The sequence below is a fragment of the Zea mays genome, chromosome 8, assembly GCF_902167145.1.
Source record: "Zea mays cultivar B73 chromosome 8, Zm-B73-REFERENCE-NAM-5.0, whole genome shotgun sequence".
NCBI classification, from domain to species: Eukaryota; Viridiplantae; Streptophyta; class Magnoliopsida; order Poales; family Poaceae; genus Zea; species Zea mays.
Window position 1 is genome coordinate 33,247,582 of NC_050103.1, and position 144,179 is coordinate 33,391,760.

Consider the following 144,179-nt stretch of genomic DNA (forward strand, 5'->3'; position numbering starts at 1 on the left):
GGCCGCCTCGAGTCGCGGTATTGGTTCCGCAACCGAAGAGGCGCGGTGGTGGCGCAAGTGGCAGTGCAGTTGTTTGCATGCAGCATCTGGCGCGCCGGTTGCGTGACGCGTGGGCCTGGGCCTCCATGCTGGCGTGTTGGGAGTCGGAGAAGCGTGTCCACCTGGCGCGATTGCATGCCGCCTGCATGGCTGCCCACCCCTTCCGCCCGTTGGTCTGGGCAAAAGTGGGGGGTCGCTTGTAACTGCTGGGCGGTTGTGTGCACCACGCGCGGCGGTTTGGCTTCTTCTGCTCTGAGCCGGTTTGAATGACATGCGGGACCCAGCCCCCGCGTCGCAAGGGAGGGCCTTGGAGCGTGTTGGAGAAGACTCAGCCCGTGATGTTTGGGGGCGCACGTAGGGAGAGTTGCCTTTAAAAGGAGGGCGACCCCTTTCGGAAGGCGACCATGTCTTATTCCTCCCTTATGCGTCGCGTCTTTCCACCTTCCAAGCCCCCGGGTGGGGGGTACCCGCCGTCTTTTCGCCTCATCGTTGGAGGAACGCAACTCCGTGGGAGTTGGTACCTTTCAGCCATCGTTCGGCTTCAAGGATTTTCATCATGCAGCCCGGCTGCACCCCTCCACCGGCGGTCACCCAAGATGGTGACCTCCGGCTTGATGGTGGGGGAAAGCGAGCCGGGCTGCGGCCTCTGCCCCTCCCTCAGCCTCAAGGATTTTCATCACCAGGGCTGGGGAGGGGAGTGTGCCGAGTTGAGGTCGGCCCCCACGTGGGCGGCGGCCCGCTCCTTCACTCAGTGATCGGAGGGAGGAGCGGTTGTCGTCCGTGGCGCTGGCAGCTGCAGCGTGCCCGGCTTTCGGACGCGAGTGGCTTCGGAGCCGCTCGCGGCGCCGGCGTCTGCCACGGCAGCTGTTAGAGGTTCTTCCGCCGGCGTGATAGCCGAGGCTGGCCACGGACCGACCTCCAACTCTACGGCCTTCTGCCCGTCCTTGCCTTACGAGTTTTGGCATGGGCGGGGGCCTCCTGGCAGCAGCATCCGCCCTGAGGTCAGTGCTGCCGCTGTTCGCCCCCCCCGGAGCAGAAGTCGTCGTCGTCGCCGCTGCTGGAGCAGGTGACGGCGCGCCATTCGTCGGTCTTCCGTTGCTCCGCAGGCCTTCCCCCACGGAGTGGGGTTGTTCGTACCTGCGGAGGGGGAACCGGAGTTCCGTTTGTAATGGCACTTTGAATGCCAGTGTTTTTGTTCATTATGGCTGTCGAGGCCTGCACATGTATGTAATTTTGGCACGGAGCCATGTTTTTTCCTCATTTTTGAGCACTAAGACTCGCCTGTCAATTATCTGAACCGCTTCACCAAGCATGAGTCGCCCCGTGTCAAGGTGACGAGTGAGGTATCCGTATCCCGGAGGCGTAGGAGTCCCTCGGCTCAATCGGCCTTGTTGTCTGAGGCTCCTCTAGCTTAGTTAAAGGGACCCCTTGGCCGCTCTTCGACGAGCCGAGGCCAGGGGTAGCGATATCAGCACGAACAGAGGCGGAGTTGGCTCGAAAATGAAAACCTGGTTGGCCGGAGCCCAGCCGGGTTGTCCGTTAGCGGGACCGACGCCGGAGTTGACCAGCCAAGGCCTCGGACCGGGCTGGCGCCCTTGGAAGATGTTTGGCCGAGGCCCCTGGGGTAACCGGCCGAGCCGCCTGCTCGGGCCGGATTCCCGGAGAAGTCCCTGGACCGCGTCGCCGTCTGAGGCTGGGTCGGACCTCGCTGAAGGTGTCGTCGATGCCGAGGGTGCTACAGCCCCCTTCCAGCGTGAAGACCCGAGCCTGCAGGATCAGATTGTCTTGTAGCGTGTGCCTTCTGCGGCCGCTGAGGCCAGAACACACACCCTCGCTGCGTTGTAAAGTTGCGTCTCTTTTCCTCTTATTTCGAGTATCTGGACTTTTTTGTCGGTAACAGGGATGTTTGTGCGAGCGAGAGTTGCTTCTCGCGGAAGGTGATGAGTGAGGTATCCGTATCCCGGAGGCGTGGGAGTCCCTCGGCTTGGTCGGCCTTGCCGCTTACGCGTACTTTCACCCGTCCATGAGGCCCTGTCACCGACTCAGTCGAGAAGGCTCGAAGGACCGCTTCGGCAGAAGAGCTTCCGAACGTAAAGATTTGTTCGGTCCGCGGAATCACTTTATCCGAACGCGAGTTACTTATCGCAGAAGGTGATGAGTGAGGTATCCGTATCCCGGAGGCGTAGGAGTCCCTCGACTCGGTCAGCCTTGGCTGCTTACGTGTACTCCGTCGTTTTCAGGATCCGCTTTTCGAAGTAGTCAGAAAGCACGAAAGACATTCTGGCAGAAGAGATCTTTTTTCGAGGAAAATTTTAACGCAGAGGGGGTTTCCCCCCTTTTAGCCCCCGAGGGAGGGTCGGGCTTTGCCGAGGCGAGGCCGACCCTTCCTTGATGACTAAACTTTGCGTGGGTGCGAGGTATATGAATAGCTTGAAAACATCTTAAGGGTAGAAGCGACGTAGCTGTTGGATGTTCCAAGCATTGCCGTAGACCTCGCCTTGACTGTTGGCCAGCTTGTACGTTCCGGGCTTCAGAACTTTGGCGATGACGAATGGCCCATCCCAGGGGAGCGTGAGCTTGTGCCTCCCTCGGGCGTCTTGCCGCAGCCGAAGCACTAGGTCGCCCACCTGGAGGTCTCGGGGCCGGACCCCTCGGGCGTGGTAGCGTCGCAGGGACTTCTGGTACCGCGCCGAGTGTAGTAAGGCCTTGTCCCGAGCTTCTTCCAGCTGGTCCAGCGAGTCTTCTCGGCTAGCTTGGTTGCTTTGATCGTTGTAGGCCCTCGTCCTCGGGGAGCCGTATTCCAGGTCAGTGGGCAAGACGGCCTCGGCCCCATAGACCAGGAAGAACGGCGTGAAACCCGTGGCCCGGCTCGGCGTTGTCCTCAGGCTCCAGACCACCGAGGGGAGTTCCTTCATCCATCGCTTGCCGAACTTGTTGAGGTCGTTGTAAATCCGGGGCTCGAGCCCTTGTAGAATCATGCCGTTGGCACGCTCTACTTGCCCATTCGACATGGGATGAGCCACGGCGGCCCAGTCCACCCGGATGTGGTGATCCTCGCAAAAATCCAAGAATTTTCTGCCGGTGAACTGGGTGCCGTTGTCGGTGATGATGGAGTTTGGGACCCCGAAGCGATGGATGATGTTGGTGAAGAACGCCACCGCCTGCTCGGACCTGATGTTGTTCAGAGGTCGGACCTCGATCCACTTGGAGAATTTGTCGATGGCGACCAGCAGGTGCGTGTAGCCCTCAGGCGCCTTCTGCAAGGGACCGACGAGGTCCAGACCCCACACAGCAAAGGGCCAGGTGATGGGTATTGTCTGCAGAGCCTGAGCGGGCAGATGGGTCTGCTTCGCATAGAATTGGCACCCTTCGCAGGTGCGGACAATTCTAGTGGCGTCAGCCACCGCCGTTGGCCAGTAGAAGCCTTGCCGGAAAGCATTCCCGACAAGGGCTCGAGGCGCTGCATGATGGCCGCAAGCCCCTGAGTGTATTTCTTGCAGGAGTTCCTGACCTTCGGCGATGGAGATGCATCGCTGGAGGATGCCCGAGGGGCTGCGGTGGTAGAGCTCCTTCTCATCGCCCAGCAAGACGAATGACTTGGCGCGCCGCGCTACCCGCCGAGCCTCGGCTTGGTCGAGGGGTAGCTCTCCTTGGCGGAGATATTGCAGGTACGGGGTCTGCCAATTTCGATCAGGCGTGGCCCCGCTCTGCTCCTCCTCGACGTGCAGTGCCTCGCCCTCGGGGGCCGAGGGTACCTCGGGCTGAACCGAGGACACCTCGGGCTCGGGCGTGTCGTTGATCTTGACGGAGGGTTGATGCAGATCCTGGGAGAAGACGTCCGGGGAACCGTCGTTCGCCCCGAGGCTATTTTTGCCAGCTCGTCCGCAGTCTCGTTGTAGCGCCGAGCGATGTGGTTGAGCTCGAGCCCGTAGAACTTGTCTTCCAGGCGCCGAACCTCATCGCAGTAGGCCTCCATCTTCGGGTCGCGGCAGTGGGAGTTCTTCATGACTTGGTCGATGACGAGCTGCGAGTCACCGCGGGCGTCGAGGCGTCTGACCCCTAACTCGATGGCGATCCGCAACCCGTTGACCAGAGCCTCGTACTCAGCCATATTGTTGGACGCCGGGAAATGGAGGCGTAGCACGTAGCGTAGGTGTTTCCCGAGGGGCGAGATGAAGAGCAGGCCCGCGCCGGCTCCCGTTTTCATCAGCGACCCGTCGAAAAACATGGTCTAGAGCTCCGGTTGGATCGGAGCCGTCGACAGCTGGGTGTCGACCCATTCGGCCACGAAGTCCGCCAATGCCTGGGACTTGATGGCCTTCCGAGGGGCGAACGAGATTGTCTCGCCCATGATTTCCACCGCCCACTTTGCGATCCTGCCCGAGGCCTCTCGACACTGGATGATCTCTCCCAGGGGGAAGGATGACACCACAGTTACCGGATGAGACTCGAAGTAATGTCGCAACTTTCGCCTCGTCAGGATCACTGCATACAACAGCTTCTGAACTTGTGGGTAGCGGATCTTGGTCTCGGACAGTACCTCGCTGACAAAGTAAACTGGCCTCTGAACGGGCAATGCGTGCCCCTCTTCTTGCCTCTCGACCACAATCGCGGCGCTAACCACCTGAGTGGTCGCGGCGATGTAGACCAAGAGGGCTTCTCCATCAGCTGGGGGCACCAAGATAGGCGCCTTTGTGAGGAGCGCCTTCAGGTTCCCGAGAGCTTCCTTGGCCTCAGGGGTCCAAGCGAAACACTCGGCCTTCCTCAAGAGGCGGTACAGAGGCAGACCTCTTTCGCCGAGGCGTGAGATGAAGCGGCTCAGGGTCGCGAGACATCCCATGACCCTCTGTACGCTTTTTAAGTCCTTGATGGGCCCCATGCTGGTGATAGCTGCGATCTTCTCCGGGTTGGCTTCGATGCCTCGCTCGGAGACGATGAACCCCAAGAGCATGCCCCGGGGCACCCCAAAGACACACTTCTCGGGATTGAGCTTGACGCCTTTCGCTTTGAGACATTGGAATGTCACTTCAAGGTCGGAGAGGAGGTCGGAAGCCTTCCTCGTCTTGACTACGATGTCATCGACGTAGGCCTCGACTGTGCGACCGATGTGTTCGCCGAACACATGGTTCATGCACCGCTGGTACGTCGCGCCCGCATTCCTCAAACCGAACGGCATGGTGACATAGCAGTACATGCCGAAGGGCGTGATGAAAGAAGTCGCGAGCTGGTCGGACTCTTTCATCCGGATTTGGTGATACCCTGAGTAGGCATCGAGGAAGGACAGGGTCTCGCACCCAGCAGTGGAATCCACGATTTGATCGATGCGAGGCAGAGGGTAGGGAACTTTCGGACATGCTTTGTTGAGACCAGTGTAGTCTACACACATCCGCCATTTCCCCCCTTTCTTTCTCACAAGCACAGGGTTGGCAAGCCATTCGGGATGGAATACCTCTTTGATGAACCCTGCTGCCATTAGCTTGTGGATCTCCTCGCCTATCACTCTGTGCTTCTCCTCGTCGAATCGGCGCAGAGGCTGCCTGACGGGTCGGGCTCCGGCCCGAATATCCAGCGAGTGCTCGGCGACATCCCTCGGTATGCCGGGCATGTCCGAGGGACTCCACGCAAGGACGTCGATGTTTGCGCGGAGAAAGTCGACGAGCACTGCTTCCTATTTGGGGTCGAGCTCGGAACCGATCCGGATCTGCTTGGAGGTGTTGCCACTGGGGTCGAGAGGGACGGCCTTAACCGTCTCCGCTGGCTCGAAGTTGCCGGCATGACGCTTCACGTCTGGCACCTCTTTGGAGAGGCTCTCTAGGTCGGCGATGAGGGCCTCGGACTCGGTGAGGGCCTTGGCGTACTCCACGCACTCCACGTCGCATTCAAACGCGTGTTTGTACGTGGGGCCGACGGTGATGACCCCGTTGGGGCCCGGCATCTTGAGCTTCAGGTAGGTGTAGTTGGGGACGGCCATGAACTTCGCGTAGCATGGCCTCCCCAGTACCGCGTGGTAGGTTCCTCGGAACCCGACCACCTCGAACGTCAAAGTCTCCCTTCGGAAGTTGGAGGGCGTTCCGAAGCAGACGGGAAGGTCGAGTCGTCCGAGGGGCTGGACGCGCTTCCCGGGAATGATCCCGTGGAAGGGCGCAGCGCCTGCTCGGATGGAGGACAGATCGACGCGCAGGAGCCTGAGGGTCTCGGCGTAGATGATGTTGAGGCAGCTGCCCCCGTCCATCAGGACCTTGGTGAGCCTGACGTCACCGACGATGGGGTCGACGACGAGCGGGTATTTTCCCGAGCTCGGCACGTGGTCGGGGTGGTCAGCTTGGTCGAAGGTGATGGGCTTGTCGGACTAGTCTAGGTAGACTGGCGCCGCCACCTTCACCGAGCAGACCTCCCGGCGCTCTTGCTTGCGATGCTAAGCCGAGGCATTCGCCGCATGCCCACCGTAGATCATGAAGCAGTCGCGGACCTCGGGGAACTCTCCTGCTTGGTGATCTTCCTTCTTGTCGTCGTCGCGGGCCCTGCCACCCTCTGCGGGTGGCCCGGCCCTGTGGAAGTGGCGCCGAAGCTTGACGCACTCCTCGAGGGTGTGCTTGACGGGCCCCTGATGATAGGGGCACGGCTCCTTGAGCATCTTGTCGAAGAGGTTAGCACCTCCGGGGGGCTTCCGAGGGTTCTTGTACTCGGCGGCGGCGACAAGGTCCGCGTCGGCGGCGTCGCGTTTCGCTTGTGACTTCTTCTTGCCTTTCTTCTTGGCGCCGCGCGGAGTAGACGCCTCGGGGGCCTCTTCCGATGGGCGGCCCTGGGGCTGCTTGTCCTTTCGGAAGATAGCCTCGACCGCCTCCTGGCAAGAGGCGAACTTGGTGGCGATGTCCATCAGCTCGCTCGCCCTGGTGGGGGTCTTGCAACCCAACTTACTCACCAGGTCACGGCAGGTGGTGCCGGCAAGGAACGCGCCGATGACATCCGAGTCGGTGATGTTGGGCAGCTCGGTGCGCTGCTTCGAGAATCGCCGGATGTAGTCCCGGAGAGACTCTCCCGGCTGTTGCCGGCAGCTTCGGAGGTCCCAGGAATTCCCGGGGCGCACGTACGTGCCCTGGAAATTGCCGGCGAAGGCTTGGACCAAGTCATCCCAGTTGGAGATCTGCCCCGGAGGCAGGTGCTCCAACCAGGCGCGAGCAGTGTCGGAGAGGTACAGGGGGAGGTTGCGGATGATGAGGTTGTCGTCGTCCGTTCCACCCAGTTGGCAGGCCAGGCGGTAGTCTGCGAGCCACAGTTCCGGTCTCGTTTCCCCCGAGTACTTTGTGATAGTGGTCTGGGGTCGGAACCGGGTCGGGAACGGCGCCCGTCGGATGGCCCGACTGAAGGCCTGCGGACCGGGTGGTTCGGGCGAGGGACTCCGATCCTCCCCGCTATCATAGCGTCCCCCACGCCCGGGGTGGTAACCTCGGCGCACCCTCTCGTCGAGGTGGGCCCGACGGTCGCGACGATGGTGCTCGTTGCCGAGGTGGCCCGGGGCCGCAGGCGCGGTGTTGCGTGTGCGCCCGGTGTAGACCGAGGCTTCTCGCATGAATCGGGAAGTCGCGGCATGAGGTTCCGAGGGGTATCCCTGCCTCCGGGAGGCAGAGCTCTCGACTCGTCAGACCGCAGCGCCCTCCAGGAGATTCTTGAGCTCTCCCTGGATTCGCCGACCCTCGGTGGTTGATGGCTCCGGCATCGCGCGAAGGAGCATCGCTGCGGCTGCCAGGTTCTGACCGACCCCACTGGATGCGGGTGGCGGCCTGACCCTGACGTCGTTGGCGACGCGGTGCTGGAAACCCTGGGGCAGGTGACGTATTTCTCCGGCCGGGGGTTGGCCCGCCCATACCTGCCCGACGTCCCGGCGGATCGGCTCAAGCGCTCCTGCTCCCTCGTCGAGCCTAGCCTGCGCCCCGCGGACTTGCTCGAGCTGTGGGTCGTGACCCCCCACCGGAACGGGGACCACAGCTAGCTCCCGCGGGATGTCAGCGCGAGGCACCGGCCTAGGGAGATCACCGTCCCCCGGCATGCCGAGATGGTTGCCTTCGGAGGGATCCCCTAGCTCGACGTGGAAACATTCGCGGCTTGGGCCGCGGTCCTCGTCGTCAAGGCTGCGGCTACCGTTGGAACAGTCGGAGAGGCAGTAGTCACATGCGGTCATAAAGTCCCGCATGGCGCTGGGGTTGCCAAATCCAGAGAAATCCCAATAGATGCTGGGATCGTCATCTTCCTCGGACCCAGAGGGCCCGTAGGTCGAGACGTCCGTCATCTGGTCCCAAGGCGACCGCATACGAAACCCCAGAGGGGTTGCACTCGCCTCAACGAGAGCGCCCGCCAAAGCAAGGTCGCTAGGCGGGTTGAGGCCGAGTCGAAATGACGTAGGATGGGAATCAGTCGGTACCTTTTGGTCGACGAGGAGCGACATAGTCACATCGGGGACTGATTGCACCGTCGTCTCAGGTACGAGGGTGACGTCCTGCAAGCTCTCCGCGAGCGCGCTGGCATCGTCCACTTGCTCGGGATTGGTGTGTCGCGGGGGGACGGCGCTCGCCTTCGTCTCAAACGCGAGGTCGACGCCTGACGCGCCCCCCGTTGGGGCGCTGGGGACGTCGATTCGCTCGACAGCCGACGAAGCGTGGCCTCCCGCTTGGCCTTGGTTGCCTCGCCTCCTCCTCCGTTGGCGGGGGAGAGGACGGGGCGAGCTCGAATGTTGTTCTTCCACCACGCGGGGAAGATGTCGTCGATTCCGCATCCGGCGGGCGGGTTGTTGGTCGCCATTGTCGTTGTCGTGCGGCGGTGGAAGGAGTATCATGTCGTAGCTGCCGTCAAAGGACATGAACTCAAGACTCCCGAAACGGAGCACCGTCCCGGGCCGGAGAGGTTGCTGGAGACTGCCCATCTGGAGCTTGACGGGAAGCTGTTCGTCAACACGCAGCAGGCCCCTACCTGGCGCGCCAACTGTCGGCGTTTCGAGACCGGGGGGTCCCTAAGCCGACGAGTGAGTGTGCCGCGTGCCCCAGCCCAGAAGGGTCGAGCGCGTGGGCGAGCGCGAAGGGGGGAAGCAAGGTGGCCGGAGACGGGCGTGAGAGAGGTGGAAATCCCGCGGCCTTCGTGTTCGTCCCGCGCCCAGGTCGGGTGCGCTTGCAGTAGGGGGTTACAAGCGTCCACGCGGGTGAGGGAAGCGAGCGGCCCCAAGAGAGCGCCTGTCCCGTCCTCGTCCCCGCGCGACCAACCTTCTCTAAGAGGGCCCTGGTCCTTCCTTTTATAGGCGTAAGGAGAGGATCCAGGTGTACAATGGGGGTGTAGCAGAGTGCTACGTGTCTAGCGGGGGGAGAACTAGCGCCCTAAGTACATGCCAATGTGGCAGCCGGAGAGATCTTGGCACCCTGCTGGTGTGATGTCGTGGCTGTCGGAGGAGCAACAGAGCTTGGCGGAGGGACAGCTGTCGGAGCGGTTGGGTCCTTGCTGACGTCCCCCTGCTTCCGTAAGAGAGCTGAGAGCCGCCGTCGTCATAGGGCTTGCGGGGCGCCATCATTGCCTATCTGGCGGAGCTAGCCAGATGGGACACCGGTCTTGTTCTCTGCGGCCCGAGTCGGCTCGGGGTAGGGTGATGATGGCGCTTCTAGTTGACGTGGCGGGCCTGTGCCCTAGGTCGGGCGACGTGGAGGCTCCTCCGAAGCCGAGGTCGAGTCTGTCTTCCATGGCCGAGGCCGAGCCCGAGCTCCTGGGTCGGGCGAGGCGGAGGTCGTCCGGCAGAGGCCAGGGCGGAGTCCGAGCCCTGGGGTCGGGCGAAGCGGAGTTCGTCGTCTTCTGGGGCTGAGCCCGAGTCCGAGCCCTGGGTCGGGCGGAGCGGAGTTCGCCGTCTTCCGGGGCTTAGCCCGAGTCCGAGCCCTGGGTCGGGCGGAGCGGAGTTCACCGTCTTCCGGGGCTTAGCCCGAGTCCGAGCCCTGGGTCGGGCGGAGCGGAGTTCGCCGTCTTCCGGGGCTTAGCCCGAGTTCGAGCCCTAGGTCGGGCGGAGCAGAGTTCGCCGTCTTCCGGGGCTTAGCCCAAGTCCGAGCCCTGGGTCGGGCGGAGCGGAGTTCGCCGTCTTCCGGGGCTTAGCCCGAGTCCGAGCCCTGGGTCGGGCGGAGCGGAGTTCGCCGTCTTCCGGGGCTTAGCTCGAGTCCGAGCCCTGGGTCGGGCGGAGCGGAGTTCGCCGTCTTCCGGGGCTTAGCCCGAGTCCGAGCCCTGGGTCGGGCGGAGCGGAGTTCGCCGTCTTCCGGGGCTTAGCCCGAGTCCGAGCCCTGGGTCGGGTGGAGCGGAGTTTCCTATGGCGCCTTTGGCAGGGCCTGACTGCCTGTCAGTCTCACTCTGTCAAGTGGCACTGCAGTCGGGGTGGCGCAGGCGGCGCTGTCCTTCTGTCAGACCGGTCAGTGGAGCGGTGAAGTGACGGCGGTCACTTCGGCTCTGCCGGGGGGCGCGCGTCAGGATAAAGGTGTCAGGCCACCTTTGCGTTAAATGCTCCTGCGACTCGGTCGGTCGGCGCGGCGATTTAGTCAGGGTTGCTTCTTAGCGAAGGCAAGGCCTCGGGCGAGCCGGAGATGTGTCCGCCGTTAAAGGGGGGGGGCCTCGGGCGAGACGGAAATCCCTCGGGGTCGGCTGCCCTTGTCCGAGGCTAGGCTCGGGCGAGGCGTGATCGAGTCGCTCGTATGGACCGATCCCTGACTTAATCGCACCCATCAGGCCTCTGCAGCTTTATGCTGATGGGGGTTACCAGCTGAGAATTAGGCGTCTTGAGGGTACCCCTAATTATGGTCCCCGACAACATCAGTATGGACTTTATTGTGGGATTGCCCAGGACCGCAAAAGGATATGACTCTATTTGGGTTATCATTGATCGACTTACCAAGATCGCCCACTTCCTCCCTGTCAAAGTAAAATATCCCGTCATTACCTATGCGGAGTTGTACATCGCCCGTATTCTCAGTTTGCATGGTATTCCAAAGACTATAGTGTCGGATCGTGGACCACAATTTGTATCCAAATTCTGGGAAGAACTTCATAAATCCCTGGGTACTAAGTTACTCCACAGTTCGGCCTATCATCCTCAAACCAGTGGACAGACTGAGAGAGTGAACCAAATACTTGAAGATATGCTGCGGGCATGTGTTCTGGACTTCTCACAGAAATGGGATGAATGTTTGCCTTTGGCAGAGTTTTCATATAATAATAGCTATCAAGAAAGTATCAAGATGGCACCCTTTGAAGCTTTATATGGACGTCGATGTCGTACTCCGCTAAATTGGTCTGAACCTGGTGAAAGGTGCTTCTTTAGGCCTAATATGGTGAAAGAGGCCTAGGATAAGGTTCAGAAAATTATTTATAATATGAAGAAGGCACAAGCTCGTCAGAAGAGTTATGCAGACACACGGCGAATGCCCTTATATTTCCTGGAAGGAGACTATGTTTACCTGAAAGTCTCACCAATGAAAGGAGTATCGCGTTTTGGGGTTAAAGGGAAGCTTGCACCCAGGTACATTGGTCCATTCCTAGTGCTTGAGCAATGTGAACCAGTGGCATACCGACTCCAACTACCCGAAACCTTGTCTGCTGTGCATAATGTGTTCCATGTGTCACAATTGAAGAAGTGTCTTCGGGTTCCCGATCGAACCATTGAAGTAACGGATGTTGTCCTTGAACCGGACTTGACATACTCTGAGCACCCTATTCGAGTCTTGGATCAAAAGGACAGGGTTACCCGAAGAAAAACTCTCAAGTTTTATAAGATACAGTGGAACCAGCATTCTGAAGATGACATGGGAAACTCAAGATTTTCTAGAAAAGAATTTCCCAGGCTTTTTAGCCTCATGTAAATTGTAAAGCCTGTATAACTGTGTAATGGAGAAGTGACCCCCACATCACCCCTGCCTTGTACCAGAAATAAGGAAATAAGAGTATTCCGCGTTTCCTTTTCCATTACTTACCCTAGGACTTTTAATCTCGGGACGAGATTCTTTTATGGGGGGAAGGATGTAACACCCCTGGTGTTACTATAACTAAAACTTGAGCATGGCATCATAAGCATTGGCATTGCATATGTTTGATACACCTAGAATGCATTCACTAGGCAAAAATTTCAAACAAGTTGTATTGTTTAAGTGTTTTGCAAATAGGACCCTGGATAGGGAATTTAACCCTAAATAGAGATTAAAGGGGTAAAACCTAACCCAAGTTGAGAAAACCTAAAAGCTTTAGGGTAAAAGTCATAAAATGACCCCAAAAACAAAGTTGAATCATATTTATACCCCTGGAATCCCAGAAACCCTAATTGGAACACTGGAAAACCCTAAAACTAAACCCTAGGGGCTTATGTGCAAAATTAGTCCATTTTGGGACTAAAGCGCAAAAACCAAGTCAAATAAGTATTTTAAGTCATTTGGTTCACAAATATGTGGACTTGAAAGCCAAACCCTAAGTTTTGGACTCATTTGCAAAAAGGACCCCCAATTTTGGTTCCTATGCTAAGTCTGAAATCAGGGTTATAGACCCAACTTTGGGGCTGTGTAGCTTTCAAAAGATTGAGAATTCATATTAGGTCACCACATCAAAATTGTAGCCCAATTATAGGAGAACAACTTTGCTTAAGAGTGTAAGCACAGTTGTTAAGAAAATATTGGAGATAATCAGGTCTGAAGTTAAGATGTCTGGCTGTTATGGTCTGAATTTTCAGACTAGTAGTGAACTAACCTCGAGTTCAAGCTAAGTTTTGAGCATGATCCAGTGGAAATCTACCTATGGTTGCCATAGCAAGTTTGTAGTGGGTATCATACTCTACAAGTTTGCTGCATGGATTAACTCGTGTTACCACAGGCATTTGGGAGAAAATCATGCTCCAATTTGATCTGTCAGTCAAGCTTTCCACTGAATCCGGTGCACTGTTCATCGGTTTTCAGTAAAATCGCGCGGTGGATAAGGGTTGGCTCGCCGGCGATAAGGATGTCGCCGTGGCTCGGGTAAGACGTCGGCGGCCACGGCAAAAGTTACCGGCGACGTGTCAAAGTGTCACTGAGGTGGCGAGCCCCGGTTAATCGGCGGCCGCCGTGCCATCACCGTGGTCCTGTCGAAGCTAGGCTCACCGCCGTTGATAAAGCCGCTCGCCGCCGTCGTGCCATCTCTGTGCCCGCCGCGTGTCCGAGCCTTTCCACGGCACCGCCGTGATTCCCTACTGTCGTCCCATCATCGCCGATGAGCCCGCCACGGCTTGGAACACGTATTCACCGCGCCAGACTTCTTCCTCATCTCCGGCCGCCAGCACAACCTGCTTGAATTGACCGTCGCCGCTGTCGCTCCCTATAAATTGAGCCCCCCACCAGTTCCGTAAAGTCATAAGCTAACCAGCCACCTCGAATTAGCCCCGACCGTTCGCTGAGGTCCGCGAATTCGGAGTTTCCCCCAAATCGATCTCCGCCACCGTAAAACCCACCCCACCGCGGCCAGACCATTCCGGTAAGGCTCTGCGCCTCTCAACTATTGTTCTAGCGGCTATGTAGGCCCGTAAAGCTCACCGTAGCATCCGCTTGACCAATTCGGGCCTGGATAATTGAGAACATAAGATCGACGCCGCGGTTTCCGCCGTGCTCGTTGACCTGTCGTTCTCGGGGTGTTCAGGTCCAATTGATGTATGTTCCGAGGCTGTCGTAGGTCAGTAATGCCTCCCCGGTAGTTGGCCGTAGCCACCGTCGCCAGCCATGGCCGGTACGAACCACGTCGGAGACGATCTGCGTGCGCGCCGTGGTCAGGGGCATTCGCGGGGAAGAAATAGAAGGGGGAGGGCCTTTCTGTGATTTGTCAGCGACACATCAAAACAGTGAGAGAACCCGTTCGCAGATAGTGAAAACCCCGAGGCCTTTCTTGTAAAGTTGCCAGCGAGGGCGCGAGCAAGCGCTTTCTCCCTCCAAGCTGAGCTACTGGGCTGAAATCAGCCCAGTACTATTCATCTGTTTCCTTTTTCTTTTATTTCCAGAGCCAAATCAATTATAAAAAAATGTAGAAAAATGGTAAAATTGTGAAATCAATTTTCCTAGGCTGGTTATTTTCCCTAGAATTTAATAAAAATAAGTTTGTGATTTTTAGTGGAAGTAAGAAATTTTAGGGTATTTAAAGTGGTTAAAAGTATTAGTTATGGAATTTTAGAAAATAATGGGTAAGTCCAAAAATGCCCAAACTTTTTATGGGAACTTAAAGAAATATTTAGAAGCCTTGGGTAGAGTTTGAATTGATTTGGACCATGTTTGATAAATAAAACCCCAAACCACCCCCCTGCCCTATGAACTCCTTTACCGACTCCGGAAACCCTAAGTTCCCGGAGTTCCGTGAAGGAAAGTTGTATTCAAGACATAGATAATAAGTTTATATTATCTTTGCATCCTCATGAGCATCCCATGGCATCCATTCTTATACCTATGTATGGTTATGATTAGAACGTGAAGAAGAAATAGAAGTCGCCGAAGACAGGACACCACCACCTTCGGATTCTCAAGCAGGCAACTGCTTCTACTTCGATATTTGTGGATCCGAACCCGACTCACCTGTGAACGAAGGCAAGCCCCGGTGCATTTGCCACCTTCCTTGATGTTTTTTAAAATCTTTCTCACTTGATTGCTGCATGAGGTGATAGGAGTTGCTTGATAAAACAATTCTTGCATTACCTTCCTTGATCTTGATTACCCTCCTTGAAATCCTATTTTTACAAAAAGGTTTTACTATGCTTAGTATTGCTCTAGAAAAACAAAAGGATTTATTTTACAAAAGATGATTGGCAAAGAGGGAGGGTTGTTTTCAAAAATAAAACTTGATGGTGAATCCATCATGGCCATGATGGATTCAACATCGGAAAAGATGTACCTCTGCTAGGTACCAAGTTTTGGGTTAAAAAGATTAAGCTGAGACCGAGCGGGTGACTTGCACGAGAAAGGAGTCTCGGTGTAGTGTCTCCGTCTGAGTCGATTAAGGACCTTGTCGATGTAGGCTTGATGATCGAGGACCCTTTAACTGGTCACATGCCTCATCATGGGTAAGCCTTGCCTCGGGCAGACTAAGGCCAGAATAAGATAACACGAAATGGGCGTGGAGCGGTGGCGAGAGTAGCGTGTACCCTCCGTGGCAAGAGGCTGGACGGTGGTGTATCTGTGCTCTCGGTTTGCGTGAACCTGATCTGGTCTTAAGAACCCCGGTGGCTTGTTGACATATGCAAGGGTTAAGTGCTACATATGTCGTGTGATTGGAGATCCTCAGCTGAGTATAATCGATTCGGATCGCCGTACCTTCGCGGTTATGAAGACTTGGTCACTGCCCTACACGTAGCATTCCACTAAAGATGATGGGCTTTTGTTAAGAAATTGGCTAGTGCAGGACCAGTGATTGAACTAGGGTAGAAAGAACTCTAGTGCAGGTAATTTTACTTAACTTGACAAATAAAATTGGATTTTTAAGGATCCACTTTAGTAAGCATTTCTGCAAAACAGAGTCTTTGATTATTGAAAAGCCTTACCTTGACTCCCATATAACCAGCATACCCTTGAGAGTCTTTTCTTTAGTCGGGTAAGACTTGCTGAGTAATTCCATACTCAGGGTTTATCCCTTCGTTGTTTTTAGGTGAGGAAGTAGCAGATTTCTGCTGCTTCTGTGCCAAGGTGGTTCCCAAAGAAGAAAAACAAGACTGAAGTGCGGGAGGACTCGGTCCTCCACATAAGATCTTTTGCTTATAACTTATCGGGAGGAGTCTGTGCCTCCCTTGGTTTGTATAATATTACTACTCAGCACTCGCCTTTTTAGTTCTGGTCTGTAATAAAATAACTTAAGCTTGCTTTTAAAATAAATGTAATTTATGTAATCGCTTCCGCATTTCTTTATCTCTGATGTTCTGTAATGTCTGCAAGACGGGTGAAACGTTCCTGGTAAGGTAAGGAAAGATACCGAACTTGTCAAGTGACTTAGGAACATCTACAGGGTGTCTGATGTCTGTTAGACAAGGACAACTGTAGGTGGGCCTAATTACTTGGGAGGTTCCGTCACACCCACCAGGGCAAGCGAGCTGATGGACATCGCCACCAAGTTCGCCTCCGGCCAGGAGGCGGTCGAGGCTATCTTCCGAAAGGACAAGCAGCCCTAGGGCCGCCCATCGGAGGATGCCCCCGAGGCGTCAACTCAGCGCGGCGCCAAGAAGAAGGGCAAGAAGAAGTCGCAAGCGAAACGCGACGCCGCCGACGCGAACCTTGTCGCCGCCGCCGAGTACAAGAACCCTCGGAAACCCCCAGGAGGTGCCAACCTCTTCGACAAGATGCTCAAGGAGCCATGCCCCTATCACCAGGGGCCCGTCAAGCACACCCTTGAGGGGTGCGTCATGCTCCGGTGCCACTTCCACAGGGCCGAGCCACCCGCGGAGGGTGGCAGGGCCCGCGACGACGATAAGAAGGAAGATCACCAAGCAGGAGAGTTCCCCGAGGTCCACGACTGCTTCATGATCTACGGTGGGCAGGCGGCGAATGCCTTGGCTCGGCACCGCAAGCAAGAGCGCCGGGAGGTCTGCTCGGTGAGGGTGGCGGCGCCAGTCTATCTAGACTGGTCCGACAAGCCCATCACCTTCGACCGAGCCGATCACCCTGACAATGTGCCGAGCCCGGGGAAATACCCGCTCGTCGTCGACCCCATCATCGGCGACGTCAGGCTCACCAAGGTCCTCATGGACGGAGGCAGCAGCCTCAACATCATCTACGCCGATACCCTCAGGCTCCTGCGTGTCGATCTGTCCTCCATCCGAGCTGGCGCTGCGCCCTTCCATGGGATCATTCTCGGGATGCGCGTCCAGCCCCTTGGACAACTCGAGCTTCCCGTCTGCTTCGGAACACCCTCCAACTTCCGAAGGGAGACCCTGACGTTCGAGGTGGTCGGGTTCCGAGGAACCTACCACGCGGTACTGGGAAGACCATGCTACGCGAAGTTCATGGCCGTCCCCAACTACACCTACCTGAAGCTCAAGATGCTGGGCCCCAACGGGGTCATCACCGTCGGCCCCACATACAAACACACATTCGAATGCGACGTGGAGTGCGTGGAATACGCCGAGGCCCTCGCCGAGTCCGAGGCCCTCATCGCCGACCTGGAGAGCCTCTCGAAGGAGGTGCCAGACGTGAAGCGTCATGCCGGCAACTTTGAGCCAGCGGAGACGGTTAAGTCCGTCCCCCTCGACCCCAGCGGCGACGCCTCCAAGCAGATCCAGATCGACTCCGGGCTCGATCCCAAATAGGAAGCAGTGCTCGTCGACTTTCTCCGCGCGAACGCTGACGTCTTCGCGTGGAGTCCCTCGGACATGCTCGGCATACCGAGGGATGTCGCCGAGCACTCGCTGGACATCCGAGCCGGAGCCCGACCCGTCAAGCAGCCTCTGCGCCGATTCGACAAGGAGAAGCGCAGAGCCATAGGCGAGGAGATCCACAAGCTAATGGCGGCAGGGTTCATCAAAGAGGTATTCCATCCCGAATGGCTTGCCAACCCTGTGCTTGTGAGAAAGAAAGGGGGGAAATGGCGGATGTGTGTAGACTACACTGGTCTCAACAAAGCATGTCCGAAGGTTCCCTACCCTCTGCCTCGCATCGATCAAATCGTGGATTCCACTGCTGGGTGTGAAACCCTGTCTTTCCTCGATGCCTACTCAGGGTATCATCAAATCAGGATGAAAGAGTCCGACCAGCTCGCGACTTCTTTCATCACACCCTTCGGCATGTACTGCTATGTCACCATGCCGTTCGGCTTGAGGAATGCGGGCGCGACGTACCAGCGGTGCATGAACCATGTGTTCGGCGAACACATTGGCCGCACGGTCGAGGCCTACGTCGATGACATCATAGTCAAGACGAGGAAAGCTTCCGACCTCTTTTCCGACCTTGAAGCGACATTCCGATGTCTCAAGGCGAAAGGCGTCAAGCTTAATCCCGAGAAGTGTGTCTTCGGGGTGCCCCGAGGCATGCTCTTGGGGTTCATCGTCTCCGAGCGGGGCATCGAAGCCAACCCGGAGAAGATCGCAGCCATCACCAGCATGGGGCCCATCAAGGACTTGAAAGGCGTACAGAGGGTCATGGGATGTCTCGCGGCTCTAAGCCGCTTCATCTCACGCCTCGGCAAAAGAGGTCTACCTCTGTACCGCCTCTTGAGGAAGGCCGAGTGCTTCACTTGGACCCCTGAGGCCGAGGAAGCCCTCGGGAACCTGAAGGCGCTCCTCACAAAGGCGCCTATCTTGGTGCCCCCAGCTGCCGGAGAAACCCTCTTGGTCTACGTCGCCGCGACCAATCAGGTGGTTAGCGCCGCGATTGTGGTCGAGAGGCAAGAAGAGGGGCATGCATTGCCCGTTCAGAGGCCAGTTTACTTCGTCAGTGAAGTACTGTCCGAAACCAAGATCCGCTACCCACAAGTTCAGAAGCTGCTGTATCCGGTAACTGTGGTGTCATCCTTCCCCCTGGGGGAGATCATCCAGTGCCGAGAGGCCTCGGGTAGGATTGCAAAGTGGGCGGTGGAAATCATGGGCGAGACAATCTTGTTCGCCCCTCGGAAGGCCATCAAGTCCCAGGTCTTGGCGGACTTCGTGGCCGAATGGGTCGACACCCAGCTACCGACGGCTCCGATCCAACCGGAGCTCTGGACCATGTTTTTCGACGGGTCGTTGATGAAGACGGGAGCCGGCGCAGGCCTACTCTTCATCTCGCCCCTCGGGAAACACATACGCTATGTGCTACACCTCCATTTCCCGGCGTCCAACAATGTGGCTGAGTATGAGGCTTTGGTCAACGGGTTGCAGATCGCCATCGAGCTAGGGGTCCGACGCCTCGACGCTCGCGGTGACTCGTAGCTCGTCATCGACCAAGTCATGAAGAACTCCCACTGCCGCGACCCGAAGATGGAGGCCTACTACGATGAGGTTCGGCGCCTGGAAGACAAATTCTACGGGCTCGAGCTCAACCACATCGCCCGGCGCAACAACGAGACTGCGGACGAGCTGGCTAAAATAGCCTCGGGGCGAACAACGGTTCCCCCGGACGTCTTCTCCCGAGACCTGCATCAACCCTCCATCAAGATCGACGACACGCCCGAGCCCGAGGCACCCTCGGCCCAGCCCGAGGTACCCTCGGCTCAGTCCGAGGTATCTTCGGCACGGCCCGAGGCACCCTCAGCCCGGCCCGAGCCACCCTCAGTTCAGCCCGAGGCACCCTCGGCACCCGAGGGTGAGGCACTGCGCGTCGAGGAGGAGCGAAGCGGGGTCACGCCTAATCAAAACTGGCAGACCCCGTACCTGCAATATCTCCACTGAGGAGAGCTACCCCTCGACCGAGCCAAGGCTCGGCGATTGGCGCGACGCACCAAGTCGTTCGTCTTGCTGGGCGATGAGAAGGAGCTCTACCACCGCAGCCCCTCTGGCATCCTCCAGCGATGCATCTCCATCGCCAAAGGTCAGGAACTCCTGCGAGAGATACACTCGGGGGCTTGCGGCCATCACGCAGCGCCTCGAGCCCTTGTCGGGAATGCTTTCCGACAAGGCTTCTACTAGCCGACGGTGGTGGCCGACGCCACTAGAATCGTCCGCACCTGCGAAGGGTGTCAGTTCTACGCAAGGCAGACCCACCTGCCCGCTCAGGCTCTGCAGACGATACCCATCACCTGGCCTTTCGCTGTGTGGGGTCTGGATCTCGTCGGCCCCTTACAGAAGGCACTCGGGGGCTACACGCACCTGCTGGTCGCCATCGACAAATTCTCCAAGTGGATCGAGGTCCGACCCCTGAACAGCATCAGGTCCGAGCAGGCGGTGGCGTTCTTCACCAACATCATCCATCGCTTCGGGGTCCCGAACTCCATCATCACCGACAACGGCACCCAGTTCACCGGCAGAAAGTTCCTGGACTTCTGCGGGGATCACCACATCCGGGTGGACTGGGCCACCGTAGCTCACCCCATGTCAAATGGGCAAGTAGAGCGGGCCAACGGCATGATTCTGCAAGGGCTCAAGCCTCAGATCTACAACGACCTCAACAAGTTCGGCAAGCGATGGATGAAGGAACTCCCCTCGGTGGTTTGGAGCCTGAGGACAACGCCGAGCCGAGCCACGGGCTTCACGCCGTTCTTCCTAGTCTACGGGGCCGAGGCCGTCTTGCCCACAGACCTGGAATACGGCTCCCCGAGGACGAGGGCCTACAGCGACCAAAGCAACCAAGCTAGCCGAGAAGACTCGCTGGACCAGCTGGAGGAGGCTCGGGACAAGGCCCTACTACACTCGGCGCGGTACCAGCAGTCCCTGCGACGCTACCACGCCCGAGGGGTCCGATCCCGAGACCTCCAGGTGGGCGACCTGGTGCTTCGGCTGCGACAAGACGCCCGAGGGTGGCACAAGCTCACGCCCCCCTGGGAGGGGCCGTTTGTCATCGCCAAAGTTCTAAAGCCCGGAACATACAAGCTGGCCAACTGTCAAGGCTCGGGTCTTGACGCTGGAACGCGGCAGCAGCACCCTCGGCATCGACGACCCCTTCGGCAAGGTCCGACCTAGCAAACCGGCTCAGAGCAGAAGAAGCCAAACCGCCGTGCGCGGTGCGCACAACCGCCCAGCGGTTACAAGCGACCCTCCACTTTTGCCCAGACCAGCGGGCGAAAGGGCGGGCAGCCATGCAGGCGGCATGCAACCGCGCCAAGTGGGCGCACTTCTCCGACTCCCAACACGCCCGGCATGGGGGCCCAGGCCCACGCGTCATGCAACCGACGCGCCAAATGCTTCGTGCATGCAACTGCACCACCACTAGCGCCACTACCGCGTCTCCTCGACTGCGGAACCAATACCACGACTCGAGGCGACCCAGCGCGCGACCCAGCAGCGCCAGCCTGGCGCGACGGTCAATGCGGCCAAAAATGGGCCGGCAGTAATGGCGGTGGCAGGCGGGCAGGAGCAGCGGCCCCGTCGTCCGCCAAGCTCACGTCCCATCCGGGGGCAGCAAGAGAACCCTCTCTCACGACGTGAAGACAACGCGCCCGTGCTCCGTTCCTCGAACGGCTCGCGCACGCGCAACGGCCGCCCCGCCAACCACTCACCCTGTCGCATTAACTCCGCGGCGGGACAGGCGGCGCCTCTGGCGGGAGAAGCGGGCGACGCTTCGCCTTTGCCATAATGACCGCGTCAAAAAAAGGTACGCCGCGTCATTCGATTTCGTATCCTTTTCCTTTTTTCCTCTTTCTCTCTCTTGCAACAGGGACCGGGAAAGGGGGATACCCCGAAAAGGATCCTTCCCCGTGAAGGAACCAGGCTCTGAGCCTCCCTACTGATCAGAGGTTCGAAGGCTGGCCCCCGGAAGGGTTCGACAGCCGCCTCAGATCGCGTGGGCCCTACACCCACTACTGGTCAGAGGTTCGAAGGCCGACCCCTCGGAAGGGTTCCACGGCCGCCTCAGGCTACTCGGGCTCTGCGCCCATTACTGATCAGGGGTTCGAAGGCTGCCCCCCGAAGGGTTCACAGCCGCCTCAGACGCCGAGCGAGGGATGACCATGGGTACGTTCGATACATAACCAAGGCTCGGGCTGCGCTCCCGAGGTACCCTAGGACATTTCCGAGACCAGCGGGAACGATCTTGTAACGGAATCCCATCAGAGGGAGGCATCGAGCCCTCGGACCCTGTCGCCAGGGGACCGGGTCCGGCAGATCACCCGCAGGTACTTCTGGGCGTGCCTCTGGGCCCCTAGCCGACCCCTAACGAACGGGGCACGGACGTCCACTCGGATTACCTGCTTGCAGCTCACCAGAGACACCATGTTCGGCGCCCATCGAGGGCAACATGGCGCTTTCCCCCCCCTCCTCCTTGAGGAAAGGCGACACAGGGGCGTATGTAAAAAAGCCGAGTCTGTCCCTGATCGCCCTCTCGCCCTGTGCAGAGGCTCGGGGGCTGCTCTCGCAAACCCGGCTCCGGCCGAACCGTTGACAGCGTCAACATACCAGCCCGAGAACTTGGGACCCGACCGTACACCCGGGCTACGGCCAGCTCGCATGAGGGAACGACTAGACCAGCCGAAGCATTACGCGAGGCATTAAGACCTCGAAGGAGTGAAACCACTCCTCTGAGGCCTCGGGGGCTACACCCGGCGGGTGCGCTCGCGCGCACCCACCGGAACAAAACGCAACCGAGAAAGGCTGGTCCCCTTGCAAAAAAGTGCAACGAAAGCATCCAAGCGAGTGCTAACACTCCCTTCGAGGCTCAGGGGCTACTGTCGGGGACCATAATTAGGGGTACCCTCAAGGCTCCTAATTCTCAGCTGGTAACCCCCATCAGCACAAAGCTGCAAAGGCCTGATGGGTGCGATTAAGTCAGGGATCAGTCCATTCGAGGGACTCGATCACGCCTCTCCCGAACCTAGCCTCAGACAAGGGCAGCCGACCCCGGAGGGTTTCCGTCTCGCCCGAGGCCCCCCTCCAGCAGGGAACATATTTCCGGCTCGCCCAAGGCCCTGTCTTCGCCAAGAAGCAACCCTGACCAAATCACTGCACCGACCGACCAAATCGCAGGAGCATTTAATGCAAAGGTGGCCTGACACCTTTATCCTGACGCGCGCCCCCCAGCCGGCAGAGCCGAAGTGACCGCCGTCACTTCGCCGCTCCACTGACCGGCCCGACAGAAGGACAGCGCCGCCTGCGCCACTCCAACTGCGGTGCCACTTGACAGAGTGAGACTGACAGGCAGTCAGGCCCTGCCGAAGGCACCATAGGAAGCTCCGCTCCACCCGACCCAGGGCTCGGACTCGGGCTAAGTCCCGGAAGACGGCGAACTCCGCTCCGCCCAACCCAGGGCTCGGACTCGGGCTAAGTCCCGGAAGACGGCGAACTCCGCTCCGCCCGACCCAGGGCTCGGACTTGGGCTCAGCCCCAGAAGACGGCGAACTCCGCTCCGCCCGACCCAGGGCTCGGACTTGGGCTCAGCCCCAGAAGACGGCGAACTCCGCTCCGCCCGACCCAGGGCTCGGACTCGGGCTCAGCCCCAGAAGACGGCGAACTCCGCTCCGCCCGACCCAGGGCTTGGACTTGGGCTCAGCCCTAGAAGACGACGAACTCCGCCTCGCCCGATCCAGGGGCTCGGACTCGACCTCGGTCACGGAAGACAGACTCGACCTCGGCTTCGGAGGAGCTTCCACATCGCCCAACCTAGGGCACAGACCAACCACGTCAACAGGAGGCGCCATCATCACCCTACCCCGAGCTGGCTCGGGCCGCAGGGAACAAGACCGGCGTCCCATCTGGCTCGCTCCGCCAGATAGGCAATGATGGCGCCCCGCATACTCTGTGACGACGGCGGCTCTTAGCCCCCTTACGGAAGCAAAAGGACGTCAGCAAGGACTCAACCGCTCCGACAGCTGTCCCTCCACCAGGCTCCATCGCTCCTCCGACGGCCACGACATCACACCAGCTGGGTGCCAAAATCTCTCTGGCTGCCACAACGGCATGTACTTAGGGCGCTAGCTCTCCTCCGCTAGACACGTAGCACTCTGCTACACCCGCCATTGTACACCTGGATCCTCTCCTTACGCCTATAAAAGGAAGGACCAGGGCCCTCTTAGAGAGGGTTGGCCGCGCGGGGACGAGGACGAGACAGGCGCTCGCTTGAAGCCGCTCGCTCCCTCTCCCGCGTGGACGCTTGTAACCCCCTACTGCAAGCGCACCCGACCTGGGCGCGGGACGAACACGAAGGCCGTGGGATTCCCACCTCTCTCATGCCGGTCTCCGGCCGCCTCGCTTTTCCCCCCTTCGCGCTCGACCCATCTGGGCTGGGGCACGCGACGACATTCACTCGTCGGCTCAGGGACCCCCCGGTCTCGGAACGCCAACACCGCTCCACTGACCGGCCTCATAGAAGGACAGCGTTGCCTGCGCCGCTCCGACTGCTGTGCCGCTCGACAGAGTGAGACTGACAGGTAGTCAGGCTCGACCTCAGGCACCATAGGAAGCTCCACTCCGCCCGACCCAGGGCTCGGACTTGGGCTCAGCCCCAGAAGACGACGAACTCCGCTCCGCCCGACCCAGGGCTCGGACTTGGGCTCAGCCCTAGAAGACGACGAACTCCGCTCCGCCCGACCCAGGGCTCGGACTCGGGCTCAGCCCCTAAAGACTGCGAACTCCGCTCCGCCCGACCCAGGGCTCGGACTCGGGCTAAGCCCCGGAAGACGGTGAACTCCGCTCGCCCGACCCAGGGCTCAGACTTGGGCTCAGCCCCAGAAGACGACGAACTCCGCTCCGCCCGACCCAGGGCTCGGACTCGGGCTCAGCCCCTGAAGACGGCGAACTCCGCTCCGCCCAACCCATGGCTCGGACTCGGGCTAAGCCCCGGAAGACGGCGAACTCCGCTCCACCCGACCCAGGGCTCGGACTTGGGCTCAGCCCCAGAAGACGACGAACTCCGCTTCGCCCGACCCCAGGGCTCGGACTCAGCCCTGGCCTCAGCCGACGGTCTTCGCCTCGCCCGACCCAGGGGCTTGGACTCGACCACGGCCACAGAAGACAGACTCGACCTCGACCTCAGAGGAGCCTCCACATCGCCCAACCTAGGGCGCGGGCCGGCCACGTCAACGGGAGGCGCCATCATTACCCTACCCCAAGCTGACTCAGGCTACGGGGAACAAGACCGGCGTCCCATCTGGCTCGCTCCGCCAGATAGGCAATGATGGCGCCCCGCACGCTCTGTGACGACGGCGGCTCTCAGCCCCCTTACAGAAGCAAGAGGACGTCAGCAAGGACTCGACAGCCCCGACAGTTGTCCTTCCGCCAGGCTCCGGCGCTCCTCCGACGGCAACGACACCACACGAACCGGGTGCCACAACCTCTCCGGCTGCCACGACGGCATGTACTTGGGGCACTAGCTCTCCTCCGCTAGACACGTAGCACTCTGCTACACCCCCCATTGTACACCTGGATCCTCTCCTTACGCCTATAAAAGGAAGGACCAGGGCCCTCTTACGGAGGGTTGGCCGTGCGGGGACGAGGACAGGATAGGCGCTCGCGTGAGGCCGCTCGCTCCCTCTCCCGCGTGGACGCTTGTAACCCCCTACTGCAAGCGCACCTGACCTGGGCGCTGGACGAACACGAAGGCCGCGGGATTTCCACCTCTCTCACGCCCGTCTCCGGCTGCCTCACTTCCCCCCTTCGCGCTCGGCCTCGCGCCGACCCATCTGGGCTGGGTGATAGTCGCCTAGAGGGGGGGTGAATAGGGCGAAACTGAAATTTACAAATATAAACACAACTACAAGCCGGGTTAGCGTTAGAAATATAAACGAGTCCGCGAGAGAGGGCGCAAAACAAATCGCGAGCAAATAATGAAGAGTGAGACACGCGGATTTGTTTTACCGAGGTTCGGTTCTCTCAAACCTACTCCCCGTTGAGGAGGCCACAAAGGTCGGGTCTCTTTCAACCCTTCCCTCTCTCAAACGGTCCCTCGGACCGAGTGAGCTTCTCTTCTCAAATCAAAGCCGGGAACAAAACTTCCCCGCAAGGGCCACCACACAATTGGTGCCTCTTGCCTTGATTACAATGGAGTTGTGATCTCAAGAACAAGTGAGAAAGAAAAGAAGCAATCCAAGCGCAAGAGCTCAAATGAACACGGCAAATCACTCTCACTAGTCACTAGGGCTTTGTGTGGAATTGGAGAGGATTTGATCTCTTTGAAGGTGTCTAGAATTGAATGCCTAGCTCTTGTAAGTGGTTGAGAAGTGGGCAAACTTGGATGCCATGAATGGTGGGGTGGTTGGGGTATTTATAGCCCCAACCACCAAACTTGACCGTTGGCTGGAGGCGTCTGCTCGATGGCGCACCGGACAGTCCGGTGCACACCGGACAGTCCGGTGCCCCTGCCACGTCATCACTGCCGTTGGATTCTAGCCGTTGGAGCTTCTGACTTGTGGGCCCGCCTGGGTGTCCGGTGCACACCGGACATGTACTGTTTGATGTCCGGTGCACCGGCATGGGCAAGTCTGACGTCTGCGCGCGCTGCGCGCGCATTAAATGCACCGCAGGGAGCCGTTGGCGCCGCAGGGAGCCGTTGCTCCGCTGTCACACCGGACAGTCCGGTGTACACCGGACAGTCCGGTGTACACCGGACAGTCCGGTGAATTTTAGCGGAGCGGCTGCCGCGAGAACCCGAGGCTGACGAGTTCCGGAGACCGCGCTTCCTTGGAGCACCGGACATGTCCGGTGCACACCGGACAGTCCGGTGAATTATAGCGCGCCGGCTTCCGAGAAATCCCGAGGGTGAAGAGTTTGAGTCTGAGTCCCCTGGTGCACCGGACAGGTACTGTTCACTGTCCGGTGGCGCACCGGACAGTCCGGTGCGCCAGACCAGGGGTGCCCTCGGTTGCCCCTTTGCTCCTTTATTGAATCCAATACTTGGTCTTTTTATTGGCTGAGTGTGAACCTTGTACACCTGTATAATCTATACACTTGGGCAAACTAGTTAGTCCAAAGATTTGTGTTGGGCAATTCAACCACCAAAATTATTTAGGAACTAGGTGTAAGCCTAATTCCCTTTCAATCTCCCCCTTTTTGGTGATTGATGCCAACACAAACCAAAGCAAAATACAGAAGTGCATAATTGAACTAGTTTGCATAATGTTAGTGTAAAGGTTGCTTGGAATTAAGCCAATATTACTACTTACAAGATATGCATGGAGTGTTCCTTTCTTATTTAGTATTTTGGACCACGTTTGCACCACATGTTTTGTTTTTGCAAAATTTTTGTAAATTCATTTTAAAGATCTTTTGCAAATAGTCAAAGGTGAATGAATAAGAGTTTGCAAAGCATTTTCAGGATTTGAAATTTTCTCCCCCTGTTTCAAATGCTTTTCCTTTGACTAAACAAAACTCCCCCTAAAAGAGATCCACCTCTTAGTGTTCAAGAGGGTTTTGATATACCAATTTTTGAAAAAACTACTTTCTCCCCTTTTGAACACAATAGGATACCAAATGATAAATACTTTTGGAAAACACTAAGTTTTTGAATTTGGTGGTGGTGCGGTCCTTTTGCTTTGGGCTCATTTCTCCCCCTTTTTGGCATGAATCGCCAAAAACGGAATCATTAGAGCCCTTTTAGAACTATCTTCCTCTTTGGTCATAGGTAAATGAGTTAAGATTATACCAAAGGTGAAGTCCGGTCCTTTTGCTTTTGAGCTTTTACTCTCTCCCCCAAGGATGAAGTCCTTTTCTTTGATGCTCATTTCTCCCCAAGGAATAGAGAGTTGCTCGGAGTGATGGCGAATGATGAGTTACGGAGTGGAAGCCTTTGTCTTCGCCGAAGACTCCAATTCCCTTTCAATATACCTATGACTTGGTTTGAAATAGACTTGAAAACACATTAGTCATAGCATATAAGAGAGATATGATCAAAGGTATTCAAATGAGCTATGTGTGCAAGCTAGCAAAAGAAATTTCTAGAATCAAGAATATTGAGCTCATGCCTAAGTCTGGTAAAAGTTTGTTCATCAAGAGGCTTGGTAAAGATATCGGCTAATTGATCTTTAGTATTAATGTAGGAAATCTCGATATCTCCCTTTTGTTGGTGATCCCTAAGAAAATGATACCGAATGGCTATGTGCTTAGTGCGGCTATGCTCGACGGGATTGTCGGCCATTTTGATTGCACTCTCATTATCACATAGCAAGGGGACTTTGGTTAATTTGTAACCGTAGTCCCGCAGGGTTTGCCTCATCCAAAGCAATTGCGCGCAACAATGACCTGCGGCAATGTACTCGGCTTCGGCGGTGGAAAGAGCGACCGAATTTTGCTTCTTTGAAGCCCAAGACACCAAGGATCTTCCCAAGAACTGGCAAGTCCCCGATGTGCTCTTCCTATTAATTTTGCACCCCGCCCAATCGGCATCCGAATAACCAAGCAAATCAAATGTGGATCCCTGAGGGTACCAAAGCCCAAACTTAGGAGTGTAAGCCAAATATCTCAAGATTCGTTTTACGGCCGTAAGGTGTGATTCCTTAGGGTCGGATTGGAATCTTGCACACATGCAAACGGAAAGCATAATGTCCGGTCGAGATGCACATAAATAAAGCAATGAACCAATCATCGACCGGTATACCTTTTGATCCACGGACTTACCTCCCGTGTCGAGGTCGAGATGCCCATTAGTTCCCATGGGTGTCTTGATGGGTTTGGCATCCTTCATCCCAAACTTGGTTAGAATGTCTTGAGTGTACTTCGTTTGGCTAATGAAGGTGCCCTCTTGGAGTTGCTTGACTTGGAAGCCTAGAAAATACTTCAACTCCCCCATCATCGACATCTCGAATTTCTGTGTCATGATCCTACTAAACTCTTCACATGTAGACTCGTTAGTAGACCCAAATATAATATCATCAACATAAATTTGGCATACAAACAAGTCATTTTCAAGAGTTTTAGTAAAGAGTGTAGGATCGGCCTTGCCGACTTTGAAGCCATTAGCAATAAGGAAATATCTAAGGCATTCATACCATGCTCTTGGGGCTTGCTTGAGCCCATAAAGCGCCTTAGAGAGCCTATAAACATGGTTAGGATACTCACTGTCCTCAAAGCCGGGAGGTTGCTCAACATAGACCTCTTCCTTGATCGGTCCATTGAGGAAGGCACTTTTCACGTCCATTTGATAAAGCTTAAAGCCATGGTAAGTAGCATAGGCTAATAATATGCGAATTGACTCAAGCCTAGCTACGGGTGCATAGGTTTCACCGAAATCCAAACCTTCGACTTGTGAATACCCTTTGGCCACGAGTCGAGCTTTGTTCCTTGTCACCACACCATGCTCATCTTGCTTGTTGCGGAAGACCCATTTGGTTCCTACAACATTTTGATTAGGACGTGGAACTAAATGCCATACCTCATTTCTAGTGAAGTTGTTGAGCTCCTCCTGCATTGCCATCACCCAATCCGAATCTTGAAGTGCTTCCTCTACCCTGTGTGGCTCAATAGAGGAAACAAAAGAGTAATGTTCACAAAAATGAGCAACCCGAGATCTAGTAGTTACCCCCTTATGAATGTCTCCGAGGATAGTGTCGACGGGGTGATCTCGTTGGATTGCTTGGTGGACTCTTGGGTGTGGCGGTTTTGGTTCTTCCTCATCCTCCTTTTCTTGATCATTTGCATCTCCCCCTTGATCATTGCCATCATCTTGAGGTGGCTCATCTTCTTGATTTTGCCTTTCATCATCTTGAGCCTCATCCTCATTTTGAGTTGGTGGAGATGCTTGCGTGGAGGAGGATGGTTGATCTTGTTCTTTTGGAGGCCCTTCGGATTCCTTAGGACACACATCCCCAATGGACATGTTCCTTAGCGCTATGCATGGAGCCTCTTCATTACCTATCTCATCAAGATCAACTTGCTCTACTTGAGAGCCGTTAGTTTCGTCAAACACAACGTCACATGAGACTTCAACTAGTCCAGTGGACTTGTTAAAGACCCTATATGCCCTTGTGTTTGAGTCATAACCAAGTAAAAAGCCTTCTACAGTCTTAGGAGCAAATTTAGATTTTCTACCTCTTTTAACAAGAATAAAGCATTTGCTACCAAAAACTCTAAAATATGAAATGTTGGGCTTTTTACCAGTTAGGAGTTCATATGATGTCTTCTTGAGGATTCGGTGAAGATATAACCGGTTGATGGCGTAGCAGGCGGTGTTGACCGCTTCGGCCCGAAACCGATCCGAAGTCTTGTACTCATCAAGCATGGTCCTTGCCATGTCCAGTAGAGTTCGATTCTTCCTCTCCACTACACCATTTTGTTGTGGAGTGTAGGGAGAAGAGAACTCATGCTTGATGCCCTCCTCCTCAAGGAAGCCTTCAATTTGTGAGTTCTTGAACTCCGTTCCGTTGTCGCTTCTTATTTTCTTGATCCTTAAGCCGAACTCATTTTGAGCCCGTCTCAAGAATCCCTTTAAGGTCTCTTGGGTTTGAGATTTTTCCTGTAAAAAGAATACCCAAGTGAAGCGAGAATAATCATCCACTATTACAAGACAATACTTACTCCCGCCGATGCTTATGTAAGCGATCGGGCCGAATAGATCCATGTGGAGTAGTTCAAGCGGCCTGTCGGTCGTCATGATGTTCTTGTGTGGATGATGGACTCCAACTTGCTTCCCCGCCTGGCATGCGCTACAAATCCTGTCTTTCTCAAAAAGAACATTTGTTAATCCTAAAATGTGCTCTCCCTTTAGAAGCTTATGAAGATTCTTCATCCCAACATGGGCTAGTCGGCGGTGCCAGAGCCAACCCATGTTAGTCTTAGCAATCAAGCATGTGTCGAGTTCAGCTCTATCAAAATCTACTAGGTATAGCTGACCCTCTAACACACCCTTAAATGCTATTGAATCATCACTTCTTCTAAAGACAGTGACACCTATATCAGTAAAGAGACAGTTGTAGCCCATTTGACATAATTGAGAAACGGAAAGCAAATTGTAATCTAAAGAATCTACAAGAAAAACATTGGAAATAGAATGGTCAGGAGATATAGCAATTTTACCCAATCCTTTGACCAAACCTTGATTTCCATCCCCGAATGTGATAGCTCGTTGGGGATCTTGGTTTTTCTCATATGAGGAGAACATCCTTTTCTCCCCGGTCATGTGGTTTGTGCACCCGCTGTCGAGTATCCAACTTGAGCCCCCGGATGCATAAACCTACAAAACAATTTTAGTTCTTGACTTTAGGTACCCAAATGGTTTTGGGTCCTTTGGCATTAGACACAAGAACTTTGGGTACCCAAACACAAGTCTTGGAGCCCTTGTGCTTGCCCCCAACATATTTGGCAACTACTTTGCCGGATTTGTTAGTCAACACATAAGATGCATCAAAAGTTTTAAATGAAATGGCATGATCATTTGATGCATTAGGAATTTTCTTCTTAGGCAACTTAGCATGGGTTGGTTGCCTAGAACTAGATGTCTCACCCTTATACATATAAGCATGATTAGGGCCAGAGTGAGACTTCCTAGAATGAATCTTTCTAATTTTGCTCTCAGGATAGCCGGCAGGGTACAAAATGTAACCCTCGTTATCCTGAGGCATGGGAGCCTTGCCCTTAACAAAGTTAGATAAGTTCTTTGGAGGGGCATCAAGTTTGACATTGTCTCCCCTTTGGAAGCCAATGCCATCCCTGATGCCATGGCGTCTCCCATTATAGAGCATACTTCTAGCAAATTTAAATTTTTCATTTTCTAAGTTATGCTCGGCAATTTTAGCATCTAATTTTGCTATATGATCATTTTGTTGTTTAATTAAAGCCATATGATCATGAATAGCATTAATATCAACATTTCTACATCTAGTACAAATAGTGACATGCTCAATGGTAGATGTAGATGGTTTGCAAGAATTAAGTTCAACAATCTTAGCACGAAGTATATCATTCTTATCTCTAAGATCGGCAATTGTAATTTTGCAAACATCAAAATCTTTAGCCTTAGCAATCAAATTTTCATTCTCTAATCTAAGGCTAGCAAGAGAAATGTTTAATTCTTCAATCCTAGCAAGCAAATCATCATTATTATCTCTAGAATTGGGATTTGAAACATTACAAACATGTGAATCAACCTTAGCATTTAAACTAGCATTTTCATGTCTAAGGTTGTCAATCATCTCACGGCAAGTGCTTAGCTCACTAGATAATTTTTCACATTTCTCTATCTCAAGAGCATAAGCCTTTTTAACCTTAACATGTTTTTTGTTTTCTTTAATTAGACAATCCTCTTGGGAATCCAAAAGGTCATCCTTTTCATGAATAGCACTAACCAATTCATTCAATTTTTCTTTTTGAGCTATGTTAAGGTTGGCAAAAAGGGAACGTAAATTATCCTCCTCATCACTAGCATTATCATCACTAGAAGATTCATATTTAGTGGAGGAGTTGGATTTAACCTTCTTCTTTTTGCCGTCCTTTGCCATGAGGCACTTGTGGCCGACGTTGGGGAAGAGGAGTCCCTTGGTGACGGCGATGTTGGCGGCGTCCTCGTCGTCGGAGGAGTCGCTTGAGCTTTCGTCGGAATCCCATTCCCGACAAACATGGGCATCGCCGCCCTTCTTCTTGTAGTACTTTTTCTTCTCCTTTCTTCTTCCCTTCTTGTCGTCGCCTCGGTCACTGTCACTAGATATAGGACATTTAGCAATAAAATGACCGGGCTTACCACACTTGTAGCAAACCTTCTTGGAGCGGGACTTGTAGTCCTTCCCCCTCCTTTGCTTGAGGATTTGGCGGAAGCTCTTGATGACGAGCGCCATTTCCTCATTGTCGAGCTTGGAGGCGTCTATTGGTTGTCTACTTGGTGTAGACTCCTCCTTCTTCTCCTCCGTTGCCTTGAATGCAACGGGTTGGGCTTCGGATGGGTCGCCAAGCTCGTTGATTTTCCTCGAGCCTTCTATCATGCACTCAAAACTTACAAAATGCCCGATAACTTCCTCGGGGGTCATTTTAGTATATCTAGGATTACCACGAATCAATTGAACTTGAGTGGGATTAAGAAAAATGAGAGATCTTAAAATAACATTTACCACTTCGTGGTCGTCCCACTTCTTGCTCCCGAGGTTGCGCACTTGGTTCACCAAAGTCTTGAGCCGGTTGTACATGTGTTGTGGCTCCTCCCCTTTGTGAAGCCGGAACCGACCGAGCTCCCCCTCGATCGTCTCCCGCTTGGTGATCTTGGTGAGCTCATCTCCCTCGTGCGCAGTTTTGAGCACATCCCAAATCTCCTTGGCGCTCTTCAACCCTTGCACTTTGTTATACTCTTCTCTACTTAAAGAGGCGAGGAGTATCGTTGTCGCTTGAGAGTTGAAGTGCTCGATTTGGGCCACCTCATCCTCATCATAGTTCTCATCCCCTATAGATGGTACCTGCGCACCAATCTCAACAACATCCCATATGCTTTTGTGGAGCGAGGTTAGATGAAATCGCATTAAATCGCTCCACCTAGCGTAATCTTCACCATCAAAAGTTGGTGGTTTGCCTAATGGGACGGAAAGTAAAGGTGTATGTTTGGAAATGCGAGGGTAGCGTAGGGGGATCTTACTATACTTCTTGCGCTCTTGGCGCTTAGAAGTGACGGAGGGCGCATCGGAGTCGGAGGTCGATGTTGATGAAGTGTCGGTCTCGTAGTAGACCACCTTCCTCATCCTCTTGTGCTTGTCGCCTTTCCGATGCGGCTTGTGGGAAGAAGATTTTTCCTTCTTCTCTTTGTGATGAGAAGAAGATTTCTTCTCCTTCCCTTTGTTGGAGGAGCTCTTCTTCTTCTCCCTCCTTTTGGTGCGGGACTCTTCCGATGAAGTGCTCCCGTGGCTTGTAGTGGGCTTTTCGCCGGTCTCCATCTCCTTCTTGGCGTGATCTCCCGACATCACTTCGAGCGGTTAGGCTCTAATGAAGAACCTGGCTTTGATACCAATTGATAGTCGCCTAGAGGTGGGGTGAATAGGGCGAAACTGAAATTTACAAATATAAACACAACTACAAGCCGGGTTAGCGTTAGAAATATAAACGAGTCCGCGAGAGAGGGCGCAAAACAAATCGCGAGCAAATAATGAAGAGTGAGACACGCGGATTTGTTTTACCGAGGTTCGGTTCTCTCAAACCTACTCCCCGTTGAGGAGGCCACAAAGGCCGGGTCTCTTTCAACCCTTCCCTCTCTCAAACGGTCCCTCGGACCGAGTGAGCTTCTCTTCTCAAATCAAAGCCGGGAACAAAACTTCCCCGCAAGGGCCACCACACAATTGGTGCCTCTTGCCTTGATTACAATGGAGTTGTGATCTCAAGAACAAGTGAGAAAGAAAAGAAGCAATCCAAGCGCAAGAGCTCAAATGAACACGGCAAATCACTCTCACTAGTCACTAGGGCTTTGTGTGGAATTGGAGAGGATTTGATCTCTTTGAAGGTGTCTAGAATTGAATGCCAAGCTCTTGTAAGTGGTTGAGAAGTGGGCAAACTTGGATGCCATGAATGGTGGGGTGGTTGGGGTATTTATAGCCCCAACCACCAAACTTGACCGTTGGCTGGAGGCGTCTGCTCGATGGCGCACCGGACAGTCCGGTGCACACCGGACAGTCCGGTGCCCCTGCCACGTCATCACTGCCGTTGGATTCTAGCCGTTGGAGCTTCTGACTTGTGGGCCCGCCTGGGTGTCCGGTGCACACCGGACATGTACTGTTTGATGTCCGGTGCACCGGCATGGGCAAGTCTGACGTCTGCGCGCGCTGCGCGCGCATTAAATAAACCGCAGGGAGCCGTTGGCGCCGCAGGGAGCCGTTGCTCCGCTGTCACACCGGACAGTCCGGTGTACACCGGACAGTCCGGTGAATTTTAGCGGAGCGGCTGCCGCGAGAACCCGAGGCTGACGAGTTCCGGAGACCGCGCTTCCTTGGAGCACCGGACATGTCCGGTGCACACCGGACAGTCCGTTGAATTATAGCGCGCCGGCTTCCGAGAAATCCCGAGGGTGAAGAGTTTGAGTCTGAGTCCCCTGGTGCACCGGACAGGTACTGTTCACTGTCCGGTGGCGCACCGGACAGTCCGGTGCGCCAGACCAGGGGTGCCCTCGGTTGCCCCTTTGCTCCTTTATTGAATCCAATACTTGGTCTTTTTATTGGCTGAGTGTGAACCTTGTACACCTGTATAATCTATACACTTGGGCAAACTAGTTAGTCCAAAGATTTGTGTTGGGCAATTCAACCACCAAAATTATTTAGGAACTAGGTGTAAGCCTAATTCCCTTTCACTGGGGCACGCGGCGACATTTCACTCGTCGGCCCAGGGACCCCCCGGTCTCGATACGCCGACAATTGGCGCGCCAGGTAGGGGCCTGCTGCGTGTTGACGAACAGCTTCCCATCAAGCTCCAGATGGGTAGTCTCCAGCAATCTTTCCAGCCCGGTACGGTGCTCCGTTTCGGGAGTCTTGAGTTCATGTCCCTCGACGGCAGCTACGACATGATACTCCTTCCTCCGCCGTGCGACAGCGACAATGGCGGCCGACAGCCCGCCCGCCGGTGGCGGAATCGACGACGCCTTCCCCACGTGGTGGAAGAACAACATTCAAGCTCACCCCGCCCTCTCCCCCGCCGACGGAGGAGGAGGCGGGGCAACCAAGGCCAAGCAGGAGGCGGCCTCTCGTCGGCTGTCGAGCAAGTCGACGGCGCCGGCGCCCCAACAGGGGGCGCGTTGGGCATCGATCTCGCGTTTGAGACGAAGACGAGCGCCGTCTCCCCGCAACACGCCAATCCCAAGCAAACGGACGACGCTAGCACGCTCGCGAAAGGCTTGCTGGGTGTCACCCTCGTGCCTGAGACAACGGTGCAGTCAGTCCCCGACGCGACTTCATCACCGCCCGTCGACCAAGAGGTACCGACCGATTCCCATCTCACGCCCCTTGGATTCAGCCTCGACCCGCCAAGCGGCTTCGCTTTGGTGGACGCTCTCGTAGAGGCGAGTCCAAACCCTCTGGGGTATCGTGTGCGGTCACCCTGGGACCGGCTGACGGACGTCTCGACCTACGGGCCCTCGGGGTCCGAGGAAGATGACGAGCCCGACTTCTGTTGGGATTTCTCTGGACTTGGCAACCCCAGTGCCATGCGGGACTTCATGACCGCATGCGACTACTGCCTTTCCGACTGTTCCGATGGTAGCCGCAGCCTCGGTGACGAGGACTGCGGCCCAAGTCGCGAATGTTTCCACGTCGATCTAGGGGGTCCCTCCGAAGGCAACCATCTCGGTATGCCGGAGAACGGTGATCTCCCTAGGCCTGTGCCTCACGTTGACATCCTACGGGAGCTAGCTGTGGTCCCCATTCAGGCGAGGGGGTCATGACCCACAGCTTGAGCAAATCCGCGGGGTGCAGGCCAGGCTCGATGAGGGGGCAGGAGCACTTGAGCCGATCCGCCGGGACGTCGGGCAGGAATGGGCGGGCCAGCCTCCGGCCGGAGAAATGCGTCATCTACCCCAGGGTATCCAGCACCGCATCGCCGACGATGTTAGGGTCAGGCCGCCACCCGCATCCAGTGGGGTCGGCCAGAACCTGGCTACAGCGGTAATGCTTCTCCGCGCGATGCTGGAGCCATCAACCACCGAGGGGCGGCGAATCCAGGGAGAGCTCAAGAATCTCCTGGAGGGCGCCGCGGTCCGACGGGCCGAAAGCTCCGCCTCCCGAAGGCAGGGGCACCCCTCGAAACATCGCGCCGCGACTTCCCGATTCATGCAGGAAGCCTCAGTCCACACCGGGCGCACACGCAACACAGCGCCTGCGGCCCCGGGGCGCCTCGGCAACGAGCACCATCACCGCGACCGTCGGGCCAACCTCGACGAGAGGGTGCACCGAGGCTACCACCCCAGGCGTGGAGGACGCTACGACAGCGGGGAGGATCGGAGTCCCTCGCCCGAACCACCCGGTCCGCAGGCCTTCAGCCGGGCCATACGACGGGCGCCGTTCCCGACCCGGTTCCGACCCCCGACTACTATCACAAAGTACTTGGGGGAGATGAGACCGGAACTGTGGCTCGCGGACTATCGGCTGGCCTGCCAACTGGGTGGAACGGACGATGACAACCTCATCATCTGCAACCTCCCCCTGTTCCTCTCCGACACCGCTCGCGCCTGGTTGGAGCACCTGCCTCCGGGGCAGATCTCCAACTGGGACGACCTAGTCCAAGCATTCGCTGGCAATTTCCATGGCACGTACGTACGCCCTGGAAATTCCTGGGACCTCCGAAGCTGCCGTCAGCAGCCGGGAGAGTCTCTCCGGGACTACATCCGGCGATTCTCGAAGCAGCGCACCGAGCTGCCCAACATCACCGATTCTGATGTCATCGGCGCGTTCCTCGCCGGCACCACCTGCCGCGACCTGGTGAGCAAGCTGGGTCGCAAGACCCCCACTAGGGCGAGCGAGCTGATGGACATCGCCACCAAGTTCGCCTCTGACCAGGAGGCGGTTGAGGCTATCTTCCGGAAGGACAAGCAGCCCCAGGGCCGCCCACCGGAAGATGCCCCTAGGCGTCAACTCAGCGCGGCGCCAAGAAGAAGGGCAAGAAGAAGTCGCAAGCGAAACGCGACGCCGCCGACGTGGACCTTGTCGCCGCCGCCGAATACAAGAACCCTCGGAAACCCCCCGGAGGTGCCAACCTCTTTGACAAGATGCTCAAGGAGTCATGCCCCTATCACCAGGGGCCCGTCAAGCACACCCTTGAGGAGTGCGCTATGCTTCGGCGCCACTTCCATAGGGCCGGGCCACCCGTAGAGGTTGGCAGGGCTCGCGACGACGACAAGAAGGAAGGTCACCAGGCAGGAGAGTTCCCCGAGGTCCGCGACTGCTTCATGATCTACGGTGGGCAAGCGGCGAACGCCTCGGCTCGGCACCGCAAGCAAGAGCGTCGGGAGGTCTGTTCGGTGAAGGTGGCGCCAGTCTACCTAGACTGGTCCGACAAGCCCATCACCTTCGACAAAGCCGACCACCCCGACTACGTGCCGAGCCCGGGGAAATACCCGCTCGTCGTCGACCCCGTCATCGACGACGTCAGGCTCACCAAGGTCCTCATGGACGGAGGCAGCAGCCTCAACATCGTCTACGCCGAGACCCTCAGGCTCCTGCGTGTCGATCTGTCCTCGGTCCGGGCAGGCGCTGCGCCTTTCCACGGGATCATCCCCGGGAAGCGCGTCCAGCCCCTCGGACAACTCGACCTTCCCGTCTGCTTCGGAACGCCCTCCAACTTCCGAAGAGAGGCCCTCACGTTCGAGGTGGTCAGGTTCCGAGGGACCTACCACATGGTACTGGGGAGGCCATGCTACGCGAAGTTCATGGCCATCCCCAACTACACCTACCTCAAGCTCAAGATGTCGGGCCCCAACGGGGTCATCACCGTCGGCCCCACGTACAAACACGCGTTCGAATGTGACGTGGAGTGCGTGGAGTACGCCGAGGCCCTCGCCGAGTCCGAGGCCCTCATCGCCGACCTGGAAAGCCTCTCTAAGGAGGTGCCAGACGTGAAGCGTCACGCCGGCAACTTCGAGCCAGCGAAGACGGTTAAGTCCGTCCCCCTCGACCCCAGCAGCGACGCCTCCAAGCAGATCCGGATCGGCTCCGAGCTCGATCCCAAATAGGAAGCAGTGCTCGTCGACTTTCTCCGCGCGAACGCCGACGTTTTCGCGTGGAGTCCCTCGGACATGCCCGACATACCGAGGGATGTCGCCGAGCACTCGCTGGATATCCGAGCCGGAGCCCGACCCGTCAAGCAGGCTCTGCGCCGATTCGACGAAGAAAAGCGCAGAGCCATAGGCGAGGAGATCCACAAGCTAATGGCGGCAGGATTCATCAAAGAGGCGAAAGGCGTGAAGCTCAATCCCGAAAAGTGTGTCTTCGGGGTACCCCGAGGCATGCTCTTGGGGTTCATCGTCTCCGAGCGGGGCATCGAAGCCAACCCGGAGAAGATCGCAGCCATCACCAGCATGGGGCCCATCCAGGACTTGAAAGGCGTACAGAGAGTCATGGGATGTCTTGCGGCCTTGAGCCGTTTCATCTCGCACCTCGGCGAAAGAGGCCCGCCTCTGTACCGCCTCTTAAGGAAGGCCGAGTGCTTCACTTGGACCCCTGAGGCCGAGGATGCCCTCGGGGACCTGAAGGCGCTCCTCACGAACACGCCCGTCTTGGTGCCCCCCCCCCCCCCGTTGCTGGAGGAGTAGGCTAAAATAGCCTCGGGGCGAATAACGGTTCCCCTGGAAGCCTTCTCCCGAGACCTGCATCAACCCTCCGTCAAGATCGACGACACGCCCGAGCCCGAGGCGCCCTCGGCCCAGCCCGAGGTACCCTTGGCTCAGTCTGAGGCACCCACGGTTCGGCCCGAGGTACCCTTGGCCCCCGAGGGTGAGGCACTGCGCGTCGAGGAGGAGCGAAGCGGGGTCACGCCTAATCGAAACTGGCAGACCCCGTACCTGCAATATCTCCACCGAGGAGAGCTACCCCTCGACCGAGCCAAAGCTCGGCGGTTGGCGCGGCGCGCCAAGTTGTTCGTCTTGCTGTGAGATGGGAAGGAGCTCCACCACCGCAGCCCCTCAGGCTTCCTCCAGTGATGCATTTCCATCGCCAAAGGCCAGGAGCCCCTACGAGAGGTACACTCGGGGGCTTGCGACCATCGCGCAGCACCCCGAGCCCTTGTTGGAGACGCCTTCCGACAAGGTTTCTAATGGCCGACGGTGGTGGCCGACGCCACTCGAATTGCCCACACCCACGAAGGGCGTCAGTTCTACGCAAGGCAGACCCACCCCTTGCGGAAGACACCCGGGGGCTACACGCACCCCTGGGAAGGGCCGCTCGTCATCGCCAAAATTCTGAAGCCCGGAACAAACAAACTGGCCGACAGTCAAGGCGAGGTCTGCACCAACACTTGGAACGTCTAACAGCTACGTCGCCTCTACCCTTAAGATGCTTTCAAGTTGTTCGTATACCTCGCTCCCACGCAAGTTTTAGTCATCAAGGAAGGGTCAGCCTTACCTCGGCAGAGCCCGACCTTCCCTCGGGGGCTAAAAAGGGGGAACCCCTCTGCGTCAAAATTTTCAATCGAAAAGGCTTTTGCGTTCCCCTGGCTATGTCGGAAGCAGGACCCCAAGGAGCGAACACGGGTGCGTGTAAGTGGCAAGGCTGACTGAGCCGAGGGACTCCTACGCCTCTGGGTTACGGACACCTCACTCGTCACCCACCACGAAAAATGACTCCTACTTGGGGAAGCCACCCTGCTACTGACGGGCGGGGCCGGACACGCAAAATGAAAGGAAAAGGGGCACGACTTTATGCAACGATAATAAAGTGTTCAGGCCTCAGCGGCCGCAAAAAGACACACGTGCATCCAACAGAAACTGCCCCGACAGAGTTAGGCGTCGCCCGGGGAAGGAGCCGCGCCTTCGGCCTCGTCCCCGCCCTCGGCAAAGTCCATCCCGGCTTCGGACGATGGCGCAGGCGGGAGGATCTCTGCCTCGAAGGTGGTCGCCAGCACTGCGCTCGGACCCGCGACGACCGCGTCGAGCCTCTGGACTTCTGCCAGGGCGGCTTCATCTTCGTCAGGAAGGCAATACCCCTCGCTGACCCGCTCTAGGTCCACGACGTAGTGGGAAGCGAGCACGGCGAAGGCCCGCCTGACACCGTGGTGTAGCGCCTCGCGGAGTCTGCCGCGCACATGATCGCCCAAGGCCTGCAGGCGACTTTGAGGGGAGCTTCCTGAGGGGACGTCGCCGAAGCCAAGGACCCGGCAGAAGTCCGAGACGGCCTCGGACATGGCTGCATGGTCGGCCTCCCTCTGCTCGGCCGCCCCGGCAAGCGCCTCGGCAAGCGCCTTGGCAGACTCATCGAGGGCGGACTCGAGCTCTGCGAACAGTCAGAACAAAAGATCTCAAACACAAGCGGAGGAAACAAGCTGAAACGAAAACCGAAAATGGCCAGGGCGTACCTCCGGCTAGGGCACGCTGCTCCGAGGCTGCGACCTGGGCTACGGCTAGGTCGACTGCAAGGGCTCCAGCCCGGCTTTCGGCCTCGGCAGCTCGGCCCCGAGATTGGTCTCGCTCATTGACGACCTGGTCGAACTCCGACTGCTGTCGTCACACCTCTGCGCGTGCCACTGCCGCCTCTGCGCGTGCCGCTGCCGCCTCGGCTCTCAGATCGGTGCAGAGCAACCGAAGGTCCACCACCTCGGCGCCCTGCTGAGAGAGGCGCGCAGTAGCCCCGACGAGCGAGGTCCTCAGGGATCGCAGCGAGCCCCAGACGTCGACCTCGTGGCGGATGAACGACGACTTGGCGGCGCTCAGATCCGTCAGATCCTGAGGGAAGGAAGTGGGGCGTCACAAAAGACGCCTTGGTCACAAAAAAAAAGGTATGCCTGAAACCATTACCTGGAGGATTTTGGGGACGTCCCTGCAGAAAACCTCGAGCGACGACCGGAGCGACCCCACCGTTGCTTCGGCACACTCGCGGAGCTCGTCCCAAGACTACTCCTCTCGTTCATCGTCAAGAACGAAGAAGGGATCCGAGGCCTCACGGGTCCAGAACCGGAGCAACTGGCGCCGACCCTCGGAGCTCCGCCGCATAGCGATAAGGCAGTCGCTCGGCGGGACGGATCGCATTTCCACGCCCCCCTCCTCCGAGGCACCGAGCGCTGACGCCTCGGCCATCTCAGCGTCGGCAGCAACAGGTCGCTCCCCGACTGGGACGACAGCGGCTTCAGTAGCAACAGGTGCCAGCACCGCCGGCACGTCCGGTGGGGACGGGGCCACATTCGCGTCAGCCGCCTTCTCTAGCACGATGGCCGCCTCGGCAGAAGAGCCAGCCTCGAGAACTCGCTCCACAGCAACTGGTGCCGCCTGAGCCCCCTGCTGTGGAGCGCCTTGCGAGAAGGTCAGCTGAACGGCAAGGCCCGGAGCAGCGCCGGCTGCGGAACCGACGCTGTCTTAAGGGCCTTTCGGGGAGCCAGATCGGTCAGGCCATGGCTTCACTTGCTGAGGAGGAAAGAAAAATCGCGGTCGGGACATATGAATGAAAAGCCAGGACGAAGACGTTCCAAGATACTTACCAGCTCCGGGCCATGATCAACCGTGCCTGAGGGGAGGTCTCTCGGATCTCGACCCCCGAAGGCGCCGCCGAGGTCCACCTCGCCGGCAGCTTCGGCACCACCCTTGCTTTAGGCGCCTTGGACGCCCGGGAGACGGACTGCCCAGGCACTGCCACGGCGACCTGAGGGTCGCTATCCTGCGCTGCCGGCGTGGGCGACGACTCTCGGGGAACAGACGCCTCGGCCTGACTCCCCGGGGTCACCTCAACTCCCCCGGCCGAGGGGTCAAGTACCCTCTCGGTCTGCCCTTGCTCTTCGGGCCGGGACCTCGGCGTCCCGACTCCGGGGACTGACGGCGCCAGCCCACTCGGGGGCTGGCTTGACGGCTCCTGGCCTAACCTCAAGCCCGGGCTGAAGCCGAGGCGGGCAGCCATGTCGTCATCCTCGTCATCATCTTCATCATCGTCGTCGTCATCAGGCGTTTCCGGCGACGGCTCCCTCGGGAGCCCCTCTGCCGATGATGGAGCTTTTCCAAGGCGTCTCGAGCCCGCATCCGCTCGCGGGCCCGGGCCTTCTCCGCGTCCTTCTTTTTCTTCTTCTCCTCCGCGGCAACCCGCCGCGCTGCTCGGTCCACCGCATCCTCCGGGACCCGTGGCAGGGAAGGCTTGTGCCACCCTACCTCCTGGAGACGGATGGAAATCCCGACCGTAAGAACCAGGGGCAACCCGACGCAAGAAGGAAGGAGCGGACACTCACCAGAGTCACGCACCCTTGGTCGGGGCGCATCAAGGGCTGGGAAAGGGCGCTAGCGTCCGGTTTCCCCAACGCGACGGCCACCCGCCCGTGGAGAACGTCGACGGGAAGAGGATCCGAGGACATCCGCGAGCCCTCCAAGTCAGCCTCCGGCGTCATCTCCCAAAGCGGCAATCGCCGCTCCGCCAAGGGAAGCACCCTCCGGCGGTGGATGGCGGCAATCACTCCCGCGGCGGTGAGTCCCCCTTTCCGCAGCGCCTCCAGGGCCTTGAGAAGGGGCTCGAGGTTCTTCTGTCTGTCGTGCGGGGTCCCGTGGCGCCAAGCATCGGCGGCGACGGTAACCACTCGCTGGGAAAACAGCAGGAGCATCTCGCCGTCGTTCCGGAGGTAGAACCACCTGCGCTGCCACCCTTTATTCGAGGACGCAAGGATGGCGGGAATGTACAGCAACGCTCGTGACTGCCTCAGCTAGAGGATGCAGCCTCCGGCCCGCACTACCGCGCGGACCCTTCTCTCCCCCGTCGGCGAAGCAAAAAGCTCCGCGGAAAAGAGATGGGTCCACAAGTCCTAGTGGGGGGCGATCCCCAAATACCCTTCGCACACCGCTACAAAGATGGCGGCTTGCGAGATGGAGTTGGGGCTGAGGTTATGCAACTCCACCCCATAGTTGTGCAGGATCGCCCGCATAAAGCGGCTCGCCGGCACACCGAATCCCCGCTCATGAAAGGAGACAAAGCTCACGACGTACCCCGGCGGCGGGGACAGAGCAGCTCCGCTCGCAGGGGGAATCCACTCCAGCCGCTTCTCATCAGAGAGAGGGCGAAGTAAACCCTCAGCAACAAGATCCTCCAGGTCACCCGCCGTGACCGTGGAGAAAGGCCATGGATCGCGCGGCGAGATGATGGTCACCCGGTCGGCCATCACCGAGCAAAAGGGGTGGCGGCGGAAAGGACTGGGTAAGCAGTTTCCTTTTCTCTGGCTAAACCTCTCGGGTTGTGAAAACCTAAGGGGGAGGCGAGCAGCGGAGCAAAGAACCGTCGCCAGACCCTCCTCCGAGTATATAAAGGCCAAGACGAGACCCGTTCAACGTTTCGTCCGGACCCGCCGCGGGATTCAAAAAACCCAAAGCGAAACGGTCGTTCCTCGAACGGCTCGCGCACGTGCAACGGCCGCCCCGCGAACCGCACGCCCCGTCGCATTAACTCTGCGGCGGGAAAGGCGGCGCCTCTGGTAGGAGAAGCAAGCGACGCTTCGCCTTCGCCATAACGACCGCGTCAAAAAAGGTACGCCGCGTCGTTCAATTTCGTATCCTTTTCCTTTTCCTCTTTCTCTCCCTTACAACAGGGACCGGGAAAGGGGGATACCCCGAAAAGGATCCTTCTCTGTGAAGGAACCAGGCTCCGAGCCTCCCTACTGATCAGAGGTTCGAAGGCTAGCCCCTCGGAGGGGTTCAACAGCCGCCTCAGAGCGCGTGGGCTCCACACCCACTACTGGTCAGAGGTTCGAAGGCCGGCCCCTCGGAAGGGTTCAACGACCGCCTCAGGCTACTCGGGCTCCGCGCCCACTACTGATCAGGGGTTCGAAGGCTGTCCCTCGAAGGGTTCACAGCCGCCTCAAACACAGAGCGAGGGATGACCATGGGTACGTTCGATACATAACCAAGGCTCGGGCTGCGCTCCCGTGGTACCCTAGGATATTTCCGAGACCAGCGGGAACGATCTTGTAACGGAATCCCATCAAAGGGAGGCATCGAGCCCTTGGACCCCGTCGACAGGGGACCGGGTCCGGCAGATCACCCGCAGGTACTTTTGGGCGCGCCTCTGGGCCTCTAGCCGACCCCTAGCAAATGGGGCACGGACGTCCGCTCGGATTACCCGCCAGCATCTCATCGGAGACACCATGTTCGGCGCCCACCGAGGGCAACGTGGCGCTTTCCCCCCCTCCTCCTTGCGGAAAGGCGACGCAGGGGCGTATGTAAAAAAGTCGAGTCTGTCCCTGATCGTCCTCTCGCCCTGTGCAGAGGCTCGGGGGCTGCTCTCGCAAACCCGGCTCCGGCCAAACCGTTGACAGCGTCAACATACCAGCCCGAGAACTTGGAACCCGACCATGCACCCGGGCTACGGCCAGCTCGCATGAGGGAACGACCAGACTAGCCGAAACATTACGCGAGGCATTAAGACCTCGGAGGAGTCAAACCACTCCTCTGAGGCCTCGAGGGCTACACCCGGCGGGTGCGCTCGCGCGCACCCACCGGAACAAAACGCAACCGAGAAAGGCTGGTCCCCTTGCACAAAAGTGCGACAAAAGCCTCCAAGCGAGTGCTAACACTCCCTTCGAGGCTCGGGGGCTACTGTCGGGGACCATAATTAGGGGTACCCTCAAGGCTCCTAATTCTCAGCTGGTAACCCCCATCAGCACAAAGCTGCAAAGGCCTGATGGGTGCGATTAAGTCAGGGATCGGTCCATTCGAGGGACTCGATCACGCCTCGCCCGAGCCTAGCCTCGGACAAGGGCAGCCGACCCCGGAGGATCTCCGTCTCGCCCGAGGCCCCCCTCCAGCGACGAACATACTTCCGGCTCGCCCGAGGCCCTGTCTTCGCCAAGAAGCAACCCTGACCAAATCGCCGCGCCAACCGACCAGATCGCAGGAGCATTTAATGCAAAGGTGGCCTGACACCTTTATCCTGACACGCGTCCTCCAGTCGACAGAGCCGAAGTGACCGCAGTCACTTCGCCGCTCCACTGACCGGCCTGACAGAAGGACAGCGCCGCCTGCGCTGCTCCGACTGCTGTGCCGCTCGACAGAGTGAGACTGACAGGTAGTCAGGCTCGACCTCAGGCACCATAGGAAGGTCCGCTCCGCCCGACCCAGGGCTCGGACTTGGGCTCAGCCCCAGAAGACGACGAACTCCGCTCCGCCCGACCCAGGGCTCGGACTTGGGCTCAGCCCCAGAAGACGACGAACTCCGCTCCGCCCGACCCAGGGCTCGGACTCGGGCTCAGCCCCTGAAGACGACGAACTCCGCTCCGCTCGACCCAAGGCTCGGACTCGGGCTAAGCCCCGGAAGACGGCGAACTCCGCTCTGCCCGACCCAGGGCTCGGACTTGGGCTCAGCCCTAGAAGACGACGAACTCCGCTCCGCCTGACCCAGGGCTCGGACTCGAGCTCAGCCCCTGAAGACGGCGAACTCCGCTCCGCCCGACCCAGGGCTCGGACTCGGGCTAAGCCCCGGAAGACGACGAACTCCGCTCCGCCCGACCCAGGGCTCGGACTTGGGCTCAGCCCCAGAAGACGACGAACTCCGCTTCGCCCGACCCCAGGGCTCGGACTCAGCCCTGGCCTCAGCCGACGGTCTTTGCCTCGCCCGACCCAGGGGCTCCGACTCGACCACGGCCACGGAAGACAGACTCGACCTTGACCTCGGAGGAGCCTCCACATCGCCCAGCCTAGGGCGCGGGCCGGCCACGTCAACGGGAGGCGCCATCATTACCCTACCCCAAGCTGACTCAGGCTACGGGGAACAAGACCGGCGTCCCATCTGGCTCGCTCCGCCAGATAGGCAATGATGGCACCCCGCACGCTCTGTGACGACGGCGGCTCTCAGCCCCCTTACGGAAGCAAGAGGACGTCAGCAAGGACTCGACAGCCCCGACAGCTGTCCTTCCGCCAGGCTCCGACGCTCCTCCGACGGCCACGACACCACACGAACCGGGTGCCACAACCTCTCCGGCTGCCACGACGGCATGTACTTAGGGCGCTAGCTCTCCTCCGCTAGACACGTAGCACTCTGCTACACCCCCCATTGTACACCTGGATCCTCTCCTTACGCCTATAAAAGGAAGGACCAGGGCCCTCGTACGGAGAATTGGCCACGCGGGGACGAGGACGGGACAGGCGCTCGCATGAGGCCGTTCGCTCCCTCTCCCGCGTGGACGCTTGTAACCCCCTACTGCAAGCGCACCCGACCTGGGCGCGGGACGAACACGAAGGCCGCAGGATTTCCACCTCTCTCACGCCCGTCTCCGGCCGCCTCACTTCCCCCCTTCGCGCTCGGCCTCGCGCCGACCCATCTGGGCTGGGCCACGCGGCGACATTTCACTCGTCGGCCCAGGGACCCCCCGGTCTCGAAACACCGACAGATCATGACCAGAGACCTCGATACCCGCATGCGCCAAGCAGCAAAATCCTATGTGCGCATTCACAGGAGGCGCTCAGATTCGCCGCGGTACCATAAGTTCATAACCATGACACCATTACAAAACTGGCACCCATAATGAATCTCACATGGTAAGTACAATTTGTGCAGAGATAACATATTGATATATTCTCATAATGGATTATGACTACCAACTGTGATACCAGCGCGTGCCAAGTAGCGCAACCATGTGCTGATCACCCACAGGAGGCCCTCGGTTTCAGCGCGGTGCCATCGGTTTTAGTCATAACACCATTACCAGACGTAACCAATAAGAAATCTCGCACGACATCAATAGATTGAGCAAGGGTGACAATATACAAAGAGATACTCCACATGTAAGAATGATTACAAGTAGAGATCCAAATAGATCATGGCCCGATGAACTGAACAAGGCATGGCCTTGACCTAAACTTATTGGTGAGCGAGTACGATGGAAGACTGATAGTTCAGCCCCAAGCATATTTCTATGCCCATCGCAGAAATTACAAGGTCAAGGATTATTATCTGATTAGATACGGAGGGAAAACAATCATAGGATTAAGTTGGTATGCCTTTGATAGATATGAGGAAACCAAAGGCATCGAACTCAATAAAATGATGGACATATCTTTCCTAAGTTAGGTCGATAAGGTAACATGGCGGTCCATAAAAACAGGCAAACTGGATAAGGTACATCAGCTTGCACCAACCGAACAAGGACATGGTTTAGGATGGAGACATGACTCGAAATTCTTGTTTCAAGCTTGGGTACATTTAATGTCCAACAAATAAATTATCTAAGCGTTTATTTGTGTGAGTTTGGTAAGGGAGGGATAACAGAAAAATCAACCTTACGTCATGGTTCACTAAATAAGAACATAGCCTAGTTTTGGGTTTAGGCAATCAAGTCACTAACCTTCTATCGACACATCAAGCACAAGGGCAAACACATTTGCACTAATGGTCAAATTATGAAAAGCTAAAAGCAATCTAAACCTGTATCCCTAAGACAGCACATCATTTACAATAACCAAGTTTTGGAATAAAGGTGAGAGAAGCATTTTGGGTGTATAGGTGACAAACATGATGCAACAATCAGGATGCATGCTCGTCCTATACGTCCTCACAAATTTTGCCAACACATGTGGCAATAGCGTTTTATCTCGGTGGCATACTTACGACTCTCACGGTATTTTGCTAGTCGTCAGCTACACATACGTTTTCGAGGTTAGTGTACCTGCAGAAAATCCATCACAGCCCAATTCCCAATGATGCAAGTCACACATGGCAGTTTATCACAGTTTATACTCCATATATTACTATATGAAGGCTAGCTCATCATTAAACACCGAGCCACGCATAGGCGCCATTACCACACTTTAGCCATAGGGCAACACATTATGGTAACTCACCTTCTTACCTGAGTGTAGGTGCGTCGTTACAAGTACATTACACTTCTCAGTATTCCCATGTCTGTATACCCTTACACATCCATGGGGCACTGAATCCCAGAAAAGTAAATACTCCACATCGCAGCCTTCATATATACATATGTGTAACATGTATATAATCAAGCGTTTTTTTACACTCTTCCCTAGACCGACGGTTGTTCGGTCATGCTCTCACATCTCACCTTACCTTGAGCGTCGATCCATTCAAAACTGAATAGCCTCAAAAATAACATTACACATGTGTGCAATACCCACTCGGTTATGGGTTATGGTTTTGAACTAAGCCACCTGATAGTCCTTAACTTAGGGCTTAATAGAGGATGTCGCTAGCATTAAAGTTTTTCAAAACTACTTTTCAAAACCAAACAATGTGTTTAGTTGAAAATAGGTTTTTCAAAATCAAAACTTTTGTGCTGAAAATACGTATGTGACCGTATATACTTAATCCAGCTCCGATACCAGCTGTGGCAGAACCTCCCAAGTTATTGGACCCACATGCACCTGTCCTTGTCCCAAAGACCTCAGACGACTATGCATGTGCACCAGATAACTTAACAGGATCTGTTCGATTGCCCCAAGGACATCAGATAATCCACTTACAACCAGAACCGCGGGATTAAGTAACACAAATCACACACACCAATATTGTTGCAGCGGAAATCTTACTACCAAATTTTACAGGTTACAAAAATTTTACATTAGTTTATCGGAGTGATTACAAAAGTATAAGTTTGAAATATATATGCTAGCTCAAGGGACCATCCTCAATAAGAAGTATAGAAGGGTTACTTAGACTTGTAAGAAGGCCGAGCCCACCGGCACTTAACACCATCAACAACAGCACAAAGTTAGAACCTGAAAAACAACAGGGAATAAAACCCTGAGTATGGAATTACTCAGCAAGTCTTACCCGACTAAAGAAAAGACTCTCAAGGGTATGCTGGTTAAGGGAGTCAAGGTAAGGCTTCTCAATAATCAAAGACTCTGTTTTGCAGAAATGCTTATTAAAAGTGGATCCTTAAAAATCCAGTTTTATTTGTCAAGTTAAGTAAAATTACCTGCACTAGAGTTCTTTCTACCCTAGTTCAATCACTTGACCTGCACTAGCCAATTTCTTAACAAACCCATCATCTTTACTGGATTGCTACGTGTAAGTCAGTGACCAAGTCTTCATAACCGCGAAGGTACGGCGATCCGAATCGATTATACTCAGCTGAGGATCTCCAATCACACGACATATGTAGCACTTAACCCTTGCATATGTCAACCCGCCACCGGGGTTCTTAAGACCAGATCAGGTTCACGCGAACCGAGAGCACAGATACACCACCGTCCAGCCTCTTGCCACGGAGGGTACACGCTACTCTCGCCACCGCTCCACGCCCATTCCGTGTTATCTTATTCTGGCCTTAGTCTGCCCGAGGCAAGGCTTACCCATGACGAGACATGTGACCAGTTAAAGGGTCCCCAGTCAGCAGGCCTACATCGAGACGGTCCTTAATCGACTCAGACGGAGACACTACACCGAGACTCCTTTCTCGTGCAAGTCACCCGCCCGGTCTCAACTTAATCATTTCAACCCCAAAGTTTGGTACCTGGCAGAGGTACATCTTTTCCGATGTTGAACCCATCAAGGCCTTGATGGATCCACCATCAAATTTTATTTTCGAAAACATCCCACCCACTTTTGCCACATCATCTTTTGTAAAAACAAAACATTTTGTTTTTCTAAAGCAAGGCTAAGCATCAAAATCTTTTGTAAAACGGGTGATCAAGGAAGGTAATCAAATTCAAGGAAGGTAATGCAGGAATTGTTTTATCAATCAACTCGTATCACCTAATGCATCAAGCAAGTGAGAAAGATTTTAAAAACATCAAGGAGGGTGGCAAATGCACCGGAGCTTGCCTGAGTAACACTAGGTTAGTGTTGTTAGACGACGTTCGCTTGACGAGCAGCCTTTGTCTTGGTACTTGATCGGGTTATCCATCTGCATCATCCTGCGGGTTAGCCCGTGCTTGGGGTTGACTTGGCTCGTCTTCCGCATCACGCGATTATTTATCGTACCTCATGAGATGCATGATGCACATGTATGAGCACATGTATAACGAGTATAATATAGATAATCTACACTAAAAAGGATGAAACAATTAAAACCAAGCTTTAAGCACCATAGATATCACAGCAGGGCATCGACTACATCCATTAATCAAATTGACATAATAACACTGGAATATCTATTTTTATTCCTATCTTTTTATTAACTCTTTAAACTGTGTATCTTAATTACTTGATTTATCGATTTATCTAAATCGATCATCACAATATACACATGCTAAATTAATAACATTTATTGTGACCAATAATTCTATTTAATCTATTTATAGACTTAATTGTCTGGAATACGAATTAACCTACCCTTATTAAATTCGACGTGAAATCACGAAATCGAAGACGCCTTTCAGCTCAGCATTTCACCGAAAATAGGGTGAGTGCTACGTCGAATCGCGCTACATCTTTATCCGCATCGAGAATTCTCCGGCCGTGTACCGATTGATTTTCTTCTGCGTCTAATCTTCTCAGAGCTTGGCGTAGACGAGGATGACGATCGACGACTTGTTCGAGCTGTTGTCGAGCACTTGGTGAATCTCACGCTGCTAGCTTCGTCTTCACCCGATTCTTGGGGTTTCTTGGTGACTTGCGGACGACGAGATCGTGTTTAGAGCGAGCTGGCGAGGTGGGGGTTGAGCAAGGGATGACGGGTTCGACGACTCGATTGGGAATTAAAGCAGCGAGCTGAGAGGGCGCACTGGCAAGCAGGAAACAGGATGCGACTGCGTGCAGAGAAGAACTCGGCACGACGAGGGACAACGAAACGCTGCGCACGCGACAAAGAAGCAGAAAACCACGACAAAGGAGCGTGGCGCGCAGACAGGGCGAGCTGGGAACACCGACGAGCTGAGAGAGCTGCGCGCGACCTCGGCGCGCAGGGACGAGCTCGGCGAGGAAGCAGAGCGCGCACAAGGGAGCAGGCCGTGCGCGGCAGTAGGCGCGACTACGGCAGCAAGGCGAGACCGCGACCACGAGTTCGGCAAACATGAGAGCCGTGCGCGGCAGGAGAGCTTCGACGGCGAGCTGGAACCCAAGGACGCGCGGTCGAGCAGGGCCTCGGCGTAGAGGAATCCGGCTGGGCAGAGGAAATTCGAGCTGGAGCGAGCGCGCGAGAAGAACGGCACCAGGAAACCCCGAGCAGGGGTCGCAGCCGGCGAGCTGAGGGCACGGCGGCGCGCAGGGAAATAGGACAGGGGCGCGCGGCATGGGAGCAGAGCCGCTATGGAAGGGAGCAACACGAGCTGGGGCAGAGGAGCAGGCCGCGCGGCGAGGAAGCTCCAGGGGCGCGCCCGCGCAGCAATGGAGAAAAGCAGGGTGCGAGCAATGGAGGAACTTGGGCGCGCCATGGCTGGGATGAAGACTTGGAGCAGCGGCCAGCACCGGAGAAGCCGAGCAGGGCGCGGCATATGAGGAGGAAGGAGGAGCATCGAGCGGAACTCCGGCTGGGCATCATGGGGGCGAGCTCGGCAGGGAGAGCTCCGGGCTGGGACTCGGCCGGCACCATGGGGACGAGTTCGGACGCGCGTGGGAGCTGGGAGGGAGGTCGCGCAGGAGCTGCGCGCGTCTGGGAACGGGGCTAGGCGGCGGGGTGGCAAGCTCCACGGCTGGGCAAAGGGTGAAGACGAGGGGAGAGATGAGACGCGCGCACAGATAAGAATTAGAGATGGCAATGGGTACCCGAAACCCGATGGGTTTTTACCCCATTAGGGTACGGGTTTGGGGTCAATTTTCATACCTATGGGTTTGTTAATGGGCATAAATGTATACCCAACGGGTTTATGGGTACGGGTTTGTTCCTATAGTACCCAAACCCGTGAACCCGTGGGTTTTTTAAACCCGACCAAACCTAGTACATATTGTAATCTTATTTTATAAACGAACAACAAACTTGTTATCTACCTATTTACTTTCTAATTTTTATCAAATTGTGAATGTATAAGTAGTTGATGATAGTGTTGCTTGCTTGCTATTATAGTTATTACTAGCGTTATATATGTGGTGGATGTATAACTTAGTGCAAGGTAACTTGATTATACAACTTATTATTTGTATTTAATTATCTCTACTAATATTTTTATACCAAATCAAGAACTCGTTGTTCATTACATAAATTTTGGACCATGATCTCATTAATCATTACAATACTTATTGATTATAAAAAGAATAAGCATATTGGAGATAAAAACCCGCGGGTAACCCGTGGGTACCCGCAAACCCGATGGGTACGGGTTTGGGCAAAATTTCAAACCCGTCATGGGTACGGGTTTTTTAACGGGTGTAAATATTTTTCACGGGTACGGGTTTGGGATAGCGAAACCCGGCGGGTTTGTACCCGTTGCCATCTCTAATAAGAATGGAGCCGGGGCGGTGCTGAAAAAATCAGCAGGGTAGGGCGGATAGGCGGCTGGAGATTAGAACGGTAGGATATTTTTTTTATTATTTCTCTTTTTTTAATAAAGAAGTACATATATTTTTGAACCGGGATTTCTAGCTATAACAAAAGAGTCGACGGTAATTACGACAGTTGATTCGATTCAAAAATCTGATAAATTTATCTGCGGTCTAAGCATATGGTTCCACGACCACGGATGATTTACCAGTGAATCGAGGCTCAATTATAGATCCTCGTACGCGATTTCACGGTGGACGAGTGGGAACCGAATTGTTTAATAATTGGTTACATCCGAAGATTTGGATCCGGGCGAGAACAACAGACAAAAATAAACTGTTTTCGGCATTGATAATTTGTTCTACGTGATTCGACCGAAATTAGCTGAAACCAGATCCACAATGTATACGCGATTTCGTCACCAAAACAGCGTGCGGACGGATAAATTGGTTCTTAACCTCCCGCACGAATTCGCGCGATACAGACTATTTTGCCCCGAACATTTTAGTCATTGAGTTCAAATTAATTTGTTCGGGATAAAAATTGTCCAAGTGGTTCAGGCTTCCGAATTTATATTCGCGCGAGCGACGAATTTTAAATAATCATCGGACGCATCGATCTTCGAAACAGCTATGTTCCGAACATCACGCAAATTTTAGGAAGAGCCCGGATAGATAAAAATAAAAACGATGTCGCGCTCGCGACAAACGAAACATATGTGATATTAAAATCACAATAGGCGAAGATGATTAAATTTAGCATCTGTTTCATCCACTGATATTACGTGCTTAAATTCAAACTCATTGTCGAGCGGAATATAAACACCTGGGGTGTTACACCAACTGTCGGCGTTTCAACTCCGGGGGGTCCCTGGACCGACGAGTAAAATTGTCGCTGCGTGACCAGCCCAGATGGGTTGGCGCGAGATGGAACACAAGAGAGAAAATCGCGGCTCGTGTTATCCTGCGCCAGGGGGGATGCGCTTGCAGTAGGAGTTACAAGCGTTCGTGAGGGAGAGAGAGAGAGAGCGAGCCGGTTCGTCAGCCCGTCCTCCCGCGCGACCCTCCGCATGGAGGCCCTAGACCTTCCTTTTATAGATGCAAGGGGAGGGTCCATGTGTACAATGGGGGTGTAGCTATGCGCTAACGTGTCCGACAGAGAGGTGTCAGAGCCCTGTGTACATGCCAACGTGGCTGTCGGAGAGGTACTAGAGCCCTGTGTACGCGGTGTTGTGGCCGTCGGAGGAGCGCTTGAGCCCTGTAGAAGCACAGTTGTCGGGGCTGCTGGGACCTTGCTGACGTCTCCTTGCTTCCGTAGGGGGCTGAGAACCACCGTCGTCATGGACGCACGCGGGGTGCCATCATTACTCGTTTACCGGGGCGAGCCAAATGGGACGCCGGTCTTGTTTCCCGTAGCCTGAGCTAGCTAGGGGTAGGGTAATGATGTATCCCCTATGGCACGGTCGGTCCGAGCCCAAGGTCGGGCGAGGCGGAGACTCCTCCTGAGGCCGAGGTCGGGTGAGGACGCGATTCCTTCTAAGGTTGAGGTTGAGGCCGAGCCCTGGGGTCGGGTGAGGCAGAGACCATCTTCCGAGGCCGAGGTTGAGGCCGAGCCCTGGGGTCGGGCGAGGCGGAGACCATCTTCCGAGGCCGAGCCCTGGGGTCGGGCGAGGCGGAGACCACCTTCTGAGGCCGAGGCGGGGGCCGAGCCCTGGGGTCGGGCGAGACGGAGCTTCCTGTTGCGCCTGAGGCTGAACTTAGCTGTCGTTAGCCTCACCCTGGTGGGTGGCACAGCAATCGGAGCGGGGCAGGCGGCGCTGTTTTCCTGTCGGGTCGGTCAGTGGAGGGGCGAAGTGATTGCGGTCACTTCGGCCCTGCCGACTGAGGAGCGTGTGTCAGGATAAGGTGCCAGGCGATCCTCGCATTGAATGCGCCTGCAATACGGTCGGTTGGTGAGGCGATTTGGCCAAGGTTGCTTCACTACGAAGCCTGCCCGAGCTGGGCTTCGGGCGAGTCGAGGGTGCGCCCATTGCTTGAGGAGGCCCTCGGGCGAGGCGTGAATTCGTCTGGGACTACTGTTCCTGCCCGAGGCTGGGCTCGGGCGAGGCGAGATCGCGTCCCTTGAGTGGACGAAGCCTTGACCTGAATCGTGCCCATCAGTCTCTGCAGCTTGCGCTGATGGTGGTTACCAGCCGCGTTTAGGAGTGTTGGGGGTACCCCTAATTATGGTACCCGACAGCGAGTGTGATGTCTGATCTTGCTTTCATGGTTGATTTTATACATTTAAGTGTTTGTGTTGAATCTATATTGAGTAGTGTCCTACTCAATATATTGAATTATAAATAATGAGATGTCTTGTGTTGACGAGTGATGTATGTCCGGTAAGTATTTATTAGTCCTTTATTTTTAGGAGCAATTATATTTGAGAAATTGGTGATCACGTCATAAGTCACCAACACCGAATTCAACACCAAAGCAACAGAAAGATAGTTCGAGCATTCCATACCCCATGGTGCAGGAAAATATAGCACCGGCCTCCACAAAAACCGTTGAAACAATCATATCACCTCTTGCGAAGGAACTCGACGAGGGGGACGTAGACAAAATTGTTCCTCAGAATGTCGATGCCGACATCAGAAAGTAAGCAAAGGTTGACACCAATGTTGAAGGGCCAACTACTTCAAATAAAATTCATCAGCGAATCGCCACTGACAATGTCAAGAAACCGTCAGAAGCTGTGACATGCTACCTGCAAAAATTGAAGAGAGTTATGACAGATCAATCAAAAGCAGAATCAGCATCTCGTGGAGTACGCATATGGTCCCAAATAGACAATTTCGAAGTATGGGAAGAAGATGGAATGATTCATACTCGAGAATCATTACGTCATAAATCAATATCCCGATATACAAGAAGGAGGATGTTCCTCCTAAATTTGTGAATGGGAGGTCGTTCTTGATGACGGTGCAACTTTCTAAGTTGTCGACTCCGGAGATTAGAATGCATGAGTGGTACATGGTGGCTAGCAACAAATACAAACTCGAGGACTTCACATTTGTTGTGCCAGAAGATGCATTTTGGAGCAAAGATAATCTAGATCATGTGCGACATTTATTCTTTGACGATCTATGGTCGTTGTACCACCGACAAAGGATGGAAACCAACTACTTAACCCTCTTTTGCTTGTAAGTACCTCTAAACTTTCATATTTGTTAGTTTTGTACACGCACACATAAACGAGAGTCTAAAATTAACACTTTTTACACGTAGGATGCAATACATGGATGATAAGAAGAAACAACTTAAGACAGGGTTTCTTGACCCGTTGATGATATCCCAAGCTCGCTACAAAGAAGTTGTTCGGAGACATGGAGAAGAATACAAAGACTTGGATGATGATGAATTTGAGAAAGCCGTCAAACAGAATCAGAGAAAGAAAATGAAGGTAATGGCGGCATACATTGGACGAGCCATGTATAATCATGTACAACATGGCAAGGACTTAATAATAGCTCCGCACCACTTTAAGTAAGTTCTCGACATGGTTTTGAACTACAAATTATGGCAATCGTGATCTTAACATGTGTTTTCGTCTATATCTATATAGTGACCACTACATTTGTATCATGATCTTTCCAAAGCATGGTAAAGGCGTGGTCTTCGACTCACTGAGATTGGAAAAGGATGCGTATAATGACTTCTTGAAGATTTTAGACAAGTATGATTATTGCACACTTGTACTTACAACTTAACAAATGTATTCTTAATCTCACAATGCTATTCTTATATGCAGTGCATACCGTTTTTATTGGAAAGATCTTGGCGGCTGTTGGGACCATGCTTCGTCGCCGAAGGTTCTGCAGGAAGAAACACCTTCGGCAAATCTGTCTATACGTGGTACCGAAGCTACCGCTCATGAAGCTTCGATATTATAACACATCCGAAGACGAAGGATCGAACCGACTTAAAGATGGAATGACTTTTTAGTCCATAAGGGTCTGAGTCATAATTGTAATCTTTTGTAAGGGGTATGATTGTAATTTCTTATAGGTTGTGTCCTGTGCCTATAAATAGTGAACAGTACTCCTCTACTGTTCACACAATCTGGTAATTGTTAACGCATTACTCTGGAATTATTGTTTTCTGTCAAGGCGAAGGTATAAATGTACTTAAATATTATGTTTTAATATTTAAGTTCACATTATAAAATAAGTGAATAATGTTATTTATTCTTGGTATTTTATAATGTTTTATATCTTGCATTTCATTTCGCATTGTTTTATCTTTGATCACGAAGGTGTGACCTTCGTGATATATTATTCATAACCTTCGTCCGAAGCTCATTAAATCCTTGGGGAAATAATGCTTCAGCGGACGAAGGGCTTTAACATTTAACATTCTATGTTGCCTTGTTCTTGATTCATAGCCTTTGAGAACAAGTCCCCAACAGCGGCGAACATCCAAAGGACAAGCCTAATTTGTTAATATCATTATTTCCATTTGGTGACAAACAACCTCCGGGTACTGTCCTATGTGGTTATTATGTATGCGGATGATGTCGTGTCACCTTCCATTACATGGTCAATCGTGAGGATGTAAGTTCGCTATCATTGTCTATGTTGCAATTTTTATGTTATATTGTTGCTCATCACATTACTCTTAGCACTGCTTGCTTTTTGCTTTCATTGCAGGTTCCTAAATCCAAGATCAATGTTGAATGGCTAGAAAGAGATATGGTTATCGTCGGCGTGGCTAAGGTTGTAAAAGACTTGCTCTACTTTATGCGTCGTGAAGTTCTTCATCAACAAGGACTATTCTACAATACAAATGGAAATTTGCAACACTTCCCAGAACTAAGTTTGTACACGATAACACACAGTGTTTAGATCTTTAGTTTGGAACTTGAGATGTTTAGTTGTATATGGAACTTGAGATGTTGAGTTGTTGAGGTGTATATGGAACTTGAAATGTGTATCTTATTGTGGTATGGTGCTAATACTAGTACTGTTATCGTTCTGTGAATGTGATTTGTGATGTGTATGAATCTGATGTATGAATCTGGATTATGTATATTGATTTGTTATGAATATCATTTGTATATTAATTCTGTATATGAATCTGGAATCTGCATATGAATCTGGAATCTGTATATTGAAATACAATCGAACCTATATTTAAAACCGCCTGTGGTATATGTCTAACACAAGCGGCTAGGACTAGAAACCGCTTGTGATGAGTGTCTATCGCAGGCGGTTCCTTTAGCTAAAACCGCCTATGATGTGTGTCTATCACAAGCGGTTTTAGAATGACCGCCCGAGATGTTGTTTTACATCACAGGCGGTGCACCACAAGCGGTTTCTGGAACCGCTTGTGTAGAGGCTAACTGGACCGCCTATATAGAGGTTTACTGTAGTAGTGACTTGTGGATGGTCCCCAATATTGGTGTCGAACATTCAGATCATGGATTAATGGTGCAACAACTTTTGATCTGATCCTCCTAGATTCGAATATCATCTCTAGGACATGATTATTAAAAAATGAACGAGATGCATACAATATATATGAAGAACTAGTTATAACCATTACTTATGGGTGTCACTTGCTGCTGTCGTAGGGTCTATATGGTTGACTAGACGAGTGAATAGTGTTTTCTAAAACTTAATCGAGTTGGCTGACCGAAATTAATGTGGAATTAAACTTATCGGTCTAGCCACATCCGAGATACAACCACATCGAGGTAGCTAGAACTTGCGGCCACGACACCACGTGTGCATGGTGTTACTAATCATGGCGAGGCAACTTAGGCCAATAGAGTGATGGCCACAGTATGAAACTATGTCGACATTGCACCACGACACAACGTTCATGCAGGAGTAGTCATGGAAACACGCACGCAGTGTCTTCATCCTTCAGGCAGCCTGGGTCGAAACTTTGTGGTGCACACGTGGCTTAGATGTCTACCTTGTTGGCCCCCATATGCATAGAGGTGACCCAATGCACAAGCACGCTAGTGATGTATGCAATCTGCTCTAGAGATTGTATCTTTTATACAATTTGGCTTCTAGTTCCAATTGCTTTTAATCCATCAGGACACCTAGGAGACTGATAGGGAGTGGCCGACAACGCAACTCGACTACAAGGTGTGGTTTGTCTTTGGGTGGTTCCACATGTTGTGCTTTTAGTTGTCATCCTTATTTGCTTGGGCTCCTACCAATTTGCGCGTTGCCAGATGAGAGTGCAAAGTGCACCGTTGTCAAACACCACGACCACATGAAGAAACACCTCGGTGGGCCTAAGGAGTCATAGGGTAGAGTGTACCTAAAGTTGCCAAATTGAGCCCCGTGTAATATTGGAGCTACTCCAATGGCCTTGACATGACACCCTATTGCCAGCGTCGTCTGTCGTCAAAGCGAACCAGGTTGACTCTCGCGACAACCTCGGTATAGCAACCTGCGTCCGACTCATGTCATGCTTGTTGTCTGGCATGTGCACCACGATGCCACGTTGGTCATGGTGGTCCTCGTGCTCGCCGCCTTTTCTCTTCAATGTCACGAGGTCATACCAGTACACCACACCGCCGTTCATTACATCTGAATATACTGATGAGCTTCAAACAATTAAATCAAGCTAAAAATAACAATGATAGTATGACATGATATATCTGTATTTTTTATTATACATGTATGTATTGTGTCTCAGGCTATATACCATATATCTCTATCGTTCTGCACCTGTCTAAACGTGTCACTACTACATAATATTTGTACAAAAATATTTAGAAAGATCGCCACCACGTTTCTGTAACATATTTGGACTCTACAAGCTTGAATAAAAAAGAGATAGAAGTTGGGAGTTTGCTTGCTTTGAAAACGGACGAAGAATATAAAATAAGGAACACATGGACGTGACTTTTTTGTCTCCCTCTTGATAGAGAACTAAATAAAGAAAGCCGAGCAAAATAAATAGCAGCATGACTCTTACCTTTTCTAGTTGATTATTATATAAGGGTTCTATTTGGAGTACTCATGATCTCATGAACCTATTTAGATTAGGATTCCTACTCCATATTGGTCTAGATGAAGCCTGGACAAAGAAAGACTATATTGTCCGATAATAAGAAAGACTCTATTGTCCGATAATAAGAAAGACTCTATTGTCCGATAATTAGTGTGAGACAGACCTAAAAAAATGAATGACCGAAAAATAGGCTAAAATTTTGCCTCTTTATTATTAGCTATATATTAAAGAGTACTTTTTTATTCATGATCTGCTGCATAGTTCCTAGATGCCTTTAAATTTTCATAATGAGTATTCACCATACATAAATAATCAGAACCCCTCGCACCTGGACCTGCGGACGTAGGCGTTGTGCCCAGACGTGTGGACGTAGGTGTCGCGTCCGGACGCCCGCGTCCACTATCCGCAGGCCATAGGACGAACTTCCATGGATGCATGCACCTCTGCACGTGCCATGAAACAACGCAGGACATACAAGTACGTCCTTGAATGCATGCGCCTCTGCCTCCACCATCTCACCTCCCACATTAGCTAGGCAGGCCCCATAACGCATGCATCACTACATTAATTCAAATGTTTTTAAAGAGTGTTTTTTAAATATATAGTTCATGAAGGAGATAATCTTTTCTACTATTTATTCTTCTGGGTTTAAAACTATCCTCTAGTTTCCAAATTTGGATAAAATTTTGCATTACCAAACTTTTAAACGTTATTATTTACTTCAGGCAACATACTTTATCTATCTTTAAAATACATTTTAATTCAAATCTTTTTGAAACCTTTTATAACTCCAAAATAGGATTTTGGGTGTTACAAATTCTACCCCCTTAAAAATAATCTCACCCTCAAGATTAGTAAGAAAAGGGAAAGATGTAGAAATCTTGTTTGTAATTTAGCTTCATGTTTTCAATCTATTCATCCAAAAAGTGTTTTATACTAATTAGGAGGTGATTAGGAAAGCATACGCATTTTTTATGTCAAGGCAAGATGAGATTTGGATAGAGCGAAGATAGGTTGGGTAAAACATTATGGAAAGGAAAAACTTTGCACTGGATGATGGACCTTGACTTATTTGAAGATCTTGCTTGGCTCTTATCCTTCCTTGTCTTGATGAGGTCGATCATCTTCTGTCTTCGGTCTTGGTGTTTTCATCTGGTCTAGGAAGTTTAGATAGGTAGATGTTTGTGAAACATGAGATAGGTCAAACATGGTTTATTTTGCTTTTAGGTTGATATAGATGAATTGGGCAACTTATCTGATAGGTCAGGTAGTTATCATTAGAATTAAGGACATGTAGTTAAGACATATTTGTTGGTAACTCGGACTGCTTAATAGGTAGAGCAGATGACTTAGTAGGTGGCTTAAGCTAAATGAGAATTTTAGTTGCTCTGCTTCTAGGTTGGAATAGATAGGTTATACAACTCACTATGTAGGTTAAGATAGGTGTGAGTAGGATAGATTATATTAGGTAGGTCAAGATCTAGTTTGATGTTAGGTGGTCATTATGAACATGTTGATTAGGTCGTTTGTTCATGTCCGAGTTGGTCTAAGATACCAACTAAGGATTAAGTGAGTTAGGCCAGAAAGCAATTCATATGAATAGGGCCAAATCTTATTTAAGCAACATTAACTAACACGTTAAGTACTTCATACTAGATTAGATAGGATCTAGATTAGATGGGTATGACTAGATTAGACTAGATACGATCTAATTAATTTGGATTCGATCATGGTTGTTACTCTTGGGGTGGGATAAATATGCTTATAAGGACAAGATGAATCTATAAGGATAAGATCGAATCTTTGAAGATAAGATGGATCTATTAAGGTGGATATATTTTAATGGGGGATAATATAAGTTCATTAGTTATCTTGAATACATATTTTATGCCTAATTGTATATGCAGATGCAATTGCAGACATTACTCCACAATTTATCATACTCAATCAAAGAACCAAATCAGACAAATATCATAACAACAAGTGTTCATGCGCATATATACCTATAAAAATAGTTTTTATGCCTATGATTAGGACTCCTATTACTTAAGGACAATTTGGGTATAGGAATCTAAGGTGTGAAATCCATTTGGTCTTTAGAAAAAAGGTAAGATTAACCAGAGTAAAGTAGCAATAGATGAGAAAAGATTAAGGAAAGTTTAGAAAGAACTAGAGTAGCAAAGGTAAGTAGGTAAGGGTTGTTTGGGTCTATCTAGGTTACATTCAACAGTCAACATTCCTCTGATACCACTTCCGTCACACCCGGATTTAAGGGCAAATCCAGGCGTGAATCAAATGTCTGCTAGGATCAAGTCTCACATATATGCTAACTCATCGTACAAAAATGAATGTCACACCTTTATTACTTGATAGGAGTTCCGTACAAAATAACTAAATAATTACGTAATATGAAGACAACAATCCTTCATGCTCCTCATCTTTCGGTACCAGTCCTTGACCTGGGTATGAGTACAGCAAGGGTGAACTCACGTACATTCATAGCTCAACAAGTTGTGGGGAATAATGTACATGAGCTCACTTACGGTGGGAGCTCATGTGAAGTCTAAGGTTTATCAACAAATAAGGGTTAAGACTGAGCATTGCTTTTAATAAGTTGGTCACAATTTTATTTAGCAGTTACTAAGTATCAGTATATACCATCCCCAAATAAATAAGAGATCACAATTGATAATAAATCCCACAATGCAAGCAAATGATAGATTAAGTTTAATTTTATAAATTAATCGTGCAAGAGTCCTGAGTCGCTCTTGACCGTGAGCTCGGCTGATATACCAGTTTACTCTCCAGAGGTTGCACATATTTACCCACAAGACATGTTTCCCGTGAAGCCAGGGTTAGTTAGACCCTTAGAAACCTCCAAGGTGAATGTCACACCCAGATTTAAAGGATAAAGCCGGGTGCGTCTCATATGTGCGCCAAGGAAGAACATCACATACAATGACAAAGTGCATAGAGATAAATGTCACACATAAATAAATGTCATTATTACATAGTGGAAGTCTTACAAAAATAAATGATAATAATAAAGCGAACTAAATATTATTCCCTGTTGTCACAAAGCTGAGTGGGGGACGCTACCGTGATCAACTCGTACTCTTCATTATAGGGCGGCTCCTCTTGGTCCTCCTGCTCTTCACCTGTGGGGGGTTTATATATCGCAAGTGTGAGCTCACAAAAGATCATAGCTCAACAAGTTGTGGGGAATAATGTGCATGAACTCACCAAAGGTGGGAGTTCATGTGAAGTGTAAGGCTGATCAACAAAATAATGGTTGAAGCTGAGCATTGCTTTTAACAAGTTGGTCAAATTTTATTAGAAGTTACTAAATGTAAGTAAATACCAAACCAGAGTAATAATAGATCAAAGTAATAATAAATCCCAATGCGATGCAAATGACAAATTGAATTTAATTCCATAAATTAATCACTGTGTGTCTGAGCCGCTCATGACCGTGACCACGGCTGATATACCAGTTTTACACTCTGCAGAGGTTGCGCATCTTTACCCACAAGTCATGTTACCCATCTGCCAAGGGATCATGACTTCCCCTACACCTCTACCAAGGAAGCGAGGCAGGGTAACACTACGAGGCCTTTACAAAATTCCACTAGCTTCAGAAAACCCGCTACAGTTTCTAGGAAGCTCCAATGCAGGGAATCCTCACCTGACCGCCATCACAGCAAAATCAACCCAAGGGCCTACACTGAACACTCCCCTACTGCCCTTTCCCCTTTCGGGTAAGATAGTCATCCACTAGCTTTCCTAATTAGTCAGCCAAGGGTGTCCCATACCACCCTTGTGGTAGCACTGTTTTCTCGGGTGGTTCTCCATGTTCCAATTAACATAATGATCTTATCATGAACAGTAAATAACAAACTGATAATAAAAGTATGATCATGAATAATGTGTATCTCCATACCCAAAACCACATAAAGCAATAGCAGGTACTACCCAAAAATTCAGTGGTAAACAAGGTATAAAGATAGCAAAACTAGGGTAAGCTATTGAGTCCCATAAAAATTAACCTATGCAGATCATCATGATTAATAATAACATTATTGGGTAAAAGAAGTGATCAAGGGAACAACTTGCCTTCAACGAGCTCCTGCTTAGCAGTCTCCACCTGCTGAACACCGGGATCCTCTGTGGCTTGCTTGTCTACTCGCAACAATACAAACAAATATGGTATAGAAGGAATTAACATCACACCAAACAGCAGAACAGAATGCATGATAATATTCTACGCATTGTAACGAGATCGTAGGAACAGGGATAACTAAATTCGGAGTTATGGTTATCGAGTTATGAATTTTCGAAGTTATTAAGTGTTTTGTGTAGAATAAATTAAGTAAAGAATTTTAATCTATGTTTCATGTCTAAACAGAGTTACTAGTTGATAGATAATATTAATACAAAATTATTGCCACTGGAATGGATCAAAAAGAATTAAATATGAATTTTCTATGATTTATATAAGTTCTATAATCATTTTTATATTCTAAAATCAATTCCTAATTCTTTTTCTCTGATTTACCAATACCCTGGACTGCGCGCATAATAAATAGAGAACCCAAGGGCTATCGTGAAAGAATCCCAAGACTCAGCTACACCGCGGTTGGACTGCGGGTTGTTACTAGTATAATGCAGGGGCTCTTTTGCAAAAGAACTGATCGAAGGGGGTATGGGTCAATCTCGGCCATCCGATCAGAGATGAACAACGCCGATTAGATCAACCATCAACCGAACCGGTACGTGCTCATGATGGTTGGATTTAAAATCAACGGTTCGGATTTTACTCCCCTGTAATCGCCCCGGAGTCGCCCGATTACGATCGGACGGTCCCGGATTCCCCCCCGGTCGAACCGTTATGTTGATGTAATCCTAGCTGTTCGCGCCCCAATCCACGACACAAGTCTCGCCCTCCCCCTATCTCGCCGACCGAGCACAGTGGAGCAGCTGGCGCACGATGGTGCCATGGCTGGCACGCCAGAGCCACAGCGAGGCACAGGAACACGCATCTAATGGGTCCAAGATTAAAAGAACGTAATGGGGAATTGTACTGGAGGTACCTTAAGAGCAGTTGTGCGGAAGAGCACACCACTCGCGACACGGTGGTGATGGATGAGCGACGGTGAGAAATTTCAGGGCCTTCGCTTGATAATACCGTGTTACAAGGCCACGAATGCCCTTCCCTTGGTCTGATGAAGACTCGACGCACCAATCCGGGGCCACGGTAGTGTGGAATCCACGGGTCAACTAAGGCGGCGACGAGGTTGTCGCGTCCAATACTCCAACTTCGGTTCTATGGTGTTGGCGGTGGGGTTCCAAAGGGGAAGAAGGAATCCAGTCTCGCCCTTTTATGGACGCCTGAGGTCGGACCGGAGGTGGCAACCACCAAGCTCGAGAAGCGCTGTGGAAGTCAGATCCGCCCTAGATGGCCGGTGAAGGAAGAGGAACAGCCTGACTACGCGGTCCCACCAGCAGTGAGCGTGAGGCGCGCAAGGAGAGTATGAGGCTAATCGGTGGACCCCAGTCGTCAGCGGTGCGCGCGCGCGGTAAGAGAACTTGTGCCGCGCGGTAGAAGGGGCGAAGTTAGATGGGCCGCGCGAATGACTTTGGGCCCACACGAGTTTTCTTTCCCCTTTTTCTTTATTCTATTTTTACCTTTTATTTTTGAGTTCCAAATTTTTTAATTCAATTCATGTTGGGAATTTGTATTCAGATTTGAAGGTATGATTTGAACATGCCCTTATGGGACAAGTTTATTTACTTATAAATTTATTTTGTATTTTATAGTATTTCTTCCTTCTTTTCCATTTTCAATTCCAAATTCTAGTTTAGGTTTAATCCCAATTTCCTAAGCTGTACTGGGTTAAATCCAAATTCTCCACCCATTATTATATTTTGATTCATGTTATTATTATTTTCATTAAATGCACAAACAAATCAAAATCCAATATGATGCATATTTTATTGAGGGGTTATTCACTTTAAATATGTTTTTAATAGTTCTTATGAATGAGAAGGCATTACACATCAAGTTTTATTCATCTCTTTATTTTTCAAAGTTGGGTATTACAGTGAATGTCTAGGGATCCATTGCGAGGTCGTTAAAAATTTCTACTAGTTCGAGAAAACCCGCTATAGTGTCAAGAAGAAGGAAGCATAGGAATCCCTCGTCGGAAAAGCTTTACAGACAGTTCGACCCGAGGACCTCCCTATAATCTGCAGCGACGCACTCCTCGCTTGCCCCTTTCGGGTAAGGTAATCTCTCCCTAGATTTCCTAATTACTTGGCCAAGGGTGTCACATTCCACCCTTGTGGTAGCACTGTTAACTCAATTTAAGCTCCATGTTCCAATTAACACAATAATCTTATCATGAACAATAATTAAACCAACAGTAACAATGGAACATGATCATAGTTTCGGATATAACATTAATCCTAAAACTAGGTAGAGCAATAGTAAGCCTACCCAATAGTTCGTTTGTTTGCATGGTGTGCGGTAAACAAAACTAGGGAAACCTATTAGGTCCCATAAAATTAACATGAGCATGTTACAGTGATTAACATGAACATTGTTAGGTAAAGAGGATCAAGAGCATAAATTGCCTTGTGATAACCTTGTCGTCCAGATGCTGACCCAAAAGTTCGGCTTCAGAATTCTCGTCACATTGCCTCTACTCATACCAATACATACAATCAAGCAAATAATGGATGTGATAAAATTACACCAAATCATATGAACAAATAGTGTAAGAATATTCTACACGCTACTACGAGATCGTAGGTTCTAGAACTACTAAAATCGGAGTTATGGTTTAGAAGATATAGTTTTCTAAAGTTTTAGGTGATTAAATGATAATAATATCTTCTATGTTATAAATCATGTGAGAAACATATTACCAAGAAATTTCTAATTCGACTTTAGTATATGTTGGGGACTTGTTCTCAAATGCTATGAATTAAGAACAAGGCAACACAAAAAAGAGGTTAATGGTTAAAGTCCTTCGTCCTTCGAAGCATTATTTCTCTTAGGATATAACAATCTTCGGACGAAGGTCATGAAGGACGTACCTTCATCATCACAGTATATGCTAATGAAAGAAGAAGCATATGAAACATGAGAAATAACATGAGTAATCATATGATTCTTGATATGTCTTTATCATATCATCACAAAAGAATGAGAACAATATTGAATTACATTAATACCTTTGGCTTGACAGAAGGTAAAAGTCCAAGCGTGACGCACGAGCGAATACAAGCTAGCGTGAACAGTACGGGGGTACTGTTCACCTATTTATAGGCACGGGACGCAGCCTGGTCAAAATTACATTTATGTCCTTTACAACTAGCTACAATCATGACCCAAATTATCATGGGTCGATCAGTCTTTTCATCTTTAAGTCGGTGCAACCCTTCGTCTCATGGCGTGTCGCTATGCCGAAGCTCCCTGGATGGTAGCATCAGCGTTACTTATGTGCTGATCTTCCGAAGGTGTTTCTTCTTACAGGACCTTCGGCGATGAAGAAGACCCCCAACAGTAGCCCCTTCGCGGTGCTAGATCGTTTTTCGTAACGAGCTTGATCCGTGAAAAAATCTCCAAGGCTTCGGAATGCTGAAGGTCCAAAAAACACCTTCCCTGAGCTCGTTGCCGAGAAACAATTAAAATATTCCGAGTGCGAGGTGGCCCACCATGCGGCAGATACGCGCGATCTGGCGATTCACCTCCCATGCGCCGAGTGGTCCACCGTTTAGTGGGTGCGGGTAACTGTTCAGCGGGTGCGGGCAACTTGACGATTCACCTTCACACCTGCAGCACTATATAAACAGACGGGTAGGTGTGAAGTTACCACAGCATTCGTTGCCATTGCACTGTTGTGCTGCTGAAAAATTTAATCATAGCTGAAGCTTTTTCATCGCATTCTCGAGCAAAGCATCATCTTGATCTAGCTTCGACATAAGAGAAAGCTTCGTCAAAATTGTAAAAAACATCAGCTTTGTAAAAACTTGTAAGGACTTCGACGTCAGATGGCCAGGGTACGCTCAACTGCAAGGGTGACTCGTGAACGAGAGGAGGTCGAAGCCACCGAGACAGCCCCGATCTCCGAAGTTATGAGGCAATCGGGGTTGGTTGTTACAGAAGAAGTTATTGACGAAGTTGCACCTACTGTCGAAGCAGAACAAGCTGGCATCGAAGAAGAAAACGTTGATGAGGAAGAGGAAGACTACAACACACTGACCCCATCAAAACCCAGCCACTTGGACTTTGAAAAATCTACTGTGTCTGAGGCTGATGTACCCATGATGATGAAGCTGGGTTACTTTGGAGAAGCTGAGAAGAAACTTATTCGTTTTGCCGAAGAAGAGACTACTCCAGAGCCCAAAAATGACGAAGTAGTGGTTTTCAAGAGCTTTTTTAGAGCGGGATTGCGGTTTCCCTTGAATGAAATGATTGGGGAAGTTTTGCATGATTATGAAATCTATCTTCATCAGCTGACCCCTAACGCTATCGTTAGGTTCAGCGTCTTCATTTGGGGCCTTCAAAGCGAGGGAATGGACCCAAATGCTAAAGCTTTCTGCCGAGTGCATGAGCTACATTATCAAACGAAGGCCAGAGAAGATGGGCTTTATGATAATTTTGGCTGTTATAACTTCGCGTACAACAAGGATATGAAGGCCCCGATGCTTAGCTACCGCACCAAGTGGCCAACCGGCTGGAAAAGTGAGTGGTTCTATATCAAGGCTAATGAGAACAAGAGGGAGAAATTGAAGACGCTGGTAATGAGCCCACTGAGTTTAAGCTTCGGGCTAACCAGGCCCCTGTGCCACATGTCGTCTGGGTCACCATGCCAACAAGCTGTGGCAGAATTCAGGGTGGTGGCCGAACAGATAGCACTAGAGATTTGGTGCAAGAGTACCTGGCCAACAAGGTGTCCCCGACGTTGAGTAAATGGAAAATGCTGAAGCTGAAGGTAACAAAGAAAAAGAATGAACTTGTTCGACTGCCTTACCGCTTCAAATTTGAGAAGCAATTCAAAGAACCTTGCCAAGAGTGGCTAGAGATGATTGAAACTATGTGCAATGAAATTTTGGGTAATTATACTAAGAAAGAATATCAACTGATGACTGCGGCCTTCGGCACTCGACCAAAACGAAGGTTGAATCGAGTAATGGATGCCTTGAACTTTGAATACCCTGACTACGAATGATTAAGCAAGGGTGCTGAAGGGCAAAAGAGAAAAAGGATTGTCAGTGTTATGAACAGACAGGCTGCTAGGATGATAAAAGAAGATGAAAAAAACTTTGAAAAAGAAAAAATCCAGCCCTGAGCCAAAGGTGACAACTCGAAGAAGAGAAAAACTGCAACTCAAGAGCCAAAGATGGCTGAGATAGAAGAGGGAGCTCCTTCGACACCTTCTGCTGCCGAAGTGGAAGAAATTTGAAAGGTAATGACCGAATCCTTACCTATCAAGCTGCTAAGTCCACTAGGGCCGGAACTGACGAAGCTTTTATAGAAGAAGGACGCACCTTCGGCAACGAAGAAGGTGGTTGGGCCAAAAAAGCGAAGGATTGTTACTGTTATAGAAGCTATTGAAGACACGCTACCGCTGGCCTCAGGGTCAAAAATGACACCAGCTGCCGAAGCTGCTGCTTCTGCCGAAGCTGCAACTACCGAAGCTACCAATCTAGAATGTACATTATTTGGTATCTATAAGGTACTCTTGGATTTGGCTGTAGAGGAGACTGCTGCTGCTGCGGAAGAAGCTGCGGCAGCTGCCGAAGAAACCCTGGCCACAATGCCTGAAAAAGGGAAGGAAATTGTTGAAGATATTTCGGAGGAAAAAGGCTTCAATTTTCAAAATATAATTGGTCAAGAATTATCCAAGGCTAAAAAAGAGGAGATGCAGGAGTATGCCATATCCTGTGGCTACCAGCCAGGAGCGATGCTCTTCGGCGGAATTAACGAAGAAGCCTTATGATGTATTCGAGATCGAACTGGAGCAAAGATTATCAGCACTTTGTCGAAGAGTGTTGGTTTTCCGAAGCTTGAAGCTGACATCAGTCGCTACCGGCGACAGCATATCGCCGACAGCTTATTCTATTCTAATTTCAAGGTAAAATTTTTCCCTCGGCTTTTCATTGTTTTACGATGAAGGTGTTTGCTGATGAAGGTTATTTTGCATAGAGTATGCTACTAAGTAAAGCTTTGAGGATGCAACAGGACCTCGAAGATAAGAAAATGAGGTTATAATTGAGGGCTTGGAGAGCAAAATCAAAGATCATGAAGCTACTCTTGAAAAGAAAGATTTTGTTCTTCAAACAATGGAGGGTTCATTGGCGGAAGCTCAAGCCGAAATTGCCAGATTAAACAGTGAACTCCTCCTGAAATCAGAAAGCTTCGAGCAAGAAAAGAAGAATTTTGATATGAAGCTTGAAGTCGAAGTCGAAAAGAGTTTGAATTTGCAAAAATCCTTGAAGGAGCTTCAGGACAAATGTTTAAACTTCGGCAACCAGTGCGTGCAGCGGCTGAAGCAGGTCTTCACCTCAGTTGGAGCCAGTTCTGAAAAATTTGAACCTTTGGTTGAAGACCTGTCAAGCACCTTTGAACATATTGAGGGTGAAGTTGATGCGCTTGACGAAGTTATAGCTGGGCACGATGACTTCTGTGCCCTACTAGCTTCTCGCGACACAACTGTTGCTTTCATGAAGACTGGTTGCACGCATGGGAAGATCGTGAACAGGCCAAACTTTAGCCTATCACCAACGGATTTAACTGACATCCCTAGTCTGGCCCGAAGCATTGGAAATAGATTTATAACACAAATCTGGACGAAGGATGGGCGAAACTTAGCTGGTGACGAAGCTCGAAGTCATCTTAAGCCGGTAATAAACTTGTACCTATTGCTTACCTTCTCCTGAAATTTGTATTTATCTTATACCGCTTTGTTATATACAGGATGACGAAACCGAAGATCAATGATCCAAAGCTTGACGGATAGTGATGAAGCTGCTGCAAAAAGCTCCAGAGAAATTTTGAATTAACTTTGTAAAAGATATTGTAATTTAGGAATCAAACACTGCTCTGTAAATTTGTCCATGCCTTGTAATATATTTTTACCTTTCCATCCATGTATGAACTGCTTTGATGTGGACGAAACTTGTATTTTTTAAGCCGAAGGCGAAAAACACCTTCCCTTCTTTTCGTGCACAACGAAGCATAACTCTGCTTTTTTTATACTCATCGAAGCCTTGTCATAAGAGCCGAAGCATCTGTTTGTACTCTATGTTATGATGATGATGATCCTACGAATGTCTAAATGAATGTGTATGAATGCAATGAATGATGTGATGTAACGTGCAAATGAATGCCCAAACACACGCTTTCGAGGCCACACCCAGACTCTGCATCCCATTAGGAACGACTTTGGGGTCTTCTTCACCGTTTATTTTTTGGTGTTCACCGTTTATTTTTCGGTGTAAGTTCTGCATCCCCTTAGGAACGACTTTTGAACTTCTTCGCCTTTCATTTCGGCGGTATAAGTTCTGCATCCCCTTAGGAACGACTTTTGAACTTCTTCGCCTTATATTTCGGCGGTATTTGGCTCTGGATTCCCTTAGGAACGACTTTTGAGCAGAAAACTTACGCTGCGCTCCCTTAAGAACGACTTTTTGTAGCTTCGTCGTGCTCTGCATCCGCTTGGGGACAACTTTTGAGCTTCTCCTGCTTTTTTTCTTTTTCTGCACTTGATGGTGCATGCTCAGATTTTACGTTTTACATTCTTTTGGGGGATTTGGCTCTCGTGGAGCTAAATAAGAAAGAAAAACTTACAAGCTATGGCCCCATTAAAAACCTTTCTCCCCCTTTGGAAAGGAAAAGGGTGCCATAGGAAAAAATGAAAAAAGATTATATCAAATTACACATAATATCGTCGAAGCTCATTCGCATTCCAAGATCTAGGAATGTTGTTGCCGTCCATATCCTTCAATCTGTAAGAACCGGGCCTCGACGAAGATACCACCAGAAAAGGTCCTTCCCACTTCAGCTATATTTTGCCTACTGTGTCCGGATTGGCCACTCTCCGAAGCATCAAATGCCCTGGCTTAATATTTTTCAACCGAACTTTTCTGTCACGCCATTTTATTGTCTTGGCTTGATATTTATTGATGTTCTCCACAGCCTGAAGTCTGGTCCCCTCTATAGTATCTTTTGCTATGTGATAATCAGCTTCGTCTTCTGCCGAAGCTGCTGTTCTTATTGACCCAGCTTTAGCTTCTTCTGGGGTTATAGCTTCGTCACCAAATAATAATTTAAATGGTGTAAAACCTGTTGATCTTGATATGGTTGTATTGTGGCTCCACACCAGTTTAATCAACTCATCTGGCCACTTTCCTCTGGGCTGATTGAAGATTAGCTTCATTATTCCCGTCATTATAATGCCATTTACTCTTTCGACCAGCCCGTTTGACTCTGGATGCCTAACTGATGCAAAATGAATCCTCGTGCCAATCTGATCACAGAAATCCTTGAAAGTTTCGGCATCAAACCGTGTTCCATTGTCCACAGTTATAGCCTTCGGCACACCGAAGCGACAAACAATATTTTGCTAGAAGAATTTCTGGACTGTGACCGAAGTTATTGTAGCCAAAGGCTTCGCTTCAATCCACTTAGAAAAATATTCTACAGCCACCACAACATATTTCAAATTGCCTTGCGCTGGTGGAAGTGAGCCTAACAAATCCAGGCCCCATCTTTGCAACGGCCAGGTGGGCTGTATTAGATGAGTGAGAGATGAAGGTTGTTTCTGGTCTCTTGCACATTTTTTACAATTTTCACAGTTTTGAACTAGCTTTGTTGCATCCAAAGCTGCTTTCGGCCAATAAAATCGTTGTCTAAACACTTTTCCCAGCAAGGGCCTAGACCCAATATGAGATCCACACAGACCTGCATATATCTCCTTCATTAATTCAATACCTTCAGCTCTTGATAAACACTTGAGAAGTGGAGAACAGACTCCAGGTTTATATAATTCCCCTTCTATTATCACGTACGGTCTTGTCCTTGCTTCCATTCTCTTATTATAAGCTTCATCATCCGAAAGACAATTATCTTGGAGGAAAGATATAATTTCAGTCATCCAATCTTCACTATGTACTGGAGAAATAGCAAGCACTGCTCTCTCCATGAGTTCAACCGACGGTGCCTTTATTGTTTCAAAAAATACTTCTGAAGGTAGAGGGAGCACCTGAGCCGCTGATTTGGCTAGCAGATGCTCATTTTCACCTCTTGGAATATTCTTGACAGAAAAACCTTCGAAAGAAGTCTCCAACCTTCGAACTGTATCCAGATATTTTTCAAGCTTCAGGTCTCTTGCCTTGCTACTTTTGTCTACATGGCCAGAAATGACTTGAGAATCAGTTTTCAGGATGGCCCATCTTATTCCCATTGCCCTTAACTTCCGAAGCCCCAACAGAAGTGCTTCATATTCAGCAGTATTATTTGTGCAACTAAAGTCAAGCCTTGTTGCATTACATGTTTTGACTTTCAAAGGCGCAACTAGGACAGCAGCCGCTCCTGCACCGAAGGTTCCCCAGGAACCATCGCAGAACACCATCCAAGCTTCGGCGTCTTTGTTTATTTCTTCTTCCTAAGCCCCTGGCGTCCAATCAGCGATGAAGTCTGCCAACTCCTGGGACTGAATTGAGGATCTATGCACATAGTCAATGGTGAATTCGTTAAGTTCTGCAGCCCATTTTCCAATCCTTCCAGTAGCTTCTCTGTTCCTCATTATGTCCTTCAGAGGTTGTGACGAAGGAACAATTATGCGATATGCTTGAAAATAATGCCAAAGCTTCTTGGAGGCCATTAACACAGCATACAACACCTTCTCCAACTCTGTATAATTTTTCTTTGATAAACTTAAAACTTCGGAGATGAAGTACACTGGAGCTTGGTTTTTGACTTGGCCATCTAGCTTCTCCTGTACAAGTGCCACACTCACTGCAGAGTGTGAAGCCACCACATATAAGAGCAATGGAGCCCCTGGTGAAGGTGGAGTTAGTGTTGTTAAATAAATCAAGTATTGCTTCAATTCTTTGAAGGCTTTTTGCTGAGCCGGGTCCCATTGAAAAACTTCGGCTGACTTCAGTATTTGAAAGAATGGCAGATTTCTTTCTGCTGATCTGGATATGAATCTGTTTAATGATGCTAATCTACCTGCCAGCCGTTGAGCCCCTTTCTTTGTATTTGGCGGCTCCATCCGAAGGATAGCTTCAATCTTGCTTGGGTTGGCTTCAATTCCCTTCGTTGATACTAGACAGCCAAGGAACTTGCCCTTCTTCACCCCAAAAACACACTTTTCTGGATTTAACTTCAGACTAGCTTGCCTGAAATTGGCAAATGTCTCTTGCAAATCAGCAATGTGATTTTCTTGCTTCGTGCTTTTGACTATGATATCATCAACATAGGTCAGCACATTCCTACCTATTTGGGAATGAAGGACCCTGGCTGTCATTCTGCTGAAGCTTCCTCCAGCTTTTATAAGCCCCTCAGGCATCTGAAGATAGCAATATGTGCCACTGGGGGTTATGAAGCTAGTCTTTGGCTCATCATCCTTCTTCATCCAGATTTGGTGGTAGCCTGAGTAACAGTCCAGTAGACTCATGAGCTCTGAAGAAGCTGCTGCATCTACTAGAGAGTCTATTCTTGGCAATGGGAACTCATCTTTTGGACAAGCCTTGTTAAGATCTGTAAAATCAATGCACATTCTCCATTTACCGTTGGCCTTCTTCACCATAACAGTGTTGGCTAGCCACTCTGGGTATTTCACCTCTTTGATAACACCAGCACTAAGAAGTCTCTTCACTTCGTTCCGAGCACATTCAGCTTTGTCGTTAGACATTTTCTGAAGCCTTTGTTTTCTTGGCTTGAAGGATGGATCCACATTGAGTGAATGTTCAATGACATCTCTGTTGACACCACAGAGATCATTGGCTGACCAAGCAAAGACATCTTTGTTATTGAATAAGAATCTTAGCAAAGTCTTCTCTTACTCTTCAGATAGCTGAGACCCCAGCAATACCCTTTGCTCTGCTATGTCTTCACATAAGAGCATAGGCTTCGGCTGATCCGCCGAAGCAGCTTTCTCTCTTTTGTATCTATACTGCTCACAGGCTTCGGCTCCATCTATATTATGGATTGCCTTTGAATCTGTCTAGTTTCCTTCAGCCTTTCTGGCAGCTTCTTGACTCCCATGAACAGCAATGGGCCCTTGTTCCGAAGGTATCTTCATGCATAAATATGCTAGATGAAGTATTGCTTTGAAAGCATTAAGTGTCCCTCGACCAATGATTGCATTATAGGGGTACTCCATGTCAACAATGTCAAAGACAACCTGTTCAGTCCTTGTGTTATGAACAAAGCCGAAGGTCACTGGCATTGTGATTTTGTCGAGTGCTACAACCTGCCTTCCTCCGAAGCCACAAAGAGGGTGTGTAGCATCATGAATCTTATCCTCTGGTTCTTGCATCTGTCTGAAGGCCTTAACAAATATGATATCCGTTGCGCTGCCTGTATCAACCAGAACATTATGGACCAGAAATCCCTTGATGACACAAGATATGACCATAACATCATTGTGAGGGTAATCTTTGAGCTGAAGGTCCTCCTGGGAGAAGGTGATTGGGATGTGGGACCATTTCGACTTGATGAAGGGTCCATGCACCCCAACATGTTGTACCATTCTCTGTGCTTCCTTCTTCTGCTTCTTGTTAGCCAGCTCTGAACCTGAGCCACCTGTTATCGAAAGCACCAGCTTCGTAGCCGAAGGTGCTTCGGCTTGGTTGTAGAACGAAACCATCAGCTCAAAAGTGGAAGTGAGTTCACCAGAGGTGGGCCTCATATGGAGGCAATGCAGCTGTTATGGCAAAGTCCTTCGTCATGGTAGTCTGAAACATGGCCCAGACATGGTATTCTTCCCTTCGGCCAGGGACAATCATGTCATGGCAGAAGCTCAAGGACATGCTGGTTACCAGTTTTCAAGGCTTTCAGACGAAGCCAGTCACAGCTCAGGCCTTGTTCCAGTGCACACAAGACCATGAGGAATACCTTCAGGCATATGTTCGAAGGTTCTTGCGACTGAGAGCACAAGCGCCCATAGTGCCCAATGAAATTGTCATTGAGGCCATGATCAAGGGTCTTCGGCCAAGACCCACGGCTCAATATTTCGCCAAAAAACCTCCCCAAACTCTGGAGAAGCTGCTTCAGAAGATGGATGGGTACATCTAGGCTGACAATGACTTCTGACAAAGAAGGGAAAAGGCTTACAGATTTTCTGAGATGACTAGGGGCTTCGGAGGAAGAATCCACCCTAGGCATGTCAGATCAATCCACAGCTCTAGTCAGAATGACGACAAAAGAAGCCAGCTTCAGAGGTCACAACACAGCTCACGGTCTTCGGGACAGCAGCAAAGCTCCTTCAGGCCACCAGCTCCAAGGGGCAGAGGTGGTAGGGGCTTCAGAGAAAGATATGGGGATCAGCCTAGAAAAATTTATTGCTTATTCTGTGGTGAGGACAAAGGCCACACTACAAGAGCCTGCCAGATCACTATTCTGAAGCAAAAAGGGATTGCCGAAGCAGAAGCTCGGCAGAATCAGCCGAAGCAAGTCTTACATACTGCTTCGTACCACTCTCCCTACATACTAGAATATGTGAGCAATCATCCTGCAGCTTCTATTGCTTCGGCAAGCCATTCACAGGCTTCTTGGCCTCAGCTCCCACCGCCACCACCACTACAACCTACTTATTTCCGAAGCCAGCAGCCAGAAGGGCGCCAGCACTCTCAACAACAACGTGAATTTAGAGAGGAATCCGAAGCTCGTACAGTCAACAGTATTGTGCCAGAATCAAAGCACATATACTAAATGATATCCTGCCTCTGAAATACTTTTATGTTCCATGCCATTTTGCTTTTTAATAAGGAACAAGCAATGTAAATTTAGTTTTAATTTCTTGTAATGATTTTGCTTCTATTAGAATGGAATATATCTTCTTCACAGATTTATGAAGCTACAAAAAGTCGTTCCTAAGGGAACGCAACTTAAGTTACGAAGCTCAAAAGTCGTTCCTAAGGGAATGCAGAGCTAAAATTGCCGAAGCTACAGAAAGTCGTTCGTAAGGGAGCGCAGCGTAAGTTTTCTGCTCAAAAGTCGTTCCAAAGGGAATGCAGAGCCAAATACCGCCGAAATATAAGGCGAAGAAGTTCAAAAGTCGTTCCTAAGGGGATGCAGAACTTATACCGCCGAAATAGAAGGCGAAGAAGTTCAAAAGTCGTTCCTTAGGGGATGCAGAACTAATTACACCAAAAAATAAACAGTGAACACTGAAAAATAAATGGTGAAGAAGGCTCCAAAGTCATTCCTAAGGGGATGCAGAGCTTGTGTGTTCCAGTGTGGGCGTGTGGGTGTGTGTCTTCGGCATCCTCATCATTTTGCATCATATCATCACATCATTTCACATATCATCACATCATACATCATATTGCATCAATGACACGAAATGAATACGAAGCTGATCTTCGGCAAAACGCTTCGTCAAAATGAAAAGGTGCTAAGGCACGAAGTAAGTTTCGGGAAATTCAGTTTTATCAGCCTTGTCACAAGAAGGGATCTCTGTTTACAAAGCATGGATATTTTTTCTTTACGAAGCATGAAAAGGGAAGGTGTTCTTTTGCCGAAGGTTCAAAAACGGTATGTGTGTAAATTCCATGCATCCCAAAGAAATGAATTACAATAATTTACTTATTTGATTCAAAGCTACATACATCAAATATTACAGTCTTGTCACAATAAAAGTACAATGTCCATTCTAGTGTCTCATACATTGACCATCACAAAATGTTTTTACAATATGTGCTATTCCTCTTTAAGGACTTTCTCTGCAACTTCGGGCAGTAATTTGTTAACAACTTCATCAACAATGGATTCAGCCATGTTTATAATGTCTAGCGCTTCCTTCATTTCTAGATCTGCCAGGGGGTCGAACGGTTCTCGCGGCGGAGATAATTCAGCTAAAATAGGAAAAGTTAATCAGTCTGAAGCCACAAAAACAAATGCTGAAGCTAAAAGCCAAAAGCAATACATGTATGTTTTTCGTGCTCTGCAGCTTCTTCAGCTCGCCTTGCTTCTGCTCGGGCGTCGTGGGTTTCCTTTTCACTTTTCTTTATAATTTCGTGAGCCATCTCTCGACCACCATTCACCCAGACATCATTGTAAAATTTTCCGCCCATCAAGGTCGCTTCAGCTGAAGGATCCTTTGTATCATCTATGGAGAAGGCAGCTTCGGCCTGGGCCATGGTCTTGATGTGATCATATCCCGCCTTCTCCAAGATAGCTGAAATTCCCCGCGCACCGAAAAACGCGCAAACATCCCCGCGATCACTCAAAATTTCTTTGAAGGTCTCGGCTTCTCCACTTATCCATTCAACAACGCCTTCGGGGTCGCCTTGTATGAAGTTTTCTTCAGTAGAGTAGGCACCCACTTTGGCGAAGCTAGCTTTTATTTTCTTCACGCAGTCCAAGGATTTTTCAAAGCACCTTTCCCTGGATGCGCAAAGTTCTTCAACATTCTTCTCTAGATGATTTTTTAATATTCGCTAATTTCCTGGTTAGCTTGCGCAAGCGCGCAGTTTTCTTTAGCCTCGGCCAGCTGTCTCCGAAGGTCTTCAATTTCAGTCTTTTGGGCTTCGGCCTGAGCCTTGAAACTGGCTTCGTCTTCTTTCACTTTGTTTACCAATGAGATTAAAATTTTGTCTTTTTCAAGACCTTCGTTTCTTAATTTGATCACCTCTGAACGAAGGTTGTTCAGAGCCATCATATAGCCTTCGTCTTCAATATTTTTCTGCGCCCTAAGGGCATTGCTAAGAATTAAGCCTTGCAAGAGGAGGACATAACTGAGTATAGCAAATAAAATACTTCATTTTCAAATTCAAAGTTAACTTTTATACCTTTATGCTGTTGTATGCCAGGCTGTCTGCAAGATCATCCTTCGACGGAATTGAAAGGCCGTCTTCTAGCTTCGGGAATCCGATGCTTCTACCTATCTCCCGGCAAACGGATATTTCTTTGTTGTCTGGGAGACAGTATAAGAAATCATCTTCACTACTCCCATTAAAAACCAAGGCACCCTTCGGATATTTCAATTTTCGCGCATAGTGCCTGGCTTCCAAAATAATTTCTTCAGACAATTTCTTCCCCGAAGCGTGTCGAAAGATGTAGTCATCATTTTTTATTAAAGCTTCGGGGGCAGGAATCTCAATCTTTTCCGGAGCAGTTTGCTCTGTCGCCTTTTCTTCAGGTGCGGCAGGCTCTGTCTCGGTGGGCACTGAAGGCCCAGCTTCGGTTTCAGCTTGAACTTGTGTAGCTTCGGCTTCTGCTCGCCTAGTTTCGGTTTCGGCCTGTGATTTGGCTTCAGTTGGAGCGACTTTCTTTGCAGGAGCAGGGCTCAGCGCCTTTGTAGTCTCCAATACAACATCCAGCACATTCGCCATCTTCTCCTCTTAGGAGTCACGGCAGAAGCCTTTTGCACCTTCGGCAGGGTTGCCTCTATTAGAGGACTTAGGATTTCTGGCATTTTTGTCACTCTTTCCACCTATGGCTCTTTGGCCTTATTATCTTCAGCCTTGGCTAGCTCAACTGTAGTTATCTTCGGTACTACGCTCGGCTCTACAGTGCTTTGCATAATTGGAACAGTTTCTTTTGCTTTGGCAGTTGAAGAAGTACCTTTGCCAAATTCAAGTATCACGACTGGTTCAATATAACACGTCGGTGAGTCAGAACCTTCATCTTCTTGCCCTTCGGCTCAGCTATGATGGCCGAAGCAGCAATATTTCCCGAAGTAGCAATCTTTCTCTTTATCCCTTGCCCTCTCAGCGGGTAGCAATAGTCAGGGTATACGAAGCCAATAGCATCAAATACCATGTTCAATCTTTTCTTATTCCGACACCCGAAAGCTGCGGACAAGGCATTGTCTTTGTTGGGGGTCTACTTCATCCTTGAAGGTCCCATAAGAAGAAACACCTTCGGAAGATTGACACAAAGCCGAAGCTACCAATCAGAAGGCTTCGGAGTACATTTCCAAAGGCACCGACTTAAAGATGAAATGACCAATCGGCCCATGATAACTTGTATTATGATTGTAGACCTTTGTAAAGGGCATGAATGTAATTCCCCATAGGCTGTGTCCTGTGCCTATAAATAGATGAACAGTATCCCTGTACTGTTCACGCTATCCTGTAGTTGCTCGCATGCCACACTTGGATTTTTGCCTTCTGCCAAACCGAAGGTATAAATGTAATTAAATATTATATTTAATATTCAAGTTTATATAACGATAACATATGAATAACATTATATGTCCATTCATATTATCTTTCATTATCTTATAACCGTGATGATGAAGGTACGTCCTTCATGACCTTCGTCCGAAGATTATTATATCCTAAGGGAAATAATGCTTTGAAGGACGAAGGACTTTAACATTTAATATTTTGTGTTGTCTTGTTCTTGACTCATAGCATTTGAGAATAAGTCCCCAACATTGGCGCCCACCTCCGGTGAACTCACTTCCACTATTGAGCTGATGGCTTCGCCCAACATCCAAGCTGAAGCTGCTTCGGCGACGAAGCTGGTGTTCCCAATAACAGGCGGTTCATGCTCAGAACCAGCCAACAAGAAGCAGAAGAAGGAGGCTCAGAGAAGGGTGTAGCATGTTGGGGTGCAGGGACCCTTCATCAAGTCAAAATGGTCCCACATCCCAATTACCTTCTCCCAGGAGAATCTTCAGCTCAGGGATTATCCTCATAATGATGCTATGGTTATATCTTGTGTCATCAAGGGATTTCTGGTCCACAATGTTTTAGTTGATACAGGCAGTGCAGCCGACATAATATTTGCTAAGGCCTTCAGACAGATGCAAGAGCCAGAGGACAAGATCCATGATGCTACACACCCTCTTTGTGGCTTCGGAGGAAGGCAGATTGTAGCACTTAGCAAAATCACAATGCCAGTGACCTTCGGATTTGTCCACAACACAAGGACTGAACAGGTTGTGTTTGATATTGTTGACATGGAATACCCCTACAATGCAATCATTGGTCGTGGGACACTCAACGCTTTCGAAGCAATACTTCATCCAGCATATCTATGCATGAAGATACCTTCGGAACAAGGACCCATTGCTGTTCATGGCAGTCAGGAAGCTGCTAGAAAAGCTGAAGGAAACTAGACAGATTCAAAAGCAATCCACAACATAGATGGAAATGAAGCTTGTGAACAGTACAAGTACAGAAGAGAGAAGGCTGCCTCGGCTGATCAGCCGAAGCCTATGCTTCTGTGTGAAGATATAGCATAGCAGAAGGTATTGCTGGATTCTCAGTTATCTGAAGAGCAGGAGAAAACCTTGATAAGGTTTTTATTCAACAACAAAGATATGTGTGACACCCCAGTGTCACCTAGGTTTTCTCTCAAATACCAACCAAGAACCATTATTTTATGTGAACCAAAGTAAGCATGAGCATCAAAATAACTTAAGTAAGAAAGAATCCACCAAGTTTATACTTAAAGGTATCATGATCAAAACAATTGAGACTTTTAAAAAGATAAGAATGTGCAACCCTAATAAAAAACCCTAAGCGAGCCCCATGAGCAAAATTCAGGAAAATAAGAAAAAGGGGATGAAAAGTTTAAAATTATGAGTTGAGCCAATTATAAAAATTGAAGTATATTTAATGAGCAACAAGAAAGGTTGAGAAAGCTTAGCCAAAATAACTCAAATAAAACCCAAATCAAACTTCTCATGTGGGGACTTAATCGGAATTCTGAATTTCAGAATTCTGAAATTCAGACCTTGAGCCAAAGATCAGGGATGTTCACCTTGATCCCTAACTCGAATCCTAATGGCCCCATTGACAAAATTGTGTCTAACTAACCCCTCTGTCGTGTGCCAGAAGATGGCATTGGGACGCGAGCCCTAGACACGACAAAACCTTGGATTTGCCTCAGGTTTGGGCAGGGAGACAGACCGGATTTCCTGGCTCCATATCTCTGCAACCAGTAGGCAAAATCCTATGACCCCCACACAAGATTGGTAGCTTGTAGGGAGGAGAAGAGGTTTTGTGCACTGACCAAGGCGAGAGCAGGCTCGGATGAGCGACCACACGCGCCAGAACTTGGGCAGAACGCACGGGCACACGTGTTCGACCCTGGTCGGCACGCCAGAGCTCGCCCAACCCCCGCGCGCGCTCACCCCGGTGTCCGGTCAAGTCCGTCGCGCGCCCACGCCCTCGGTCGTGCTCGCCCGCGCCTATAAAGCCTCCCCGGGCGCACCTCACTTCGCCCGGCACTCACCCTCACCGGCCAGCCCCCTCTCCTTAGCTCCAGCGAGCTTAATTCCTCTCGCCATTGCCGCCAGAGCTTCGGCCACCGTGGCCAGCCCACTCCAGCCATCCTCAAGTCGAGCCAGTGCTTCGGCTAGCTCCGCCAGTAGCCTGTGAAGCTTGCCAAGCTCTCAGACCCGGCCGGACTTCACCGGAGGCCCGAGATCGACCTCACCGGACTTCGGTCTTCCGCCGCCGCGCGTGGACCGAGCTATCCAGTGAGTCTCCGACCAATTCCTTGCGCCCATATCTTCTCTGGCATCCCATGAACCTCTCTGACCCATCCAATTGCTCTATCTCGCCGTGACCAGGCCGGACTCCTCGCCGCCGACGAGCATCCCCACCTGCGCGCATGGACCGACCGACTCCGGCCATCTCCGACGGCGACCCACACACCGTTGTGATCCCCGAGACCTCCCCTACGTCCTCGACCACTTCACCGAAGCAATCTCGCCGCCGGTAAGCCCCTCCGCCCTTTCTTCCGCCGCAGTTACTGTTTAAGATAGAAGAAGGACCTCGGGTTAGGATTTGTAGAACCCGAGGGGTTTTCTGTAACGTCAGTGACTCGTGTGAATAGTAGCTTAAGGACTGATTCGCGAGGAAAACTTAAAAACCCGCCAGGGACCCCAGTGCAAAGTGGATTTCCATTAAACCAATTCTGTTATTCTTTTTAAAATGACCAGAGAACTTAGAAAACCTATAACTTGATGAATTCTTCATAAAATGTTGCCAACCCAATTTTGCTAGCTCCTGAATATTATGAACTATCTTTTAAAAATGATAAACCTTATGCTTTTTGTTCTAAATTTTAGAATTTAAAATTAAAAACAGAAACCCACCAAACCTTGTTTAATTAAGGAAAATCAGTTTTTCATCTGTGCTGAACTTAAGAAAATTTGTAGATGTTCAAACCTCATTTAGACACTGTTTAAAAATAGTAGGAACCCCAGCATTGAAAAATATGATGTAGATATTCATTTAAAACTATTCTGCCCAAAACTTAGGAAAAATCAGAAAGGCATTAAAAATTAATGAACAATGATTAAAATTATTTTTCCTAGTTTGCTTATGTAACAGAGAACCTAGGAAAAATACAGAGACCATTAATTTGGACCAGTCTTGAAATAAAATGTTTTATTTAGCCTTATATGGACTGAAAATCAATTATTAGAATAGCAAAACTATAACCAAAATGAGTAGTAAAAATCCAGTGGACTTACAACCACCAGAGCCCCACTACAAAAATAAAGAGCACCTCAGCCCAACTTTTTAAATAAGGAAAATAAATGCAAAGTGATAATAAGTCTTTTTCCCAATAATTCTTGAATAACCCCTAATAATGTGATAATGGGCAACCAAAAATTTGCTAAGTCCATAATGAGATAAACCACCAGAGAAAAATGCAAACCCATGAAAAAGGAGCAAACTCATACCTATTGCTAGTGTTTTATGAGAAAGGCTACTTAATTCAGATAATGCATACCACCCCTTCCCTTAAGCAAAAAGAGACCAAACTTCAGAATGACTGCTCTTGCACAAAATAATAACCAAGAAAATAAGAACTCTGTTGTTTGATGTTTTTCAAATATAGTGGTAGTAGAAAGCACCCAATTGGCTAGAAACTTGAGAAAACCATAGAAAAATAATTAAAAGGTGTTAATGACTATAAATTTGTATCAAGTCATGTTATAGCACCTAAAAGCCAGTAAAAAATGAGTTTTTGAGAATTACCCACTGTTAGATAGTAGTTGTAGTTCAAAGCACCCCTTCTGCCCTAGAAATTGATAATTTTGTCCAGAGAGAACTATTCACTTTGTGATCCCCAAATTTTGAGTCAGAGAAACATACACCAGCACCAAGCCACTGTAATTTTTGCAGAATTTTTAGAATTTTATAAAAGCAACTTGTAGTTCAAACCTGCTCCAAAACATTAAAGAGAATAAAAGAAAAGGGAAGAAGTAAACCTCACCCCAATAAGTCTAACTTGAGAACTTATCAATTTTCCCTAAGACTTAAAAGGAATTCAGTGGAACCCCAAAATTAAATCTACTACTTACCTTAGCTAAGTTTAAACCAATTTACAAAGTATACCACCCAAGGGTCTTACATAAGTAAAGTTAACCTTGTTTAACTCAAGAAGATCATACACCTTTAAAGTTGTAATTTCTAGAAGCACATATCATATCATGCATATATCTTACGCATTGCATTCATTAGATTGTAATCTTGCCGACGGAGAGTACGTGCTCATCCCCGAGCAAGGACCTGTCCAAGAGGAGGACCAAGAGCAGGCTTCAGAGGCTGCTATTGATGATCTCCCCGCAGCCCCAACAATTGAAGGCAAGCCCCGGTTTATATGCATAACCGTATTATTATATGCTATTTTACTACACTTAATGCTTGTAGGATTGTGATGTGCACTTAAGTGTAGGAGTTGCTTGAAACCTCTAGTTGCATGAACTTAGGATTCCTTTTTGAGATGAATACTAGTATGCTAGGTCGAGTAGCTGCTTGCTAATCAGGATCTCGGTAGAAGTCGAGTGATTTTTCTAGCACTCGCGCGAGGTCTGGAATTGATTGTATTCATCTTGATAACGGGATCTATGTTGGTCTATGGACTTGGATCTAGGGAGGATGCCTTGTCCATGAGACGGGAAAAAGGAATTAAGGATTAATGTGTGGATACCTGAGTCAAGCTTTTGAACGTACTAAGCACATGCTGGGAAAAATGGTAACCGGTAAACCTAGTACCTGAGTGAAGCCGGGCGCGGACTTTATCCCTCATGCGACCTGAGACTGGGTCTCCCATGCTAGCTATGGTGGGTACAAGTGCGGTCACTGCATGGCGGCAGCCGGGGTCAGTGGAGCATTGTATGCCAAGGCGGTGAGGCCTGGACGCGAACGGGGAATCGATGGGGACGGTTGTCATGTGTGGGGTCAGAGTACCCTGACATGCCGTGTGTTTAGGTTTACCTTGCAAGGTTAAAACTCGATTCGAATCGTCTGCTTCTCGCAGCTAATGAGACTGCTTGACCCCTTGTACTACATCGAGTAAGAAGTGAAATGTGGTTACATGAGATAACTTGTTGATTGAACTAAATGATTGTTACCATGTATGCTTAGAAGGAGCAAATCTAGCTAAGTTAATGATGATAGAATTTGAAAGGCTAAAATTTGCTTTTAGAAACAGCTAGTGTTTTTGGCAAACCAAACCCCTCAGCCAAACAGCTGCATAGTCTAGAGGTAGAGGAGTAGACTCCTCACACCGGTTAAGTCTAGCTGAGTATTAGTATACTCAGCCTTGCTTGTGGCACAATTTTTGCAGGTACCATTCAGGAAATGGTTGATGGTGTGACTTGGCCTACCATCCTGCCACTGGGTTGGACGGTCGAGTGGGATGTTGCTCCGGCAGGAGAGGAGCACGAGGAGTAGTGGGCTAGGCCTTGCCCTATTCCTCGATACCGACGACATCGATTATCCACTGCACTTTATTTTGTGAACTTTATTTGCTACGCAAAACTCCGATTTATGTAATAACTCAGTACTTAATTTGAGGTTTCCTGTTTTATTGTATTTCTTCTGTGACTCACCTTCGAGTGAGATTGTGGAATTTGATCCTGGTTAAGTGGCTCTATCAGACTAGATCTGAGGGACTAACGGATTATTCCGATTTAAGTGTGTTACGGCCCCTGGGGCGTGACTTAGGCACTTAAGCTGGAATAATTCGGGTGGTTCTGCCACAGCTGGTATCGGAGCAAATTCCACCACAGAGAAGGACAATAAACCATGAATACCAATTTTCAAAATCTAAAACTTGCTTAGAAACTGCTGTGGATCGTCAGGACTAGACCGCTAGACCTAGGACGGAAGGCCTTAGGAATAGAGGGAGAAATAGGTGGCTAATTAATTAGGCCCTGTGGGCCAGTACTTATATTTTTAAGGATGCCCTAAAAAGCACCCTATTTTCTTTTGAGAGGCAACGTTTCTTCCGGCATGCATGCATTATAAAACACAAAGAGGAATTAAAAACTTGAGCTAACCCCTTTCTTAAAACCATCCGGGCTCTCTTTTTCTTTTTCCTTCCACCATAATCTTTACCTTTGATTCCCTTCCGCAGATGAATTCACCCACCCCCGCCAGTGGAGGAGACTCTCGTTTTAGTTCTAACTTCCTTTCTCGCGATGGCTTTCCTTCCATCTTGTGGGAAGTGCTTAACTCCGCCGGTTACCCTACGCCCCCTTCGTACACGGTGCAGTTGTATGAGGAGCATCGGGTACCTCGTTGTCGGGTCTGGCTGACTTTGGAGGCTCATCCCCTTCAGCCGGGTTGGCGTTCTCTTGACTCTGAGACGATTGGACTCAGGACGGACGACACCGTTTGAAGCGGCAGCCATGAAGACTCTGACGACTTTCTGTGGCTACCATCCCCTGGAGATGGTGATGCACCCCTTGGGACTCTTCCCTGCTGAGAAGAAGGATGATCCCATGTGGTGTAACCGCGTGATCCATGTAAAGGATGTGTGGGCAATGTATCCTGACTTGGTTGGGAGGGTCACCGTTCAGTGCATGAGTGCGTTGTACCGTCTTCAGGCCCTTCAGAGCGATGCTATGGCACTCCTTGCTAACACCGCTCAGACTGCCAAGCCCACTCTCGACAGTCGGGAGGATTTTGTGGTCGACCTATCCACGGAGTTGGTGGAGAAAGATCTGCAGGTAGAGAGGCTGAGCCAGCGCATCACCACCTTGGAGCAGCAGGTGGAGATCCGAGACAACACTATTGATGTCTTGGAGAACCAGCTTCACGATGTGCAGAGGGAACTCGAAGAAGCAAATGACCACTTGGACATGCACCACCTGGAGATGGAGGCCAATGAAGCAGGAAGCGAGGAGCTAGGACCAGCCCCTGGTGCAGGAAGCGAGGAGCTAGGCCAATGAGGCCAATGAAGCAGGAGGCTCCCGAGGAGCTAGGACCAGCCCCTGGTGCCAATGGGACTACCTCCGCGATGCCTCCTTCACTCGTATCCAGTGTCGCTTCCACCGCTCAGGGTTAAGCAGTCACTTCGACACTTTTAGGCGGATAGAAACCTATGCGAGCTTAGTAATATCATATTTTGGACTAGGCTTATGGGTACTTTCCCCTGATTGATGTAACCCTGTAAACTTTTGAAATCTGTGGGATATTTGTCACCATGTTATCTTCATTTCGGACCTAATATTATGATTATGGCATTTTTCCTTCCATATGAAATGATATCTTGTCGTTCAAACTGTGAGTTGGGATAACAAAGGCGACAATCTCTGTTTTCAGATGGCAGCTAGGCAGCGTCGCGGGCAGAATGAGCCGGTTCCCCCGCCATCTCCTCCAGCTCCCACAGTGCAGGAGCTGATGGCCCAGCAGAATGAGATTCTGCGATAGCTCTTGCAGCGCCAGCCCCACCCTCAGCGCCTGCCACCGGGTTGGACGGTCGAGTGGGATGTTGCTCCGGCAGGAGAGGAGCACGAGGAGTAGTGGGCTAGGCCTTGCCCTATTCCTCGATACCGACGACATCGATTATCCACTGCACTTTATTTTGTGAACTTTATTTGCTACGCAAAACTCCGATTTATGTAATAACTCAGTACTTAATTTGAGGTTTCCTGTTTTATTGTATTTCTTCTGTGACTCACCTTCGAGTGAGATTGTGGAATTTGATCCTGGTTAAGTGGCTCTATCAGACTAGATCTGAGGGACTAACAGATTATTCCGATTTAAGTGTGTTACGGCCCCTGGGGTGTGACTTAGGCACTTAAGCTGGAATAATTCGGGTGGTTCTGCCACAATATGTTTGCTTGGTCAGCTAATGATCTTTGTGGTGTCAATATAGATGTCATTGAACACTCACTCAATGTGGATCCATCATTCAGGCCAAGAAAACAAAGGCTTCAGAAAATGTCCGATGACAAAGCTGAAGGTGCTCGAAACGAAGTGAAAAGGCTTCTTAGTGCTGGCGTTATCAGAGAGGTCAAATACCCAAAGTGGCTAGCTAACACTGTTATGGTAAAGAAGGCAAATGGTAAATGGAGAATGTGCATCGATTTTACAGATCTTAACAAGGCTTGTCCAAAAGATGAGTTCCCATTGCCAAGAATAGATTGTCTAGTAGATGCAGCATCTTCATCAGAGCTTATGAGTTTACTAGATTGTTACTCAGGCTAACACCAAATCTGGATGAAGAAGGAAGATAAGCCGAAGACCAGCTTCATAACCCCCAGTGGTACATATTGTTATCTTTGGATGCCTGAGGGGCTCAAGAATGCTGGAGGAAGCTTCAGTAGAATGACAGCCAAGGTCCTTCATTCTCAGATAGGCAGAAATGTGCTAACATATGTTGATGACATCATAGTAAAAAGCACAAAGCAAGAAAATCATATCACTGATCTGTAAGAAACATTTGCTAATTTCAGGCAAGCTGGCCTGAAACTAAACCCTGAAAAAATGTGTCTTTGGAGTAAAGAAGGGTAAGTTCCTTGGTTGCCTAGTTTCAACGAAGGGGATCGAAGCTAATCCAAGCAAGATCAAAGTCATACTTCGAATGGAACCGCCAAGTACGAAGAAGGGGGCCCAACGGTTGGCAGGAAGATTGGCTTCATTGAACAGATTTATATCTAGATCAGCAGAAAGAAACTTGCCATTCTTTGAAATACTAAAGTCAGCCGAAGTCTTTCAGTGGGGCCCAGCTCAACAGAAAGCCTTCGATGAGCTGAAGCAATACCTGATTGATCTAACAACATTAACTCCACCTGCGCCAGGGGCTCCATTACTATTATATGTGGCAGCTTCGCACTCTGCAGTGAGTGTGACGCTTGTGCAGGAGAAACTAAAAGGACAAATCAAAAAACAAGCCCGAGTATACTTTGTCTCCGAAGTTCTAAGCTTATCAAAGAAAAATTATATAGAATTGGAGAAGGTATTGTATGCTGTCTTAATGGCCTCCAGGAAGCTTCGGCACTACTTTCAGGCATTCCATATAGTTGTTCCTTCATCTCAGCCTTTGAAAGATATTATGAGGAACAGAGAAGCTACTGGAAGGATTGGAAAGTGGGCTGCAGAACTTAACGAATTCAGCATTGATTATGTGCATAGATCCTCGATCCAGTCCCAGACGTTAGCAGACTTCATCGCTGACTGGACGCCAGGGGCTCAGGAAGAAGAAGCAAATAAAGATGTCGAATCTTGGACAGTGTTCTGCAACGGTTCCTGGGGAACCTTCGGGGTAGGTGCAGCTGCTGTCTTGGTTGCACCTTCCAAAGTCAGAACATGCTATGCAGTAAAACTTGATTTCAGCTACACAAATAATATTGCCGAATACGAAGCCTTGCTTTTGGGGCTTCAGAAGTTAAAGGCAATGGGGATAAGAAGGGTGGTCCTTAAAACTGATTCCCAAGTTATTTCTGGCCATGTTGACAAGAGTTGTAGAGCAAGAGACCCGAAGCTTGAGAAATACCTGGATACAGTTCGAAGGCTTGAAGCTTCTTTCGAAGGGTTTTCTGTCAAGAATATTCCACGAGGAGAAAATGAGCACGCTGATCTGCTAGCCAAGTCAGCGGCACAGGGGCTGCCCTTACCTTCGGAAGTATTCTTTGAGACAATAAGAGCACCTTCGGTGGAACTTCTTGAAAGAGCAGTGCTCAATATATCTCCTGTTCATAGTGAAGATTGGAGGACTGAGATTATATCTTTTCTCCAAGGCAACTGCCTTTCAGATGACGAAGCTTATAATAAGAGAATGGAGGCAAGAGCACGACCATATGTAATAATAGAGGGGGAGTTATACAAACATGGGGTCTGCTCTCCACTGCTCAAGTGTCTATCCAGAGCTGAAGGTATAGAATTGATGAAGGAAATACACGCAAGATTGTACGGATCTCACATTGGATCTAGACCTTTGCTGGGGAAAGTCTTCAGACAAGGATTTTATTGGCCGAAGGCAGCTTCGGATGCAGCGGATCTAGTTCAAAAATGTGAAAATTGCCAAAAATGCACAAGAGACCAGAAACAACCTTCGTCGTTAACCCAACTGATACAACCAACCTGGCCATTGCAAAGATGGGGCCTGGATTTGTTAGGACCACTTCCACCAGCACAAGGCAATTTGAAATATGTTGTGGTGGCTGTAGAATATTTTTCCAAGTGGATTGAAGCGAAGCCTTTGGCCACAATAACTTCGGTCACAGTCCAAAAATTCTTTTGGCAAAACATTGTTTGCCGCTTCGGCGTACCAAAGGATATAGCTATGGACAATGGAACATAGTTTGATGCTGAAACCTTCAAGGAATTATGTGATCAAATTGGCACGAAGATCCATTTTGCGTCAGTCAGACTTCCAGAATCAAACGGACTTGTCGAAAGAGCAAATGGTATTTAATGATAGGAATAATGAAGTTAATTTTTAACCAGCCCAGAGGAAAGTGGCCGGAAGAGTTGATTAAAGTGGTGTGGAGCCACAACACGATTGTATCAAGATCAACAGGTTTTACACCATTCAAGCTATTATTTGGTGACGAAGTCATAACCCCAGAAGAAGCTAAAATGGGGTCAATAAGAACAATAGCTTCAACTGAAGACGAAACCGATTATCATGTAGCAAAAGACACTATAGAAGGGGTCAGACTTCAGGCTGTGGAAAATACTAATAAATATCAAGCCGAAACAATAAAATGGCGCGACAGAAAAGTCCGGCTGAAAAATATCAAGCCAGGTCATCTGGTGTTTCGGAGAGTGGCTAATCCGGACACAGTAGGCAAACTATAGTTGAAGTGGGAGGGACCTTTTCTGGTCGTATCTTCGTCAAGGCCCGGTTCTTACAGACTAAAAGATATGGATGGCAATGATATTCCTAGGTCTTGGAATGCGGATGAGCTTCGACGGTATTATGTATAGATTCATGTAATCTTTTTCTATTTTTCTATGGCACCCTTTTCCTTTCCAAAGGGGGGGAAAGGTTTTTAATGGGGCCATAGTTTGTAATATTTTCCTTTTTATTCAGCTCCACGAGAGCAAAATCCCCCAAAAATGTAAATGTAAAATCTGAGCATGCACCATCGAGTGCAGAGAAGAAGAAAAAACAGGAAGAAGCTCAAAAGTCGTCCCTAAGAGGATGCAGAGCATGATGAAGCTACAAAAAGCCGTTCCTAAGGGAACGCAGCATAAGTTTTCTGCTCAAAAGTCATTCCTTAGGGAATGCAGAGCCAAATACCGCTGAAATATAAGGCGAAGCGCGAAAAGTCAACGCGAATACCGCCGAAATAGAAGGCGAAGAAGTTGAAAAGACGTTCCTTAGGGAATACAGAACATACACCGAAAAATAAACGGTGCAGCCGAAAAATAAACGGCAAAGAGATTTCAGTCATTCCTTAGGGAATGAAGGTTGTGGATGAAGCTTCGGATGTATGTGTGTTTGGGCACTCATTTGCACGATACATTACATCATACATTGCATACATAAACATTCATTTAGACATACATATGATCATCATCATCATACCATACAGATACAAATAGTTGCTTCGGCTCTAAGAAAGCAACTTCGAAAGCAGAATAATGCTTCATTGTGTACGAAAGAAGGGAAGGTGTTTTTCACCTTCGGCTCAAAAAGTACAAGTTTCGTTCACATCGAAGCACTTCACACATTGATGGAAAGGTAAAAAGTATATTACAAGGTATGGACAAAATGTACAGAGTAGAATCTAATTCTTAAGTTACAATATTCTTTACAAAGGTTAATACAAGAGTTCTTAAAGTTTCTTCCACAGCTAGCTATTCAAGCTTCATCATTATCTATTGAGCTTCGGATCGTCTGCTAAGCTTCAGCTTTCTGCTCTTCAGCTTCGTCATCCTGTACATATTAAGGTGTTGTAAGGAAGATTCAAGTCTAAAGGAAAAGGTGAGCACAAGGTATGATTTTGTTACCGGCTTAAGATGACTTCGAGCTTCGTCACCAGCTAAGCTCTGCCCACCCTTCGTCCATACTAGCTTTATAAATCTGTTTCCTATGCTTTGGGCAAGACTGGGAATATCAATTAGATCTGCTGGTGATAAGCTAAAGTTGGGTCTATTGACAATCTTTCCATGTGTGCAACCAGATTTCAGGAAGGCAACAGCTGTGCCCCGAGAAGCTACCAGGGCACAGAAATCGCCGTGTCCAGCTATAAGTTCATCAAGAGCATCAATTTCACCCTCGATATATTCGAAGGCCCCTGGCAGGTCTTCAATTGAAGGACTAAATTTTTCATAGCCGACTCCAACCGAATTGAAAATCTGCTTCAGCCGTTGCACACATCGGTTACTGAACTCCAGACATTTGTTTTGAAGCTCTGCCAACGATTTTTGCAAATTCGAAGTTTTTTCGACCTCAGCCTCAAATTTTGCATCAAACCTCTGCTTTTCTTGTTCGAAGCTTTCTGACTTCGAGAGAAGCTCCGTATTCAGCTTTGCAATTTTAGCTTCAGCTTCTGCCAATAAACCCTCTGCTGTCTGAAGTTCGAAATCCTTCTTTTCAAGAGCAGCCGCTTGATCTTTTATCTTGTTTTCTAAACCCTCAATTATAACTTCATGCTTTTTATCTTCAAGATCTTGTTGCATCCTCAAAGCTTTACTCAATAGCATACTCTGTCCAGGAGCAACCTTCGTTAGAAAACACCTTCGTTGTTAAAAACAATAAAAAGTTGAAGAAAAGTTTTTTACCTTGAAATTAGAATAGAATAAACTACCGACGATATGTTGTCGTCGGTAGCGGCTAATGTCTGTCTCAAGCTTCGGGAAACCGATACTCTTCGATAGAGTACCGATAACCTTCGCTCCGGTTCGGTCCCGGAGGCAGCCTAAGCTTTCATCGTCAACGCCGCCAAAGAGTAGCGCCCCTGGTTCATATCCACGTGATATGGCATAGTCTCTCAATTCTTATTTCTCAGTATTCAACAATTCTTGTCCAATAAAGTTTTGAAAATTGAAATCTTCTTTTTCCGAAGCATCTTTCGCTATTTCCTTTTCTTTCTCAGGCACTTTGGCCACGCCCTCTTCGGCAGCTGTGGCAGCTTCTTCTGCGGCCATGTCAAGAAGTATCTTATAAATATTAGAAAGTGTGCTTTCTAGATTTGCATCTTCGGCTGGTTCAGCTTCGACAGTTGCAGCTTCAGTAGGTGCAGCTTCGATAGTTATAGCGCTCTCAACAGCTGGTGCTTTTGAAGCCGAAGCTGGTCGTGGTGTCTCTTCGATAGCTTCTGTCACAGTAATAGTTCTTCGTTTTTCGGCCCAGCTGCCTTCTTCGCTATCGAAGGCTCCTTCTTCTGAAAAAGCTTCGTCAGATGTGGCGCCAATGAACTTAGCTTGATAGGCAAGGATTCAGTCATTACCTTTAGAATTTCTGCCACATCGGTAGCAGAAGGTGATGCAGGAGTTTCTTCTTCTCTATCAGTCGCCTTCTGCTTCGGAGCCGCAGCTTTTCTCTTCTTCGGAGCAAATGCCGTTGGCTCAGGGTTCAATTTCCTCTTCTTCAGGTTTTCTTCATCTTCTTTTACCATTCTAGCGGCCTGTCTGCCCACAACACTGACAACTCTCTTTCTTTTCTGCCCTTCGGCGCCCTTGTTCAACCGCTCATAATCAGGATATTCAAAATGTAGAGCATCCATTACCCGGTTCAATCTTCGCTTCGGTCGGGAGCCGAAGGCTGCAGTCATGAACTGATCTTCTTTTTTCGTATAGTTCCCTAAAATCTCGTTACACATAACTTCGATCATGTCCAACCATTCTTGGCAGGGTTCCTTGAAGTGTTTTTTGAACTTAAAGTGATAAGGTAGCCGTACGAGTTCACCCTATTTCTTCTCTTCTTCAAGCTTTGGCATACCCCACTTCCTCAGCGTTGGGAATACTCTGTTGGCTAAGTATTCCTGGACTAGATCCCTAGTTCCAATATGTTCAGACACAATTATAAACTCATACACAACATCTTGGCATGGATCCCCCGGTCTCATGTTGCATTGAGGCCTAGTCAGCCCGAAGATTAACTTCAACGGGTTCTGAACTAGCTTCTCTTTTTCTTCATCAATTTTAACATAAAACCATTCAGATTTCCAACCGGTTGGCCATTTAGTACGATAGCTGACCACCGGTGTCTTCATATCCTTCCGATAAGCAAAATTATAGCAGTCGAAGTTCTCATGCAATCCGTCTTCTCTAGCCTTCGTCTGATAATGAAGTTCATGTACTCGGCAGAATGCATCAGCGAGCGGCTCTACCCCTTGACTTCAGAGAGCCCAGATGTACACGCTGAGCCTAACAATGGCGTTAGGGGTTAGCTGATGAAGGTAAATCCTGAATTTTTCCAAGACTTCTGCAATCATTCCGTGCAGAGGAAATCTCAACCCTTCTTTGAAGAAGCTCTTAAAAACTACAACTTCATCATCTTCTGGTTTCGGGATACTTTCTTCCCCGCCAAAGCGAACCGACCCCTTCTCGGCTTCTCTGAAGTAGCCTAGCTTCGTCATCATAGTCATATCAGCTTCAGACACAGTTGATTTCCCAAAATCCAGATGGCTAGGCTTCGATGGCATAACGATGTCATAATCAATTTCTCCTTCATTAGCATCACCCTCTTCAATATCTGCCTGCTCGGTTTCAGCAACGGGTGATTCTTTGTCAGCAGCGCCTTCAGCCATAAGAAGAAACACCTTCAGAAGATTGACACAAAGCCGAAGCTACCAATCAGAAGGCTTCGGAGTACATTTCCAAAGGCACCGACTTAATGATGAAATGACCAATCGGCCCATGATAACTTGTATTATGATTGTAGACCTTTGTAAAGGGCATGAATGTAATTCCCCACAGGCTGTGTCCTGTGCCTATAAATAGATGAACATTATCCCTGTACTGTTCACGCTATCATGTAGTTGCTCGCGTGCCACACTTGGATTTTTGCCTTCTGTCAAGCCGAAGGTATAAATGTAATTAAATATTATATTTAATATTCAAGTTTATATAACGATAACATATGAATAACATTATATGTCCATTCATATTATCTTTCATCCTTCACTATCTTATAACCGTGATGATGAAGGTACATCCTTCATGACCTTCGTCCGAAGATTATTATATCCTAAGGGAAATAATGCTTCGAAGGACGAAGGACTTTAACATTTAATAATTTGTGTTGCCTTGTTCTTGACTCATAGCATTTGAGAACAAGTCCCCAACAGTCTTCGACCTTGGAGTATGCCCCAAGCAGCTCGTCGCTAGTAGCTTCAATGCACTTCAGCTAGTCATCATTTGGCTCATCAAATTTATCCCCAAACCTGAAGGTATACTTCAATCGGACTAAATTACCCTCACTAGAATTAGTGATGGTCTCCTTCAGCATTTCCTAGCTTTCCACAAGCGGCCATACCCTGAAGGCTATGTGTTCTTGAATCAAATCTCTTGTACCAATGAAGGAGCAAATAGTGTTGAAAGCTCTCTGGCACGCTTCGACAGCGTCATCAATTTCCACCTTCGGCCTTTGCAGGCCGAAGCGGGACTAGATGGGGCGCTGGATGATTTCTTTAATATCTTCCCTTGCCTTTAAATCATTCTTCACATAAAACCATTCTTCCATCCAGGCTCCGGGCCATCTTTTTCGAAATGTTGGCACCGGGTGGCTTGCGTTGGGGCGAGCGATAAATCCATAACAACCGAAGTTATTGTGGTACTGTTCTTTACCAATGGCCTTCGTCTCATATAAAAGTTCGTGCATACTACAGAAGCACTTCGCGCTTGGCTCTAACCCTTGACTCCTTACTGCCCAGACAAAAATCCCCATCCTCATTATAGCTTCGGGGGTGATCTGATGAAGGAAGACCTAGAATATATCTTCAGCACTTCAACAACAAATTTGCTTAAAGGGAACCGAAGACCAGCCTTAAAAAAGCTTCGGTAGATAACAACTTCATTCTCCTCAGGGGTAGGGGCAGGGGTAGTGTTGTCTCCACCAACTCTGATAATAGACATGTCGCAAAAATATCTCCCTCTCATGGAATCAATATGACTTTGCTTGATAGTTGATTTTCCGAAGATAGTATGGCTTGGACGCCACGGTCGATCCTCAGAGTCTTCATCCCCACTTTCCATGTCATAGCTATCGCTGTCACCAGTATCTTCAGACAAACCTTCCAGTATCTCTTTAGTAATCTTTTTTGTGTTTGTTTTTGCCATAGACTCAATGAATCCAGCAATATAAGGATTCGTAGCTTTCTTTCCTTCAAACAACTTCGTCCCTTCAGCTACCTTCGTTTCAGCAGTCAGCTTCGTCTCCTCAGTCATTTTTTTCTCCAGACATGGTCAAAAAGCATCTTTAAGCCGAAGCTCAAAAAGATTGAAAATCTAGCGAGAGCTAGTGAGCAAGAACTAAAACTTTGAGAAAATATTGCAAACGACAGAGATGGCGTGTAGAATGCTGCCGGTGTGGTTTCATATTTATATGCCCAGCGCGTTACAACTTGGAGGCCCCCATTTGTCATTGAATATTGCTATTCTAGCAAAGGGAAGGTGTTTTTTCAGACATTCGGCTTAAGGCCTTCGTTCATATCGCAGTCTGAATTCGTTGTTATAACAAATTAATACTGCGAGGGGCTACTGTTGGGGCCTTCGTCTTCCAAAGGTCCTCAAAAACATGATTTAACAATGTTTCCCAAGTGTAATATACATACAGGTACCTTCGAACTCGGAATAAAACTATACACGATATGGAAAGCATGATCAAGATGAAGGTTGATGCAGTCCCGAAGCTACACGCAAGGGTGCTTCGACGCAATGGCAGAAAGAGAAACCAACTTAAAGGGGAAAAGGCCATCTAGTCCTCGATGGATTGTCCTTAAGCCAATAGTAAACATAAAGGGCATGAATGTAATTTTACACAGGCTGCGCCCTGTGCCTATAAATAGATGAACAGTACCCCCGTACTGTTCACGCTGATTTGTACTCGCTCGTGCATCGCGCTTGTACTTTTGCCTTCTGTCAGGCCAAAGGTACAAATGTAATTCAATGTTGTTTTTATTCATTCGTGATAATATAATAAAGATATATAAATAATGTCATATAATTATTCATGTTATTTCTCATGTTCCATATGCTTCGTCTTTCATTAATATGAACTGTGATGATGAAGGTACATCCTTCATGACCTTCGTCTGAAGATCGTTATGTCCTAAGAGAAATAATGCTTCGAAGGACGAAGGGCATTAACCTTTAACCCCTTTTTGTGTTGCCTTGTTCTTAATTCATAGCATTTGAGAACAAGTCCCCAACTCCGGTGTACTCACTTCCACAACCTTCGGCAAAACATCGACCTTCGTCATGTCGCCGAAGAAGATAACAGCGCCAGGGGCTGCACTGTAGCCATTGGACACAAACCAGGAGACTCTCTCTCTACGAGAGGCCCGAAGCCAAAATAGAAAGGCCACTAGTCCAACATTTCAGGTGGAGCAGTTGGAATATGAGATCAGGGACATGGAAATCATCCACCAGCAGGTGCAAAGGAAAAAGGAGAAGATGGCTCGGCTAGCCGATCTTCAAAGGAAGATCGATGAAGCTACTGAGGAAGTACGTCATCTTGCTCAGGATGATCATGACCGAAGGCCCCAACACAGGAAGCTTCGTCAAGAGGGCTCATTCAACGAAGATGAATGGTACGATGATTTTAATCATGGTACCTTTACTTTTGATGATGCTTCTTCCCTGGCAGCAGAATTGCAGGCTATCCCATGGCCACAATCCTACTAGCCACCCCAGCTACCCATATATGATGGGCACTCGGACCCAAAGCAATTCTTAATGAGCTATGAGGCAACAATATCCTCATACGGAGGCAATGCAGCTGTCATGGCAAAGTCCTTCGTCATGGCAGTCCGAAACGTGGCCTAGACATGGTATTCTTCCCTTCAGCCAGGGACAATCATGTCGTGGCAGAAGCTCAAGGACATGCTGGTTACCAGTTTTTAAGGCTTTCAAACGAAGCCAATCACAGCTCAGGCCTTGTTCCAGTGCACACAAGACCATGAGGAATACCTTCAGGCGTATGTCCGAAGGTTCTTGCGACTGCGAACACAAGCGCCCATAGTGCCTAATGAAATTGTCATTGAGACCATGATCAAGGGTCTTCGGCCAGGACTCACGGCTCAATATTTCGCCAGAAAACCTCCCCAAACTCTAGAGAAGCTGCTTTAGAAGATGGATGAGTACATCCGGGCTGACAATGACTTCCGACAAAGAAGGGAAGAAGCTTACAGATTTTCTGAGATGACTAGAGGCTTCGGAGGAAGAATCCACCCTAGGCATGTTAGATCAATCCACAGCTCCAGTCAGAATGACGACAAAGGAAGCCAGCTTCAGAGGTCACAACACACCTCACAGTCTTCGGGACAGCAGCAAAGCTCCTTCAGGCCACCAGCTCCAAGGGGCAGAGGCGGCAGGAGCTTCGGAGGAAGATATGGGAATCAACCCAGAAAAATTTATTGAGGACAAAGGCCACACTACAAGAGCCTGCCAGATCACTATTCTAAAGCAAAAAGAGATTGCCGAAGCAGAAGCTCGGCAGAATCAGCTGAAGCAAGTCTTACATACTGCTTTGTACCACTCTCCCTACATACCAGAATATGTGGGCAATCATCCTGCAACTTCTATTGCTTCGGCAAGCCATTCACAGGCTTCTTGGCCTCAGCTCCCACTGCCGCCACCACTGCAACCTACTTATTCCCGAAGCCAGCAGCCAGAAGGACACCAGCACTCTCAACAGCAACATGAATTCAGAGAGGAATCCGAAGTTCGTACAGTCAACAGTACTGTGCCAGAATCAAAGCACATATACTAAATGATATCCTGCCCCTGAAATACTTTTATGTTCCATGCCATTTTGCTTTTTAATAAGGAACAAGCAATGTAAATTTAGTTTTAATTTCTTGCAATGATTTTGCTTCTATCAGAATGGAATATATCTTCTTCACAGATTTACGAAGCTACAAAAAGTCGTTCCTAAGGGAACACAATGTAAGTTACGAAGCTCAAAAGTCATTCCTAAGGTAATGCAGAGCTAAAATTGTCGAAGCTACAGAAAGTCGTTCCTAAGGGAGCGCAGCGTAAGTTTTCTGCTCAAAAGTCATTCCAAAGGGAATGCAGAGCCAAATATCGCCGAAATATAAGGCGAAGAAGTTCAAAAGTCGTTCCTTAGGAGATGCAGAACTTACACCAAAAAATAAACGGTGAAGAAGGCTCCAAAGTCGTTCCTAAGGGGATGCAGAGCTTGTGTGTTCCAGTGTGGGCGTGTGGGTGTGTGTCTTCGGCATCCTCATCATTTTGCATCATATCATCACATCATTTCGCATAACATCACATCATACATTATATTGCATCAATGACACGAATTGAATACGAAGCTGATCTTTGGCAAAATGCTTCGTCAAAATGAAAAGGTGTTAAGGCACGAAGTAAGTTTCGGGAAATTCAGTTTTATCAGCCTTGTCACAAGAAGGGATCTCTCTTTACAAAGAATGGATATTTTTTCTTTATGAAGCATGAAAAGAAAGGAAGGTGTTCTTTCGTCGAAGGCTCAAAAATGGTATGTGTGTAAATTCCATGCATCACAAAGAAATGAATTACAATAATTTACATATTCGATTCAAAGCTACATACATCAAATATTACAGTTTTGTCACAATAAATGTACAATGTCCATTCTAGTGTCTCATACATTAACCAAGTCAAAATGTTTTTATAATAAGTGCTATTCCTCTTTAAGGACTTTCTCTGCAACTTCGTGCAGTAATTTGTTAACAACTTCATCAACAATGGATTTGGCCATGTTTATAATGTCTAGCGCTTCCTTCATTTCTGGATCCGCCAGGGGGTCGAACGGTTCTGGCGGAGGAGATAATTCAGCTAAAATAGGAAAAGTTAATTAGTCCGAAGCCACAAAAACAAATGCCGAAGCTAAAAGCCAAAAAGCAATACCTATATGTTTTTCGCGCTCTGCAGCTTCTTCAGCTCGCCTTGCTTCTGCTCGGGCGTCGTGGGTTTCCTTTTCACTTTTCTTTATAATTTCGTGAGCCATCTCTCAGCCACCATTCACCCAGACATCATTGTAAAATTTTCCACCCATCAAGGTCGCTTCAGCTAAAGGATCCTTCGTATCATCTACGGAGAAGGCAGCTTCGGCCTGGGCCATGGTCTTGATGTGATCACATCCCGCCTTCTCCAAGATAGCTGAAATTCCCCGCGCACCGGAAAACGCGCAAACATCCCCGCGATCACTCAAAATTTCTTTGAAGGTCGCGGCTTCTCCACTTATCCATTCAACAACGCCTTCGGGATCGCCTTGTATGAAGTTTTCTTCAGTAGAGTAGGCACCCACTTTGGCGAAGCTAGCTTTTATTTTCTTCACGCAGTCCAAGGATTTTTCAAAGCACCTTTCCCTAGATGCACGAAGTTCTTCAACATTCTTCTCCAGATGATTTTTCCAATATTCGCATATACTTGTGATAACCTTGTCGTCCAGATGCTGACCCAAAAGTTGGGCTTCAGAATCCTCGTCACATTGCCTCTACTCATACCAATACATACAATCAAGCAAATAATGGATGTGATAAAATTACACCAAATCATATGAACAAATAGCGTAAGAATATTCTACACGCTGCTACGAGATCGTAGGTTCTAGAACTACTAAAATCAGAGTTATGGTTCAGAAGATATAGTTTTCTAAAGTTTTAGGTGATTAAATGATAATAATATCTTCTATGTTATAAATCATGTGAGAAACATATTACCAAGAAATTTCTAATTCAACTTTAGTATATGTTGGTGACTTGTTCTCAAATGCTATGAATTAAGAACAAGGCAACACAAAAAAGAGGTTAATGGTTAAAGTCCTTCGTCCTTCGAAGCATTATTTCCCTTAGGATATAACGATCTTCGGACGAAGGTCATGAAGGACGTACCTTCATCATCACAGTGTATGCTAATGAAAGAAGAAGCATATGAAACATGAGAAATAACATGAGTAATCATATGATTCTTGATATAACTTTATCATATCATCATAAATGAATGAGAACAATATTGAATTACATTAATACCTTCGGCTTGATAGAAGGTAAAAGTCCAAGCGTGACGCACGAGTGAATACAAGCCAGCGTGAACAGTACAGGAGTACTATTCACCTATTTATAGGCACGAGACGCAGCCCGGTCAAAATTACATTTATGTCCTTTACAACTAGTTACAATCATAACACAAATTATCATGGGCCGATCAGTCTTTTCATCTTTAAGTCGGTGCAACCCTTCGTCTCAGGGCGTGTCGCTATGCCGAAGCTCCCTGGATGGTAGCTTCGGCGTTACTTCTGTGCTGATCTTCCGAAGGTGTTTCTTCTTACATGACCTTCGGCGACGAAGCAGACCCCCAACAGTATGTGTTACAACTTGATTACATATCATATTTTAGTCAGATTATAATTATAGATAGATTAACTTTGATTAGCAAGATTAATCTACTAAACATAGATTAAACAATATCTAATTATAAAATATGTGTTATGATAAAACTAATGTTGTTATTGTGTAAACAATGTTATTACGAAGCCATCGCAATTTTAACGGGTCAAATGCAAAAGATATGGATTATCTAAGTTCCTGGGCTATTTTTACTATTAAAACGAAGTTCCAGGGATTCATTTGTAATTCTTCCTATGGTGGAGGGATGACGTGTTGATTTTGTGAACTTTCAGGGACTCTTTAGAGAACATACTCGGCTGAAGGGGTATCTCCTAATATGTACCGTGCGATCTGGACCTGACGGCCCCGATTTTTATGGAAGCCCGATCTATCCTCAACCCTCAGATCGAATCTCAATGGCCCGGGTTAAATCTAAGCAAAGGGGTTATACCCGATCGAATTCAAGGCGCACATCTGAGAACCAACGGACGGAGGCACACTTCTTCAGTGGCCCTACCCATGGTGGCGACCGCGCTCCCCACGGTGGTGACTAGCCGGTGAACAGCTAACTCCCAATCCCGCGCACGCAGCACTATTCCGACAGGTGCTAAACGTAGGATACACGGTGACGAGCTAGCAGGGAGGCTTCTTACTGGCAATTGAGGTAGTAGCAAGGCCGGCCACACAACATGGCGGCACCGTGGCGGAGGCCATGCTCCCATGAGCAATTGGCTGTCACCCGATGATTCCCCGAGCTCCGGTGGGCTCTGTACACCCGCGACGAGGTCCAACGAATCTCCTCCATCCCTCGACACAGGTACTCTTGTGGTGCGTCATGATCTGGCTCGCGGTGGCTCTCTTCGATCTTCTATTCGCTCGACGGAACCCACGGTAGATAGCCTCTTGGTACTGCATTGTGCAAGATGGGAAGGGGGGTAGGGGTGCCTGGAATTTTATAGTCGGGACCGGTCACCCAAGAAGGACTCGCTCGGGATCGATCTCGGTTGTGTGGCGGTTACAGTGGTTCAGTTGAGATCGCGGCGCGACGTGGAGAAGATGGTTCTAGCCGCCCGACCCCCCATGTGAAGCGACATAGTGCAGGGGAGGCGATCTGTCCAGCAGGGCCCACGGGTCAGCACCCCACTCGCGGGCGCGTTAGCCCATCGACAGACGTGGTCACGGGCCGATGTACCATAGAGTTGGGCTGCGCGGTAGGAAAGAAAGATGGTTGGACCGAATCATTTTAGTTCATTCTTTTCTTTTTCTTATTTTTATTTTCTGTTTTCCTTAGTTTTCAAATTCTAAATTTCCAATGTAAATATGAGTTGATTCAAAAAATTTCAGATTATATGCAACATATAAAGAAGTTGGCATGATATGCAAGTCATGTTTATTTTCTATGTTAATTATTCATTTAGCCAAATGTTTAAACCTTGAAACACATACACTATTATTTATAACATTATAGTATTTTGTGTGTGGGATACAATTGTAAGTTAATTCAAAATGAACATCCCATACTTATTTACTTTTGGAGGACCTTAGCATATGGTTTTTTATCAAGGGTTACATTAATTCAAATGTTTTTAAAAAGTGTTTTCTAAATATATAGTTCGTGGAGATAATCTTTTCTACTATTTATTCTTCTAGGTTTCAAACTATCCTCTAGTTTCCAAATTTGGATACATTTTTGCATTAACAAACTTTGAAATGTAATTATTTACTTTAGGCAATATACTTTATCTATCTTTAAAATACCTTTTAACTCAAATATTTTTGAAACCTTTTATAACTCCAAAATAGGATTTTGGGTGTTACTCTAGCAATAGTTGTTATGATATAGCTATATTGGAGCAAGAGTTTGATTCTCCCATTGTTGTTGAGCTTGAATAGAGTATCCATAAAGAGGAGGTCCAAGGAAGTAAAACAAAGCAAATTTATACCATGGCAAGAATAAACCATATGGACATAATTTTCCACATATGAAATTAAAAAGGTTATGAACGGTATTATTGGAGTAACTTCAGGCACTGGCCTAGTTTTGGTTGACCCCAACACTTCACTTGGAAATATCGGTTATCCCTTGATGGTGAATTCTTGACCATACTATAAATGTTACGTATGTTTTTTTCAATATTTGTTAGCTAGTGGAATCGTCTTTAAGGAAGTCATGGTTTCATCAAGATTGGTCTTTAATTTGAGATGTCATTAGAAGAGAGTTCAAATTCCCATACCTAGGACAAGAAGATATTTTGATGCAAGGATCCTTGACATCTATAGTTGGATCTATGATAAATTAGAAGCATAATTGTTATACCTAGTATACTAAGTGGGCTTTGGATGAGGAAGTTCTTTCTTGGATAAGTTTAGAGAAGTTAAACGAAGGTTGAAGTAAAAGCTATGTGTTAGCTTCATGGATATGAACAAGAGTGGGTCTATACAATGTGGTGCACCTTGTCAAGGACTCAGGATATGTAACCTTGCAATAAGAAAAAGATGATGGTTTAACATCATATCAACCAAAGAAAGCGTGAGTTGATATACTAAACATAAGTAATTGGAATTACTAGTTCATGTTTACAAAGTTTGGAGCTATAATTCTGTTAGATGGAAGCATGGTATTTGCATGGATTATAAGAATAACAACTACATGGACCATAAGAACCCAAAGGAGACCTTCACTAAGTTGGAATTGAGCTAGTAACATTAGTGTTGGAATCAAATAAGGATTTTCAAATTGGAGAAGTGTTACCTAATCAAATATAAACCCCAACATTTAGAAAATGTTAAGTATAAACTACTTTCAAACGAGAGGTTTATAAACTATCTTTTGGAGAAGAGCTAGCCTAGCTATTGGGTTTCCTAAGAGGATATATGGAACTCATTCGATATTCCATATACTGAAGTAGTGAATGAGTTCTATATCTATAGTTGGATGAGTTTTGAATAACCAAGGATCTAACCATATTTGTATCTGCAAAAGTGGTATCTACTAAAATTTTGAAAAATCTGAGTGAGTTATACCTATAAGGAACATTGAAATGGGTTCAAGAATAAGCTACCCAAATCAGTGAAGAAGATATATCCTTATCTTTCTAATTTTCTTCTTCCTGAATCTTGGGACATGATTCCTTTAAGTGGGTAGATTTGTTACACCCCAAAATTTGCCATCTTTGAAATTGGGAGAAATTGATTTAAATATGAATTTCTGTGTTAAAGAAACACAAGTAATAGTTTTGATTATATTAAATTTTATCTAGGTTTTTATGAACATATATGAGCATTCATGTTGGTGCATATGTTTCATTGATTGAGTGGTGTTTGCCAAAATTCCAAATAGAATTTAAATGCTTTTAAAAGTTATTTGGAAATGAATTTTTAATGAGTTTTGTAATTTAAAAGGAAACACCACTCAATCAATGAAACATATGCACCAACATGCTTTAAAAATAGAATTTAAATGCTTTTAAATGCTTTTAAAACTTCTCGAGAATTTTTCTGACTTTTTCTGTAACCTTTCTCACTTTTCTAGGAAAAAATGTAATTTTAGATGATCTAAAAATATCTTTTTAGGAGCTCCAAATACTTTATTTGGGTTCCTCATGTTCCAAAATGTCTCTGAGAATTTTCCCATAATTTTCAGAGCGTTCAGGATATTTTTCGCGGCCTAAATATCAATTCTAGACTTTTCTCGAATTATTTTATTCACGAAATTATAAAAATCCAAAAACAATAAAATCTATTGTTTTTTCAAACGGACTGAAACTCTACAACCATATATATGTCGGCATAGCCCTCGATGCAAGGATTCCAGAAGTACAACCTGTTTTCCGAGACTCGACTTGTAGCCTGCTAGATCTGAAGCCAAAGTTCGAAACACCTAGGGTTCTTGCGAACATACTCATTCTTGAGCTTGACATACTCATCATATGAATCTGCCAAAACCACTTGCTTGCCTTTTCTACTAGCACCTTGCTCAATGCTCTCAACAACCAAATCATCACATGATGTGGTTATATCAATCTTAACAACATTGTTAGTAGCATCATGTGTTTCATTGTTTAAAAGATCATAAGTAATAGCAAGGTTGTCATGATTAACTTTGGGAGTTGTGTACTCTTCTTTTTAGCAAGTTGTACCTAGTGTTGAGCACATTGTGCATCCCCTCAAGTTTATCATGTTTTCCTTTGAGCTCTTTTAGAGAGGTTTTGAGCTCCTTGAGGTTGGATGACACAAGTTTGTTTTCATCTCTAAGACCATCACTAGTACTATCTGCCAAGTTTTATTTTCAAGAATAAAAACATTCTCAAGTTTTAGTTTTTAATTCTTAGCATTTGCCTTTCTTATAACCTTAGTGTAATCATTAAGCAAGGCAACAAGTTCATCATAAGAGGGTGCTTCAAATTTATCATCACTATCACTACCACTCCCATTACCACTACTCTCATCCTTTCTTTGTACTTTTGGTCACTTTTAGCCATGAGGCATAGGTGTGTCGAGGATGAGGATGATGGTGTTGGCAGTGGAGGTAGAGAAGACCCAATAGCAAGAGCAGGCATCGTCTCCTTCTCATCATCTCTACCACCACAAGAAGAACCATTTGAAGATTCAATGTTGGTGAACCAATCACCTACAATGTATGTCTTGCCATTCTTCTTCTTGTGGTAGACAAGGGTCTCGAAACATTGTGGAAATTGCTCGTTAAGTAAGAGCATCACCAACAATGCCTTAAATCAGCGTCTTATCTTGAAATATAGGGCTCAACACATAAAAACAATGTGCCCTATTTTACAATTTTTTATCAAAAAAATATGGCATATTATAAAGTGACCAAAAGATACTACACCCTAGACTCATGCCCTATTCTTGTTTCTACATCATTCTCATTATTTTCTTTCCTAATGTAATTTACTTCCTAAAATACATCATTTAAGGCTTAACTGTTGGAGCATAATTTGTTTTTAGTGCCCTAAACACTTTAAATAATGTAGTATTTTAATTTTTGGGGCACTATTTTGAGTCACCTTGTTGGAGTTGCTCTAAGTCGATGAAAGTTTTAAACTTTGAACTTTACCTGGGATCCATATTAAAATAGTGTGTGATGCTACGGTATGAAGGAAGACAAGTAAATCGGAGAGCGAGAGGTGTGAATGAATCCAAACACTCCTCTAATTATAGATGAATATGGAATTTTTAGACTTTTTTAAAACTTGAAGCATCCAAAATAGTGCAAACCAATCAGGATATCATATGTGGCAGGCTATAGGTACCGATCAATTCTCCAGCGTGCGGATCAGTATGGACCGATCGGTACATATTGGTTCGTCTTTAACACGGTTAGCATCGGCTTCCTCTACCGCCTCCACCTCATCAGTTTGGCGGCTACAGTAGACCACTAGGAGCCACACCCTATCCAAACAAGGCTAAGGTTAATTAGGGTCCTCGCCCACGGCTGCCGTGGCGCTGCCCCGGCGTCCAGGAACAGCAAGGGAGACCACATTACCTGGTCTGTCGTCGGTGTTGATGTAATCTTGCTTGTTCATCAGTTGTAGTTGCATCAGTTGTACGTAGGTGCATTCAGTGCTTATTTGTTGCTGCATGCAGTGGCGGATCCAGGATTGATCCAAGAGGGGGGCTACTAAGTTAAGGCTATAAAAACTTTGTAAACTAAACAAAAAGAATATAACTGGTGTTTAATATTGAAGGTCGCCTAGAGGGGGGTGAATAGGGCGAAACTGAAATTCACAAAATTAATCACAACTACAAGCGGGGTTACCGATAGAAATATAATTGAGTACGCGAGAGAGGGTGCAAAACAAATCGCAAGCAAATAAAGAGTGTGACACACGGATTTGTTTTACAGAGGTTCGGTTCTCGCAAACCTACTCCCCGTTGAGGTGGTCACAAAGACCGGGTCTCTTTCAACACTTTCCCTCTCTCAAACGGTCCCTCGGACCGAGCGAGCTTTCTCTTCTCAAATCAACCGGGAACAAAACTTCCCCGCAAGGACCACCACACAATTGGTGTCTCTTGCCTTGGTTACAAGTGAGTATTGATCACAAGAAAGAATGAGAAAGAAGAGAGCGATCCAAGCGCAAGAGCTCAAAAGAACACGACAAATCACTCTCACTAGTCACTAATGCTTTTGTGGAATTGGGAGAGGATTTGATCACTTGGGTGTGTTTTGTATTGAATGCCTAGCTCTTGTAAGTGGTTGGAAGGTTGAAAACTTCGATTACTTGAATGTGGGGTGGTTGGGGGTATTTATAACCCCAACCACCAAACTAGTCGTTTGGTGGAGGCTGCTGTCGAATGGCGCACCGGACAGTCCGGTGCGCCACCGGACACTGTCCGGTGCGCCAGCCACGTCACCAGGCCATTGGGTTCCGACCGTTGGAGCTCTGACTGCTGGGCCCGCCTGGATGTCCGGTGGCACACCGGACATGCACTGTAGAGTGTCCGGTGCGCCACTTCACGCGTGCCTGACTTCTGCGCGCTCTGGCGCGCATTTATTGCTTCTGCAGGTGACCGTTGGCGCGAGGTAGTCGTTGCTCCGCTGGCTCACCGGACAGTCCGGTGCACACCGGACATGTCCGGTGAATTATAGAGGAGCGAATTCTCGAAGCTGGCGAGTTCCAGAGACGCTCTTCCTTGGAGCACCGGACACTGTCCAGTGTACACCGGACAGTCCGGTGAATTATAGCGGAGCGGCTTTGAGTTTTCCCGAAGGTGAAGAGTTTGACTTGGAGTCCCCTGGTGCACCGGACACTGTCCAGTGACACACCGGACAGTCCGGTGCGCCATACCAGGGCACATTTCGGTTATCCCTTGCTCTCTTTGTTGAACCCAATTCTTGGTCTTTTTATTGGCTAATTGTGAACCTTTGGCACCTGTATAACTTATACACTAGAGCAAACTAGTTAGTCCAATTATTTGTGTTGGGCAATTCAACCACCAAAATCAATTAGGAAATAGGGGTAAGCCTAATTCCCTTTCAATCTCCCCCTTTTTGGTGATTGATGCCAACACAAACCAAAGCAAATATAGAAGTGCATAATTGAACTAGCTTGCATAATGTAAGTGCCAAGGTTGCTTGGAATTGAACCAATATTAATACTTATAAGATACACATGGATTGTTTCTTCATTTTTAACATTTTGGACCACGCTTGCACCACATGTTTTGTTTTTGCAAATTCTTTTGTAAATCCTTTTCAAAGTTCTTTTGCAAATAGTCAAAGGTAAATGAATAAGATTTTGTGAAGCATTTTCAAGATTTGAAATTTTCTCCCCCTGTTTCAAATGCTTTTCCTTTGACTAACAAAACTCCCCCTAAATGAAATCATCCTCTTAGTGTTCAAGAGGGTTTTGAGATATCAATTTTGAAATTCTACTTATTCCCCCTTTTGAACATAATAAGATACCAATTTGAAATTTCCAATTGAAAATCATTTTAAAATTGGGTGGTGGTGCGGTCCTTTTGCTTTGGGCTAATACTCTCTCCCCCTTTGGCATGAATCGCCAAAAACGGAGTCATTAGAGCCCTTTTAACTACTTTTTCCTCTTTGGCAAAATAAAATATGAGTGAAGATTATACCAAAGACGGAGTCCTTTTGCTTGAGACTCATGCTCTCTCCCTAAAGATGGAGAGTTGCCCGGAGCGACGGCGAAGGATGAGTTACGGAGTGGAAGCCTTTGTCTTCGCCGAAGACTCCAATTCCCTTTCAATACACCTATGACTTGGTTTGAAATTCACTTGAAAACATATTAGTCATAGCACATGAAAGAGACATGATCAAAGGTATATAAATGAGCTATGTGTGCAAATCAACAAAAGAAGTTCCTAGAATCAAGAATATTTAGCTCATGCCTAAGTTTGTTAAAAGTCTGTTCATCAAGAGGCTTGGTAAAGATATCGGCTAATTGATCTTTAGTATTAATGTATGAAATCTCGATATCTCCCTTTTGTTGGTGATCCCTTAGAAAATGATACCGAATGGCTATGTGTTTAGTGCGGCTATGCTCAACGGGATTATCCGCCATGCAGATTGCACTCTCATTATCACATAGAAGAGGAACTTTGGTTAGTTTGTAACCGTAGTCCCGAAGGGTTTGCCTCATCCAAAGTAGTTGCGCGCAACAATGGCCTGCGGCAATGTACTCGGCCTCAGTGGTAGAAAGAGCTACGGAATTTTGCTTCTTTGAAGCCCAAGACACCAAGGATCTTCCCAAGAACTGGCAAGTCCCCGATGTGCTCTTTCTATTAATTTTACACCCTGCCCAATCGGCATCCGAATAACCAATCAAATCAAATGTGGATCCCCTAGTATACCAAAGCCCAAACTTAGGAGTATAAACTAAATATCTCAAGATTCGTTTTACGGTCGTAAGGTGAGCTTCCTTAGGGTCGGCTTGGAATCTTGCACACATGCATACGGAAAGCATAATATCCGGTCGAGATGCACATAAATAGAGTAAAGAACCTATCATTGACCGGTATACCTTTTGATCCACAGACTTACCTTCCGTGTCGAGGTCGAGATGCCCATTGGTTCCCATTAGTGTCTTGATGGGCTTGGCATCCTTCATCCCAAACTTGCTTAGGATATCTTGAGTATACTTCGTTTGGCTTAGGAAGGTGCCCTCTTGGAGTTGCTTCACTTGAAATCCTAAGAAGTACTTCAACTCCCCCCTCATAGACATCTCGAATTTTTGTGTCATGATCCTACTAAACTCTTCACATGTAGACTCGTTAGTAGACCCAAATATAATATCATCAACATAAATTTGGCATACAAACAAGTCATTTTCAAGTGTTTTGGTAAAGAGCGTAGGATCAGCCTTTCCGACTTTGAATCCATTAGTGATAAGGAAATCTCTAAGGCATTCATACCATGCTCTTGGGGCTTGCTTGAGCCCATAAAGCGCCTTAGAGAGTTTATAAACATGGTTAGGGTACTCACTATCTTCAAAGCCGGGAGGTTGCTCAACATAGACCTCTTCCTTGATTGGTCCATTGAGGAAGGCACTCTTCACGTCCATTTGGTAAAGCTTGAAGCCATGGTAAGTAGCATAGGCCAATAATATACGAATTGACTCAAGCCTAGCTACGGGTGCATAGGTTTCACCGAAATCCAAACCTTCGACTTGGGAGTATCCTTTGGCCACAAGTCGGGCTTTGTTCCTTGTCACCACACCATGCTCATCTTGCTTGTTGCGGAAGACCCATTTGGTTCCTACAACATTTTTATTAGGACGTGGAACTAAATGCCATACCTCATTCCTAGTGAAGTTGTTGAGCTCCTCTTGCATCGCCACCACCCAATCCGAATCTTGTAGTGCTTCCTCTACCCTGTGTGGCTCAATAGAGGAAACAAAAGAGTAATGCTCACAAAAATGTGCAACCCGAGATCTAGTGGTTACCCCCTTATGAATGTCGCCGAGGATGGTGTCGACGGGGTGATCTCGTTGGATTGCTTGGTGGACTCTTGGGTGTGGCGGCCTTGGTTCTTCATCTTCCTTGTCTTGATCATTTGCATCTCCCCCTTGATCAATGTCGTCATCTTGAGGTGGCTCATTTTCTTGATCTTGCCCTTCATCAACTTGAGCCTCATCCTCATTTTGAGTTGGTGGGGATGCTTGCGTGGAGGAGGATGGTTGATCTTGTGCATTTGGAGGCTCTTCGGATTCCTTAGGACACACATCCCCAATGGACATGTTCCTTAGCGCGACGCATGGAGCCTCTTCATCACCTATCTCATCAAGATCAACTTGCTCTACTTGAGAGCCGTTAGTCTCATCAAACACAACGTCACAAGAAACTTCAACTTGTCCAGAGGACTTGTTAAAGACTCTATATGCCCTTGTGTTTGAATCATATCCTAGTAAAAAGCCTTCTACAGTCTTAGGAGCAAATTTAGATTTTCTTCCTCTTTTAACAAGAATAAAACATTTGCTACCAAAGACTCTAAAATATGAAATATTGGGCTTTTTACCGATTAGGAGTTCGTATGATGTCTTCTTGAGGATTCGGTGTAGATATAACCGGTTGATAGCGTAGCAAGCGGTGTTAACCGCCTCCGCCCAAAACCGATCCGACGTCTTGTACTCATCAAGCATGGTTCTTGCCATGTCCAATAGAGTTCTATTCTTCCTCTCCACTACACCATTTTGTTGCGGGGTGTAGGGAGAAGAGAACTCATGCTTGATGCCCTCCTCCTCAAGGAAGCCTTCAATTTGAGAGTTCTTGAACTTCGTTCCGTTGTCGCTTCTAGTTTTCTTGATCCTTAAGCCGAACTCATTTTGAGCCCGTCTTAAGAATCCTTTTAAGGTCTCTTGGGTATGAGATTTTTCCTGCAAAAAGAACACCCAAGTGAAGCGAGAATAATCATCCACAATAACTAGACAGTACTTACTCCCGCCGATGCTTATGTAAGCGATCGGGCCGAATAGATCCATGTGTAGGAGCTCTAGTGGCCTATCGGTCGTCATGATGTTCTTATGTGGATGATGGGCACCAACTTGCTTCCCTGCTTGGCATGCGCTACAAATCCTGTCTTTCTCAAAATGAACATTTGTTAATCCTAAAATGTGCTCTCCCTTTAGAAGCTTATGAAGATTCTTCATCCCAACATGGGCTAGTCGGCGATGCCAGAGCCAACCCATGTTAGTCTTAGCAATTAAGCATGTGTCGAGTTCAGCTCTATCAAAATCTACCAAGTATAGCTGACCCTCTAACACACCCTTAAATGCTATTGAATCATCACTTCTTCTAAAGACAGTGACACCTACATCAGTAAAAAGACAGTTGTAGCCCATTTGACATAATTGAGATACGGAAAGCAAATTGTAATCTAATGAATCTACAAGAAAAACATTCGAAGTAGAATGGTCAGGAGATATAGCAATTTTACCCAATCCTTTGACCAAACCTTGATTTCCATCCCCGAATGTGATCGCTCTTTGGGAATCTTGGTTTTTCTCGTAGGAGAACATTTTCTTCTCCCCTGTCATGTGGTTTGTGCACCCGCTGTCGATGATCCAACTTGAGCCCCCGGATGCATAAACCTACAACACATGTTTAGTTCTTGACTTTAGGTACCCAAATGGTTTTGGGTCCTTTGGCATTAGATACAAGAACTTTGGGTACCCAAACACAAGTCTTTGACCCCTTGTGCTTGCCCCCAACATATTTGGCAACTACCTTGCCGGATTTGTTAGTTAACACATATGATGCATCAAAAGTTTTAAATGAAATGTCATGATCATTTGATGTATTAGGAGTTTTCTTTTTAGGCAACTTAGCACGGGTTGGTTGCCTAGAGCTAGATGTCTCACCCTTATACATAAAAGCATGGTTAGGGCCAGAGTGAGACTTCCTAGAATGAATTCTCCTGATTTTGCTCTCAGGATAACCGGCAGGGTACAAAATGTAACCCTCGTTATCTTAGGCATGGGAGCCTTGCCCTTAACAAAATTAGACAATTTCTTAGGAGGGGCATTAAGTTTGACATCGCCTCCCTGTTGGAAGCCAATGCCATCCTTAATACCAGGGCGTCTCCCTCTATAAAGCATGCTTCTAGCGAATTTAAATTTTTCGTTTTCTAAGTCATGCTCGGCAATTTTAGCATCTAACTTTGCTATATGATCATTTTGTTGTTTAATTAAAGCCATGTGATCATGAATAGCATTAATATCAACATCTCTACATCTAGTACAAATAGAAGTGTGCTCAATGGTAGATGTAGATGGTTTGCAAGATTTTAATTCTACAACCTTAGCATGCAATATGTCATTTTTACTTCTAAGGTCAGAAATGGTAGCATTGCAAACATCAAAATCTTTAGCCTTAGCAAGCAATTTTTCATTTTCATTTCTAAGGCTAGCAAGAGAAATGTTCAATTCTTCAATCTTAGCAAGCAAATCATCATTATCATTTCTAAGATTGGGAACCGAAACATTACAAGCAATAGAATCAACCTTAGCTAACAAATTAGCATTCTCATTTCTAAGGTTGTCTATAGTCTCATGGCAAGTGCTTAGCTCACTAGACAATTTTTCACATTTTTCAACTTCTAGAGCATAAGCATTTTTAACTTTAACATGTTTTTTGTTTTCCTTGATTAGGAAGTCCTCTTGGGAGTCCAAGAGATCATCCTTCTCATGAATGGCACTAATTAATTCATTTAATTTCTCTTTTTGTTGCATGTTTAAATTGGCAAAAAGAGTACGCAAATTATCTTCCTCATCACTAGCATTATCATCGCTAGAAGACTCATATCTAGTGGAGGATTTGGATTTAACCTTCTTCTTTTTGTCGTCCTTTGCCATGAGGCACTTGTGGCCGACGTTGGCGAAGAGAAGTCCCTTAGTGACGGCGATGTTGGCGGCGTCCTCGTCGTCGGAGGAATCGCTAGAGCTTTCGTCGGAGTCCCACTCGCGACAAACATGGGCATCGCCGCCCTTCTTCTTGTAGTACCTCTTCTTCTCCTTTCTTCTCCCCTTCTTGTCGTCGCCCCTGTCACTGTCACTAGATATAGGACATTTTGCAATACAATGACCGGGCTTACCACATTTGTAGCACACTTTCTTGGAGCGGGGCTTGTAATCTTTCCCCCTCCTTTGCTTGAGGATTTGCCGGAAGCTTTTGATGACAAGTGCCATTTCCTCGTTGTCGAGCTTGGAGGCGTCGATGTGTGTTCTACTCGGTGTAGACTCCTCCTTCTTCTCCTCCGTCGCCTTAAATGCGACCGGTTGTGCTTCGGACATGGAGGGATCGTCAAGCTCGTTGATCTTCCGTGAGCCCTTGATCATAAACTCAAAGCTCACAAAATTTTCGATTACTTCCTCGGGAGTCATTAGTGTATATCTAGGATTACCACGAATTAATTGTACTTGAGTAGGGTTAAGGAAAATAAGTGATCTTAGAATAACCTTAACCACCTCGTGGTCATCCCATTTCTTGCTCCCGAGGTTGCGCACTTGATTCACCAAGGTTTTGAGCCGATTGTACATGTCTTGAGGCTCCTCCCCTTGGCGAAGACGGAAGCGACCGAGCTCCCCCTCGATTGTTTCCCGCTTGGTGATCTTTGTTAGTTCATCACCCTCGTGCGCGGTCTTGAGCACGTCCCAAACTTCCTTGGCGCTCTTTAATCCTTGCACCTTGTTGTACTCCTCCCTACTTAGAGAAGCGAGGAGTATGGTTGTGGCTTGGGAGTTGAAGTGCTCGATTTGGTCCACCTCGTCCTCATCATAATCTTCATCCCCCACGGATGGTACCTGTGCTCCAAACTCAACAACATTCCATATACTTTTGTGGAGTGAGGTTAGATGAAATTTCATTAAATCACTCCACCTAGCATAATCTTCACCGTCAAAGGTTGGCGGTTTGCCTAATGGAACAGAAAGCAATGGAGTATGTCTAGAGGTGCGAGGGTAGTGTAAGGGAATCTTACTAAACTTCTTGCGCTCATGGCGCTTAGAAGTTATGGAGGGCGCGTCGGAGCCGGAGGTAGATGGCGATGAGGTGTCGGTCTCGTAGTAGACCACCTTCCTCATCTTCTTTTTCTTGTCCCCACTCCGATGCGACTTGTGGGAAGAGGCTTTCTTCTCCTTCCCTTTTCCCTTTTTGCGGGACTCTTCCGATGAAGCTTTCCCGTGGCTTGTAGCGGGCTTGTCGCCGGTCTCCATCTCCTTCTTGGCGTGTTCTCCCGACATCACTTCGAGCGGTTAGGCTCTAATGAAGCACCAGGCTCCGATACCAATTGAAAGTCGCCTAGAGGGGAGGTGAATAGGGCGAAACTGAAATTCACAAAATTAATCACAACTACAAGCGGGGTTAGCGATAGAAATATAATTGAGTACGCGAGAGAGGGTGCAAAACAAATCGCAAGCAAATAAAGAGTGTGACACGCGGATTTGTTTTACCGAGGTTCGGTTCTCGCAAACCTACTCCCCGTTGAGGTGGTCACAAAGACCGGGTCTCTTTCAACCCTTTCCCTCTCTCAAACGGTCCCTCGGACCGAGCGAGCTTTCTCTTCTCAAATCAACCGGGAACAAAACTTCCCCGCAAGGACCACCACACAATTGGTGTCTCTTGCCTTGGTTACAAGTGAGTATTGATCACAAGAAAGAATGAGAAAGAAGAGAGCGATCCAAGCGCAAGAGCTCAAAAGAACACGACAAATCACTCTCACTAGTCACTAATGCTTTTGTGGAATTGGGAGAGGATTTGATCACTTGGGTGTGTTTTGTATTGAATGCCTAGCTCTTGTAAGTGGTTGGAAGGTTGAAAACTTCGATTACTTGAATGTGGGGTGGTTGGGGGTATTTATAACCCCAACCACCAAACTAGCCGTTTGGTGGAGGCTGCTGTCGCATGGCGCACCGGACAGTCCGGTGCGCCAGCCACGTCACCAGGCCGTTGGGTTCCGACCGTTGGAGCTCTGACTACTGGGCCCGCCTGGATGTCCGGTGGCACACCGGACATGCACTGTAGAGTGTCCGGTGCGCCACTTCACGCGTGCCTGACTTCTGCGCGCTCTGGCGCGCATTTATTGCTTCTGCAGGTGACCGTTGGCGCGAGGTAGCCGTTGCTCCGCTGGCTCACCGGACAGTCCGGTGCACACCGGACATGTCCGGTGAATTATAGCGGAGCGAATTCCCGAAGCTGGCGAGTTCCAGAGACGCTCTTCCTTGGAGCACCGGACACTGTCCGGTGTACACCGGACAGTCCGGTGAATTATAGCGGAGCGGCTCTGAGTTTTCCCGAAGGTGAAGAGTTTGACTTGGAGTCCCCTGGTGCACCGGACACTGTCCGGTGACACATCGGACAGTCCGGTGCGCCATACCAGGGCACACTTCGGTTATCCCTTGCTCTCTTTGTTGAACCCAACTCTTGGTCTTTTTATTGGCTAAGTGTGAACCTTTGGCACCTGTATAACTTATACACTAGAGCAAACTAGTTAGTCCAATTATTTGTGTTGGGCAATTCAACCACCAAAATCAATTAGGAAATAGGGGTAAGCCTAATTCCCTTTCAAATATGACACAAGAAACAAGACATAATTTAATCATTCAAGAAATATATATACCAAAATAAAATTGGAATTCTACAAATACAATAATCAATGCATACCATTCATGAGTTGATGTTGGAAGGTAAATCTATCTTTCGCGTTCTTAAGCCTTGAAAATGATGCAAAAATCTTTTCATCTTTAATATCTATAAACATATCCCACTCAAATTTATCCATCATATCACTACAAACATAAAATTTAATTTTATCAACTAGCCTACTAACCTAGCAAAAATGGGATTACTAGCAAATAAATAATCAAAATAAAAATCAATGTACCAACAACAAAATAGCCTTTTAGCCTTACATGCTTACCTAGCACTTAGCACTACACTGGCAAGCGACGGCGATGGCCGAAGAGGTGACGACGGGGAGTGATGGCTACGGTCTATGGGCGTAGCGCGCTCGCGGCAACTGGACGCATGCGAGCAGCAACTGGGCGCGTGCGGACTGTGGTGCCGTGAGGAGGATCGATGGGCTATCTTTTTTCTTAAGTCCTGTGTTACTGGGCCGGTGACCGGGACTGCATCCCGGGTAGCCTCGGACGCAGATCCGCCACTAGCTGCATGGCATATTTGTTTTAGCGTAGATCACGACGAGATGGAGACTGCTTAGTCTGCATCGTGACCGTGTCATTCGCATGCTCACCGCCACCGCCTATACGTCGTGCATGTCGCATGGGCCTGGCCACCAAAATATGAGGGGCATCGTGCAGCTGCAGGTAGTGGCGGCGTAATCGGATCACTTCATGTAATAAGACTAGAGATGGCCAAACGGGCCACCCGGCCCGACCCGGCCTGGGCCCGGTGAAGCCCCGCCTGATTTGGGCCTGACCCACAAGTCACGGTTAGAAAACCGGGCTAGGCCGTCTAAGCCAGCAAGCTCGATTTCTTGTTCGAGCCCGGCCCGATTAGCACAGAAAAAGCGGGCTAAGCGAGCAGGTAAGCACGTTTTAGTTCAAAAAAACGGGTTTAACGGGCTTAGAGGTAAACGTGTCGTGCCGGGCTAGCCTACCGTGCCTAGTTTCCTATCCGAGCCCGGCCCGCTTATTCGTGCTGGGCCGGCCCAAGCCCGCATATAACCGGGTCGTGCCAGGCTCGGATCATGCCCAAATAACAGGCTTCGTGCCGATCGCGCGGGCCTCGTGCTTATTGGTCATCTATAAATAAGACCAAGTGAATGCATGAGAAAATGTGGCGCGAGTTGCAACACAAAAATAGAATTGTCTCTGTGTTTCTCTGGTGATCGTGCTCCGACGTCGGGGTTACAATGCTCGTTCTCATCTCCGATCGTTGTGGCTCGGTCCCATCATTCTAGTATCAGAGCCAAGGTATATGCAATACGACGGCTCGGTGTCCCCCTCAAGAGAACCAACAAAGAAGAAGCATGTTCTTCCCCGCAACCACCGTCGAACACCATGAGCAGTTCGTCAAACACCGTTGGCGATGTGAAGGAGAGTTCCTTGATGTGGTCACTGCTAACTCGGGACAACTATGCTGAGTAGGCTATGCTCATGCAGTGTAATTTCGAGGCGCTAGATATTTGGAGGTGATCGATCCGACTATCAATCCCAAGAGAGCACAAGATCGCCAAGCCATGAGCGCACTCCTGCGCTTAGTGCCGAAGGAGATGTGGTAGTCTCTTGGCGCCTCGAAGACAGTGAAGGAGGTGTGGGAGGCAGTGAAGCTGATGTGACTCAGCGCCGATCGGGTGAAGGAGGTGGACACACAGAAGATGCTCCAAGAATTAGAGAACATCAAGTTCAAGGATGGAGAGTCTATCGAAGATTTCGGGATGCGAATCACAAATCTTGTCGGCAACCTTCGAGCGCTTGGCAAGAACGTGGAAGATGTTCGCGTCATCAAGAAGTTCCTGTGGGTGGTTCCGGTGTGCTTCACCCAGGTTGTTGTAACAATTGAAATGTTTTGTGATTTGAAGCAGCTATCGTTGGATGAACTGGTGGGGTGTCTGCGCGCCGTCGAGGATCGGTTTAATGATAAGGGCGCACACCTCATCGACAAGGCGGGACGTCTTCTCCTCACCGAGGAGGACTGGCTTGAGAAGAACAAACACCACCTATGTTCAAGTCACAAGGACGGTGTCGGCGACTCCAACACTGGTTCATCAAAAGGCAAGTCACCGGTGCATCACGACGGGAATGCCTCTAGACCGGTCAGGCTGACCTCCCAGGGCACTTCGCGGTGTAAAGGCTAGTGTCGAAATTGCGGCATCTATGGCCATTGGGCGGAGGACTGCAAACGTCTGAAGAGGGGGAAGAAGAAGGAGATGCCATTACCGGAGGCAAATTTGACCCTGGTGCAGCTGAACAAAATGGTGCTCTAATGCTGGCCACGTGTGACATAGTGCACGATGTGGTTCAGCAGGTTCATCTGATAAAGACTGTACCAATTTCAGTTCTTGAAGGTATGTGGGTTCTTGACATTGGAGCAAGCAATCACATGACAAGCACTCGGTCCTTGCTAACACAGCTTGACCAAGGTGTTCGAGGAACGGTTTGGTTTTGTGATGTGTCTGTCGTCAGAATTCAAGGTGTGGGTTTAGTTATTATGCAAGACAGTGGAAATGGTCATAAGGTGTTAACTGATGTTTACTACATTCCCAAATTAAAGACCAACATAGTAAGTCTGGGTCAATTAGAATAAAAAGGTTTTAAGTTTGGAGGTGAAAATGGAAAATTATGTGTTTATGATCAAGAACATATGTTATTAATAGTTGCACCAAGGACAACAAACAGACTGTACACCATCAAGTTTGGTGTGTCAGCACTTGTGTGTCTGTTGTCAAATACTGAACATAAGTCATGGCAGTGGCATGCTAGATTTGGACACCTGAATTTTAGAGCCCTACATGATCTTAGTGGCAGAAACATGGTTGATGGCATGCCAGCTGTAAAAATGGTTGAGCAGGTCTATGATGGATGTGTTCTTGGAAAACAACATAGAAAACCTTTTCCAAATGTGTTAAGCTTCAGAGCTGAGAAAACCCTAGAGCTAGTTCATGCAGATTTATGTGGTCTGATCACTCCTAAAAGTATTGGTGGTGCTTCCTATTTTATTTTAGTGGTTGATGACTACAGTAGATATATGTGGGTGGAGATGCTCAATACTAAGAATCAAGCTCTAGACTGTTTTAAAAGAGTCAAGCAAAGGGTTGAAGTTGAACAGGGTGCTAGTCTAAAGGCATTGAAAATAGATAGAGGGGGAGAGTTCACATCAAATTTGTTTTCAGTGTTTTGCAGTCAGTACGGAATCAAACACTACACCACAACTCCATATTCTCCTTAGCAAAATGGAGTTGTAGAGAGAAGAAACTAGTCAATGGTGGAAATGGCAAGGTGCCTCCTGAAATCAATGAAAGTTCCATCAATGTTTTGGGATGAGGCAATGAGAACTACAGTCTACCTCCTCAATAGATCACCCATAAAAGCCCTAGACAGTAAGACCCCTTATGAAGCTTGGCATGGAAAAAAGTCTAGAGTGAATCATCTGAGAATTTTTGGTTGTGTATCACATGTGAAAAGTCTTGGTCCAGGAATAAACAAACTTGCTGACAGATCTAGTAAGATGGTATTCATCGGCTATGAGTCAGGAACAAAAGGATACAGGTTCTTTGACCCATCCACTAATAAGCTGGTAGTTAGTAGAGATGTGATTTTTGAAGAAGGGAAACCTTGGGACTGGGACAATATTCATTGCAATACAGATCTACAGGGGAATGACACCTTCATTGTTCACTATGACCTTACTGATCAAAATCCAGCAGCAACAGGAAATAGCAGTAGCCCAACACTTTCAAACCAAAGTGCAGGAGGAGAAAATCCAGTTAGCCAAAGCAATTGTAATACCCAAGTTGTAAAGAATAAGAAAAGAGATAATTTTCTTTATATGATTTGCCTCTACCTACTATCACATATGAACACCCACAACTAAAAGAAAATAATTAACAAATGACACATTATTAAGTTGTGCATCATGTTGGCTCTTATTTGTGTGTGCATTTAATAATAATTATAATCTTATTAATGGAAATAAATTAGTATAAAAATTGGAATTTAAGCCCTAAATTGGAGAATTGGAAAAGGGAGAAAGAAAATCCTATATAAATAAAAGTAAAATATATACAAATAAATATTATTTATGCTAGGATTTGAATTTGCACAATTGGCCAAAGTATGAAATCCATAATCAAAGTTGAATTCAAATTTGAAATCAAAAATTTAAAAAAAAGAGAAAGAGGGAAGAAATCAGAAAAGAAAAAGGAAAATGGAACACTTACCTGGGCCACGGATCCCTATTTTGGCCCACTAACGCCTTAGTTAATATATACATTTTGAAACTAGAAGGTGTTTCCTTAGTTTTAAAGTCTGGGTCGAATAAAGAGAAACTCCACTGGTAATGTGAAAAGAGCTCTACCCGCCTCCATAGAAGATAAGACGGAACAAACTTCTTCTTTGAAACTAGGCTAAGGCTTGTATTCTTTAAAGTATTTGTTTTCATTCTTTATTGCATCTCCTTTCTTGCAGCTTTGGAAAGAGTTATCCAGCAAAATTAGATTCAAGTCCCCTCCGTGCAGCCCAACCCCAATTTCTCGCTCGTGACCCAGCTCGCTCCGTGCAAGTGTTGCCGACAGTCTGGTCCCAAGCGGCAGTCTCATGGACCGACTTTGCCGGGTGCACATTAGACTGGCTAGTGGAGCCCTATCGTTAGGCACATCCCTCGCCCGTGCGGTGTCACTGGAGTGTGGGGGCCGTGCGCCAGCGTCCTCCCCTTCTCCGCAGCCGAAGGCACGGACGTCGCCGCCATTGTTGGGATCGTGGGTGACCTCCCCCTTGTCCCGAACGGTGACCCAGGAGATAAATTGGAGCTCCTGTGACCCGTTCCTCCCTTCTGCTACCCTCTCGCGCGAGCTCTTGCACCCGAAACCAAAACCGTCGCCGCCAGAGCCGTATCCAAGGAAAGAGAGAGAGAGAGAGAGCGCGCTGCCGCCGTCGACCGCTCGCTACACCATCCCTTGGAATACTGCCCTAGGGGTTCACTTTATCGTGTCGCTCGTGTGTGACCACTTCAGGAGGACGGAACCCAGCCGTACATCGCTCAATTCTTCACCGGAGTTCGTGTCTCCACCGCGTGTCAGCCACCTGTCGTGGCCCGGTGTCTCTGTTGCGCCACCGTTGGTGAGACCTCCTCTCTAGGGTTCACTACCTCTTTCTTTCTGCGTTGCATCGATTACGGATCAAATTAGTTCGTTGAATTGGAAACCGCAACTTCTTCGGTGTGCCCTCGCCGTGCGCGCCGAGCGGCGCTGCCGCCGTGCTCGTCCGAGGTTAGGGCCGGGTCATGCGCTGTTGGATCGGGCATCGATGGCCCAGATTAGAAAGATGTTACCGATTCGGTGGAAATGAATCTAGTGCGTTGATGGCTGATCGGGCGACCCACATTGGTTCGGGTAACATAACATCCAGACCGTACACATCTGATCCTAGGGCCCCTGTTTAATGCCGATTCAGGATATGTTGTTTCTAATCTGGTGAGTCGGTATGTGATCAGACTGCTGATATCGGCCGATACCCCTTCGGGCGGTGGTTTTGCAAAGTAGACCTTGTGAAAAACAGAAATAAACCCACCATCCATCACGAGTTAGTCTGTCTTGGAAAATTTTATAAGTTATCCTCTGCACTTCTCTGTTTTTGTGCGCACGGTCCAGAGGTTAGTGGAATAGAGAAAATAAAATAGAAAATAGATTTTTAGTACAAAAATAATTCTAGAAACTTGTATAACTCATATTTAATTCATTTTGAGTCCAAATTGATCCATTCCAGTTGCAATAATGTTGTATTAATATTGTTCATTACATGGTGACTTTGTTTAGCCATGAAACTTAGGTTAAAATTATTCACTTGAGTTATTCCACACCAAGCACTTAATAACTTCGGAAATTCGTAACTCGATAATCGTAACTCTGAATTTAGTGATTCTTATTCCTACAATCTCGTTATGATGCATAGATTATTATTATGTTTTCTGTATGTATGCTTGGTGTGATGTTAGTTTCTACTATACCATGTTTGTTTGTACTGCTGCGAGTAGACGAGCAAGCCACAGAGGATCCGGGTGTTCAGCAGGTAGAAGTTGCTGAGCAGGAGCTCATTGAAGGCAAGTTGTGCCCTTGACCACTTTTATTTACCCAATAACGTTCTTTATAATCATTTTGTCATGCATAGGCTTAATTTTGATGGGACCCAATAGGCCACCCTAGTCTGGTTATCTTTTTCACCTTGTTTACCCCTGAATTTTTGGGTAGTCACTACTATTGCTGTACATGGTTTTGGGTGTTGAGATAACTGTTACACTTGATTATTCTTTATTACTGTTCTATTTCTGTTCATGATAAGACCATTATGTTAATTGGAACATCGAGCTTAACTTGAGAAACACGTGCTACCACAAGGGTGGAATGGGACGCCCTTGGCTGACTAACTAGGAAAGCTAGTGGAGGAATACCTTACCCGATAGGGGCAAGGGCAGTAGGGGAGTAGGGGTGTAGGGAGGTTCCCGGGTTGATTTTGCTGTGATGGCGATCAGACGGGGGATTCCTGCATTGCTCTTCCTAGAAACTGTAGCGGGTTTTTTGAAGCTAGTGGAACTTTTTAAGGCCTCGTAGTGGATCCCAAGCCATTCACCTCAGTAGTGTCTAAGGGTCTAGCTAACCCTCGCGACATGGGATACACGATTTGTGGGTACAGGGTACAACCTCTGCAGACTGTAAAATTGGTATACTAGCCGTGTTCGCGGTCATGAGCAGCTCAGGACTCTCGCATGATTAATTTATGGATTTAAATTCAATTTGTCATTTGCATTGCATGAGATTTATTATTAATTTTGATCTACTATTACTCTGGTTTGGTATCCACTTACATTTAGCAATTGCTAATAAAATTTGACCAACTTATTAAAAGCAATGCTCAGCTTTAATAACTATTTATTGGTCAGCCTTACACTTCACATGAACTCCCACCTTTGGTGAGTTCATGCACATTATTCCCCACAACTTGTTGAGCTATGATCTTTTGTGAGCTCACACTTGCGATATAGAAACCCCCCCACAGGAAAAGAACAGGTGGTCTAGGAGAAGCCATACAATGAGCAGTGCGAGTTGATCTAGGTGGCGTCTCCCAGTCAGCTTTATGGCGCCAAGGATGGATGTTTAGTTTGCTTTATTATTATCATTTATTTTTGTAAGACTTCCGCTATGTAATAATGGCATTTATGATATTCGTGACATTTATCTCTATACACTTTGTCATTATATGTGTTGTTCTTCTTTGGCCCACATATGAGACGCAACCGGCTTTATCCCTTAAATCTGGGTGTGACAGCAGTGGAGTGGGACAAACTGGTGGATCTGCCTCTTCACACACTCCAGTGTCAAGTATTATGCCAAACCAATGGATGGGGTCTCCATCTATTCAACAATCAGAGAGTTCAGAGTCATGACCACAAGGGCCACACAGAACCCTGACTAACTTGTTTGATGCAACAGAACAAGTACATGACTTCGAGTATAGTGGAGTGTGTATGGTGGCAGCTGATGAACTTTCATGTGTTGAACAAGCTCTATCATAGTCTTGTTGGAAAAGAGCTATGGAGGAAGAAATGAAGTCAATTTAGCAAAATCATACCCGAGAGATTGCTGATCTACCAAGGAATCACAATGCTATAGGACTCAAATGGGTCTTCAAGGTAAAAAGGGATCCAATTGGGAACATTGTAAAGTACAAGGGCAGGTTCGTAGCTAAAGGATATGCTCAAATTGAAGGGGTGGATTATGATGAGGTTTTTGCTCCAGTGGCAAGACTAGAGACGGTAAGGATACTTCTGGACCTAGCAGCTGAAGGGGAGTGGGAAGTTCATCACATGGATGTGAAGTCTGGATTCCTGGATGGAGATCTCAGAGAAGAAGTCTATGAGCTTCAACCACCAGGTTTTGTGAATTCTGCTACCATAGGAAAAGTCCTTAAACTGAAAAAGGCCTTGTATGGGCTGAAGCAGGCTCCCCGAGCTTGGAATGCCAAACTTGATCAGGAGCTGACAAGGTTGGGATTCAAAAGGAGTGTGTAGGAACATGTTGTTTACAAATAAGGAATAGATGTGACCTTGCTTCTAGTTGGTGTCTATGTTGATGATAGCAGTTTTCAAGAAACAAATGATGAAAAGGTTCACCATCACTACCGGAATCGAGCACTTTGCCGAGTGCCTGAAGCACTCGGCAAACACTTTGTCGAGTGTAACACTCGGTAAAGAGAGCTCGACGAATAGTACATCGGCAACGGCTTCTTTGTCGAGTACTTTCTATCGGGCACTCGGCAAAGACTTAGCCGAGTGCCAGTCAGTACTCGACAAAGAAAAGTGGTTGTCACGGTGTCGGGTAACGGAGACGGCACCTTTGCCGAGTGTTCTAGGTGACACTTGGCAAAGAAGTTACCTTTGCCGAGTGTCTCCTAATACACTCGGCAAAGAAGTTACCTCTTTGTCGAGTGTCTACGGACCTACACTCGGCAAAGGATCCACCAATGGATCCCTTTGTCAGGTTCTTTGTCGAGTGCTCTATGAGGCACTCAGCAAAGCTTGCCTCTTTGCCAAGTGCTAGGGCCACAACACTCGGTAAAGAAGCTTTACCGATGCCCAGGTATTGGTCCTCTGCCGAGTGCTATGGTCCTGACACTCGACAAAGCACCTCATTGCTGAGTGTGACACTCGGCAAAGTGACTAGTATACACCTATTTTATTTGTTTTTCCTATTCAATCCAAACAAACAAAAGATACCACATATACATCACATAGATCACATATACATCACATATATACATCACAGATATCATCACAGACATAAGTAGCCAACACAAACATAAATATCCAACTTCTCAACACAAACATAAGTATCAAGAACATAAGTCTCATAAGTCTCAAGCTCTGACATAAGTATCCAACACAAATATAAGTATCCAATACAGCATTACCAACAAGTTCTGAAGTCTCAACACTAAGAACATAAGTCTCATCGAGGTGGGCGTTTGGACTGGTGCGGCGATGGGCCGGGCGATCCATGAGGGTTGTTGGATGCTGCCCCAGATTGTCACTACACAGAGAAGAGATTGCATGTGTTACACCAGATGCATTACCAACATCTAACTACAATTTTGATACTCACAGGAGTATGGAAGAAAGCAGGGTCAACTGTAGGGAACAATGAAGGTGGCGGAGCGAAACCCTGTGCGGCGCCAAGGCTCTGCATGTATTGGAACATCTCCGCCATCCTCTACTGATTTGCTAGGTGGGCCTCTCACTTTGCCTCCCGCTCTGCCACCATCCTCGCCTCCATCTCTTGACATTCCCTCCTCTCTTCTTTTAGCTGGGTCTGTAATATTCCAAGCCAATGTTATAGTAACTCAAAGAGAAGGTATATAACTCAAGAAATGACGAGTTATAGAAGCACTAACCTCGAATTGTTGTATGCAATGCTGTGAGCTGTCGTGCCGAGGTCGTATGGCTGGACTCGAGCCCGTGCTCCTTGCTCGCACCTGAGACAGAGTGGGAGTGGACGACGAGTCGATTGCCCCATCGGCAATCCAGTACCGCCCATGTCTCTTGCCTCCTTCGACCCTCATGAGGATATCAGGGTCGATCTGCTCGGTCCTTGGATCGTATTCTAGGCCATGGACCTCCTGTGCCATGACAGTGTAGTCATGAAGGCAGCTATAGACGGCGGGGTTGTTGTACACCTTGGGCCCGTCATACGGGTTGTAGGTGACGTTGGACGTCGCCTTGCCCTTATGGGCCATAGCATATGTAACACCCCTGGTGTTACTGTTACTAAAACTTGAGCATAACATCATGAGCATCAGCATTGCATATGTTTGACACACCTAGAGTGCATTCACTAGGCAAAAATTTCAAACAAGTTGTATTGTTATGGCATTTTGCAAATAGAACCCTGGAATAGGGGACTTAACCCTAAATAGGGACTAGGAGGGTAAAGCATGACCCAAATTGAGAAAACCCTAAGGTTTAAGTAAAACAATCATAAAATGTTACCAAAGATGGATCTACATAACATTTACACCCTAAGATACCAGAAACCCAAATTGAGACCCTGGAAAACCCTAAATCCAAACCCTAGGGGCCTATGTGCAAAAATAGTGCACATTTGGAATAAAGTGCAAAAACCATGATAAATAAGTATCCTAAGTCATTTGGTTCACAAATGTGTGGATTTGTAAGCTAATTCTTGGATTTTGGGCTTATTTGCAAAATGGACTTCATTTGAGTTCTATGCTAAGTTTGAAATCAGAGATTTGGCTCAACTTTGGAGCTTTATAGCTTTCAAATCAGTAAGAGTTTGCCCTAGGTCACCACATCAAACATGTAGACCTAACAAAGGAGAACAACTTTGCTTAAGAGTGTAAGCATAGTTGTTGAGAAGAAATGGGAGATAATTAAGCCTAAAGTCGGGCTGTCAGTCTGATAAGGTCTGAATTTCAGACAAACAGTGCAACCACAGAAACTTTGAGCATGAATTTAGGTATGATCAAGCCAGAATCTGCCCATAGATGCTATGACAAAGATGTAGCTGATTTGTAGCTCTCCAACTTTGCTGCAGGACTTGGTACGAGTTGCTATAGAAATCTGAGAGAAAAATTGCCCTGAAGTTGCACTGTCAGGTGCACTGATGGCAGCGCGCGATGGTACAGTAGACCAAAGGGATCAGACCGCCAGCGCAACAGCTTCACCGCCGATGACCGATTTCCGCCGTGATTCGTGCCGCCGTCGGTCCAATTTGTGCTCGGGGTGAGTGGATAACACCCTGTGTAGGTCGCCGGGGATAAACTCCGGCCGATAAACAATTCCGGCCGCCGTACCATGTTCACCGCGGTGGAAACCGATAAGAACACCGGTGACTGCTGTTGCACGGCCTTGCGCCACGTATCTGAACACCTCCGTCACGGCACCGTGACTCTTTATACCCGTCTAATCATCGTCGGTGAGTTTGCCACGACTGAGGACACCAATCCACTGAGCCAAGGTTCTTCTCTATCTCCGGCCGCCAGCACTGCTCGGCCAAATTACGCGCCACCGCCTAAGCCTCCTATAAATTGATGGCCGAGGCTGTTGCGTCGTTGTAATATCCCAAAAAAAATGTTGCCAAAGGTTTATCTTCGGTGCGTGGATGTGGGGAAAGAGTTGTGGGCCGTTGGATGCAAAGTCAAGAGACATCTGAGGCGTCGTTTCTTTTTCCCACAAAACCCTAGTGGTCGCCCCCCTATTTTTCCCTTTTCTTGGCCGCCAACCCCCCCTTTTCCCCACCCTTGGCCGCCCCTCCCCCTTCCCCTTGCAGCCACCCTCCACTACTTCCTCCTCCCTCTAGATCTCCCCCCACGCAGCAAGGATCGAGAAGAGGAGGAGCAAGATGGATTGAAGAGGAAGAGAGGATCAAGGAGATGTTCTACCCCCATCTCTTGCAGATTTTCTTGGGGAAACCCTAGGTAAGGATAGGATCCTTGTTCCTCCCTATAATTATATGCTTTTGGAGGTTGTGGATCATGTGGATTGAAGGATTAGAGGTTGGATTAGATGTGGGGTTAGGTTTTGATCTCGAATTTAATTTCTGCAGAATGGCAGATTCGACAGTTTCTGTTCATGTCAGTTTTCCGTGGTCTTAGTGGCCTCAAAAAAATAAAAAGTCTATATATGAGTCGTAGATAATTTGTAGATCTTTCCGTGGCCGCGAAGAACACCTCAATCGGACATCAGAACAGAAAGTTATGATAGTTTGATTATAACAGTTTTTCAGTCTCATAATTCTGTGCAGAATCTGTTCTCTTAAGAGTTAGGCAATTTTATCAACGGAATCAAACTGTGGGTTGGTAAAAGAAGTTATAGATAATTTCATAAGCTTTCCATATTGTTAAAGATTGCATTCATATGATTTGTGAAACTCCAATTATGTTTGTTTTACTGTGGCTGTTCCTGTTTGCCTGACAAAAATGAGTGGGTCTGTTCACTGGTGGGTTTCATCTAGTAAATGGCCAAATTGGCTCTTCCAACTATGGAGACTTTTGTAGAGGGATAAAAGTTCTTACTTCCAACAGAATTTCATAATTTTTGGTTCAGTAGTTTGGGAGATATCGAATTTTAAAGTTAACCATACTGCTGTCTAAAACAGATTCAGTCAGTTATCTTGTCAGATGTTTTAGAACTTGTAGATGGCAGAATTTAATTATCCATTGAATACTGAAGTTGTAGAGTATTTTGTGTAGATACTCCTAGAGTATTTGTTTGATATCACCGCTGTTTTAATTTTAAAGATACAAAATTAACAAACAGCGCTGCTGCTGTATGGCATGTGGTTCAGGGTGGGAGTCTTTCCACTGGGTCTTGGTTTCAAGTGTAGGAGTGTTTTGTTGATTGATGGCAAATGTTTGTGAAATATTTGTACTAAGTTTTATGCCCGCTAGTAGGTGGCTATACTCCAGATCATGTCTAGTACATTTCTTCTTCTTCGATGAAGGCAAGTGAATGTAGCGGTGGTTGCTTCCGTTCTGACCTGTTATTTCTATTGCCTACACTCTAATATTCAGAAGTATTGGATTCTTTCATAATTGGTCTCTATGGTGATGCTTTACTTGCTTGCATTATACTGATGCTCAATCATATATTGATGATGATTATGATTCGAGTATGATTCATGAGATTAATTCACACCCCTGAAGGTAAATGAAGTATTATTTGAGGTTGCTATTGTATCTGAAGGTAAATGAAGTATTATTTGAGGTTGGTATTGTATCTGAAGGTAAATAAAGTATTATTTGAGGTTTGTATTGTATCTGAAGGAAGTGAAGGTTATTGATAAATGCAGCATGCCATATACATTGCATGACTCATTTGCATCTGAAGTTTTATCGTGACCTATGGTCCGACCGTACCGGTACAATTTAGCATCGTACGTTGCCCGAGGAGGGGTACGATGCGGCTTCATACCCTTAGAGGTATGAAGGCAGAGGACATATGCATTGCATTCATATGCATTCATTGAAGTGATATTTGCAGATGATGTGGTTTTATACTCTCAGAGGTATGAAGATAGAGTACCTACACATTGCATTCCTATGCATACATTGAAGTGATATTTGCAGGTATTATTGACGCACGGAAGTGTTATAGAACCTATTGTGGTTGTTCGAGGAAATGAGATGGTATTGGTTATAGTGGGACTACTGAGTTCCATATCTACAAGTATTTCTGATTTTAATTGTGACTCTTTTAAAATGTTGATGAATTCAATTTGTGGTTTAAAGATCTCGTCAAAATTATTCGCTTGCTGAGATGTTTCATCTCACTCTTGCATTACTCAATGCAGGTGCTTGTTGCTCATCAAGGGAAGTGGGAAGTAGCAGCACATCCACCTTCACTCTTATAATAACACTGCTTAGGCGCAGTCATGATTTAATTAGAAGCTTCTTGTCAAAGGACGTTTGTTTCTAACTAGTTATGCGCACTGGATAATTTAGCTCATGCCGTTATGGTTGTCTTCCCATTGCTAGCAGACTATTAATGTCTATTATGTTTTCTTATCATGATATCTATTTATACTTTGTTGCTTCCCCGTTTATGCCATTTTCAAAGGAGATGCTGTCGAAATTTTATATACGAATGTTAGATGTGTAGTTTAGTAGCATTCTGGGGTGTTTGTGGATCCCGGGGTGTTACAGTTGGTATCAAAGCTTAGGCTTTAGATTCTTGGCAATTTGAAGATAAATTTGACACACTTGCACATATAGGAAGGGTATGGGTTCAAGTATCTTTGATATATATTAGTGACTTTGAAGTGCAGATGACAATAATTTCACCCCTCTCGATTCCTTTACGGTGATGTGGTAAGTTGTTTATGGCTTAATGCTTGATATAATTTATTTCTGAAATTTTGATATTGTTTTATTAATGCGGTAAATATCGCTGATCATTTGTGAGAATGAAGTTGTTATTATGCTTGTGATATACAAGTATGCCTATGATGTTTTCACTATGTTTTTCATGGTTGAGTTTTATTACAATAATATTGTTATATATGCTTGACTGAGGATGTTTCTAAGAGGAGTGTGAATTGCGTGTTTTGGGGTACAAGGTAATCATCAATTTGAATTTAAGTTGTTGAGCGGTTGGTGGATAGCTCCAACTATCTTTGCAAAGAATGATTGTTTATGTTGAGAAACCAGTTCTGAAAGAAATGAATATTGGTACTTGTATATGGATTTTGGGGGAAGTCTTTACATAGCCAGAATGGCTTACATGTCTCTCTTCTATCGTGTGTTTTAGTAGCCACAAAGCCTAGATGTGGTTTAAAGTGGTTGCATGTTAGTCATGATAATTGTAGAATAAATCTTTGATTTTTCTTGATCCGTTGATTATGTATGAATACGTTGAGGATTTGATGGTTCTCTTCCCGATGCATGTTTGTGGAGCCATTGTTGGACCACTTATCTATTGGTTTGAATGAAGTCTTTGCCTAGCCTAGAGTTGGTTGTGTGTGGTTATTCACCTATTCCTAAATGATGTGGTTTTTACATCAGCTTGGGATGTTTGCCAAATGTGTGAAGGATTACAGGGTTAGTATTGGCCCTTTATGTCTGGTACTCTAAGTGCATCATATGATAGAATGAAATGTAAGTTTCTGAACTACAATAGATGAAGACTCATATTATGTGTAGGTTAACTTTAGTAGTTGGATATTTTTCTTAGTTGAGATGCTGAATGAAGTATAGTGACATGGGTTAAGCAAGTATTGTGTTGTTGTTGGGCTGTCAGTGCTCTATGTAGAGTTTTTGACATTTCTTCGATGAACTGTGCCGAGCAAGATTTTATTGGCTTTTTGTCGGCTTTATTGCTCCATTAGTTCTATAGATTTTCTCCCTTTTGGTGGGGTGCAAAGTATGTTAGATTACATGATTATCTTTTCATTATGGCAAGAACAAGGTTTAGGAAGATTAGGAGTTTTGTTTCAATAGAACTACTTGTTTCGTCGTGCTGTGAGGTGAGGTGTTTGATCTTCTTATTCATTCATCTGGTGTGGATGTTTCACCATTGAATTAAAATGAATTGTTGAAGTTGGTAAAGGTTGTGCTTAGTGCATATTACCCCTTCATAAAAGAGTGTCGTTTTAAGACATTGATGCTGATGTATGGCTGCATCCAAATTCGATGTTGTGAAATCGTAGTGTTGATTGCATCTATGACTTGGTTTGAGCTTCATTACATGTTGGTTCATGCTTGATGTCAGGTTGTGTAGTTTCCTTAGACAATTAGTCCAAGGTAGAAGTTCTTGTGTTAATTAAGACCAATAATGGACCCATGTTTCGAATGGTGGTGCTATATGGGGTACCTTGGGTGTTTTGCTTGGAGTGGTCGAATTCGAGGACAAATTCTTTTTAAGGGGGGTAGAGTGTAATATCCCAAAAAATGTTGCCAAAGGTTTATCTTCGGTGCGTGGATGTGGGGAAAGAGTTGTGGGCCGTTGGATGCAAAGTCAAGAGACATCTGAGGCGTCGTTTCTTTTTCCCACAAAACCCTAGTGGTCGCCCCCCTATTTTTCCCTTTTCTTGGCCGCCAACCCCCCCTTTTCCCCACCCTTGGCCGCCCCTCCCCCTTCCCCTTGCAGCCACCCTCCACTACTTCCTCCTCCCTCTAGATCTCCCCCCACGCAGCAAGGATCGAGAAGAGGAGGAGCAAGATGGATTGAAGAGGAAGAGAGGATCAAGGAGATGTTCTACCCCCATCTCTTGCAGATTTTCTTGGGGAAACCCTAGGTAAGGATAGGATCCTTGTTCCTCCCTATAATTATATGCTTTTGGAGGTTGTGGATCATGTGTATTGAAGGATTAGAGGTTCGATTAGATGTGGGGTTAGGTTTTGATCTCGAATTTAATTTCTGCAGAATGGCAGATTCGACAGTTTCTGTTCATGTCAGTTTTCCGTGGTCTTAGTGGCCTCAAAAAAATAAAAAGTCTATATATGAGTCGTAGATAATTTGTAGATCTTTCCGTGGCCGCGAAGAACACCTCAATCGGACGTCAGAACAGAAAGTTATGACAGTTTGATTATAGCAATTTTTCAGTCTCATAATTCTGTGCACAATCTGTTCTCTTAAGAGTTAGGCAATTTTATCAACAGAATTAAACTGTGGGTTGGTAAAAGAAGTTATAGATAATTTCATAAGCTTTCCAGATTGTTAAAGAGTGCATTCATATGATTTGTGAAACTCCAATTATGTTTGTTTTACTGTGGCTGTTCCTGTTTGCCTGACAAAAATGAGTGGGTCTGTTCACTGGTGGGTTTCATCTAGTAAATGGCCAAATTGGCTCTTCCAACTATGGAGACTTTTGTAGAGGGATAAAAGTTCTTACTTCCAACAGAATTTCATAATTTTTGGTTCAGTAGTTTGGGAGATATCGAATTTTAAAGTTAACCATACTGCTGTCTAAAACAGATTCAGTCAGTTATCTTGTCAGATGTTTTAGAACTTGTAGATGGCAGAATTTAATTATCCATTGAATACTGAAGTTGTAGAGTATTTTGTGTAGATACTCCTAGAGTATTTGTTTGATATCACCGCTGTTTTAATTTTAAAGATACAAAATTAACAAACAGCGCTGCTGCTGTATGGCATGTGGTTCAGGGTGGGAGTCTTTCCACTGGGTCTTGGTTTCAAGTGTAGGAGTGTTTTGTTGATTGATGGCAAATGTTTGTGAAATATTTGTACTAAGTTTTATGCCCGCTAGTAGGTGGCTATACTCCAGATCATGTCTAGTACATTTCTTCTTCTTCGATGAAGGCAAGTGAATGTAGCGGTGGTTGCTTCCGTTCTGACCTGTTATTTCTATTGCCTACACTCTAATATTCAGAAGTATTGGATTCTTTCATAATTGGTCTCTATGGTGATGCTTTACTTGCTTGCATTATACTGATGCTCAATCATATATTGATGATGATTATGATTCGAGTATGATTCATGAGATTAATTCACACCCCTGAAGGTAAATAAAGTATTATTTGAGGTTGCTATTGTATCTGAAGGTAAATGAAGTATTATTTGAGGTTGGTATTGTATCTGAAGGTAAATAAAGTATTATTTGAGGTTTGTATTGTATCTGAAGGAAGTGAAGGTTATTGATAAATGCAGCATGCCATATACATTGCATGACTCATTTGCATCTGAAGTTTTATCGTGACCTATGGTCCGACCGTACCGGTACAATTTAGCATCGTACGTTGCCCGAGGAGGGGTACGATGCGGCTTCATACCCTTAGAGGTATGAAGGCAGAGGACATATGCATTGCATTCATATGCATTCATTGAAGTGATATTTGCAGATGATGTGGTTTTATACTCTCAGAGGTATGAAGATAGAGTACCTACACATTGCATTCCTATGCATACATTGAAGTGATATTTGCAGGTATTATTGACGCACGGAAGTGTTATAGAACCTATTGTGGTTGTTCGAGGAAATGAGATGGTATTGGTTATAGTGGGACTACTGAGTTCCATATTTACAAGTATTTCTGATTTTAATTGTGACTCTTTTAAAATGTTGATGAATTCAATTTGTGGTTTAAAGATCTCGTCAAAATTATTCGCTTGCTGAGATGTTTCATCTCACTCTTGCATTACTCAATGCAGGTGCTTGTTGCTCATCAAGGGAAGTGGGAAGTAGCAGCACATCCACCTTCACTCTTATAATAACACTGCTTAGGCGCAGTCATGATTTAATTAGAAGCTTCTTGTCAAAGGACGTTTGTTTCTAACTAGTTATGCGCACTGGATAATTTAGCTCATGCCGTTATGGTTGTCTTCCTATTGCTAGCAGACTATTAATGTCTATTATGTTTTCTTATCATGATATCTATTTATACTTTGTTGCTTCCCCGTTTATGCCATTTTCAAAGGAGATGCTGTCGAAATTTTATATACGAATGTTAGATGTGTAGTTTAGTAGCATTCTGGGGTGTTTGTGAATCCCGGGGTGTTACAGTCGTATAATCCTGAAGCCATAGCACCCGCTCCCACCCTTAATCATTCACCTGAGCTTTGGAATTTCAAACTTCCCCCAAACTGGTCTCCGCCACCACGAAGATCAAGCTCGTCGCAGCCAGCTCAACTCAGGTCCGATCTCGCCCTCTGTGCTATTGTTCCAACATCCTCCCATGCCCTTGATGCTCACCGAATCGTCCAATTGAACTAGACTGCCATGGGTTGTCGGGAACACGCTGTTCCTTAGATTCTCCGCACTGTCCCCGTGGAAAGAGTACGGTAGAGCTCCAATTCAGAAATTGAGTGAGGGGAAATACTCCTTAGGGGTAGAATCAGGTGTGAACCAAAGATTAGCGCTGGTCTTGGCCCTCTCCGACCAGTATAGCTCACCGGAGTTCGGCTTCCCGTGCGGAGCTTCGTCGAGACCTGGCGCGGTGAAGGAATAGAACGTGAAGGGCTTTTCTGCAAACCATCAGCGACTCAGTGCAATAGTAATTGAACCCACTTCGGATTGATCAGTAAGCCGAGGCCCTTTTCGCAAAACAGCCAGCGCGGGCGCGCGCGCTTCTGCTGTAGTTGGGCCGGTTCGGGCTAGAATCAGCCCAGGACTGTTCATCTCTTTTCTTTTTCTTTTTCTATCAGAGTTCAAGAAATTCTAGAAAAGTGTAGAAAAATCCTAAAAATATAAGACCAATTTTGTTAGATTCCTAATTTTCCATAGAATTTAATAAAAATAGCTTTATGATTTTTAGGGTAATTAGGAAATTTTGGGTTATTTAAAATAGCCTAAAGCATTGCTTCTGGATTTTTAGAAAATAGATAACAATTCCAAAAATGCCCATACTTTTTATTTGAACTCTAAACATCATTTAGAAGCCTTGGATAGAGTTTGGTTTGATTTGGACCTTGTTTGATAACTAGAACCCAAAACCCTACCCCCTGCCCTTTGAATTCCTTTACTGACTCCGGAAACCCTAAGTTCTCGGAGTTCCGTGAAGGAAAGTTGTATTCAAGATTTTAGATAATAAACTATTATTATCTTTGCACTCTCATGAGAATTACATGGCATTCATTCTTATATAAATACCTATATGGTTATATTTAGAAAACGAAGAAGTCGAAGTAACCGAAGAGAAGACACCACCACCACCTTCAGAATCTCAGGCAGGAAATTGTTTCTACTTTGACATCTGCGGGTCCGAGCCTGACTCACCTATCAACGAAGGCAAGCCCCGGTGCATTTGCCACCTCCTTGATGTTTTTAAAATCTTTCTCACTTGTTTGATGCATTAGGTGATAGGAGTTGATTGCTAAAACAATTCCTGCATTACCTTCCTTGAATTTGATTACCTTCCTTGATCACCCATTTTACAAAAAGATTTTGATGCTTAGCCTTGCTTTAGAAAAACAAAATGTTTTGTTTTACAAAAGATGATGTGGCAAAAAGTGGGAGGGATGTTTTTGAAAATAAAACTTGATGGTGGATCCATCATGGCCGTGATGGGTTCAACATCGGAAAAGATGTACCTCTGACAGGTACCAAACTTTGGGTTTGAAATGATTATGCTGAGACCGAGCGGGTGACTTGCACGAGAAAGGAGTCTCGGTGTAGTGTCTTCGTCTGAGTCGATTAAGGACCGTGTCGATGTAGGCTTGTTGACCGAGGACCCTTTAACTGGTCACTTGCCTCGTCATGGGTAAGCCTTGCCTTAGGCAGACTAAGGCCAGAATAAGATAACACGGAATGGGCGTGGAGCGGTGGCGAGAGTAGCGTGTACCCTCCGTGGCAAGAGGCTGGACGGTGGTGTATCTGTGCTCTCAGTTGGCGTGAACCTGATCTGGTTTTAAGAAACCTAGTGGCAGGTTGACATATGCAAGGGTTAAGTGCTACATATGTCGTGTGATTGGAGATCCTCAGCTGAGTATAATCGATTCGGATCGCCGTACCTTCGCGGTTATGAAGACTTGGTCACTGACTTATACGTAGAACTCCAGTAAAGATGAAGGGATTTGTTAAGAAATTGGCTAGTGCAGGTCAAGTGATTGAACTAGGGTAGAAAGAACTCTAGTTGTAGGTAATATTACTTAACTTGACAAATAAAACTGGATTTTTAAGGATCCACTTTTAGTAAGCATTTCTGCAAAACAGAGTCTTTGATTATTAAGAAGCCTTACCTTGACTCCCTTATAACCAGCATACCCTTGAGAGTCTTTTCTTTAGTCGCGTAAGACTTGCTGAGTAATTTCATATCAGGGTTTTATTCCCCGTTGTTTTTATGTGAGGAAGCGACAAACTTTTGTTGCTTCTGTTCTAAGGTGGTACCAAAGGAAGAACGCCAGGAATGAAGTGCGGGAGGAAAGGATCCTCCATTAGAACTTTTGTTTAAACCTTTATGGGAGGAGTTTTTGCCTCCCTTGGTATGTAATAATATTACTCTGCACTCATAGGATATATTCTGGTCTGTACATATTCAACTTTATCTTACTTTTAAATAAAGGTAAGTTCATGTAATTGCTTCCGCATTCTCGTAACTCCGATGCTTGTAATGTCTGCGTGATGGGTGAAACGCTCTTGGGAAAGGTAAGAAAAGTAGATACCGAACTTGTCAAGTGATTCAGGGCACCTACAGGGTTATCTGAGGTCCGTTGGGCAAGGACAACTGTAGGTGGGCCTAATTACTTGGGAGGTTCCGTCACAGCTAGTATCGGAGCGAAGCCCTTCTCTGCAGATATTATGAGGCATCTTCAAAAGGATTTTCTGAAGACTTACCTAGAAAATCTCTTCCCTTCTTACCTAAGTAATTCTGAAGAGTTTATCTTAAAGACCAGATAGTAAGAGTGCAACATATAGAAGGTGTGAATCAACTAAGGTTGATTCTGTAATTATACATGCATCATGCTAAGAACTATGCTAATAAAATTTTCCCCTTAGAAAAATGCTGCCGCACACGAGGAGAACTACGCGCAAGCATACTGGACCGATTGGTGTGCCATGTCATCAGCTGGCCCCAAGACATGATGATAGTAGTATTGGAAGTAATGATCCGATAGGGGATCTTGAAGCACAAGTTAATCGGCTCCAAGCGGAACTCTGCCGCAGGACTGATATATGGGTCGCAGATGGCGACAGAATTAATGAATTGAGAAGTGGCGTCCGCCACCTGCGAGATCAGCTCGCGGACCGAGATTTAGCGCTCGACTGGGTAGTTCAATCTCGTTCGCTTGCCTGGGCCAAGGAGGCAAGAGCTCAAGCTCGAGTGGCAGAGCTCAACTCGGCCATTGACGACCTGCAGACTTATTGCAATACTTTACATGAAGAAGTTCATGTACTGTATTCACAACTGCACCCTAGTGAACCTGTGGATCCTGTCGGGACGGAAGCCGGACCCTCGCATGTAGCGGGAGAAGCGCTTGGTGGTGAGTTGGACCTTTTCAGGCCCCCTCCCTCTATGAGGTTGGTCGATGAATGGTCTCCCACGCCCGACGACGAGGCTGCCAGGAGCAACCGGAAGCAGGAGTAGTGGTGTAATAGTAGAAATAGAAGTAGAGTATTGTATAATAGGTAGTGTTATTGTATAATAGGTAGTGAATCCTGTTGTAAAAATTCGAGTCTGTAACATTACTCTTTTTAGTAATGTAAAATGGATGGTTTTCTTTGGCATGTCATATTGTTTCCAAATGTTTGTTGCCACAGATGCCTTCCAGGACTCGTGCACAGGACGGAGCTAGTACCTCCCGTGGGAGGGAGGCAACGCCAAATCCACCTCCAGTTCCTCCCACACTTGACGAGGCTATCGCCGCCTTGGTAAACGCGACAGCGGATAATACCCGTTTTCTATGAGAGATGGCGGGTCAACAGTTCCAACAACAAGGCGGGCGGGGTTATCAACAGGGCCCCCGTGAAACCTCTTACTTGGACTTCTCCGAGACGCGCCCACCGTTGTTCGTTAAGGCGGAAGACCCTTTAGAAGCGGACGAATGGGTCCGCGTCATCGAGCAAAAATTTGGACTTCTTTGTTGTTCCGAAACTCAGAAGGCCCTATTTGAGGCACAGCAATTGCGTGGCCCTGCCAGCACCTGGTGGGGAAATTTTGTTGCCGTACAACCGGCTGGTCATCAAGTAACCTGGGATGAATTCAAGTTAGCCTTCAGAGAACATTATGTGCCTGAGGGAGTCCTCCACCTGAAACAGGAGGAATTTATGAAGCTAAAGCAAGGAGGGGATACTGTTAATCAGTATCTCAATAAGTTTAATCACTTATCCCAGTACGCAATCGATCAAGATAACACAGATTTGAAGAAGAAGAATTGTTTTATGAGAGGTTTAAATGATCGACTGCAAACAAAGATGGCAACCTGCATCGATCTTACTTATGGAAGAGCTATCAGTACAGCATTGGTAGTTGAAGCAAAGTATGCAGGCGCCGGAAAATCCAAGGTTTTTGGAGGTGACAGGCCTAGTCAGGGCCCGGTGAAAAGGCAACGGTTAGTCATTCGGCCTTTCAACCAGAATCGCTCTTTCTCTCGTCCACCCTCCTTCCCTTTTAAGCAACCAGTATTTATCCGTCCCAATAATGCCCCCACTGCAACAAGTCAGCCATGTGCCCCAGGCACTCGATTCCCTGCCCTTCCCAGTTCATCAATGGGATGCTTCAATTGTGGAAAGTCTAGGCATTTTATTAAGGGTTGCCCCTATCCAAAGCAAAATCGCTCAAATGAGCAACAAGGATCTGGGAATTCATCTCAAGCCAAGGGAAATACTATGGGCAAAAATACAAAGAAGACGGGACGCATATATTATACGCATGTGGCCACCACACCGGACGGTGAGCCGGTAATGATGGGTACGTTCCTTGTGGCCAATCATCCCACAATTATTCTCTTTGATTCTGGTGCTTCGCATACATTCATCAGCAAGAAATTTGTGGAGCAACATTGCATTTCATACCATGAATCAAAAGAAGGGTTTAAAATTCACTCACCTGGGGGACAAATATTTACTAGAGAAGTGGCATATCAAGTGCCCGTAACATTGGCCAGACGGGACTTTCCTACTAATATGATTGTTCTGAAAGGCCAAGATATAGATGTCATTTTGGGCATGAATTGGTTGGCCCGACATAAAGCAACCCTCAACACTGATCAGAGAACCATCAGGTTGAGTCATAATCAAGAGGAAATTCTTTAGTCCATCCCCATTCCAACCAAAACTACTGGCAGAGTTTATGAAGCTATTATACCGGAGATCAAGGATATTCCGGTAGTATGCGAGTTCCCCGATGTCTTTCCAGAGGATTTGCCTGGATTGCCACCTGAAAGGGATGTAGAGTTTGTAATTGAGTTGAAGCCTGGTACGGGTCCCATATCTAGAAGATCGTACCGAATGCCTCCAAATGAGCTGGCAGAATTGAAGATTCAATTACAAGATTTACTAGAGAAAGGATTCATCCGGCCAAGCTTGTCGCCATGGGGTTGTCCAGCCATATTCGTCAAGAAGAAGGATCAAACTTTACGGATGTGTGTGGATTATCGACCCCTGAATGAGGTCACTATCAAGAACAAGTACCCTCTTCCACGGATTGACATTCTATTTGATCAACAGACTGGAGCGAGGGTATTCTCCAAGATTGATCTCAGATCGGGCTATCATCAGATCCGTATTCGGCCCGAGGATATACCAAAGACCGCATTCACTACGCGGTATGGATTATTTGAATACCTGGTAATGTCTTTCGGATTGACAAATGCTCCTGCCCACTTCACTTATCTGATGAACTCGGTATTCATGCCCGAGTTGGACAAGTTTGTGGTGGTCTTCATAGATGACATTTTAATATATTCCAAGAATGAAGAGGAGTATGCCCAACACTTACGGATCGTGTTAACGCGCTTGAGAGAACATCAGTTATATGCCAAGTTCAGTAAGTGCGCGTTTTGGCTGGAAGAAATTCAATTTCTGGGACATGTACTGTCTGCCAGGGGGATTGCGGTGGATCCCAGCAAAGTCAAGGACATTTTGGAGTGGAAACCCCCAACCGCTGTTCATCAAGTCTGAAGTTTCCTTGGACTGGCTGGTTATTACCGCCGATTTATACCAGATTTCTCCAAGCTTGTGAAGCCAATCACAAGTCTATTGAAGAATGATACTAAATTCAATTGGTCTTCAAAATGTAATGAAGCTTTTGAACAATTGAAGGTATTATTAACCACTGCTCCGGTATTGGCTCAACCGGATATTAATAAGCCCTTTGATGTGTATTGTGACGCATCAGGCAGTGGTCTCGGCTGTGTGTTAATGCAAGAAGGCCGAGTAATCGCGTATGCTTCAAGGCAGTTACGCCGACATGAGGAGCATTATCCTACTCATGATCTGGAGCTAGCTGCAGTGGTTCATGCCCTGAAGATCTGGCGTCATTATCTGCTGGGTAATATCTGTCACATTTATACAGATCATAAAAGCTTGAAATATATCTTCACCCAGTCGGAGTTGAACATGAGACAAAGGCGATGGCTCGAGCTGATCAAGGATTATGAATTAGAAATCCATTATCACCCAGGCAAAGCAAATGTAGTGGCGGATGCACTCAGTCGCAAGGCTTCCTGCCATTGTCTAACAATGGGGACTTCTGACATTACATTATGCCAGGAGATGGAGAAGTTAAACCTGGGAATGATTCAGCAAGGGACTTCAAATCATTTGAAGCTGGAGTCAGTCATCTTACAAAGTATAATTGACGCACAGAAAGATGATTAGGGTATGAAACACATACGTGAGAAGATAAGGGCTGGAAAAGCCAAATGTTTCAAAGAAGACGATCAAGGTGTTGTATGGTTCAACAACCGCATAGTGGTGCCGAAGAATGAAGAGCTCCACCAGCAAATTTTAGATGAAGAACATCTTAGTCGCTATTCTATTCATCCTGGAAGCACTAAGATGTATCATGATCTAAAACAACATTACTGGTGGACGAAGATGAAAATTGAAATTGCACGCTATGTGGCTAGGTGTGACACTTGCAGACGTGTCAAGGCCATACACATGAAGACTGCTGGTCCATTACAATCTTTACCTATCCCAACATGGAAATGGGAAAATATTAGTATGGACTTCATTGTGGGATTACCCAGGACTACAAAGGGGTATGATTCTATCTGGGTTATAATTTATCGGCTTACGAAAATTGCTCATTTTCTGCCAGTCAAGACAGATCACCCGGTTACTGTCTATGCCCAATTGTATATTGCTCGTATTCTTAGTCTGCATGGTGTTCCAACGACTATAGTGTCGGATCGTGGACCTCAATTTGTAGCCAAGTTTTGGGAAGCACTTCACAAATCCTTGGGTACTAAGTTGCTCCATAGTTCAGCCTACCATCCTCAAACCAGTGGGCAGACTGAGAGGGTGAACCGAATACTTGAAGATATGCTACGGGCATGTGTTCTAGAATTCCCACAAAAATGGGATGAATGTTTACCGTTAGCGGAATTCTCATATAATAATAGCTATCAAGAAAGCATTAAGATGGCACCCTTTGAAGCTTTATATGGACGACGATGTCGTACTCCGCTAAATTGGTCTGAACCTGGTGAAAGGTACTTCTTCAGGCCTGATATGGTGAAAGAGACCGAAGAAAAGGTTCAGAAAATAATTCATAATTTGAAGAAAGCTCAAGCTCGTCAGAAAAGTTATGCGGACAAACGACGAATGCCTTTGTATTTTCTAATTGGAGATTATGTTTATCTGAAGGTCTCCCCGATGAAGGGGGTATCACGTTTGAGAGTTAAAGGGAAGCTTGCACCCCGGTACATTGGTCCTTTCCCTATACTTGAGCAATGTGGACCAGTAGCATACCAACTTCAACTACCCGAAACCTTGTCTGCTGTGCATAATGTGTTCCACGTGTCTCAACTGAAGAAGTGTCTTCGGGTTCCAGATCGAACCATTGAAGTGACAGATGTTGTCCTTGAACCAGACTTGACATATTCCGAACATCCCATTCGAGTCTTGGATCAAAAGTACAGGATTACCCGAAGAAAAACTCTCAAGTTTTACAAGATACAGTGGAACCAACATTCCGAAGATGAGGCTACATGGGAAACTCAAGACTTTTTAGATAAGAATTTCCTAGGCTTTTTAGCCTCTTGTAATTTGTAAAGTGTACAACATTGTTGTAATAAAGGAGTGAGTCCCAAACCACCCCTGCTTTGTACTAGAAATAAGGAAATAAAGACGTGATGCGTTTCCTTTTCCATTACTTACCCTAGGACTTTTAATCTCGGGACGAGATTCTTTTATGGGGGGAAGGATGTAACACCCCTGGTGTTACTGTTACTAAAACATGAGCATAACATCATGAGCATCAGCATTGCATATGTTTGACACACCTAGAGTGCATTCATGTAACACCCGGATTTTAGGGGTCCAAAACCCGGGGTTAACATAAACACCAGGTATGCTGGGACCAAGTCTCAAACATATGATGTATAGTGGCACAGGATCGAATGTCACAACTTTATATATAACAGGAGTTCTATACAAATAAATAGTTACATTATAAGGAGACAACAGTCCAGCAACCCAAAGTTGACTGGGAGACGACGACCTAGACCTCTCACGAACTCATCACCGCATCCTCCATGAGCATCATCCTGCAGTACCTGGTCTTGACCTGTGGTGTATGTGAGACAGCAAGAGTGAGCTCACATACGTTCATCGCTCAACAAGTTGTGGGGAATAATGTGCATGAACTCGCCAAAGGTGGGAGCTCATAAAGTGTAAGGCTTACCAAGGAAGATGGTTAGAGCTGAGCATTGCTTTTAAAGTTGGTCAAAATTTTATTAGCAGTTACTAAGTATAAGTAAATACCAAACCCAATTAAGTAATAGAACAAAAGTAACCACATCACCTGCAATGCAATGCATATGACAAATTGAATTTAGTTCCATAATTTAATCATGTGAGTGTCCGAGCCGCTCATGACCGTGAGCACGGCTAGTATACCAGTTTTACACTCTGCAGAGGTTGCGCATCTTTACCCACAAGTCGTGTATCCCATGTCGCCAGGGTTTGCAAGGCCCTTAGACACTTCCGAGGTGAATGGCTAGGGATCCACTACGAGGCCTTTACAAAGTTCCACTAGCTTCCGAAAACCCGCTACAGTTTATAGGAAGATCCAGTACAGGAATCCCTTGCAGGACCGCCATCGCAGCAAAATCCTCTCGAGGGCCTCCCCGCACTGACCTCTCCCCTACTGCCCTTGCCCCTTTCGGGTAAGGTAGTCTTCCACTAGCTTTCCTAATTAATCAGCCAAGGGCGTCCCATTAACCCCTGTGGTAGCACTGTTTTCCCGGGTGGTTCTCCATGTTCCAATTAACATAATGATCTCAACATGAACAATAAATAACAACTGATAACGAAAATGTAACCATGGATAGTGTATCTCCATACCCAAAACCACATATAGCACTAGCAAGTACTACCCAGAAAGTTCAGTGGTAAACAAGGTATAAAGATAGACAAACTAG

General features: G+C 47.8%; 1 pseudogene; it reads right to left on the bottom strand.

Moving 5' to 3' along the window:
• Positions 1-50,202: 50,202 nt before the first annotated feature.
• LOC103635041 (uncharacterized) lies at positions 50,203-51,327 on the bottom strand (annotated as a pseudogene).
• Positions 51,328-144,179: the final 92,852 nt, after the last annotated feature.